This window comes from Sphaerodactylus townsendi, linkage group LG03, assembly GCF_021028975.2.
Source record: "Sphaerodactylus townsendi isolate TG3544 linkage group LG03, MPM_Stown_v2.3, whole genome shotgun sequence".
Lineage (NCBI taxonomy): Eukaryota > Metazoa > Chordata > Lepidosauria > Squamata > Sphaerodactylidae > Sphaerodactylus > Sphaerodactylus townsendi.
Window position 1 is genome coordinate 97,726,792 of NC_059427.1, and position 144,179 is coordinate 97,870,970.

Below are 144,179 nucleotides of genomic sequence, written 5' to 3' on the forward strand. Positions count from 1 at the left end.
AAGTTCAGGGGACATGCAGCTCTTCCTCTCTACCAAGCAGTGTCACTCTTTAGCTATTCTTGGGAGTGCAGCAGAAGGGAATTAAGAATAGCTCCAACTGGACACAGCAAGTTTCAAGAATTAACAGTTTATTATTAACATATTTCAATACAGAAATTCTCAAACAATATATTTTAAGAACAACTTGGTTCAGAGTTTGAAACGGTGTTGATTGGGTTGCTTTAAAATTCCAATCAGCAGAATCCAGGTATCAATATTCCATCACACCCCAGCAATGTTTATGCATAAATACAAGATGTCAGCACCGCTGACTTAAAGCCACACACACACACACACACACACACACACACACACACACACACACACACACACACACACACACACACACACACACACACACACACACACACACACACACACACACACACACACACACACACACCTGTTACACAGAATTCTGGACAAATGCACAGTCCTGTGGTGTTAATCTTTTATTAGATTGTTTACATCATAGTGGTTATCCAAAAAGTGAAAACCTTATAGAAAATGTTATGAAAACACTTATTTAACCCTGTGGAATGACATCATTCTTTGGTCCCAACAGACAAAAATAACTGGACTGCATTTAGATGAGGGAAAGGGTTACTTGACAAAAGGGAAAGCAACACATTCTTACCATAAAAAGGGAGAAGCTTCCTTGAAAACACTGTGTGAGGTAAATATTGCACTTGTGTAAAGTTACAGCACCTCTTGGTAGCAGTTGAGAGCAGGCAGGTGGCACAGAATGGAAGACGGACATATGCTTGCCATAATGAGACCCTGGTTTGATTTCTTGGGCATGAAAATTATCCTCCAGATCAGTGAATGGATGATGTCTAAAGAACTGGAACAGCATGTGTGAACACATAGTCTAGATATGAGGGGACCCAAAACATACTTGAGATTTATTATCAGTTTTCTTTAACATAAAGTAAGAACAAGAATTAACAGAAAATGTTGTGAACACCTGACTTCTCTTTCAGCAATGAATTTGGAGAATACAACAATTTGTATCCTTCTCCAGTCTTTGTCCCTGTCTTACCAACACTGTTCTATATCTTATAAACAAAGTAGTACAGTAAGACATTAAAGTGCTTTCAAAGTCCAGACCTCTAACCATAACAATGTATATTTGCCAGACTAACATCTTTAGACTCCAGAGTCCACTACATAGATATTATCGCCAGATAGAATTTTGCTTCACACACTGAACATATTCTCTCTCTTTATGTTCCAATGAGGAGCCCATTGGCAACTGAGCTTGCTAGACCTCCATGTCAACAAATGGACATAAACGCTTACTGTTACACAGTTACCAGAAAGAAAGCCTGACATGTGGGGCCATCCTAATGCATAGTGCTTGGCGTTAGCACAAAGCCCTATGAAGACCTTCTGCTTGCATTTATACCTCAAAGTACTCAATCAAGCATTACCACATGTGGATGGCTACCCAGATGGAGGAATGTGTGAACTGACTATGCAAAGCAGTAAGGTATCAATTTGCAGAGAAATGTAAGCTGGCAGAGTCTTCTTATTGAAGGATTTTTTAAAAAATAGTCCACTAAAGAAAAAATAGTCTCTTTTTTGTTAAAAATTGTCTTTTAGAAGAACTGTGAAACTAAACATTTTCAGCATTTCAAGCATGTAGTAGTCTATTCTGTTACACGTGGTTTTAGTTACATGGACCCTTTAGACTTCCTACAAACCCAGAGTTATTTCAAAGAAAGGCAGGACAACTAAAGTTGCCATGAAGAAGTTCTTAGGCAGGTGCTATTTTCTGTCAAGAACATATCTTCCAATCACAGCAAACTTTATACAACAGTAGAAAAAAACCCCTCCACATTGCAGCATTTTTCCATTCAGTGAAAGTCATACAAGGAGGCACAAAACAAAGTATCTTTAACCCTGGCCAGCTGCAACTGCGCTGTATTGGAGACAAGGGTATTTTTGCTATTTAACTTTTTAGAAGAGCAAACACCAGCTCTTCCCTTAACCTGAGCACAAACGTTTTCTTAGGCTAGTATCCCTGGAGAAAGGAAGAGAGCTAGGACAGATAACTCCCTACCAATCACCACAAAAGAGAACACATTATATTGCAAACTGAAGAGGAGGCAATCAATATCACAGAACAAATTGAGTAGAGCAGAGGAAGATTGTATCTTTTTTAATGGAATACTGTATGGGAAATGAAGCAAAAAGGATTTGCAATTCCTTTCTAGATTCGAACATCAAATCCCCACAGCAAAATTAACTGGTTTGGCTATCAAGGACAACAAGGAGCAGCTCGTGGCTATTAATTAGCTGACTTGAGCTTTTATTGCTTTAGGGTCTAAACCACGGAGATCTTTGCCAGGCTTAATCACTTAAAAAGTATTAGTTTGTGGCAGATGATCCAATAGCTATATTGTCAAGTCAAACAACAGTTTCCTCAGTCCTTGCGTGCATCTGAGGTACTTCATTTGAATAGGACTATAAATCTCTCACTGCCTTATTTGATAGAGAAAGGTCCTGAGCTCTGGACTTTTTCAGGCCTGGTAGTATTATCCCCACATTTGAGAAAGGACAGCAATGGTACCACAAGATCACCAGGAAGAGTGCTGAGCTGCTTTGAACAAGCCAATGAGATTCTAAGAGGAGACATCTAAATGGAAAAGAAAGAGCCCTTTGCTCAGAAAGAGAGGCCACAGTAAAAAGATAGCTAACTCCTCACTGTCTTTTGTAAAGCTGTCTGTGGAGTCCTTTATGCCCTGAGGGAGCCAAGTTCCACCAACAGACAAAGTTCGTGTTGGTAAACACTAACCTACCATGCTGGGTCTTACCAAAGCTAACAAGGTGTTGGCCAGGAAAAGCAACGCTCAAGTTTAACAACTATGGTGATGACATTTAGCAGTCATTGAACATATCTTCAGTTTCTAGCATATGTTGCTTCAGGACAGTAAGAGAACACCAGGCAACAAGTTCACTGTTAAGCAGTGGTTTTACAGCAAGAATCATGAACTCTGCACATGGCCTTACTGGCTTTCTCCCATGAAGCTCATCTGCATTTCTCCTAGTGCAACTCAGCACCAGCCAGGGAAAGTTTAACTTGGATCCATCATCTCCGATGGAGCCGGACAAGAGGGGCAATCCACATTTGTTGTCTCATAAGCAGCTGAACAGGAGACACTGATCTGAAAATTAGTGGGCGCAGAATGAAAGGGAGCCTTGGTGTCCTTTGTTGGCTTTCCGCCAGTTGTGAACTGCTAAACTGCTGGCAAACCTTGCCTGCTAGTTCAAGGATTAGGAAGCCTCCACAGAGTTGAATGAGAGAAATTTGGCTGGTTTGTTTGGCGAGGCTGGAGTTTGACCATTGGCCTCTTCACTGAGTCTGAAGAACATCTCCTGCTCACGCTTTTTCTGATTCAGTTCATCTTCCAGTGCCTAAAAAAGGAGAAGAATCCCATTAATAGCAGTGACTCAAGGCAACAATTTGGCTTCTCTCAGATGTGATGATCTCCAGAATGTTTATTACAATGAAATCTCAACTGAAGAGAAAAATCAGACTACCCTAGAATAAATATCCCACCATAAATTTACTTACAAAAAAACTTACAAAAAACTGTTTTCTAACCCATTCCCCCACACAAACCCCCAGTTTATTAGAACATATGGCATAGTGGTACACTTGATTTGACAACATGATCAGAAATTCAAAAGTAATCTCTGAAATGTTGTCAAATTTAAAATCTATGTGACATTTTCATTCAAAAAGTTGCCTTCTTGCGTGGCCTCAGCTTATCTCGCCATTCCTTCAGGTTCAGGTTGTGGTTTTCATCCAAGGCCTTCAATTTCTGGGTCTCGTGTTCAACCAAAAGGTGACACTTCTCGTTCTGTATGGATTTAACACCACAGAAAGAAATGTGAAAGTTTTTACAGAGTGTGCAGGAACAATAGAAAACATATTAACTCAACTCACTTTTTAACCTATATGAACCTCTTGCAGTAGGAAAGAGCCAGATCTCTCAAATACAGTGATGTCCCTTCTAATTTCAGATACCTTATTTCTCACAAAGCCAGTGAGTGCAGTGATTATCTGGAATGCAATACTGATAGGAATACCAGAATAGGAATTCCTGCTCAGCCATAAAAGTAATTAGGAGGATTTCATCAACATAACCCTTCTCTTTCTTAATACCAAGAAACTGCGCAAAGACACCTGCAGATGAGAAGGTCAGAGAGAAGGCCTTCTCTGGCATGGTACCTCACTTTGTAGAATTCCTCCTTCATTTTTTAACCTTCTACCTTTCTGTATTGAGCCTTAGGTGCCAGGTGAAGATGTATTCCCAAGTTTCTTTATTTAACACATTTATATTATATGTTTTTCCCAACTGGAGCCCTCAAGGCGGTGAATAATTTTTAAAAGACATTAAAATCAGCTTTTAAACACACACACACACACACACACACACACACACACACACACACACACACACTGAGAGAGAGAGAGAGAGAGAGAGAGAGAGAGTATATAAGCTGATTCTAATGTCTTTTAAAATTATCCACTGCCTTGAAGGCTCCTCTGTGTGTGCGTGCGCGTGTGTTTAAATCAATAAAACAATAATTGGAAACAAGGAGGAGGATCAGTCGAACAGACTGTTCAAGCAGTCCTGTATGACTCTTTGTTGCTTTTTTAATATTTTTTGTTCACATGGAACAATGCATACACCTTTGTTGCTCTGTTACCTTTGATATCTTGCAGTGTGCTATAAGATGGCATTAAAAAGTCTTAAATGCATAAATAATATGCATCACAAGGTAACTGTGAGGATAAAGCAGGATACAGGAATGGGATACAAATGTCAGAACATGCCAATACAAAAAAAAGAGTCTACCTTCCAGTTTTGTCCAGAAACTGCTGTCAGACAGCATGAGCCAATTTTTCACAGAGAAATAAACAGTTACTGTACAGGCCAATTTGCTGCATGAGATACTCCTCTCTCTGACTAACATACCTATAAAACTGAGCCACAGTATGGAGTTACCTGTAATTGCTGGAGCTCATTCATGTTGCTCTCACACTGGGCAATCATATCCTTCGTCTGCATCTCATGTTTCTGCTGCTGTTGCAATCGCTCTGTTTTCTGCCTCTTTTCCTCCTGCTGAGCAAACTGTAACATAAAGGGAGCACCTGTTATCATGCAGAGTGTGTTCAGAGAAGCTCAAAAATGCTTCGGTGTTAAAAATCTGCTTCGGTACTAGGAGACAGGGTCCGTTGATATATTTGTTTGTATGAACAATGGCCTATCAGCATAGGCTGTGCTAGCTGCACTTCAGGAGCAACAGGAGACCACAGTTATAGCCTTCCTACCCTTTAACAAAATATGAACACTGTTTTCTGGGCCACCCTGCTGTTTGAACCCTTTGGGCAGTAACTGACCCACTTCATTTGCACTGGAGCTTCAATATCAATGATGGCTGAAGAAACTCTGTATGTACCTATCAAGGCCAAAGTCTAGTAACTTCTGCCAGTACAGGCAGTTGAGAAGGTTCAGGCACATTTTATAACCCTATAATAATCAAACTTCTTCCTTACAGAGATTCTAATCAACGTATAGCCAATGTTACTGTTAAATCCCTTTCTCTCCTCACAGTAAACTCCACCTGTTTTATTTTTTCTCTCTGTTCGGAGGCGCTTCCACTGGAATTGATATGGAGACTCTTCTTAAACATGGCCATACGGGTCTTCCCTTCACTTCTCTGGATTTTAGGGAGGCGGCCTCTCTCTTGCTGTTGCCGAATCTTCAGCTGCTCTATCATTCGCTGGTTATACCGTTGCATTTGCTCACGCTCCTGGAATGGGAACAGCCATAGGTGAGGGAAGAGGGAGACAAGTTATACAAGACAAATCATGCTAAAAGAGGACTCTGGAATTCATGGACTCTTGAAGCATATTACTCAAAACACCTCAAAGGGAAAAATGAGTTTTGAGTTGCTAAACTAAAGAGTCCTGTATATAGCTCTTACCACCTGCTGTCCTTGGGCCACTGCGAGTAGCAGAGTGCTGGACTAGATGGACTCTGGTCTGATCCAGCAGGCTAGTTCTTATGTCCTAGCATATCTGATACTTTCTTGAAGAAGTTGAACTCGAACCTTGCCCTAAAGATGGTCTCATGCTAAATATATCCATATTCCAGACTAGCCCAATATTGTCAGATCTTGGAAGCTAAGAAGGGTCGGCCCTGGTCAGTGTTTGGATGGGAGACCACCAAGGAATACCAGGGCTGCAATGCAGAAGCAGGCACCTCTGAACATCTCTTGTCTTGAAAACCCTACATGGTTGCTATAAGTTTGCTGTAACTTGGTGGACACAAAAAATTGAGGGGAGACTGTAACAGACGGTGCCAAGCAAACTAATAATCATGCACTAAAAATGCAGAGAAGCATATGATTAAGTATCTCATTCAGACTTTCCATGATTTATGGCTTACTATCAAAAATCTACATTTCTGATTTAACATACTCGGTCTTGCCTCTCAGAAGATTTTAAAATTATTATTGCTTGAATAATTTTTTTTCTTGGCTTCTAATTTTAACAGTGAACTTTGTACAATGAATTCAGTCAAATAATGGAGGGGTCCTCACCAAAAGCTTGTCTTTTTGTGTCAAGCCTATCTTCTCCTCCTCTTCCTCCCTTTTACTGAATCCATACAGAGCTGCTTCAAAGATGGTCATAGAGGGACAAGAGGCCGAGCAAAACACCCGAGCATCACACTGCTTTGTATTGCTTCTGACTGAAATATTAATCTATCTGTTCTTGCAAAAGTGATACTATATCCAGAATGGAAATTTACTGTTTGCCTGCCCAAGAATCAACACAGCAATCTCTCACTTGAGCTCTTAGAAATTACTGCTACATTTTCAAGTAGTGAAACTACAGTACTTGCGAATAATGTTGATAGATTTACACATATTTTCTCTAGTCAGGCACTTCGTATGCTTGCATTGGTAATAGGGTCACAATTTAAAATGAACAGAATTCCTAGTAAATTTACACCTGCAGTTGGTGGAATTGGTAATCACATAGGTAGTTATTTTTGATTTATGCTCAGAACTTATTGGATTGATGAATTTGATGAGAAATTGTAGTTTCAGTTCATTTAAAGAAGCCACGGAAAATCCAGTTTTAGTCACTCCCAGCTGGAAATCATGCTGGGAAGGGTTGGGCAGAGCAATTTAGAAGGAAAGATAGGTTTCAGCTATGGCCCTACCATGTACTTACAAGAATCCTCCCTTGTGTCTGGTGAATTCCCCTCCACTCAGAAAAGTATGTTTGGTGGCTAGGGTAAGGGACATCTCCCAAATATCCATTCAACATTTTCAGGTGTTCAACAGGATACATGAAAAAACGTGATCAAGTACAAAAATCTGTACACACATTGCTAGGTTCAAGTCTTCAACCTTTGCTCCTATACTCCATATATCATTCAGCCAAGTAGCAAGTGGATTATTCTGTGCAGATCTGTCAGGTCAAATTCTAACTGCTTGGTGATATGATGTCTTATAGCTAGAAAAACTTAAGCTTAGCTACCTTCTCATGTTTTCGGAGCAGTTCGTGTCTTTGAAGGAAATACTGATCTTTCAGCTGCTGTTTAATAAGCTGGTGTTTCTCCTGTAGTTGGTGCTCTTCTAGCTCCCAGATTGTGGCTTCACGATCTGTGGGAGACAAAAAATAAAGATATACTGTCACTTCACCAGGAAAGAAAAAAGTTCCAGTTCATGGGACTCAGTCATTCAGAAGGAAAGAGGCTATTGCTCATGCTTTCTGTGGTAAAAACACACACAGAGAGAGACACCCTGTAGAAGAACCAGATACCATAGGAGAGACCCTGCAGTGAGATGACTATCAGGTCTGTTATGCATCAACAGATGTCATGTCTTGAACTAAAATGGGCCTTGTCAGTGATGCCAAGGACATTTTCTCTGTGAAGAATTTTTTTAAAATAAAAGAGTTTGAACAAGGAAAGAAAGCAAAGGAGAACAACAAAATGTGGGAAATGAACAGACAGAAGACAAATGTTTCACATATTCTGAAAAATTAAAAACAGGCCAGAGTGAGATCTCTGTGATGACATCACCACTTCTGCTCACCTTGAATTCCAGCTTGCCAAAACCAAGCTTTTTGAACATAAATAAATCAGAAAGCTGGTTTACTAGTAATAGCATTATTTAATTATTTTATTTAAAATATTTATACTTCACCTCATACCAAAGTCTCTAGGCAGCTTACACAGATTAAAACAATAAAAGATCACAATACAACATCATAAACTATGGCAACTAAAACAAAGCAATAAAAACATCATAAAATTAACCCACTCCCCGACCCTCCCCCACCCACCCACCCTCAGACTGGAAGCTGTAGAGGGGGTTTTCAAGGAGGCTGGCCAATTGAACCACGTGCTGATTATTTTTCCATTGTGTACAGTATTATAGCTTGCAGCTAATATGGGAAGAATTAAACATTTCAAATGAAAATTGGTTTTTTCACAGTTTTTCTTTATCTGACCACATTCTTCCAAACTTATTTGAACAGGAGAAAAACTGTCACCTCTCATGAGCTGCTGTTTCTTGTTGAGGCATTCCCGCTCCTTGTCACAGATCTCCTTTCGATTCTGGGCTGTGATATTACTTATGGCCTGTTCCAGATCCCCAGACTGTTTGGCCAGAAACTCTTGTTCCTAGAAACGAAGAGTAAAGAAGTGAATACTCTTGATAGTACATGTCACAGGGTCACCCTTTGATATCTTTTCACACATTTTGGAAGGTTGCTACTCAGAAGTGTCATGAGGGCCTTTGTCACAACATGGGCAAACGTATCCAGAACTTACCAGGACTTGCTTCTTTTGGGTAAACTCATCCATCTTCACCTTCATGGTCCCTTTGCGCTGTTGCCGTGGGAGCTTTTCCATGTCACTCTTGACCTTAAAAAAAGCAGCAAAGCTGTTACTTTTCAGACTATACTCTGGTCCAGTTGCTTGAAGTAGTTGTATAGAAGAAATTTTTCTCATTGGACAGATCACCTAAAAGCCTGGAGGGATTATACTAAAACTTTGAATTCTTCAATTGCATGCTGCACTTATTCATCCCATTACTTCTTTGATTCTTTTTTGCTGTACTCACTACCCCTTTCTCATTGATTTTTAAAACTTTTGCATCTTGCCTAATTATACCATCCCCATTCTCCCTTAGATTTCCTTTTTCCTGTTTCTTCCATTTTCTCTCTCTTGTTCCACTTTCACTCTTACAGCGTTCCCCACTTTCTTCATCACACCTACTCTGCCAACCATTCAGCTATTTCTCTCAGATTTAATATATGCACACATGTGTGCATGCATCTGAAAGTGCATGCAACTGAAAGCAAAGCAAAAACAGAATGCCCAATGCACAATTCAAGGAAGAAAGGGAAAAATAGAAGCAAATAATCTTTTACCTCAGTAATACATGAATCAACCATAATATACTGAAATGGGAATAGTGCATACTATCCCCTTTCCCATGCAGAGATCTCAGGAGATCTTTGAATTCATCCACCGCCACATCCTGGACCTTCTTCCATTCCCCTGCCCACCCTCCCCCCACCACTAACACAAGCTGGGCCCTTGTTGTCACTGCTCTCTGGCTGGGTCTGGCAACAGCCTCCCCATTCCCCCCTCCCCCTGGCCCAACCATGTTACCTGCTTATAGGAAGCATATGGTCACGTGTTGGGCTGTAACACAGCAGCAGATGCAATGGACAAAGGTTTGCAGAAGGTGGCTCAGGGTTTCCTTGCAAAGACCCAGCAGCACTGCTTGCAACATCTTCCCTTTGAAAGCGAGTCTGACACACCCAGTGACCAGCAGTTTTGCCTAAACCTCCTTGCTTGTTGCTCCTTTACTGGCTTCCTTGCTCCAGTTACCTAAAGACCCGGGCACAGCCTTCTCCTTCTGAGCAGTCAATGGCAGGCAGAGCAAAAGAGGGAGGCAAGCATGGGAGGAGGAAAAGAGTGGGGAGGGGAAAGGTCCTCCCCGCTGGACCTCCTTCAATTCCCCTGTGCACCCTTCCCCCACTGCAAACACCAAGCCAGGCCAGGCAGGACAGCAGTGGCAAGCCGTCGCTCTCTCACCTGGCAACAGCCTCCCCACTCCCACCCACACCCCCACAATCACCAAGCCAGCCCCACCCGCCTGACCCCCCACAACTCACTGGTCACCCGCTCATTGTACTTTGGGATTATTTTCTACTGTGGAAGCATGCACTTCCCCCACACAACTAATGACCACACTTTCATCTTTATGTGGGAAAGGGTATAGTTTGCTACTTAATTCTAGTCTATATGCTGTTCCTAGTAAATTAAGATCAGAATAAACTTGTATTGGGATACTGGAGGCCTGAAACTGCAGTTTTGTCAGATTATTCAGACTCTTTCCTCTGCTCTACCAGTCCCTTTATTTCTGTGCCCAAGTTTTATATTATTCGTTCCCTTAGTCCCACTGCCTTCTACGTATCCTTCCTTAGGTGTTTTTCCAGAATTGTTCCATTGTTTTTCCTCTCAGCCTTCTCTCTCCTCCTGCTCAGGCTTCGGTTTTCTTTAGCTATCTCAAATCTGAGTTCTTTGCCCTTAACCTACCAGTGATGTCTGCCTGAAAACAGCAGCAATTGGTCAACAATGTAAGATTTGATCCCAGAATTTCATTGTGAAAGAATGTGACCCGTTATTCCATTTTACCTCCTTCTTTTTTTGCCTCAGCTGTTCTTGAAATTTAGCGTACTCTCGGTCCTGCTCAGTCCGAATATGTTTTGCTTCTTCACGCCGGCGCGTAGAGTGATCTTGCTCCATCTTTTCAATTTGCTGCTTCTGCTGGCGTTCTAGATTTTCAAGTTCAGTGTCATAGAATTTCTTCTTTGTCTAAGCAAGAACAAAAATACTATTAGATTGCTTATAGTCAGCTGAGAGTCTTAAACAAAGTAGTACCTTCATTGTTAAGGAATAAACCAAGCCTAAAGAAACAATTATAAGAACAACTTTGCCATAAAGCTTTTTAAAACAAAGCTAAATCTTGATCTGAAGTACCTGTCTTAATTCATCTAAAATAATATCTGCCCTGCAGATTGAACACCTTACCTGGGATTGGCATAATGGAAGGTAATCACTCTCTCCATAGAAGCCTCCTTCACTACCACCCCTGGTCTGTTATTACGATAATGATAAACCCAGCTTTGAGTCCATATCATATATAGATACTGTTAGTGGAGGTCCATGAAAGGGGTCTCTCAATTGTGGCCTCACCCTGTCAAATACATTACCCCAAGTTCTACTTTGGTCTTCTATGCATTCCACACAGTGGGACTGTTCACGTGCAGGTCTGCAACATACGTTTTGCGCTTCCATCCTGGGAGGAGGGACGCTCTTGCTATTGACTGTAGCAAGGACATTACCTCCAATAGTCACACGTCTAACGGATGAGCAACCCCATCCCAGTTCCTTCTTCACCGTGACAGAGAGTGGTAGTGTTGAACAGCAGTTACAGGTCTTACTTGCCCAGACTTTTCAGAAAAAGTGCTTTGTAAGCATTCAATAAACAGAAAAGTCTTTATGACTATTTTATGACCACTATTGTTATTTTTATCAGACCTAGATGCTGAAATTCCTGAGACTGTTTTATAGTTACGCTTGCAGTATGGCTGATTTCTTAGGAATGGCAACAGTTTTAACCACGTGTATTGATATTATTTAGATGTCATGTTGATGGATTGGTTGTATTCTTTTTAAATTGCTTCTGAATGCTAGGTGGTGAAAGGGTTTTTTAAGCCTATAAATTAATAATAAAATCTGACCTGCAATAACCTTCTTGTCTCCCATTCAAAGGACACAAAGCAGACTGGGAAATTCATATACATAGGGTACATGCCACACACCTGTACTTCTAATACAATGCACTATCTTTTGACACATTTAACTGTTGGTATCATGAAAGCAGAGGAGATGGCTACATCAATGGAGGCCTCAGATAATAGCCAGCTTTCCTTGACAGTGAAATTCATTATACTAGTTTCCCTCTGCTACTATTAAAGATATAACTCACAAAGAGCTCATCAGTAGCACACTTGGTGAAGTGTTTCTTTTCTGTTTTGACCATGGCAGCAACAGCAGCTATCATCAGCAACAGTAGAACTGGCATAACCACCACATTGGCAGGATTTTATTAGTACTTTTTGTGAGGCTAAGAAGTTAATTCAGTATTTGTTTGACTGAACGAAAATCCACAGTAGATCACTTGGTCTTGTAATGGGTCCTACCAATGAAGCAGCTCTTTATCGCTCCCTTCCATTTTTGATACTGAATCGCCTGTGTAGCCATTAACACCTCTTCCAGAACTATTCGGTCCCAAAGGAATCTTGCAGAAAGACTTCAAAATGGAAACGCTTTTCAAACTCACTCCAACTTCACTGAGCGTTACATGACCAATTAACAATACTGATGAGTGCTCTGTGGGTTATATCTTTAATAGTAGCAGAGGGGAATTGGTATAATGAATTCCACTGTCAAGGAAAGCTGGCTGCTCTCTGAGGTCCCTGTAACGAACTTGCCCCACCCTGAAGGGCTGGTGTACAGCAGGCCAAAGGGAGAAGGCCTTAGCAACAGCCAGAAAAAGAAAAAAAGGCTCCACAAGGAGAGAACCGACCTGATTGGCTGAAAAAGGTCCAGTAACGTTTGGCAAGAGCTAGGGCAGGGGTAGGGAACCTGCGGCTCTCCAGATGTTCAGGAACTACAATTCCCATCAGCCCCTACCAGCATGGCCAATTGGCCATGCTGAAAGAGGCTGATGGGAATTGTCAGGGTTCCTGGAACATCTGAGAGCCATGCAGGTTCCTCACTCCCTGAGCTAGGGGAGCCAGTGGGGCTTACAGCACTGGGAGGAGAGTTGGAGTGCTGATCCAGGAGTCGGTCAGGAAAGAGAGCAGAGCAGAGTCTGGCAGAGAGGAGTCTGTCAGCTCTGGAAGAAAAGGATTCTGTACTCAGCAGAGGTATGGCTGACCAGAAGTCCAGTCCTGTCTAAGCGGTGTGTGCTTGACAGAGAGAGGAGGCCCTGACTGGGTGCAGATTTCGAAGTGCCCCTTCAGGAGCCTGGCGGTTTTAAAACTGCTTGCAGGACCTATCTAGTTCCTGCTCATGACCCACTGAGGGCGCTGCATCACCAGAATCACCAGTTCCTGGGAGAAGCCGGTCCAGAGAGCAAGTAAAGCTTCATATTAGGGACTAGGTGGGAGAGAGGGAGAAGCCAAGTGTATGCCAGAATCTCCTGGGCTTGGACTGTGTGCTTGGAGTGTAATTCAGTGGGTATTATTGGAGCAGTGAGGAATAAAGTGTCTGTGCAAGCGCGTGAAGGGAATTTATTAGTTCAAAGCTAAAATCTTCCCTTAAGCGAGACACCTATGCGTGTGTCGGTGTGCATATGAATCTGAAGTAACATGACTTAAGACAAACTTATTCTGAAACCAACAATGCGTTGCAAAACCTCTCCCAAAGGATTACCGGAGAAGCCTCTGTTAAACCAAGTAAATAAAAGTTTTCCAGTTTTGTCTAGCCACATTATAAAAACCTCTCCAGTCTTTATTATTTATTCTGTCAGTGTCTGTGTGTTCCCTCAAGAAGGGTGGTAGTGTCTGGGGAAAATCTCAGTATTGAGTGGGCTATAGAGGGAAAGAAAAATATTATTGGTGGCAGCTTAAGAAAGCAGAACTTTCTATATATAAAGTGGCTTTTCGTTACATTTGGCGTAAGCATGGCGGGATCCGTGTAATATCTAGGATCCAGTTACTAACACGCCGTGAGGAGAAGCTTCCATTTCATTTTGTTTTATTTTGTTTTTTCTGACGGTTGTGAGGGTAAAACTGTGAATTTTTACTCTCTCACAAATGGTAGCCCTACCTTAAGACACAACAAGACAACGCTGGGTGAGGGAAAAGCCCCATAGAGACAGGTGATATTGAAACACCTAAAGAAGATCCCTTTCAGGATTGGGAGAGCATGAAACTGAAGCTGGCCAGTATAGGATGCTGGGATTGAGAAAGCTAAAGATGGCTTCTGGAGATGAAAAAAAGCAAAAATTAGAGGGGCTGTAGGGAGTGATGGCCTAAAATGAAATACTTAAAGGTAGAAGTTGGGACAAATAGTTAAATTCACGGGCTTGAAAAGGGCCAGAAAAGAAAGAGAGCTTTAAAATGGCGATGGAAATGTCGTGGAGGCAAACATGAGCCATGAAAGGAAGCGGACATAGTTTGATTTGGAGAGTGAGGGAAATGAAGCTCAGAGCAGACGCTGCCCATCCCCCACACTGTTGTGGAATTTCCCTCAGCAGATGAGGAAAATGGGAAACAGTTTCCAGGGTTGCCAGAGTACCAGATGAATTGGAGGGAAATCTTTCCCAAATGCTTATGGGGAAACCCTCAGAATGGCACCCAAGAAGATGCAGTTGGAAGTGACAACGCCTAACCCTGCAAAGGTGTGCCTTGCCAACGCTTAAGAAGTCCAGGAGGCTTAGAAAACTCCTCTAACAGCCTGACTTTGTGAACCAGGCTGAGTCTGCAGCAGACCCAGAGTTGCAGTATGGACAGTGTTCATGCTGACTGGTGCCAAAGAAGACCAGAGAGCAGGATGAGTTCCTGAAAGAACTGAAGGAGACAGCTGGAGCTTGCTGGACCCCAAAGCTACCAAGGTGGTTCCAGTTCAGTGCCAGGCAGTTCCAGAGGTGGGAGGCGAGGGAGTCAGTTGCCAACGCCCTCCCAGCACGTGCTCCAGCAGTGCAGCTGAATCGACGCTTCCCGCGGAGCAGTACTTCCAGGAAGATCATGTGAGACGGTTCCTGGTATGTGGGAGGGAAAAAGGAGGCGGTTGCCAACGCCCTCCCAACGCGTGCTCCAGCGGTGCAGCTGAACAAACGTTCCTGCGGAGGCGGTATTACCGGGAAGATCGCTGCAGCGATTCCTGTGAGGGAAAAAGGGAGGCGAAGACGACTGCGCCCAATGTCTGCCTAACCAGCACTTTAGAAGTGCGGCAGGAGGTTCCAGTTCCTGAAACGGATTCAGGAATGCAGCAAGAGCTGGGAGCATTGTTGTACAAGGACTTGTAAAAGCTTGAGGACAAAGTGCAGGTCTGGCAGAAACATCAAAAAATGAACTGGAAAGCAGCAGCAGCCGCGAGACCTCAACAGAGCCGCTTCAGCAGCCAACAATGAGGACTGTTGTGAAAGCCCAACATTGCAGCTGCCCAGCAGAAGACCGAAGCTGAAGTTTGGCATACCAGACTCCAAGAAGGGAAACTCTGAGGGACCGGGGGAGGTCAATCTGGTATAAAAATGAAAGGGTTCTGATATGTATTTTTTTGTTTTGATGTAGGTAACTAAAGTACTGGAGTTTAAATATGCTTGTTGAAATGTAATGTGGATTACTGAAATGTTATTGATACTTATTACAGGGAATTCATGGGTAAAGCTTCTAACATATGGTAAGAATGTTTATGGTAAGTGAACTCTTTTAAGAAAAAAAAAACTAGAAATGCATTCTGAAAATGTGGATTTTTTTTGAAAAACTGTTTAGTCTTTTTGGTTAACGGTGTAAGCTTTATTTACACACATTAAGACATGCAAACGAGGCTTGGCTAGCAGCCTCGTAGTCCTGAATGCTCTTTTAGGGAAAGAGGGACATATGTAACGAATCTTGCTCCCATCCCTGAAGGGCTGGTGTACCCAGCTTGAATGCCAAAGGGGAGAAGCAGCCTGTAGCAAATGCAGCCAGAAAGAAAAGAAAAAAAGTGCTCCTCCACAAGGAGAGAACCTGAGCCTCAGGATTGGCTGAAAAAAGGTCCAGTAACGTTTGGCAAGAGCTAGGGGGGGGGGAGCCAGTGGGCTTACAGCACTGGGAGGAGAGAGTTGGAGTGCTGATCGGAGTCGGTCAGAGAGAGCAGAGCAGGAAGTCTGGGCAGAGAGGAGTCTGTCAGCTCTGGAAGAAAAGGGATTCTGTCTCAGGCAGTGAGCTGGCTGACAGAAGTCCAGTCCCTGTCCTAAGCGGTGTGTGCTTGACAGAGAGAGGAGGCCCTGACTGGGTGCAGATTGAAGGGTGCCCTTCAGGAGCCTTGAAGCGGTTTTCTAAAACTGCCCAGGACCTATCTAGTCTGCTCTTGCCCCCCTGGAGTGTATCCACCAGAATCACTCAGTCTGGGAGAGAAGCCTCAGTCCAGAGTGCAGTGAAGCTTCAAGCATTAGGGACTAGTGGGAGAGAGGGAGGCCAAGTGTGCCAGAATCTCCTGGGCTTGGACTGTGTGTGTGGGTGGGATCAGGGGGTACTGGAGCAGTGAGGAATAGGTGGTTCGTGTATGCATAAATGGGGAATTTATTAGATTCAAAGCTAAATCTTCCTTAAAGAGAGACACCTGCGTGTGTCGGTGTGCATATGAATCTGAAGTAACATCTTAAGACAAACTTATTCTGAAACCAACAAGCGTTAAACCTCTCAAAGTTACCGGAGAAGCCTCTGTTAAACCGCAAATAAAAGTTTTCAGTTTTGTTCATTATAAAAACCTCTCCAGTCTTTATTATTTGTCTGTCAGTGTCTGTGTGTTCCCCGCAAAGGGTGGTGTCTGGGGAAAATCAGTATTGAGTGGGCTATAGAGGAAAAATATTATTGGTGGCAGCGCAGAAAGCAGAACTTATATATAAGTGGCTTTCGTTACAGTCCCCCTTCCAGAAGTGTAAAATGCTATATTGTCAGGATTTTTTCTGGCTTGTGCAAGAGCTTGGCCACTCCTGGCCCAGTGATGCCTCCTTTTAGAAGTACCTGAGACAACCTTTACAACTTGCTCTCTTCCCCGGCTGAATCTCAACTGTATGCTGGAGGGCAAGGAGCAGGTGGCCTCAGCAGTTCATCATTATTATATGCAACCATCCTGCATACTGCTGTGAGCAAAGGCAAAAGGACTTCAGCTCCCTGCTGCCCATAATTTATGCAACTGCTGGTAGGTGGAAATGAGAACGTCAGGGGAGCACTCAGGTGGATCCAACCATTCTCCAAAGAGCCCTCCTTAAGTAATGTTCCCAGGCAAAGACAGCATGTTCAAAGATGTTGTTTTTCTTCTTGGTATTCCTTATCAGAGCCCACTGACTTGAGGAGAACTCTGCACCAGCAGGCGTTAGACTGTGGTTCCAGAAACTTAACTGGAGTCTAGAACTTTCCATTTATCTCCAGAAAAAATAAAGTGTTTAAAATAAAGAAAACAAGAAGCTCAAATGGTTACATTTGTCCTAACATACAGCACCACTAGAGAGGAGTTGAAGCTGGACACAATGGAAATCTCTATTCAGGATAACCTTTCTCCCTGTCTGTCTGTCTGTCTGTCCGTCCATCTGTCCGCCTGTCTGTCATTGTTCAATGTATGCAGCCATAGGCCATTGCAGTATAAAAACAGAACGTGTGTAAATTATGTACGTGTGTGTATGTGTGTATATGTGTGTACACACACATGAACAGAAATGAAAAAAGAGCATATAAAACAAACATTTCCACATATATAGCTGCTTCTGCTTGTGACAGTGCTTTTACAATAGCTATGTCCCATCATACAACAAAAGCAACCCATGTTCCTTCAAGACAATGAATATTGTTCCAGCGCTCTCTTTTAGTAGTAGGCTAATTATTAAGTGATGCAGCAAACACTCCTCATTCTCCCTTTCCAACTTTGGAACCATTGTTAAGTCCCCCTGCTCACATACATTCATTTCCTGTTCAAAGCGCCTCAGCATCTGCTCTAACTGCATGTGATGCTTGCTGTTCAGCTGGGTCTGGTTCCGATGCTCCTCCTTCTGAAGCAGACGCAGTTCACGCAGCTCTTGGCGTCTATGGGATTAAAGCAAAGAAGAAGCTCAGTTCACGTCAGTCTCCAAGGCAGGGGGTCCCAAGGTGATGCCCGAGGGTACCGATATCTTTTATGGCACCCACCAAGTGTTTTTAGGAAGTGGGTGGGGCCAGGTAGGGCTTTTGCCTAGCAAGGCTTCTGACTATTGGAGATTTGATTGTCTGTGCAGATGTTTTAGCATCTTTGGCAGCAGTTGTTACTACAGCAAAAGGATCTGAACTGTGCTACTAAAGTTAAGTTGTGGCAACCATTTTGTGGCTGGCTCCACCTCCTGAGGCATCCATTTCGTTGTTGTGCCCACAATTTTGTGTTAGAATTTCATATATGCTTGCAGGCTCAATACAGTTGGGGACCCCTGCTCTAAGGGGAAGAAAGTGGGTGATGACAGATTGAGCTCTTCAGGGGTGGGATGCAGCCTATTCACACCTATTCAGTAGAACCGGTTATTAACATTTTCTCAGTTTGGAGAACCGGTTATTAATGATTAACTCCACTAGGGACTAGGGGGTAATCTCAGTCCCTGGGTACAGCAAATTTCGTCAAGTGGGGGGTGCAAAATTGCTCCCCAGGGCCCTTTTGTCTGCCCCCCTGCTATGGCAACCCCCCCACCCCCACCCTCAAGTGGAGATTCTCACCCCCACACACTTACCTACATTTCAGAGCGAGATAGGAATTGGCAGACAATCCCTAACTTAAGTCTCTTTTCTGCAGCCGATAGCTTTTGCCCTTAACAAAAATGGCTACAGTAATAGCTAAGTAAAACCCTAAATAGCTTCCGCCCTTAACAAAAATGGCTGCAATAACAGTGATGAGATAGGTCTGAAAACTGTGGAGGTAGGTTTTAAAACTGCATTATGCAAACAGCACACAAGCAGCAATTTATAAAGCTTAGAGATTAAGAATATGAAGTTTACAATTAATCTCATAGATGCTAGAATGTATTCAGCCATGAACAATTGAACCTGCAACGTTTTAATTAGTAATTTTTTTTATATGCTATTAAATAGGAGTTGCATAACCCATTTAGTTAAAAACAATTTCATGCAGGTACAGTACATTATGTGCGGATTTTTACCAACATTATGTCTCTCTTAAAAAAGTGCCTCATAGATGAACTCAAGGAGCACAAGTCATATATTGTTCCAACATCCAGGTTGGAAGATCTCCCTGGAATTGCAAACTGGATTTCCAAGCACAGAGATCAGTTCCCCAGTGGTGAGAAAATGGTGGCAACTTTATATGGTAGATTCTCCCTCAACCATTAGCCTGGCAAAACTGTTAATTTCCACTGGTTGTGGGGGGTTTTCCGGGCTGTCGCGGCCATTGGTCACCAATGGGTGGATCTTGTTCCTAACGCTTCACCTGCATCTGTGGGCTGGCAGCTCTTCAGAGGTGTATCAGCCAGAGGGAAGTCTGTTAAGCACACTGTGTCCAGTGAGAAGAGAAGATACCGTTTTATTTTGAAAAAATTTATAATTCCCACTAAAGTGTCTCTTAATATCTTCCACTCTCTGTTTTAAGGTCTCGCTTTTTTCCCTGGTTTCCAACTCTAGTCTGAGTAAATTTTATGTCAAGAGAAGCCTAGACTTGCCATTTTTATTCCCTAAGGTCAGGGAAAAACACTCTATGGCAACCTGCATCCTGGTTAATCCTGTCCTCTTTGGTTTGCCATAGAAGTTGGCTGTGTGTCTTGATGAAGAGAGCCAGCGTAGTCTAATATGGTGTAGTGGTTACAGAAGCGGTTGGAGTGTTTGGAGAAATGGGTTTGGATGTGTAATTCTGTTTTTCTTTTTTGTTTATTTGTTCATTGTTTGTTGGGAAGTATTGTAGGTAAAGATGTTTCATTTTCTTTTTTGCTTGAAATACAGATTGGAAAGAGAGGAGTTTAAACAACTCTTTTAGATTAAGGATTTTGGATCTCTCTGTTACTTTTCTTTCAAGGGGAATAGATAAAGTAGTTATAGGAATCTGAAGGGTAAGTAGAAATTACAGGGGAGGGAAATATGGGAAGGAGGAAGGCAAAATAGCAGGGCAACTGTATTTTTGGTGATGTTTTAATTAGGGGAGTTCAAAGAGATAGATAATTAGATATGTTTGTAATATGTTAACAAATGTAAACAGTTTTTGTTTTCTCTCCTTATGTTATCATATAAAATCAATCTATATATATAAAAAAGAAATAATACACTACCTTTCGGTATATCGCTTTTTTAATACTGTAAACGGTCATTATTTAAATCCAGAGGTGGAACGAGGGGGAACTGCACCTGGGGCGCGCAGAACCTGTGTCCCTGCTGCAGCACTGTCCACCCTGCTCTGGAACGCCCTGCCACCAGAACACCCAGGCCACGCCCCCACCACGTCATGCCCCAGCTGGCCCCGTTACCCCACCTCCATCGGAACCTGTTGTTAAAATTTTTGAATCCCACCACTGGAGCTCCTATGTTCTAGGTGGCAGGTGAAAATATGCTCATTTGCCCAGGCATGTTGGTGACAGGGTTGTATCTGTGGGCAGTGCTTGACAAACATGTTTCACTGCTGAAGCTATTTTCTTATATTTTTAGCTCCATGATGAATTTGCGCTTTGTATTTTTATGCAGTTATTTCATCCTGCCATTGTATTCATATTATTGTGTATTCATATTATCTGTTTTATCAGTTTTATTGTAAGCTGCTTCGGGTGCACATTATACGGAAGTGGCAAACAATTGACCTCAATAAATAAATTCATGAGCTCAAGAAAAGCTATCATTCTCCCAGGGCAAGCAATATTTCAGGACAACCCATACTACTGAATTCATGGCAATGTCTCAGTGTAGTGTAGTCCCTTGTGCCCTATGATGAAGAAGAAGAATTTGATTTATATCTCCCTTTCTCTCCTGTAGGAGACTCAAAGGGGCTTACAAACTCCTTTCCCTTCCCCCCTCACAACAGACACTCTGTGAGGTGGGTGGGGCTGAGAGAGCTCAGAAGAACTGTGACTAGCCCAAGGTCACCCAGCCGGCGTGTGTTGGAGTGCACAAGCTAATCTGAATTCCCCAGATAAGCCTCCACAGCTCAAGTGGCAGAATGGGGAATCAAACCCGGATCCTCCAGATTAGAGTGCATCTGCTCTTAACTACTATGCCACTGCTGCTCCTATGTTTCAGAACTTTACTTTTAGGTAAATGCTAACTGCTTTGAATCATAGTCACACTTCGTCCCATGGGAGGGGATCATTTCCCACACCTTTGGCCTGTCCAGTGTCCCTATAGCCTTGAATGATTCATCTTTCTCATACAGATACTCTGAATAAGTATAAATTAACCTCACTCAACTGCATTCAAATACAGCTCACACACTAAATAAGAATTGGTTTTTATATCCTACTTTTCTCTACATTTAAGGAGTCTCAAAGTGGCCTATGAACCTTTTCTTCCCCTCCTCACAACAGACACTGAGGTAGATGGGGCAGAGAAAATTCAAAGAGAACTGTGACTAGCCCAAGGTCACCCAGCAGGCTTCATGTGGGGGAGTGGGGAAACAAACCCAGATTAGAGTCTGCCACTGTTAACCACTACACCACTCTGGCTCAACTACCTCAGCAAAGCACTACAAGCTGTAATTTTGTAAATTTTTACAACAAAAATAAGCTTTAGAAAATTGGTGAAACTTTATTAGGTTAGATGTCCTGATTAAAAAGGGCCATTTTGAAGGGCATGATTTTGTAGCAATAGGCAAATACCAGTAATCACTGTCAATTAGTTCATTAGACTTACATCAAAAACAGAAACTGTAAGAGTGATGTTCCTGTCATATACTTAACATCTATGAGTGCCCCACCATGTGATCAAAGAAATTGCATTGTGGAGCCACCCAGTCAGTGGTGGGATCCAAAAATTTTAGTAACAGGTTCCCATGGTGGTGGGATTCAAACTGTGTGTGTGAGCTTCAATGGGGCTTGGCCAAGTACAACAGGGGCGTGGCTATTGCATTCCGGGGGCAGGGCATTCCTGGGCAGGGCTGTGGCCAGGACGCAGCCGCTGCGCCATACTCGGGTCCCATGGGAAATAAATGCAATGGCTTGCAGGTTGCCACGCACGCCGGTGCACCTCCTGCTAGACTGCTTCAAGTCCTGCGCGCTACTGCTGAGAGGAGGGGCGTAACTAAGGCAAAAATTACGTGGCAAAATCAACCATTAGTAACCCCCTCTCGGCACACACAAATAATTAGTAACCTACTCTCGGGAACCTGTGAGAACCTGCTGGATCCCACCTCTGCACCCAGTGCTAAAGGGACATGCTAATATAAAAATGTAAGAGGAAGTTACATCCCTCTTCCCCCAAACCAAAATGTGGATGGCCCAATGTTGTGTGGTGCAAGAAAGGCTGTGGAAAAATGTACAGGGGAGGGGGAAACAGGGACCGGTAAGCTGAGAGAAAAGGTAGAATAAGTGGGGAGGGACAGCAGGGGTGAGGGTGGAATAAAACAGCAAGGGGGAAGGAGAAATGGGATTTCCATTCTTCCATTCATCATTGTAAGTCTCCTGCTTCTAAATAACCTACTTCAGCGGGACAAGCTGTTCCCGGTAAGATCAAGATCTTGGCTCCCCTTGTGTCTGAATGGGTTCCCTTTTTGGTTCTTGGATCTCTAGCAGGTAGAGATTTAAGGCTGACACAGAATACTCACTTTCCAGGCAGGGAATGCCACTTATTAAGTCCTTATGCTATTGTTTCAAGAACTGGGGTAGGGAAAATGACAACAAGAATAGGACCCAGAACAGTTAGTCCCAAGAACACCACCTCATGAGGCTCTATTTGACTGTCTTTTAGTTTCAGAATACTTATACTATCCAGGTGTGTAACAATGTGACTGTTTCCACTCTGAGTAATAGTTGCTTTGTGTGTTATATAACAACCGACATACATCAGTATTTGTGTGCTGTCAGACTATGATCTAGGAGAGTTATGTTTAAATCTCCACTCTGCCATGAGGTTGGATGAGTGAGCTTGACCAGCCATACCCCCTCAATCTAACCAACCTCACAGTGTTAGTGTGAGGATAAAATGGAGGTGGGGAAAATAATGTACACTGCCCTGAACTCTTCAGAGCAAGAGTGGGATAAAAATGTACTGAATGAACAAACATGTAATTTCAGCTGTATGAAGACACAATGCCAGCAGACCTGACTATGCAGAAAATATGGATCACTTGTAGGCTAAGTTAACTTTATGAAAACTCTCCACCAGTTTTGGCCCAGTAAGCGCTCTCTCTTCTTTGCCACCCTGACTGACTAAAGTATTCTAGAGAGGTGCCAACTACTTTTTTCATTGGGATAGATGAAAAGAAATTACTACGTTTTTCATTGGGATAGATGAAAAGCAATTTTATGAATGATTAATTTTACAGACCATAATAACTGGTACAGCCTCTTTCATTCCCTGTGAAGGGCTGTACATTCACAAAGACAAGAAAATGGTGGTAGTGGGGTGTCATAAAGCTTTAAGAGTGTCTTGGCACACTGAATACTAATGTAAAACTTCAATGAATACAATCCCATCCCAGCTTCTTCTTCTTTTAATTAAAAGCTATGTAAGGAAACATACAAAGGGTTTAAAAAGCACCTGGGAGTGTTTCTTCACCTCTGACAGTTTGCAAGAAAATAAAGTTAAAAACTGTCAGGTCAACACTAAGCTTATTGACAAGAGCAGGGAAAACAAGGCTGTATAATTTCCACCCTACACCTTATTCTCCTCAATATTCAATTGCAACATTTAACCATCTGTACCTGAGTACTTAACATCTATGGGTGCTTTAACCTCTGTCACTACTTAGTTTCCAACAAGTACTACTGCCTGCCAAGGTAAGGCATAGTACATTAGCTGCCATCTTGAGGGTAAACTAGATATGGTGGGGGGTGGGGGGTGGGAATAGTGTTTCCATTTATAAACATGTCCATCCAGCCACATCTAAAGCAAATGGTACTTTTTGGATTGCCTCACCCACTCTTTACCATACTTGGGAGCTGCTCCAATGACAGTCCAGCAGCTATGCTGCTAATTCTGTGCCTCTATCTTAAAAACAGTTCCCCCAGAGCCCTGGAAAGATTTCCCATAGACCATAATGAAGCCAAATTTTGTGTGTATGCATGTGTGTGTGTGTTTAAAGCTCTATGGAACCACGGAACAAATGGACTGAAGTGCCCCCCCCCCCCTTTAAACTGTTTCTTCTTTTTCTACTGCTTTAGCCAACAATCCTGAAATGTTCCTGAAAAAAGCTGATTTTTTTTTTTTGGTATTTTTATATGCCATTAAAGGTCTTGTATTTGTATTTGTATTTTTCGGAATGGAGACTGCTGGTTATGGTTTAGAACTTCTTTCCCAAATGCACACCTGTCTCATTCTTCACATTTTTACCTAAAAAACTATGATGTCTGAATAATCATTGTGTTAGGTGTTATTCTCTGTACATTTTTCATTTTTTCTGAGAAAAAAAAAATTCAAAACATAAAGTTGATTTTTAGCTTGCCTGAGAAATCTCATCTCCTCATCTTTCTTTTCATCTTCACTGATAATTTTTGATGTGGTGACACTCACTTCCACTCCATCTACCACAAATCTCCTGGTCCGTTTTAGTGTCATCTTTTGCATTTTTGAGTCCTATACATATATATTCAATGAAAAAAACAAGAATAAGATTTTTTTAAAAAAGATAATGTTCTGGAAGGAAGAGAAAGGGAAATTTTCTTGCAGGCAAACTCAGATTCTGAAATATAACCAAAAATACAAATTGGGCTTATTTCCACGCTGTATCTTCCATAGCTAAGCTGTAGTTGCAATGTTTGTATTTTTTAAAATAGTGGCATAGCAGTATAGTGGAAGAGCAAATATATTGCCTGGTGGAATGAGGATAGACAAGGGGCTGTGAACAACTGCTGTGTCAAGTTAGCCAATACTTTGAACCCTCAGTATTCATTTATATACAGTTTCAAGTTTCTGTCAAAATAAGGAGGATTCAAATGCTTACTTTCCCCACAAAATATTACTTTAAAAATTGTGATACACAAAGGGAAAGGAAAACAAACTTGCTATCAAGAGTGCATCAAGCTTCCATCTTCACAGGCAGCTGTGTTCAATGAATAAAATGCTTTAAGTGCTCAATACGATCTCAAGTAACATCAAGGCCTTTGAACCTGAAACATGCACTGAAAACCACAACAGTAGTCAGAAAAAGTGACCCTTGGCCATTCTACCTACATTCCAAACAGGGGTCAGTTCCCCATTTAGTAGTCAGTAGCATCCTCTCCTCCAAAGCAATGGAGAGGAGATTTATCAGAGTGAAAGCTACAGAGGCCTTACTGAAAGGAGGATGAATCTTGAAGACTTGGTTCCTATGATGAATTCCAGTATTTGATCCCAAATTCTTACCTTTAGGGACAGTGACCCACTGCCTTTGTTCAGAGACAAGTCAGCGGAGAAGGAGATGCTGAGATCCATGCTATCTGAAGCAGAAGTACTACCAGAATCAGAGTCTCTTTTTGAGCTGCCATTTTCAAACTGAGAGGATAAATTCAAATTCCCATTGGCAAGTTTTTCTCCAGTGGGCGTTTCAAGGAGGCTGCTCTCCGGCTGGCCTCCACTATCTGAATCACTCTTGTTTGCTGGTTCACTGTCTTTATTTAGGAGGGTATCTGCAGGCTTTTCTTCAAAGAGATGTAACTGAAAACTGGTGCCTGACTTTTGTTGGTTATTGGGCAGATCTTTGTAATCCTCTACCCTAGACAAGTCTGAACTGCTAATGTTTTTTTCTGAGTTCTCATCCCCTTCAGTTGAAATCTGGTTGTCCTGCCCATTGATGGCTTCCTTCGCTTGTTCCGAAGGTAACTCTGGTCCATTAGCTACAAGTGATGATGAACATTTTTCCAGAGACTTCTCTCCTTCCAAACTTAGTTGACTTGCAACAGAGAAGTTTCTCTTGCCATGAGGCTATGTAAAAGAGGAAGAGAAAAGAGGAAGGTCAAGAACATGCCATGTTTGACTCTTTTTTTGTAAGTCTCCCATCCCATTGCCAAAATGCTCCCTGAAGTGCTTTTCATGGGGGACAAGTGAAAGAAGACAAAGCAGAAAATGGAGAATGAAGAAATTACAAACAGAATCAAATTACCCTCCGCAGCAGAATATTTGTACAGAAAGGAGATTGCTGTGATCCAGTGCTAGGCAGATCATTTATCATGCAGGGATCTCTGAAGGGGTTGTTTCCCCAGAAGATTCTCTGCCAACATTTTAAAGCACTGAGTGAATATTCTCTCCCCGTTCCATCTGGAGGGGGTGGGGGGAAGCGGAATGGGAAGAGATATGTAGTGTTGCTGCCACAATATGGAGAATTAAGGGCTGTTTCTGTTCTGGTATACATCACAGAGATTTCTGCTCACAGCTTTGATCTCTTCATATGACACGGTTGGCTGGTCAATAAAAGCCTTCAGCTTTTTACCAGAAAACTGCATGCTTATAGCTAAGTAAAGATAGGACACTTTCTGCTGCAGGAGCCCTGGTTTAGGCCACAGGGATGCTGACAGTTTCTTGGCAAAGAGCTTCTAACAGTCCATGTTCTGGTTCATTTTTAAGAGCAATGGTAAACCGTCATTTGAGACAGCTCTGACAGCCTCTGTCATGCTGCCATCAGTTCATGTTTTTACTTCCCACTCCATACAACATCCCACACATTCCCTGCTTTAAGCTTTTAAAGTCCAGAACTTGTTTTCCCCATTATACCTTTCAGTTGGGCTATGAATGGACTTTTTGAAAAGTAACCAAATTCTTAACTCAGGGAACCAACATTTTGAACTTTGGGAGTAAAGATGTGTGCACTCTGAGCTTGCCTGACCAGGGGTGAGGAAACTTCCTGATCTGACTGTATTAAAGTTTGTACAGATCTGCTTTATATACTCTGCCCATTCTCCATTCTGTACCAGCCCTGTCCTATCCCCATGCACAGCCTTGCCTACAAACACATGTTCACCCATTTAGACTGAAGACAGCAAGAGCTACCCTCATTCCGAATTGGCTTTAGCTGTTATGTAAGGAAATCTGACTGGCTATGCAGCATAGTGATGTTATCTATCACATTTACAATGTTAGTACCAGCAGTTAGGATCAAATTCCCCAGAAGAAAGACAATACAAAACTTTCAGTTTTTAAAAAGCGTGCAAAACAGCTGCTGATCAGGAAGCAAACTGCCACAAAAATTGTGAGCCAGCTTTTTGTTTACTTCCAAGAAAATTTCAGCCACCACCTCAAAATCACTGCTTTTGTGTCAGAAGAATTTGCATGGTACAGAATGGAGAATGGACAGAGTATATAAACATTTGATATAGCCTTATTGAGAAAAAGTCAGTAAACATACTAAGTGCAGATGAAATTGGGAAGCTTTTTGCTAGTTAACAATAAATGAACAAACAAGAATATTTCTACTGGAAATATGAAATTGCTGAATTACCTTTCTGAAACTGCCACAAAATTTTTAAAAACTCCTATTTCATAAAGGAGTTATCTATTTTTGTTTCATTATTATGTGATTTTAATTCTGCTCTTTCTTCAAAAAAGCTCAAGGTAACATGGCATTCTTCTTCAATATCCTCACAACTACCCTGTTAGGAAGGTTAGGCAGTGAGGAAGTAACTAACCCAGCATCACTCAATACATTTCATGGAAGGCTCCCCAGCCACAATCCAGCTCTCTAAGCACTTCACATCCTGGCTCTCTGTAATAAGATCCAAGTTAAACACCTTCCTTTGGCACTATTTCATTCTTTTCCCTACCCTGGAAAGAGATTTCTGAGGAGAACTGAATAGACTTAACCATTGTCTTGTTCTGACGGATGTCTATTGAATCATAACCTTGGCCATGGATTATCTACAGAAGAATTAATCTTGCCTTTTCACTCAGTGTTGCTTCCTCAAAAAAGGCTTTCACTATGATTTTGTCTGCTCCGGCACAGCCTGGTATCAGCTACAACAATCAAATGAGTTGCTACTCATCATAGTCCCAACTGACTCCAGACATAACTTCCCTCAACGTGAAAGGATCAGTGGTTAAAACCTTCCTTGATCCTGGAATCATTCTGGCCACACTGAAAGCCCTGCCTTTTACAGCATTTACTCAGAAGGTTCTTGTACAGGAGGAAAAGGAAAGCTGGCTTTCTGCCCACTGCATTGTTTCTCAGGGCCCTTAGCTGCTGAGTAGAGCAGCCTCTCCCCACTTAAGAAACGTTTTTTCCTGTGCACCTGCATGAAATCAGCAAACTAACTCCCCTCCCCCAGAGTTTGCCTGGATCAAAAATGGGGATAATTTTTCCTTCAATCCAGCTAACTATATTTGCAACAGCCTTTTTATAAACCATTCCTGGTCCTTCTTTATATGTGTGCAGGGGTGTCTCTGTTTTGGTCTTTTTAAAGAACAAGTTTTCTTAATGCATCAAAATAAAAGGAGTAAGGTAAAAGGAGTAAGACTTACAGACACAGATTCTGATGAGTCGTCCTCTTCTCCTTCCTCCCTATTGTCTTCTATTTCCTCCATGACTTCAGCCTTCGCCTCTGCAACAAGTTCACGTAGGGCTCGGTTACTGGTGACTTTGCTGACAAAGGGGTGCTGAAAAATCAAGAATGTACCATGTTAGAACAACTAAGTCTGTCACTAAAGCCATGATGGTTCGAAGTAGACTTGGATGGCTTTTTCAGTTTGTTTTTCTCCCCCATTCATTAATCTAATCTTCCTTTCTTAGCAATTCAACCTATGAGCCAGCAGCAATGAAATGGCAATTTTTGCCCTTCAAAGTGTACCTTTCGCGTAACAAGGGGACCAGTCCTTCAAACAGTGGTACAAGGGTCAAAAACACATTTCGTTGTATAACTTGACACCCACCTGGGTTATCATGCTCTGGCTAGTAATTTCACAATTCTGGAGAATGTGTGTGCCAGTACAAAGCTAGAAACTTACATACAAGAGCCACACAACAGAAACGTAACAGTCATATGGAAAATCTATTTTTACAGTATTGGCAAACTATTTTTTGTCTTTACAAAGAAAAAAACTACAGGTGAAACATTTACTACATCTTAATTAAAATTTGTCTGTATGGCTGGAAAATTTTATATTTATATTTTTTAATTTAGACAAGTATAAAGAGGGAGGCAGGTAAGGGAAACAGACATAATTTGAACAGATAGAATTACTGGTACTTGCAATGAAGTTCCATTCATCTCAGGAGTAGCACTGCAATCCGCAATGGACAAATTACCATACCTCCTACTGGGAACAGTTGATTGCCCAGTTAGGAGCCATCACTAAGTAGAGACGCCCATCTAATCTATCCACCAACAAATCCCAAAACAAATTTAAAGTATTTGGCTGCTATCATACAAGCAGTTGCACATGTATCCCAGTACCCTCACAAAGATCACCTGTTGAGTTTCTGGACTTACCTCCAGCAACTGAGCTGCATTCGGTCGTGTCTCAGGGTTCTTATCAAGAGCTGTCTTCAGGAAGTCGCTGAATTCTGGAGACCTTAATTTTTTTTTTAAAAAAATCATAAGGTTGTCAGCAAGAACCCCTGAAGTATATATTTACCAGATAGCCTACATCAATTATATTCCCCACATTTCACAAATGATAATCAGTACTTGAAGATTGAAAGAAAGTGCCTTTGAAACAAAGCAAGCACGAACATAATGCATGTGATAAGAGGGCACAAAAATATAGTCAGACTGATTACAGATTTAGCATTTGCTTTAAGCCCAATAACAGCTGATCAGAAGCAAGCTGCATGCTGTTACTGTGTTCTCAATTTATGCCAAAGCCAAAAAAGGTAGCAAGCTCACATGATGGCAATTGTAAGCTTGAGCCAATACAAAGCCTTCTGTCAGGGAAGTGACTATAATGCTGTCTTGAACTTTTTAAAATCAGCACAGAATTCCATGTAAGGCCTGGTCTAAACACTGATGGCCAATTCCTATGCAATCACAGAGGGGGAAATGCCAGGCACACTGTTACCCACTGATGTTAATGGCTAGTGAGTTTTCAGCAACAAATAGAATCCTTTCTGCAAGTAAAAGAATTTGGAGGTGGGGAAAGAGGAAATAGCCCATGTCGAGTTCATACACCAGGGGATTGCAGCAAAAATACTCTACTAGAGTAAACTGAAAACAAAGTGCAATGCCTGGATATGTGCAAGGGATTACAATACTAACCCCATAGAAATATACAAACAATCACATACTTACAATTCTTAGGCAACCCCATTACACACAATATGACATAAATAATTCATGTCCCCATCAGAAAATCCTTTTTTTGGGAGACTGCAAAACTAGCATGCATAGTGCAATTATGAAAGAAGCTGAGAGGCCTCTGAACAATAAGTGTGGAACAGTGTCAGGGGGGTGTTATCTGGGTGATTGAGATACATTCCTAACTCTATGTAACTGATTGAAATGCTGCTCAATGGATATATGTAACCATTGCCATCTGTGCATTCTTTCCTTGATCTTTACTTTATATCTTCACATTTTTTTTGGAAACTAGGCTTCCCTTGGAATCTCTGTCCCATGAGAAAAGAATTACATCTGTTATCTCATGGGGCAGGAAGCCAGGTGGCTCTCTCACTATCTGCTGCCGACCTTGGGGCGCCTCGGCTCCAAAGACTGTTTTTCACGAATTCTTGGGAAGCCGGGAGGGGGGATTTCAGCGGGAAATAAAGGGGACTGTGAATGCCAGTTTTGTCAGAACTGGCTTTTCCAAGTATGGTGCTTTGATACCTCATCAATAAACGCTGCTGATCAATACTTCATAGACTGTTTATTGGCTGAAGGTTCCAAGACCTAACAAACAGTCATGTACTTCCTGTCGTAAGAGCTGTGTCAGAGAGAGGGCTCCATAAGGATAGTCAAGTAGGCATCAGGTGAACCCTTTACTGCAAGGGAAGATCGAACCCTTTTGATTTCAGTAAGAATGACTGAGGAAATGACCCATGGTAAATTCAGACACATGGGGAGAATAAATGGATTTGTCGTTGACAATCTGTAGAACCTAAGCTTAAAGCAAAGCATCCTAGAACAGTGGTGGCAAACCTATGGCACAGGTGCCAGAGGTGGCACTCAGAGCCCGCTCTGTGGGCACGCGCAAACAGAGTGCCCCCCACACATCTAGGCTGGCCTGGGCCGCTGAGCTCGATTATTAGCATTAAACCTAAGACCTAGGCCCTTTCCGCATGGGCCAAAAGTGGCGGTGTCGAGCCAGTAAAACACCGTTTTGGCGGGGACCGTTCGCACAGCCGCCACTGCCAAATTGCTACAGCAGCGGTAGGTTCCTGCCAAAACGGTGTTTTTTGCAAACGCCAGCTTCTATTCGGTGCCATGCGAACGGCACCGGGTGGAAGCCGGCATTTCTCCCCGGCCCTCCCAAACACTGCTTACCTCCCATCGCCTTCTGTTGCATTGTGCAGGCCAGGAGACACGCCCCCCCGCCTCATTCTCCAGGGCTGTCGCTCTGGCTGGGGGGGCGGGTCCCCTGGCCTCCACAATGCGACAGAAAGTGACGGGAAGTAAGCAGCGTTTGGGAGTGGCACAGCCTGTGTGAAGGCTGCGCTGCCGGCGCCATTTCCAGCGGGACCGTCCATGCGAACGGTCCCGCAGGGGTGCGCTGGCATAAACACACCCCTTCAGCGCCCGTGCAGAAAGGGCCCTAGTTTTGGGGAAGCAGTGTAGGTAACCCTGTGAAGTGCTCTTAAACCCCGCTGATTTTCATGCAAAGAACTAAAGCGCGATCCTTTACCTGGGAGTAAGCTCAGTTGCTGGCAATGGGGCTTGCTTCTGAGTAAACCCTCCTAGGGTCGTGATTACCCGTTGGAAGAGTTGCACAGTTGCTTCAAAGCAAAACCACCGACTACCACCAAGCTTACTCCCGAGTAACGCACGCCTCATGACAACCGTTTTTTGTGAACTAAAACCTCAGTATTCAGGTTAAATTGCCGTGTTGGCACTTTGTGATAAATAAGTGGGTTTTGGGTTGCAATTTGGGCACTCGGTCTCGTAAAGGTTCGCCATCACTGTCCTAGAAGATTTAGCATACCCTGGTCTGCACTGCTCAGAAGACCTCTGTTTTTGGTACAGCATTTCTTCTACTGGTGATGTTAAATATTATTTGTACTCCACACTTCCTTTAAAGAGTTTGGGTTGATTTAGATTGAGTTCTCTTGCATTCTCACAACAATCTCACATAGATTCATGGATGATTGTAAATAGTACATAACCATTCAATGATGTTCTGAAACTGATCCTGAGGTCTCCTTCAGAAGTCTCTCCTTGTGAAGATCCTACCTTTCATGGGCAACTTTACAGCTGTTGGACTGTACTTGTACCACTACACTCAGGGATTCGTGAAGCCTTCTTCCAGCCTCAGGGGCCAGCAAAAGACTCATTAGGTCAGAAAACTACTTCAAAGGTTGTTGAGTGGAGTAATAGGGCACAAGCTCATGAATTTTATCCCACTTCGTTGCAGATCTATCTTGAAGGCTATGAAATGAGTAACTGCAGAACCCAACTTGCCACATGCCTTCTCTGGGGAGCTAAAGAAAGAGACAGAGAGTATTTGCACTCATGCTTGCACGTTTCCCAGACCATGTGCACACAGACAAACACAAAATATTTTTCTCACCACTTTGAGGGATAGCTAAGGGTGGGAGGGTCAGCCTTGGCGATTTTCAGGAGGACCCTCATTGGATTGAGCTCATGATGAGGAGGTTCTATCTGGGCCATTTCTATCAGTGTTATGCCCAAGGACCAAATGTCAGCCTTGTAGTCATATGGGGTGTCTTTCATAGTCTCACACATTACCACCTCAGGAGCCATCCTATAAGAAAGAAAGGGATAGTGAGTTCTGTTTTGAAGAGAGCTGGCTGCCCCCTTCTCAATATTCTATTCATCTTAGGTTCATTTTAGGTTTAGAGATGACCACATAGTGCAGAAATATGTAGACAGGTTTTGAGTGACATTGGGGGGAAGCTTTTGCTAATAATTCTTTAGGTTCCATAGTTTTCAGCAGAAGAGATGGATGCATGCTTAACTCTCTCACTGAAATTCAAAAGAAGGTGGAAAATGACTTATTTTAGCTAGACATGACCCTCATTCCCCTTCTTTCACACACTGCTTTAGTGCAAAAATTAATGCTCACTAATCACATCCCTTTAGTCAAATAGTTGATTTAGAGATTGCATTCCTGTTGTTTCCATAAGTCTGGAGCTGCTTCAAATGGGCATTCCACCAAATAGTAGGAAGTAGGAGATTTCTATATATGACAGCAGCAGCAGCAGAAATACTCCATGTGCAGAAATGGAAAACTCCAACTATACGGACAATTGAAGTGAGTAAAGGTATTAGAATTGGCACAGAAGGCCAAGTTAACTTCACTACTTAAAGAAAAGAACTTAAGTTTATAGACAATTGGTAATCCTTGATAATGTAGATAAAACAGAAAAAATAAATTGATAAAATAAGATAAAATAGAGAAAAGTGTGATTTTTATTAGTCATTAAAGATCCAATTTTACCTATTTTGTTAAAGAGCAAATAGCAATTTTTTTAGTGTTAATAGTTATGAAACTGGAAGTCCTTATGGAAAATGTACTTTGTTTTTCTGTGATTCTTCTTTGTATCCTTTGTGATATAAAGGTATATATAATATAAATCCTACAAGCAGCAGGATGTGGGCCGGAAGGAGAGAATGGCCTTGGTTTTGTCAAGTCATTCAGATTTTTCCATGACCCAAAACATGAAATAGGTAAATGTGAGAGAACTTTATTATAAGAGATGGACAATTTCACCAAATTTCTTTCCTTGTATCTTTTCCCCCTAAAGATGAAGTTTATGAGATTCTCAGAAGTTTGATACAGAGCCACTTTAAAATAATTATGAAAAGCAGCATTATCTAGAATTGCAACTTTGCCCACAGCAGAGCACTGACATTATACTAAAATATCAAGCCACATGGCACACATGTGTTCTTTCATATGGACAGTTTAAATCCAGCTAAGCGTTAGATACACCCAGCCACTCTCAAGCTAGAACACTTCTACATTAGGACTTCAACTGTCCTGAAAACATGAATTCAGATTCATGTACTCAGAAACAGCCATCACATTGTCTAGTCAACATTCACTCACCAGTATGGTGTGCCAATGAAAGAATCCCGTCTTTGCAAGGTCTTCATATTTTTGGCAGATACTCCAAAGTCCGCTGAAAATAATACAATCACGTTAACTGCTCTCATTAAATCATAAAGTGTTTGAATGTCAAAGAGTCCAAGATGACTCAAACTACCCTCCCAAGCCGTCTCAAAACATGCAAAAAGGTCCAAGAGACCAATGCCTGGACCAATGGTCAGAAATATTGCAAGACAAGCTGTAGATAGCATATTTTTCATACTCTGTCATCAAGAGACTGCCAAGAGCACATTCTAGTTCAGACTGAGAGCTCGACACTACAGCAATTCACTCTCAAATGACTGAAGCAAATTCTAACTCACACTTTAAAAACAAGTAAATACTACAAGACAGTTGTCCCTTGAGGCGGGACAGGGATCTGTTTCTGAACCAATCTGGTCTCAAAAACAACATTTCTTGTTAATTGTGCTCCTATCATGCAAGAATAATATTTTAAACCTCACCAGAGTAAAAGGTGTGTGTGTGTGTGCACTGAGTGAAACCTTTCTACCTCCCAGTGGAATAAAATAATTCATTGGTGTACAACAGGGCTAAGTTGCACAACCCTCAGCAAAATCCTAATGCATCATTGTTTTTGTTGTTTTAACTTTGCTTCCTGCTGTTGCTTGCAGTTCTGTATTATGTGAGGGTTATTCTACTTCGCCCCTGAATTTTCCACTTGAAAATGTCATTTCAAAGCAGGAGGTTTCAGCGGCTCCCCTGTCAACTATATTTTTTCTGTATCCCATTAAAAAGTCTATGCCAGGGGTAGGGAACCTGCGGCTCTCCAGATGTTCAGGAACTACAATTCCCATCAGCCTCTGTCAGCATGGCCAATTGGCCATGCTAGTAGGGGCTGATGGGAATTGTAGTTCCTGAACATCTGGAGAGCCGCAGGTTCCCTACCCCTGGTCTATGCCAAATCAAAGAATGGCATATGGTGGCTTCTACATATACTCAGATTAAGCAGTAATGAATATTTACAATAAAACCTTGAATTTATCAACTTGGCTTTTCTTGTCTCTTTTTACCCTTCCACTCCTACTTCTTCCAACTTTATTTGTTTCATATAATTCTTATAATGATGCCCTTTTGACTCCTATGTAATACTCCTCAGTTTAGGACAATTTTTAATTCTGGCAGGTGGTAAAACCAGAACATGTGGAACTGATGATGGCAAGATTAGTGGGGTGGATACCCTGGAGGATTTCTGCGGATGGAAGGAATGGCATGGGGAAGAAGGAATTAGCAGTTCTTCAATTCCCCACTTCTGTCATTCCTGGAGGTTCTGTTCCCCCAGGAACAGCATTTTGGACTGTAGTGGGAACAGAAAGACCAAGAAATCCTGTTCCACAGATGGAAATCCCTGTTTGCGTAAATTTCTGGTGGATCCCACTCAAATATGGTAAAATTACAAAGTATCAAGAAAAGAAGTCCTATCTATTATTTGGTGGGCCACATAACTTTGTTCTCATTCTTTAAGTGTCACACCCAGCATCTTATAAAAGACTGCTGTAGCAATCATTCAGATATCCCTGTTCCATATGTGAACTCAGTCTGCAGAGTTAATCAGCATAGCCTACTCTAATAAAGGAGGGATTCTGACATTATTATGCATGGAACGCACAATTCCAGAGTAGGGATTCTAGAAGCTTACCTGTGAGTGTGAAGAACAAATATGTCAGTGCTAAAAACAACCACGCAGCCCCTCTCCTTGGAAATGATGTTGGAAAATAGAAGAAGCAGATTCATGTGAGGAAGAGGGACTGAGAGCCAGCATCGTGTAGTGGTTAAGAGCAGGTATACTCTAATCTGGAGAACTGGGTTTGATTCCCTGCTCTGCCACTTGAGCTGTGGTGGCTTATCTGGTGAACCAGATTAGCTTGTGCACTCCAACACATGCCAGCTGGGTGACCTTGGGCTAGCCACAGTTGGAGCTCTCTCAGCCCCACCTACCTAACAGGGTGTTTGTTAGAAGGGAAAGGAGTTTGTAAGCCCCTTTGAGTCTCCTTAAACGAGAAAAAGGGGGGATATAAATCCAAACTCTTCTTCTTCTACTACAAAATTCTTTTCCATTTTGATATCAGGTAGCTGGAGTGGAAAATATTTTGGTTGCTATGCTTTTATCAAAAATAGTTAATAGTACATCCCACAGAATTCACAAAATGACGCATCTGCAATGTACTCTGAATTACTGCTTCCAGAAAGCCAATGGATTGCAAAACTTGCCTACATAAAAGGCTAAAAAAAGACCGAGTTCTTTAAGATGAGTGCGAGTATACAGGGAACTCCTTGTTACGTTAGCCACAGTGAGTCACTACAAAGAAGCAATTTGTTTCTTTCCTTCCCCTCAAAAAACCCAATTTACTCAACTATCAAAATTTGACCTCCTGAGACACACAAGCTGAGAGATCAATATTTCTAACAGTCTAGACTACTGTGATCACTGTTAAGCAACATGACTGAGCACAGAAATTCTGTATAAATACCATTTTTATGCTCAACACTTATTCAATTTTAATTGCACTAATCTATGACAGTTTTTAATGTAAGCATTACCATGTCTACCAGCTTTCAAATAAATTTGTGTCACCCACTATTGATATGACCTTTCTGTTTAGTGTTTTGGTGTTAGTTATCCTGCAGTGGTTAAATAAACCATAGCAAACCTCAAAACCCATGAATTAAAAGCAGCCTGTGAATAAATCATGTCTTCTTGAGAAAGGTAATTGCACTCTAAGCAATAGGAGGACACAGTCATAAAGCAGGAGAGTTTTGTGCCCATTAATAAGCGACTTTGACAGGCCCTCTGTGGTCAGAATGGACAAACACACTTCCTTCCTGTAAGAAAAAATGTTTCCAGTCAGTTGATGGGCAACTGACACCTTTTCAGTATTGTGCCATAAGCCACAACCTCACAAAATAAAATCTCCCAGAATTCAAGTTCAAACCGCTGTTCAGTCATGAAGCACACTGTGCCACTTTTGGCACATGCTATCTCTTTTTTTCATCATGACTCACAGAATGTTGTAAGTTTACAATTCAGGGTGTGAACTGCTTAGAGGAAAAAGGGAAGCTGGGGAATATAACTCCTGTAAATGATTATTATATAGCCACTATGCATGCACAGTTTTCACATACACAGAACACTCTAGAGTCTATGTTGTCACAAAATAACCCCCAAAGTCTAAAGTACATCACAACCACTGTTTTCAGAGCTTGCTGTACCCAAAGACCAGGAAGATTTTTTTTTTTGCACAGATCTAATAATTTATTGTACAAGAACAAACCAGATCCCTCACCAAGCTTGATATCTCCATCCTGGGTCAGCAATACATTGCCTGCCTTTAAGTCTCGATGGATAATCTTCTTGCTGTGGAGATAGTTCAAGCCTTCCAGCATCTGGCGGCACATGACTTGGATCTGGGGTTCAGTCAAGCCTCGATCCAGCTCTGCACAAAAAAAGGCGATTGGAAAGGCTCTTAAACATAATCTCACCCAAGTGACAGAGTTGGACTTTCTCTTGAATTTGAATCATCCACTGCATACTAAATTGTTTCAACTTGTGTACAGGGATAGTGTGAATTCTTATGAACTGATTTGATTTAAAAATTATAACCCACCTCTACCTTTGCGTAAGGCAGTGAACAACATAAAACCAATCATTGGCAGATCCCAAGGGAAAAGAGACTGCCATTCTCCCAAATTCTATACTTTTTCAAAACATTTTACGGAACAAAGCTTAACTGACAAAGGATGATAGTGATCAACATTTCCCTACAAACCAGCCATCTGTATGACCAAAGGATATTCATCATGAATTCAAAGTGCACAGTTGGAACTCATTTACCATGAAGGGAGTCAGTCGTTTCCAATGACTAACCATATATTCGTCTCTCTTTCCTGGAAGCCACAAACTGGGAATTCAGACCTCTGGTGCACAGGGGGCAGCTTCAGCCCCTATTACTCTGAGCAGCCAAACAATGCAGACTTTGAAATACAGTTTGGATTGCCCCCACTTCTTCTATTCTGGAGGGTATCTATGAAACAGGAGACATTCTGCCTGACCAAACCAGAGACTAAAATCCTGAGAAACTAAAAGCCCCCTTTCTCCTCTACCAGGAAGACGAGCAAATCCAAGCAAACCCTGCCACTGACACTGTTCACCTTGTGACTCAGCCGTAACAAATCTAAGTCACATTACACTTCTACAAGACAGTCTTTGTACAGGTTTGTTCATATAAAAGCAAGAACTTTCTCCCTATATTGCAATTGGTCCACGGAGATACAGCATGATATTTAATTTCCTGCTATTTTGTGTAAAGTAAAGCAGCAACAAATATCTGTCCTGATGGCAAAGATATTTCCTCCATATCTTCTTAATCTCTCAAGGATTTGCGATGCACCTTCATGTGTGTGAACGCCATGGGTCATTTAAGATCTTCCCACTGGCTGATAGCATCTATTCCTTCTGCAAGGATGGTCAATATGTCCTGAACTAAGAGACCCAAGCATTCTCTGTTCACACTTCTTCCGTTTAGCTGGATCTGACAAAGGATTTCCAAAAAGCAGCTTTTTTATTGGTTTGTAGGACAGCCTGTAAAAAGTCTTCTTTCAAAAGGCCTTTTTCTCAATTGCTGATTTTTGATCAAAAAACATTTGACAACACAAGTTGTGTGGCTGTTGGGTGGCTGGGAGATTACATTTCAGGGCAAAAAAAATCTCTTATGAATTTTTTAGTATGTTGGTTTTACTAAGTTATTTTTTAAACTACTTTATATGTATGCTGCCTTGAGCAATTTGGAGTGGCTGGCCAAGGCAGCCAGAGCTGATTTTTCAGCCAAAAGACCACAAAAAGTTTCATTATAATGAAATTTAATGCACTTACCTAGCATAATTGCATCCACTGCTCCACCAAGGCAAAACTCAATCATGATCTGTTGGGGGGCAAAGAGTGAAAGTTTTACTCAGGCAGATAGAAACACTTCTTAATACGGCTCTCAGATGACCACCAGTTCTAAAGCATGAATAAGACAGTGGTTAGATGAAACACCAAGTTATAGTTACAAACAAGGAGATCAATTCTCTTCTCTTATGTAACAGTGCAAAATTTTTTGCAAAACATCTAACAATATAGCTGATAGAAATAATGCTACTGCTACACATTTTAAAGGGCTCTGAGAGTACATAACAATTCAACATTTTTTAGCAGCTGGATGTAAAGGCGATCTGGCATCTGCCCCACCCCTCCTGACCCTGAACGCTTGATGGAAGAGGATGACCATCTCATACAGGAGTGTACCTTTCTTTGGTCAAGTATATAATCTTTCAGCAGATGCTACAACAATCCAGCGGGGGCAGCATTAATATGATCCCTATTCTGCAGGTACAAGGCAGAAAGATAGTGATGTGCCTAAGGGCAACTAAGAAGCAAGATCCAAACCAGTCTGGTTTACAGTTCCTCCTCTTTGCAGATCCATTACCCTAACAGGCACCTGTCTGCCTTAAAAAAAATCCCCTTTGGAACATACCTTCCACGACCTCCCACAGAGTAACTGCAAGAAAGCAAAGCCTGAGCTTCAGAGCCCAGGAATAATCCTTGCAGTTCTTCACTAGGACCCTGCACAAATGCAAAATCAAAACCAGCCCACCCATCCCTCCAACCTGGAGGCCCATCTGGAGCTGCCTAAAGGGTTACACTCGGCATCTGTCTGTTTACAAAGTTAGATTGCAGCTTGAGCTAAGCTCTGCTCCAGATACTTGAACTTGCCAAGAGGATGAGATTGTTGTCATAGTTGAGAGCTGACATGGTCAGGACAGCCTCAAATAACCATAAAACCAACAACAGTTCTTTTCTTTTTAAGTTAATTTGATTGTTACTGCTAAATAATTAGCAGTTCTCTTCAAATTTTGTCCTTCAAAATGGAACACATCCAACTTTGAAGATGAAGTCAAAGTCAGCTGTCAGGTGTTTTTTTTTTTTGCTGCACAGCTCTCCTCAACTAAATAGGAAACATCCTCCTGAAGTCTACATGTTACCCTTCAATTTCACATCTGCATTTTAATGATTTGGCTTATCACTAATGAAAATAAAATACTCACTTCTAATTGCAAGAGTGCCTTACTCTGCGATCTGTCTTTGGTAACAAATTTCCAAACCACTCCCCACCCCTCCTCGCACACACACAGCTTGCATTTTACGGATACATTCTTCATTTTTAACAACTGCCAGAAGTGCCACTCTCACAAATCCACCACTCAGATGTCATTAGAATTCCCAGCCCCCAACAGTCTGTACAATTCACTTGCTCTATGCCTAAAACATTTTCATAGACCAAAAACATCCAATTTTCGGACCAGAGTTCTTGGACGCACCAAATTTCAACTTTCTGGATAGTCTGGAAGCAATTTAACAGGCAGAAAATGGTGTGTTGGTGAAGGGGTATACAGCCGTAATACTTTCAAGTTTTCCTAGCAGACATGGTGCCTTTGGTTACCCGTTCTTTGGATTAAGCTTATTGGGAAGTATACTTCTGATAAAACCATAGTGACCAAGTTTTAATCTGTGAAGCCAGAGCATCACACTTCACTATGTTTATTAGTAAAATGGCAAACACCCACAAAGCAGTGATTTCTGTAGGGGATTCCCTCGACATGCAGCAAAACACAACTTTGTAAATCAACCAAAAAAAGAGGACCCCATCAAGCCCCTTAATAAGAACCGTGAAGGCTTTAGGAGGCACTGAATGCAGAGATCAATTGAGTCTATTAAAGGGGATGTGGGAAAAACCAGAGAGGAGTAGAAATTGATCTGCTCAAGCTCCTCAGAACTTAAGTTATAATATGCTGAAAGGAGAGACTGGGCTGTCAGAGACAATGTCTACATTACTGCCCAGGCACTTTTTCATATCCCTCTGGCAGACAGAGAGTAGGAGGGGAATAGCTCCAGTGGCACTCCTTATCAATCAGGTTTGGGGAGTTTGACTGTTGGTTACAAACATTGATAGACAGCAACCTGAAAAAGCAGATTCTGACATTACTTAGGTACGGACAACCTTTTTTCAACAATGATATGAGCTTCAGTTGCTGCTAGATGCCCATTATGTTCTACTTTATTATAACAAATATTCTTGTTGTGGCAAAAGAGTTCAAACTGGCCACACATTGTTGTTTCACTTTCTGCAGCATGTCCCAGCACAAGACAGCTTGTTGCTAGAGCTAGCATCTTTCCACAAAAACAACAACAGGATATTAGTTTGTTGATTTCGGCGGACATACCGTACACACCAATAGAGCATTATCAGTGTGCTCATCACCACTCGCTTAACAGCTGTTGATGTACTGGAACCTTAAAACCACAAATCAAGAATGCAGTTATTTACCATAAGTTGCTTGTTATAATAATGTCACTTTAAGCACCTGCAAGAAAGGCTGCAGGACTTCTTAAATATTTCTGATGTGAGCCAGCTGAGTATATTCTTTACTATAATTGCTCCACATTTTATTCCTATACCTAACTCATTCCCTGCTTCTGCAACTGAAGTATGCAAGAAATGTCTTTTCAACGGCATTCTTTAAAATCCAGGAATGTTCCTGTATGCAGGGTTTGTTTGCATGAGGGATAAATGATTTCCTGAGAAAGTTGGGCTCAAATCAGAAGAAACTTTGGGTCTTGAAAAGGCCACAGAAGAGAGGAACAATGTCATCCTTGCATTACTGATTGACTGATTGAAAACTCACACAACCATTCATGTGGCTGCCTTACCCCATGTCACCTTTGCCGTCAAAATTATTATCCAGGCAAATTAATAATTGCCTTCCTGGACCTCAAGGCTTCTTTAATGTATGATACGGAATACTTCCCCAGTCCACCTCCAAAGCTTGCCCCCATAAACTTGGGGTGTTTCACTCCAGGTATCCTTCAGTCTTGCTATCTTTGTCTCATACTGCTATGACTATCCAGCTCCGTAATTTTTTTAATCAAATGTTTGCCAACTGCAGTGCCACTTTCCTGTACCTTGAACAGCCACATGACACAAATTCAATGTTCTTTCTGTACAAACAGTCCAGGGAGACTCCCAAGTTACATATCTAAGTCTTTTTTTATTGTAGAAAGACACATAGGTAATTTTACAGCATTCTACTGATTAAACAATATGTTATTTGCATTGTACCATCAGTCTGAAAATATGAAATTACCACCAGTAGTAGAAAGTTTTGTTTATATCTGTATTTTGCCTGTTCTTAACAAAAGAAGTAGAAAACTTTATGTGATGAGACCATAAAGACTAATGCTTGTATGGATATAGCATCTAGCAGAGGATCCAGTAACTTAAATCTGGCCGGTTTCTAGTCCTTATAGCTGTGAAGAAGACTACAAAGAAACACTGACGGATGAGCAAAAAGGGGCCCAAGCAATAATTAGGGGGGGGGGCGGCTCAGGGACCTGCTGCCTTGCTCATATTTACAGTTTTTGTACCTCAACAACCCCCCTCCACTTGTCACATCCTTCCTTATTTTCATTCCTTGTGATCCCCTCCTCAATTCTTTGTTTATTGTACACAAGACTTAAGGTTTCAGACTTATTTCTATTAGGAAAATCAAGGCAGGACTTGGCCTTTAGTACAGAATATAGCCTTACCACAAAGTGTTTTCCATTGCAGTGTTGCTTCTTTCAGACGTCTGTACCTACAAACTGGACACTGACACAACATTGACTTAAAAATCTTGTTCTCCAACATGAATTCACACAGCTGACATATTAAAGCAAGCTAACAGGAACATGGTAGAGTTTGATCGGACAATGCAATGAACATGGTAGAGTTTGATCGGAACCTCATAGCAAAGTCTTCCTTCGCAATGCCAGCTCGCAACCTCTCCAACTCCATCTCTGAAAAATTTCAATGCCTTAGGACTGCCCTCCCATCCTCCCCAAGCTCTGAAATGAGAAGACAAACATTCCGAATTGATACAATTTCAGCTTTTCACATTTAGCACAGCAAAATGCTGCATCGTCATCTCACAACCCATCTCACACATGTGTTTGTATGTTAGAAGACACACTGCTCATCTTTGAAGCGGCTGCAGATACATGGTTTAAATAAAATAATCACTATTGTTTTTGTTAATAATGGCATTGTAATGCAATTTTTTGCATATTTTATTTTTATCTTGTTTTCAGGATGCTAAGTGGAGACAGGATTTTGGCCTGGAGACACTTAAGGTCTAATTATCCTCTGCTCAGATCTTTCACATTTTTATTCGAGCTTTCTTTCAGAGTCAATGTTGTGTCACAGTTACTGTCACACTAAGACAGGAGAGAGAACAGGTTTCAAATCTGACGTAGTCATGAAGCTGTGTATCCCTGGACCAGGTACTGTGTTTCAGTCTACCTTAAGCTACAGGACTGTTATACAAATACAAAATAAATAAAGGGATGGATCTGTGTGAGCCACTCTGAGCAACCTGGAAGAAGAGCTGGATAAAGACAGGAGCTCATAAAAGCTTACGTGGTGTTCCCCTTCACCATTTCATCCTCACAAGAACTCTGTGAATCAAGTAAGGTGAAAGGGACTGGCTGGCCTAAGGTTACCCAATGTGTTTCACGGCTAAGCAGGAATTTTTTTACCTAGGCCGCCTTCTCAGTCTAATCATCATCATAATGCTCATTAGCCCTATTAAGATATTTGCATAATTTGTTTCAGTTTACAGCACAGAGGGTTTAGGAGAGGGATATGGATAATGAAGAATCCCAATAAATTTAGTATAATGAAGTAAACAGCATGATTGGGGCAAGATGGAATGAGAGCCAAAAACAATGAATCTAGGATATCAATTTGCATTTAAGAAATGCCAAAGAGATTGGAAACTGGCTGTTTAAGTTGTTATTTGAGTAGTTCAAAGAAGCTGCACAAAGATTTAATACAGTCTGATAAAGACTGTAAGTTTTACAATACCTGATCAGATCCAGATCCATTTTCTCACTGTGGTTGTGAGTTTTTAGGTGCTCACACACTGTGCAGGAAGGTGATAGGCCTCCCCCTATCTGCCCTCAGCATCTGATAATCAGAGGTATACAGCTTCTGTTCATGGATGTTCCATTGAGCTTTCACAGCTAAAAGGAAAGTGAAGAGGAACAGGGCAAAATACACAACAATTACACTCTGCCACCCCATTCTTCTAATCTTCCATAAGCATCTTCTTGGAGGCACTGAATAGATCTAGATCTTCTTGCATGACTCTGCAACTTTGGATTGAATGACCATCTTCCTCATTCCTTCCTGCATATGTGTGTGTGTGTGTGGGGAGGGGCAGCGAGGGGGAAGAGGCTCAGAAAAAACATTCTTCATGCAACCTGATGCCATCAATGCCAGACTCAGGAAGAAGTTCACCACACAGGGGGTAATCTTTCCAGCAGTGCTAGAGACAAAGCCATTCACAGAAACATTTTCAATGAGAAACTTTGCTACAGGTATCTTTGTTCCAAGGAGTCACATTCTGGTGGGGTGAAAATATGCACTGAATTTGAAATAACTAAGAGGATTTCAAAGCTCATGGGTACTGATTTAAAGCAAAAATTAACTGCAAAAACTAAGCCATATATTGACCCTACTGGTTCTTTTATTTCCATTCACAACACACCTCTTATCTAAGGCAGAATTATAGCATCAAGCAGAACACATAGAGAGCTCTAAAGATTAAAGCCCAAAAATTGGCATGTCACAAATACAGTGAAAAATATAGAGGAACAGCTGCTGGTCGTGTTCAAAAGATGAAAGATGTTTATGCTCACCAGAACTGGTGTAGGTTCTCAATCACACATGCCAAAAATGTCTAGAGTCCCAGAATAAAATATCCTTGGAGAGGAGCAAGAAACAAAGGAGTAACACAATAGCATGCTCTTTTGTAGGTTAGAAATGTCCTAACCATTTTCAGTGGATACTATATAGTCAGGTCCAGATGCAGAAGCAATAGGAAATGGCAAACTGCCCACTTTCACTGAAGTGAAGGTATCATTCAAAGATGTGGTCTACTGGTGACAGCTAACATAATTTATAAATATGAGAAACTTATAATAGTGATTTTTAAATAGACTATGACAAAATCCAGCAATAATGAGCTAACATTTTTTAGATATCTGAGTATAGATAACTTCGTATAGTGTTTGAAGTTATAATGAGTTATCCAAGAATGTCTGCACTTATCAAGTGGGACAACTAGCTATTGTTAGGAGATATAAATACAGGAAACTGAATTGATACCTGCTTGGTACCTGCTTATTTCTGGATAAGATATTTTTACGGACTGATGTAATTGTTCCCCTTTATCAGTGTAGTAGTACAGTTGATATAATTTTCTTTTCTGTTAGTATTAAAGATGCAGAGTTATACGGTAGATAAAATGGAAGCAAAAATTCTCTAATAGTATTTTTGAATATAAGAACATAAGAAAGAGCCTGCTGGATCAGACCAGAGTCCATCTAGTCCAGCACTCTGCTACTCACAGTGGCCCACCAGATACCTTTGGGAGCTCACATGCAGGATGTGAAAGCAATGGCCTTCTGCTGCTGCTGCTGCTCCCGAGCACCTAGTCTGCTAAGGCAGATATACCCATAATGAACTAGAAACATTGTTCAGGTGTACTCTGCAGGAATGCAGATCTAAGATAAGAAAGCTAACTAGACATATAGAGTTTTTTAAGTGCACACCTGCACCTGAATCAGGCCTGACCAGAGTCATCCAGAACACTCAGCTGGTGAGATGGTAAATGAAAATAGTAACCTGAAGTCCCCAGGCAGAGTTGGAAGAACTGGGTGTGAGCTAGCACATTCTTTGTGCTCTCCCTAAAATTAACACTAACTCATTTTGCGTTAAGTAGACTCCCAAAGCAAGAAAAACATTTTAAAGTACTAATTTCATAGTCCCACAGCCACAATCCAGTCCTTCATATTAACTATCTGGAAACACCACAATAGTAGCAAAGCACTGCGGTGCGGTGGTTTGGTCTAGGACTGAGAGGTGGGTTGAATTTCACACTCAGGCATGAAGTTCACTGGCAATGCAATCTTATGCAGAGTTACGCCAGTCTCAATCCATTGAATGAGCTCATGTTGGAGTGACTGCACTGGATTTCACTGTAGGTAACACTGGACCAATTGTTCTAGCTCAGCCTAACCTTTCATACAAGACTAATATGACAGTGAAACAAGTTCCTTGATAGGACAAAAAGTAACAGGTAGACTAAGTAATACATGTTTTATCACAAAGGAAGGACCACTGAAACTGGGCAACATAAGCAATAGAAATTCAGCTATCAGAGACCCACAAATACAAAGGTGTCCATACATATCACTCTGCAGCTCAGCAGGAAAATTGAGTTTTTTTGTGATTGAGTTACCCTTGTGAAAATTGTGATTGAGTTACCCTTGTTCAATAGTTTCTGGTCATGCTGTAAACAACTTTTAACTTATGCCTAATAGAGATTATCGTATCTCATAACATCAGGAGTTATTACACTGATCACATACAAACAACAAGATTTCAAACATTTGGTGGGATTGTAAATTCATTTTTTGTATTCCATATCTTGATACCAAGCTACTTTTGTGGGTGTAACTTTTGCAAGTTGTATTAAGTTTGTAGAAACATGAGTTGCACAGCAGTAACAGAAGTGTGCACATTTTACTATGTTGTGGACACCTATTGTACACATTTCCTCTCACTTTATAAATAAAAAACTCCTTTCATAAACATGTTTAGATATCGAAAAGAATGGATGTTTACCATGCATGTACAGTCCCAAAGAGGTTTGTGATCTGGACTAGGAGGAGAAAGGGCTACATCCAGGGCTTTCCCTGCCTCCCATGTGATGAACACGTCACAATAGTCATAGGCAACGGTTAGAACCAGAATGTCATTCTGTTGCTCTAAAGAAAAACTATCTACCTGCAGGGACACCATAAATCGGCAGCATCTTGACTGCAATTTATACACACAAGCAATTTAAAGCAGTGATACCCAAAATTATGCAACCATTTCACCAAAGAATTTCTTCTTCAAAGCCAAGTGCTAGTTGTGGCTTTTCTCCATCTCATTGGAGCAAGAGGTACTCCAGAAGAGCCCCCGAGGCATAATATTTGTGTCCACAGGAAAAATCAATTCAGAAACAGCTGCCTCCATCATAGGAGGAGGTTTGGTTCCTCCAAACATTTTGTGGCACCTCCCAATGTTTTACGATCCAACTTCTCCATGACAGCCATTTAGTCATGCCATTCATGACTGTACTCAACTTTCCACAAGTGCCCACAGGTTCAGCAAGGTTGGGACTCTTTCTCAATCTCACCTCTCATTTATTAGATTCTGGTTAGGATTGTGTTTATAGCACTCATTTTCATTTGGAGTACTGTATACAGTTCTGGTCACTGTATCTCAAAAAGGACATCATAGAGCTGGAAAATGTACAGAAAAGAGCAACCAAGACGATAAGTACCTTCCTTATGAAGGAAGTCTGAAGAGTCTGGGACTTCTCAGTTTAGAAGGAAGATGACAAAGAGGACACATGATGGTTTATAAAATTATGAGTGGGATGGAAAGTCTTCTCCTGAAATACTAGAACTTAAGAGTATTCAATGAAGCTGATGGGCCATAGATTCAGGACCAACAAATGAAATAGTAGTGGTAATGGTAGTTGCTGTTCTAGAGCTTCCAGTTCTAGAAGTTAACATTAGAGGAAGGCCTTGGCCTTTACGCTCTGTTGTTGGACCATCAAAAGAACAGATTGGTCACTGTGTGAGACAGGATGCTGGACTAGATGGACCACTGGTCTGATCCAGGGCTCTTCTTATATTCTTATGTTCTCATTGCTATACAAGAAATTCAGTCATGCAATCAGAAAAGACTCCCACAGCTCAGCAATCAGTATGATACTTTTTGTTGAGACAGCTTTGCAGTACCTTCGCCTGAGATACAATCCATCCAAACCTTTTAATACACAATCTCTACTCCTTTCACTAAAGGGGATTTAAACTCTTAGGCACAGCAATTTAACTGCTGAGAAAGCAAAGATTAGTGTTGCAAACTTGGCACCACCCTTCCTGTGTTAAGAATTCATGACCTTTGGTCCCTCGTCTTTCAAACTGGCAGCTCATTCAACTATCAACCCCACAGGGAAAAACATTGAAAAGTAGGGTGTGTGCATATGTTTGTGACTGAGAAAGTGTATATCAGTGCAATCCTAAACTGAGTTACACTCTTATAAATCCATTTAAATCAATGAGCTTAGACAGATGTAATGCTACTTAGGGCTGCAAGATATGAGTTTGCCAGACTGTATACTGTTGGGTGTGTTCCTTTGTTTCTCTAAAACTAGCCCAGAATTTCCAGCTAAGTTCTCAGTGTAAACAATCCCAAAACTGCCTCTTTCCCCAATACCACAATTTCTAAATGAAAATATGAAGCAATTCATGCAAGAATCTTGTAAAAAGCTGATGTGTCACAGACAAAATACTTTCTCATCTGTTTTGGCATATCACTAGTGTTCTACTTTCTTCTGGTGATGAGTGTAAATGAATACTGCTGCTCAGTATGATTTGTGCTATCAGATCTGAGAGGGTTTGGCCCTAGATTAGCAGCAAAACAGATAGGAAAAACTGTTGTGTCACCTCCCTTTCTGGTCTCTTGCATCTGCTATGCAATTTCTTTTCTTTTTTAAAATTGCACAGTCCAGTTACCAATCTAGATTCTCAGAACTGTTTACATCCAGAAGTTGTACTACTACAATTAGCCTGGCAGCTAATTTCTGCTCTGTCATGAAAAACCGCTAACTTGCATCTCACCTGAATCAAGGGCCAAAAACTTCAGATGTTACTTGAGTTCATAACTTGTCATGAGGTATGAGAATCACACTTCATACGTTATAGTAAAAGTGAGGAAAATTGGAGTGACGAACCTCTTGTAGAGGTCTACTGTTACTGTTGGCAAGATAGAGGGTGTGAGTCAGAAAGTCTTTGGTTCCAAGCTTGCCTGTGCTATGCATTCACCAGGTGGGCAAAGGCAAGGCACCACTCCTTCAGCTCCATCTTCTATCATATTTTAAGACTAATAATACTGACCTACCTTGCAGGGATGTTGCAAGGTTTATTGAGGTAATGCATATGAAGTACTTTGAATGCACAAAAATGCAACAAATTCAAAACTTCAAATTCAAAAAATATTGTGTGAATCTGATCACATCGGCATCAAAGTGATTTTTGTGAAGTGACAGGAATAACTCCCACTTTTTGTTAGATTCTGCATTACAGAGCTCTGCCAGCCCACTGCCATGTTAGCTCAGGAGTGGTCAGGATAAGAGTTTTTGAACTGGTGACACAAGAAGTCTTATAGTTCAGGCTTCAGCACCAGTTAAAAGGAAGAAACGACAGTCACTTCATCCTAAAGTGCCCTTGTTCTTCAACCGCCACAGCAGCTCAGGTGATATTAATAGATAGGAGCAGTATCTTAGTGGGAAAGCAGATGCTTTGAAGACAGACGGTTTCAGGTTTATTCCCTAGAATCTTAGATATCAGATACTGGAGAAAGAGCTTAGAGAATCTGTGGCAGTCACAGTAAAAATAGGGCATTAGATGGGCCAGTGGTCTAACCACTGGTAGTTTCATGGCTCCTATGAAAGCTCCCAAGTGAGGCTTGCTTATAGGCCTCAGTGAGAATTAGAGCTTCTCTTGCTAACCACAGACTGGCTTCATGTGGCTCCATCATCATCTGCACAGAAGCCAGCACTGACAGGAGTATCTAAAAGCCCTTGAAGCTGTCTTACAGACTGTACCCACACCTCCTGAGCACTCAAGCGACCACCACACAAGTCATGGCAGATTTCTGGTGACTTCACACAGAACAATATGAAACAATCTTTACTGGGGGAAAAAAACCCAAATGTCAACAGCTTGTCTGGCAAAAAGGCATTCAGTAGGTGGAATTTAAATAGCGAGCTCTCTGTAAAACAGATTGCTTCCAGTTTACCATTATTCTCTTACAATGAAAGGACACTATTCACCAGCTAAGGCATAATGACTTATTTCTTTCTGAGCAGAAATAGCCTACAGGGAAAAATATTTGGGAAAGTAACCAATCAACCCCAGAAGCAAGTTACAGGAATAGGAAGAAAAAGGAAAGGAAGCAGGTTAAAGAAAAGACATAATATTTGGGTGTTACAGTTAAGATCCTTGTTGCAGAAGGATCTTGAAGAGCGTTATCACTATTTCAACACCTATTTCAGCACTACAAGTGTTACCTAGACGTCCTCACAGCCCTATTTTTAAAATATTCATATATCCTGTTGAGGGTGTATCTATAGAAAATGGCACCAGGGTAAGCACTGAAATTGTGCAACACCCCCCACCCCCGGCAAAAAAAAAATTCCTGCCAGTCTTTCCCATCTTGGTAACCAGCTCTCAGGCTGCCAGTTCTGCTCATTGCTTTTAACCATGGGTAGACCAGCTCTCAGAGTGGCAGAGGCAGATGGAGGTTGGTGGGGCACAGCCTGGAGGGGGAGGGTGCTGTGGCTTTGTGCCTTGCAAAGGGGTGGCCAGGACGCCCCCAGACACATGGCGCCTGGGGCACACATTATGACTTGCCCCATCCTAGATACGTCAATTTATCCTGTTCTTTCATGGGGCTGCTAGTGGCCTCTCATCCAAAGTATCAAATGTTTTATCACAAAAGGAAGCACCACTTTGCATGTCTTTGACTGACTGTATTTTAGCATGAGGTAAGTTATGCATACTTGATAAATGATTCCTGTTCAAAATTGATGGCTAGTTATGTCTAGATATGTTTACATTTGAATAAGGATAGCTGTAGAATGTTTTCAAAAGGACAAGTTCAATACCAGGAATTGATGCATTTGTTTAATAAGCTTTCCTTTATGCAGTAGTTGGAATTAGTAAAATGACACCACAGTGTTTTGTTTATTCATCAGCTGGTGCACATAACAGCAAGGCTGATATTTCATTTTTATGTTTTAAAAAGTGTCTTCAGAGAATTGACAGCCTCTCAAAGATTTTCTTCCTTCAGACATGTCTTCAGAGCTTCCTGTCTGCATGAGAAACAACCCCAAAATGCATTGCATTATGTTTCGGTTCCCTTGCCAGATCAGCTACCTGAGTAAGCCATTGCTGCATCACCACTTGCAAGGGTGAAGTACTCTAAATGAGTACACAGAAGACCTGAAATAAAAATTATTTGGATGTGACCTGACAGATGAGAGCTTGTGGTCTGAGAAAGACCTTTCACCTGAAAAGGGCAGCAGGAAGTTAAGTAGCAACCTTAGGTCAAGGCCTGACCTAAGTAAAATGTCCCATCAGAATAAGCTGCCTTCACACACCTGCTTAGTTATTCATCATTTCAACTGTTTCAGAAAGAAAGTCCAGCATTTTCATTACTTACACCATTTCACACGACCAGAAGTTCCTCATGGTTGATTCCTTCTGAATCTAATGCTACTTCACATACTTCCCTTTCCAGCAGTAACACATGTGTCGGAAAAGTATGTTCCTGTGTGTTACCTGTGAGCATAAATGTCTTTGCTGGATTTGCTACAAACATTGGAAAGGTGATAACATGCAGGGGTTTCCCAATGCATGTTCTTAAGTGAAACAGAGGCCTTTTCTGCACATGCAATATTGACATGAAAGAGAGGATATTGTACTTCCTAGGATTATAATGTCAACCTAAAATCTGAAAATAGATAACATACATCCAGTGTAAAATGATATTATTGCAGGCTGAGTAAAAAGCCTGAAAATGAATTAGGAGAGCTGCAAACTGCTACAGCTTGCAAGTAGGAATATAGCACAGTAATTCTTCATTTAAAAACTGAGCCAGAAAAGACAACTGCTAGCATTTAATGAAACACAGAAGCCAACATGCCTAACTGTAACAGCTATGCTACAGAAACACCACAATAAAGGAAACAAAAACGGACAAGATGTTACCTATTCTTCCCCCTACATTCCCTCTGAGTCATTTTTACACAGCTTTTAAACACTTTGAAACATTTACTACTCGAGAATTCCAATTCTAAGATATCTGGTTTAATAGATGTCATCTGGATAATAACTGGAGTGCAATCTGTCTGGGATCAAAATTTTAGGCAGTCTCTGGGGAGTAAATTGTGAATCATCTCCTTCCTTTTCCTTACATCCCACTTGCACCCTACTTCTCAAATACTTCCTTCCAAAATACCCTTAGCCTATTCACTCCTGCCCAAGCATTTCAAGCTCTGCAAGCAGTTCACTCTTTTTAGCCACAAATACGTAAACTTGGACAGTTTCCTTATCCTAAATGTATCTGGGTTTGCACAAGGCCCATTAGTTGATTGCAGATTTTTGATTTATTACAAAGCAAGGATGTTTTGACAAGGACTTGTACAGGCACTAGCCAAGATTTAAATTTAAGCTAGAAGGGGACAACCACTATTTACACTTGCACAGAACTGATACACAATTGGTCTTTAAATAAAAACTTGACAGATTCTGGCTGTATTTGGAAGTGAAAACTCACACTTTCATTCTGAGTAGTCAAAGGGATTGGGGGAAGACAGGTTTTTTTTTCAGAGTGTTGGAAGTGGAATGAAAGGAGCATCATTTCCTGCGGTGCTTATTTTCAAACTAGTATCAGAAGAAAAAGAGTTTGGATTTATACCCCCCTTCTCTCCTGTAAGGAGACTCAAAGGGGTTTACAAACACCTTCCCTTCGTCTCCCCACAGCAGACCCCTTGTAAGGTAGGTGGGGCTGAGAGAGTTCCAAAGAACTGGGACTAGCCCAAAGTCATCCAGCTGGAATGGTAGGAGTGAGGAAGCAATTCTGGTTCACCAGATAAGATTCTGCCACTCATGTGGAGGAGTGGGGAATCAAACTGGCTTTCCAGATTAGAGCCTACCTGCTCTTAACCACTACACCATGCTGGCTTCTCATTCACCTCTGATAAACCATGTTATGTATCCCACAGTCCACTTTGGCAAGAGTCATCCCTTAACATTAGCAGAAGTGATTTTTTAAAATCTGAAGAAACAGACTGTGTAAAGAAAACTTTATTATAGCCAAACAAGGATATGTGTTTGTACAAGTACAGAGAAAGAACTACAGCTTCAGTATAGGTTTGCTTTTGCACACTGGCACAGCTATTATTGCACTAATAATGCATTTATATTAGACTGGAACAAACAGTTAGTGACCCAAGGATCATGGCATATGCACTGCACTGCTACACCTGCACAATAATCCTTTTGCTTACATAAGAGTTGCTATTGTCATCTAAACATGCCATGATATCTTAAGAGCTACTCAACCACTGAAATATTCTTTGGAAGCTCTACTCTGTGTGATCTAATCTCGCAAGATGTCATTCAGAAGTTTGATTATCCATCTTAGAAGTACAAGAGGCTTTTTCGGCTGTGGCATCTCATTGGTCCCTTCCGTACATGCAGAATAATGCACTTTCAATCCACTTTCAATGCACTTTTGCAGCTGGATTTTACTGAGCAGAATAGCAAAATCCACTTGCAAACAATTGTGAAAATGGATTGAAAGTGCCTTATTCTGTATGTGCGGAAGGGGCCATTGTGAACTTCCCTCCCTACATCTGTTTCCTAAGTCTTGGATGATACTTAAGCCTTTCAATTGCTGATGCTCAAGGTTTTTGTGCATGTGTGCAGCTACCATTATTGCTACAGTGCTGTTTCAGAGGACTCCTTACTGTAATTTCAATACTGATAATTTCTTATTGTAGTGTTATTTAATAAGAACTCTATGTTATTTCAAAATAATTATATTAAAACACAGAATTATATTAGAACACAGAAGAAGCAAGAATACTTTATGTACAGAAATGGAAAACTCCAGCTACACCTTCAATTGGAGAATGATGGGTGACTGTATTAGAGTTGGCAGAGATGGCCAAACTCTACTAAAAAAAACTAATTTTTTTTGGACAATTGGAAATCCTTGACAGATTATTTGGACAAATCAGGAAAAACAAATTGATTATTTTTTGGTTTTGAAGTTTAGGCATTATTAAAATAAGATATTAAATATTAATATTAAAATAACACTTTTACTACTACACCCTTCCAGTTTATCAGTCTTTGTTCTCGATCAATAGTGAATAGATTAGGATTTGATAAGGGGAGCCTGGTCCTAAACAAATTCAGTACTATTGATTTGGATAGCCAATTTTTGAATGACACAAACCTGCACAGGACCCATATGGTCAAGGGGTGAAGCTGGGAACCCAACTGGAGCCAAGAGATACAAAGGCAGAGCCAAAACCCCCAACACTATTCACCTAGAGTGCAGAGGGATTTTATGTCCCCCAGCTTCCAAGCAATCCATTCCTATATGATACCAGGCTAACACAGACCAACTTACCACAATCCAGACCCCAAGTGTGTCACAAACACAAAGAAAGCAGCTGCATTTATCCTAGGACTCAAACTATGAACATATATACTACTTATTATGAAGGAATCAATTAAGCACCGAGAGAAACAAGTACATTTAACAGGCAGGAAGTACTGGATGAATGTTTCTAGTCTGAAAGAAAATCAGTGAAGCCATGAAGGTATTTGCTATATAACTATACTGAGTTAACTGAAATGAATCAACTAATACGTATCTGAGGACTTAAATACTATGCTGTGGAGGTAATAAGAAAGTCAGCCAAAACCACAAAATAAGTGAGCCCATGTAAAAGAGAACTCAGGTAATGCAAGCCAGCAGAAATCCATTATTTCTTGAAATCACAGTTCCATGCTAAGGATTACAACCAAAATCTGGTAAATTCAAAATATCTCAAAAGACTCAAGCTTTATCATCCTCATCCCCATGACCTTAAAGGGATTCCAAAACTTAAAGGGAAAATATTTAAAGTGTGCAGAATATACTGATTGCCTACAGGCAAGTGTTATTGTCTAGTACCTTGGCAATTTGCGAGGAACATGATAAAAGTATTGTGTGTCCTACTCTAAAATTTCAATAGATGCAAACAAAAATTAATACAGATGGTTGAAACATGGATTAGTCATTCTTGCATGGCCATGCAAGCAAAACCTCTCTTTGTTGAATGCTTTCAGAACAATAGAACATAAATATTTAAAAAATGCTAACCAACAAGGAATGCAAACTCTTGCATCAGGAAAACTTTTGTTAAGTTCCAAACAGAACTTCATTTTTATATCGAAACAGTTTTGCATTACAGCACATTGCTGAAAAGAAAAGAAGGTGTCTTTTACAAGATGGAAGGTAAAGAGATTTCTCAGTCTAGGCAAGTGAAGGGCCTCTGGAACCAATACAGAAAAAGCAGGCTATTTTTTTAAAAAATCCAGTGTTTCCTAGCACAAATTAAAGATTGTACCTAGTGTTAAACAGATATGCACTCTACATGCAAATGTAACTATATTTACAACATCCAAAGAAGTAGCTTTTTCCAACAAGGCCTCAACACAAATATTGCAAACCTGCTTCCAGCCAACATTTTGCTCACTGGCAGGCCACAATTTTACTCTCAAGCTGTTCCATGCTATCCTTGTAGGGCTATTTGAACTCTAAAGGATCATGTGTAGCATTAGGGTCATCTTACCCACAGTTTGCTGTCATAATAAAAGGCTCCTAGTAGTTTTACAATATAAGGGTGGTCACAAGTTGCCAGGATGTCAATCTCCACCATGTAGTCCTCCAGTTCATCTTCACTCTTGGTCTCAATGACTTTGGCAGCAGCTAAGGCACCTGTCTCTCTGTTTTTAGCCTGCAACATAAAAGTGAAGGGAACAATATAATCAAGGATCACCATGGGCATGAAATTTCATGGCTAGGAAGAATTTCCACAATAAAAATGAATGAATTGCCAAAATAAAGTTTTTATTTTAGATGTTACTAGTTTAATTTAAAAAAATACCTTGACGGAATGGCAGAGACAGATAAAAAAAGTTCATACGCAATGACAAAAAGTCAAGAATCGTATTCAAAGTTTAAAATAATGGGGGGGGGGGGGAGAGAGACCAGAGGAGGACTAGCAGTACCTAAGAGTAAACTATACTATCAAGCAGCTGGTCTGATCTGGATTATGGACTGGATTAAAACCCCAGACAAAACAGTAATAAAATTAGAAACAGCAGATCTGAAAGAAGGGTTACATAATTGTTATAGTCTAAAAAGAAACACATGCAGAAATTCAGAAAATTTTAAACATTAACATCCCAATCCAGGGGGAACTGTACAGAGGTGGTCAGGGATGGTGCTGCTGGGCTGCCTCCAAAGAAGCAATCGGCAGCACCGACACTGGGGGAATAGAGGAAAACTTTTACTTATCTGGAAAAATCCATAGCATAAAGTGATTTACACTACACTTTTTGCTGGTGTAAGTCTGCACCACTGGAAGCGGGCATTTTCTGGCCTGAAAGTGCACTTGGAGCTGAATAATGTTGCCTTTGCCTCCTGGAACATCCCTGGGACACCCCCCCCCCCATGCCAGCGTGGGCATTTGTAGTGGAAGCCAGCCGCTGAGGGGCCAGCTTCCAGGTTTGGACACTGCAACAGCTGGTTGCCAAGGTAAGTCCCTGGATGCCGGCATCCATGCTATTTTGCGTGGTGCTTGTGGCACGGATGCCAGCATAACCCCTCCTCCGTTTCCAGTGCATCTTCAGGCCCCTTCCTTTTGGATTCCACAGTAAATTTGTTAAGGATGCCAAGAGTATGCTATTAGGCAGTTTCCTAAGAAGCATTCCTAAAATCTTGGAGGATATACAATAACAGCAGCTAAAGTTACATTCACAGCAAAAAGGACAGCAGAAGAATGTCCAAGCTGAGAGTATTGGAAAAGCAAACTATGCCCTTTTCCACTGAAAGATCTAAGTGCGGTCAGTCGTGGTGCAGCAGCAGTAAAAGTAGAGTATTTCCACAGCTGAAAATAGTCCCGAATGTCTATGAGCATTAAATAATTATTTTAAGGTGCAGACTTCGTCAAAGCTATCATTCTGTGCACTATTAAACATGGTAGTTTGACAAGAGAGCATTTATGATGTCTTGAACAACTATCAGAGAACTTGCCTTTTTTGAAAGGAGACATTTCTCTCCATTGAAAAAATGGCCGATGGAGTAGGAAAGGGCTTTTCAAATCTTGTGCCACGATTATTGTCAGAAGGTGAGAAAGAGGAAGCAACCCAGGGGCTCCCACCCACCCACACTCCTTCCTACCTCCAAAGATGGGGAGATTACCGAACTGATGTCTTCAGCTCTAGATCGGGTATGCCTGACTGCTGGTGCACAGGCTCTTGGCACAGTTGCCAAATGGAGAGCCCTTCATGCTCTCCTGGAAAGTGTAGAGTCAGCTGAAGAGGCACCAGAGAAGCTGCAGCAGTTCCAGACTCATGAAGCAGATTGCACAAGCAGTCACTCCAGAAAGGGGGGGGGGGCGCAGTTCAGCCTGCTAGCCAAAGCCCACCTTTCCTAGCCGCTGGCGGGCAGTACAAGGACAGCAGCATTCCTTTGCCGATGGTTTGATGTTCACACCTCATTAATATTTTGAGTAAATACATAGTAATATATTCTTATTATGTACATACTGCAATAACCGTTTTTTCACGATTCATATTCTCCTATCTCTGGAATAAATGGGGCTTCTGTTTAAATGATAAACTTTCACTTACAAATTGATTTAAATGTGCCTAGTAAGTTTTACCAAAAAAAGAGGGAAGGGGGTCTACTGAAATCAGGCTGTAGGGATACCATGCAATTTTCTTTCTTTTTTCATTTGAATGGGGGTGGGGTAGGACAGAATAGAGTAGGCACTAGGATCCCAGTAGAGTACTAAGCTACAAATAAGATCCAGGAAGAAGTTGTGAATGAATTTAGAATTCTACTTAGATCTTTTGGTGGAAAAGGGTATAGTTGACTATGTAGTAATGACAAAATTAATGAATTCTGTAAATAAGACACCAATAAAAAATTTTCAAGATAAATAGAATTCTTATTATCTATATTATTTTTTAAAAAATGACTGATGGAGAAAGATGTTGAAATGTTGTACATAAATTATTAATACCGTAATCCTCATCATATGATAACTATTGAAAAGGGGTCCAAAGGAAAGAAGAGATATAAAACACTTCAATATATCACAAATAAATTATGATAATATGTACTCACTGTTTAATATGTGAGAATTATAAATTTATAGTAGTAATGAGTTATTTTTATCTACTTCATCTATCTGAATTTATGTTATAACAATCTCTAATATTATTAACAGGTTAATCATACATTGCATAAAGTATTTTATGAATTCTGTTAGATTAAGAAAAGCATTATTTCATGTTTATTATTATGTCATTTGCTATTGGCAATAACAGCTATTATAATCAAGTGTCTGTTATTTTCCAGATTACCGTGTATGATATGATATACCGTGTATGATATGATATACAGATTACCGTGTATGATATGATATACAGTTTTTTTATGTCTTCTGATGTAATTGTGATATTTGCTTTAATTCTCTTTTTTGCTTTCTGTTTTGTTTATATTTATAGTGAAAATTATTTTTTAAAGGATCACCATGGGCATCTATGTACTAAAAAGGTAGTTTCATAGGTACATGCTGATTTTCTTACAGATGTTAACAGAGTTATTAGGGATAATTATGGCTCTGACAAGTAATCCTGAGAAAAGTTAGTGCTGTTCTGATGTTCCAAGTGCTATAACTAATGGCAAGTGGCCAACTGTTCACAAGGCTACTACCTGGGATAGGGTTGAACATTATTTTCTATACTCATCCCCAACTCGGATGCATAATGCAGCACGGAATGAACAATGCACCACTCATTGACTACTACTCCATTATGTTCTCTATATTATGCCCCAGAGTGTGAAAACCAATGACAACACTGATTTCTGAATTCCTAGCTCATTGTTACATTGGTCAGTTTCATCTTCCATGCACAGTATATATATTCCCAGTAGCAGGAATGGTGACTCTGCAGAGTTTTATACCCTAGCAAGCACATTCCTTGACTCATGGGTTGAAGACCAGCGTGACAGACCACATCATTCTCTGGTGCTTTCTGTACTGCAACTTTCTCATTTAGGACATAGATTTGTCTTCCTCTCAGAGACATGCAAAAGTATTTTCTGGGCACAACCTCATATAGTAAAGTCAGCAGGTTACAAGCCAGGGGAAAAAACAGAAGGAGAAACGCTAAGGGTGCGGAGGGTGCAGTTCTCATGATTGTTGTTTCTTTTTACTGGACTGTTTAGAAAGTCTGTGTGGAGAGTTTATAAAGGGATCCATTCCCAGCATAAACATCCAAGGTGGATTTGACTCCATTCCTTGCTATTAGTGGATGCACAGCTGTTGTTCTCAACTAAGAGCCAGTGTAGACTGGTTAAAAGAATTCTGGAGATGTATACAAAGGGTGTTTGCACCAGCCAGTGCCTCTCCAAGGCACATAAAGACAAGGTTATACCTCTCTTTACACCCCCCCCTTAATAATATCCTTATGTTCTTCTATGCAGGAATACAATTTGCATCAGCAAAAAGCAGCATAAAACATATTTGCATGTAGTTCAGCATCTTGAATGGGAGCAGCAAGCTGGAGCATTGTCGAGACAGCTGATCTGTACTTATAATACCTATAGTTTCTTGATGGAATCCTTTCCATGGGGTATAGACTAGGAAAGGTTTCAGACCTAGGTTCTTTTTCTCTCTTTATTACATTTACTTGTCTGCTTGTTTTTTAATACTTTTTATTATGGTGGTTACTACAGAAAGCCTTCACTGGCAGATGTGTTCATTAGTGAGCATCCCATGCATGAAATTGCAGCATGCAGCCCTTCTCACCTGCTAATTTAGAAGGAAAGCAGGCAGCACAACTTATGATCTCTGTTTGGGCATAATGCAAAAGCCCTTGAGCGGCTGTTCCCAAACTTTTTAAGGCTGCCACCCCCTTGGCTCCCATGACACATCCCTGGGGCACCCCCACACAAATGGAATTAAGTCTACTGCAAATTCAAAATAACTTCTAACACTGTAAACACACAATACCTAGTAAAAGTGAATCAAATTACTGAGCTGTTTTAGCAACATGAAAGGATATGTGTGCATCTCACCCATTATGTCCTCACAGTTTTAACGGGATGGATGAGATTGGTACTGGAATATCAGTTTCTCAACAGCAGGCTGCATGGCACTAAGAAGTCTTAGATCACCACATTCAGTAATTTTCAACCTTCTTCTCTGCTTGGAAAGAGGGTGGGTGATTGCACTGAAGTTCAGCTCTACTAAATATTATGTTGGGAAGGCAATACAGTACATCTTGACTCTGTCTCACAGCAGGGTAGTAGTCAGGAAGGTCTTTTTGAGAGAATTATGTAAACTGGACATAAAAACTGAGTAATAAAGATGCCTTTGCTGGGTCTTTGCCTTGGCTCCCGTGCCCCACACCCCACTCAAAACTACACAGCGAGGAGAGCACTGCTGCTTTTCCTTTTAAAAAATCTTGCCTTGCAAAGCAGCAGTGACTGGGCTCCTGGGCTTTTAGCCTTGACTTACCCTAACCCCACCCAGGGCTACACAGCAAGGAAAGTGCAGCTGCATTTCCTTTAAAACTGACCAGTCACCAGGATGGAAGGACAAGATCTTTTCCCCACAAGCTGGCCCAGAAATCCCTGCAGTGCCCCACTGCCATCCCAAAATTCCTCACTGCCCCGTTGATGTTTTCCCCACCCCCACCTTTGGAATCCCTTCCACAGAGGAAAGGGATGCCTCTTCAACGAGGCACTATGCAGTGCTTTATTACTAGCTTTGGTCGAGATGTGCAAAGTGTTCCAGCTTATCACAGGTTATCCTGACACAAAGTCATTGCTATAGACACATCCTTAATGCGTGAAGTCACACCCACAACCAGCGTTGTGGGTAAGCTGCATGGCCATACAGAAACCATATAAGAGCCACACAGTTTGGGCAGTTACTGGAAGTGGGAGCTCCTGTAGGTGGCTCAGTTACATGCAGAGGTAAGGAAATCTGTGCAGTTCCCTACCACAGTTAGAGGGACAATGGCCCCAACCCATGTGTATAGACAGATCTTAGCTTGTGTTTCCCTACTACAAAGCACCACTGCAGGAAAAAAGACACAGACCACATGTCTGTTCAGCACCAAACAACTCAAATATCTGTCAGACAGGTTTGAATCAGTTTTTTGCATGTGCAAAAATGCTGCAGATCCGAACAGCTTGGCAGCAATTAATGTTCATAATGATTACTGAGATGAACATTGAACTGTGGGATTATTTTTAAACACAACGTCATCGATGACTGATTTACATGATTTGTAACTGGTAACTGTTTAGTTAATCAACTGCCTGCCTAGTGGAACAGTGGCACAGTGGGTTGTGTACAAACATGAATACACTAAAAGCCACTTGTACTGTCAGGAACGAATACGGCGAAGCAACCTGCCAAACAGCTACAAATGGATGAACAGATAGGCAAAAATTCCATTGAAAAAATGGGTCCACAACAGGTGAGCAGGACATGAGCCAAAATGCTGGGTGTGAGAATCTCTCTTCATAAAGGGAAGTACACCTAAGACAAACTGGTAACTGGAGGAGGGAGAGAATGCATAGATACCACTGCCTATGCAGGCAATGGTTAAGGAGTCCAAGGCCTGCCTCAGAAGGACAGGCACAAAGGAAGGCTCTATATTTCCTGCTCAGGAAAGAAAACATGCCATTAGGGAGAGCCCCCCACCCTTCAAATTCTTTCCCCTTCTAAAAGGGCAGGAAAAAAATGGGTTTCTGCCTTCCAAGTCTTAACCATACTGATACATACATATCAGGTAGCTCAATCCAGATTTTGGTGGTGGTGGTGGTGGGGGGGGGATGAATGGACAGTGGAAGCAGTAGAGGGCCATGCTGATGCATTTGCCCCTTTCAATCAGTGTGAAAGGCATACACACTGGCAGAGAAGACAAAGGTGCAAGTGTCCAGCTGCCCCATAGCTCTGTGGCAGGCAAATTTGGAAGTGGGTGATGCTGCAGAGCTATGCTGGCATCTGAGTGGACTAGTCGGCTTCCACTAAGGCTCCAGCCCAGGAACACAGCCATCTGAGCTTGCAAACTTATGCCACACATTTTGGCTATGGGGAGATTTGGGTGGCAGGAGAGTTATTAAAATACTCTCGTTTCCGTGCCAATCAAAGCCTTTGCCGAGCCATCCCCTGCAGCACCTCTGCAGCCGTCCCGATCTGGATTGTGCTCTTATTTATGTATGTTTATATCTGTCTTTATCCCCTATCAGGATCTAAAGTAGCTTGCATTGTTCTCCTCTCCTCCATTTTATCCCCACAACAACCCTGTGGGGAAAGGTTAGGCTGAGAATAGATGATTGGCTCAAGGTCATCCAGCAAGCCTCCATGGATAGCAGAGATTTGAACCTGGATCTCCTAGCCCATAGTCCAACACCTTCATCTCTACACCACATTGTGTCTTATCTTAAATATATTGTCGAAGGCTTTCACGGCCGGAATCACTTGGGTGCTGTGTGGTTTCCGGGCTGTATGGCCGTGTTCTAGCAGCATTCTCTCCTGACGTTTCACCTGCGTCTGTGGCTGGCATCTTCAGAGGATCTGATGTTGGGAAGACTACACAGACTACACAGAGAAGCAATTGAAATCCATAAGCACATGGACAATTTTAACAGGAAGGAAGAAATTATGAAAATGAACAGAACTTGGCTGCCAGTGTTGAAAAATACTAGGGTCAAGACTGTGTCAAACCAGCTCCACACAAACACAGGATGACCATAGACAAAAGAAACAAAGGCCAGGATACTTCTATTCAGATGCTCCCACCAGTGACCTTGCTATCTACAGGGTTACTCCCAGGCTATAGTCTTCATTGTTACTCATACTTCTATTCAGATGCCCTCAACTATTGACCTGGTTGCCGCCTTTGTTACTCACAGACAAGGTTTCCCCACCCACCCTGGACACTCCAACAGATATATACTCCACTTGCTTTCCCAACATCAGATCCTCTTATCTTAAATAATTTGGAACAGTTAGGTCCAGTGGTTAGCCTCTGGGTGGAGAAGCCCATGTTCATATTCCTGCTCAGTTATCAAACTGCCGATCCAGTCTCCATGCTGCTTTCAACTCTGTAAGTTTTGATCATATATTCTTAGATGCTGGCAGCCACAGGCTTGTAAAACATTTACAATCTATATCCCAATGCCAGCTGTTAAATATTGCACCATAGTTACCTCAGAACTGGGGTGGGCAATTGTGGAAAACAGCAGCTAAATAGTGGGCATGCTGCAGGCACTGGCATTATTTAAGGCTTTTGCGGTATCATAACTCTGTTATATTTGTCATAATACTAAAGTGAATCTATAGTCAAGGCAGGGAACCTCCCCCTCCCCATCCCTCAGTTTCAACACTGGCTATGTTTCCAGTTGCTTCTGCTTTAAAAAGGGTAAGCATGGAGCCGATACCATCTGGGTTGACCAGAAATTTAACCAGTGTATTCAAGTGTCCTGCTTCAAAGGTGACAGTTTGAAGCTGTATTAAAAGTACACTAACCTGAGATGCACTGACTATCAAAAGAAGTAATGCCTCTCAGTTTGCAAGATCTGAGCAAGGCTGTTAGCGATAGGACATTTTGGAGGACATTGATTCATAGGGTTCCCATGAGTTGGAAATGACTTGATGGTACTTAACATGCAAACAACCTGAAATAGTTAGACATTCCTTTAGTGAATAAGGTGCACACATTTAAAACATCATACACTAGTGGCATTGATATCTGAGCATTTATAATATCAAGACAGTGCCTGTAAGAAGTGTACAGGCAGGGCAGCAAGCCCACTTATGGAGGTGGGATATTTTACCACAAGTTAGCTAAGGGAAAAGCAACTGCTACCTATGTACCACTCCCTCCATACCACTGCTAAATTCTGGACTATTAACAAGAGTTTCATTTGTGAGGAACTGAGGGTCCCTCACAATGAACCCTGCCTTTCCTTCCTGGTTTACACCACTTGTTTTTAAGATGAGAGGTGCTAGAAAGGCTTTTCTTTTTGACTAAATTTTAGGTCATTCATAGCCACGCAGTCACTTCAGACAGCACTCCGCAAGGCTAGCAACCTTGGCTGAAAGAGTCTGCCAATCTGAGCCCTACGAAAAACAATCTCTAATTCATTCTCAGTGCTGCTCTTACAAAATTGGAGAATCCTATGGGAAGAAAAGATTGGTGCATGAAATCTCAGCATTCCCTAATCTTGTTTGTGAAGGAATGAGTCCCAACCCCACCTTGTATACATAGATAAGTGCGTGAGCGCGCATGCACATGTTCTGCAGATTTCTTGCCTAGAAACCCCCAAACCCAGACCCTTTCCCTAGCTATACTTGCAACAAACTACTCAGCTCACCAACGCTCTAGCATTAGCAAACTGCTCCTTCCTTGAGGCTCTAGAACAGGAAGTGCTGCTAGAATCACAGGAACACATCAGACTTCAGTCAACAACATGGAATCAACTACATTTTTGGCATTTATACTTTCCCTTTCCGCATTAATTAGAAAAGCCAAGCCACACGTTCCTTAAGCACTATGAATATGCCTCTATTGCTAATGAGAGAGAGAGTTCTTTCCCAGGGAGGAAACTTCCTGTCCAAATGGTTTTCTACTTGCAAATCTGCTGTTGTAGAGAGGAGAGGGTGCTGCACATTACAGAGCAAGTTATAACATCACAATCCCCCAGAACACAGCAGGAAGCCAGGCAGCCTTCTGAGCCAACAACCAGCATAGCCTTGCTGTTAGAGGAAGTGAAGCAATAACCTGGGAAAATAAATCTATGTTTAGAACACCCCTGCTACCTTGGAGGGGAGGCAACAATTACATTGCTTACATTACCTCCCACCCTAACACCTCTAAAAACTCACTAAGGACCTCAAAACACAGTCCACCAAGGAAGGAAGTAATTGTAAGAGTGATAAAGCTGAACTTCTGAACAGACCACATAACTGCAACCTTGAGAAGGGCCGAGATCAGCACTAGATTCATTACCCCGTACATAAGATGGGAACATTAAATGGGTTGAGTACTCTACCATTTTTTCAGGGATGGAAAGTCTTCTGCCCCTGAAGTATGACTTGTTTGTCTCGCCCTTCTTGCGACAGCCCAGAATGCTACCTCTTTGTCTCGCCCCTCCTGCACTCCACAGGCCCAGGCACTTCCTTTTATGGAAGCTCTCCAGTGGATCCAAGCTGTTTTTCCCCACTATACCAGCCTTCAAAGGAAAGGGAAACAAAAATGCTTGAGTTGTGTGCTTTAGTGATTTGGAGAGGTGGACTATAATCTGGTAAACCAGGTTTGATTCCCTATCCCCCCTCCTCTACAGTGGTGGACTCGTATCTGGTAAACTGGATTTGTTTCCCCATTTCTACACATGAAGCTTGTTGGGTGACCTTGGAATACGCACAGTTCTCTCAGAGTTCTCTCAAAAGGTGTCTGTTGTAGGGAGAGGAAGGAAAGGAGTTGGTAAGCCATTTTGAGACTCCTTAAAGGAAAGAAAGGTGGGGGAGGTATAAATCCAAACTCTTCTTCTAAATTTTAACAACAGTAAAATGTAATGGAAAGATAGGGTGAAAAATGGAAAGGCTGGAGAAGAAATTACAGACTGTATAGTAAGATCTCATGAGAGACTTCCCAGAGAGGCAAGTCCAAGATGAGCTCCTCTTAGCAAGTGAGGTGGAGACACAAAACTAGAGACCTCTCTAAGGCTTGGGGCTGACCATTTCTAACATTGCATAGACTCTTGTTATTTGTTCATTTGGAACTGTGTCAAATGATGCTACTTCCTACGGCAAATGCTTTCCTAATAATTTTTTACTGACGGATAATATTTGCTTTATGGGTTTGAACAAAAAAGGATGATTTTTATTTGCACCATTTAAATTTCTTAACACCATAATGAAAAAAGAGAGGTGATGACAGAAGTGACATTTTGGATTTAACAATCACTGAAGTTAAAAAGTAGAGATGTGTCTTGACAGATGTAATTTTTTAAAGCCACAGACAGTGTTCTTGTACTGTTAAAAATGAAAGAAAGCTTTGTTCAGAAATCCATTCACTGGTTCATATCTATTGTAAGTAACCCACTAGGAAAAATGCCAAAACAGACAGAAGACTAAGCCTTTCTCATTCCACTCTTTTCCCCTTCTCAAACAACTCAAACCACCTCTCAAGGTTTAGCACCATTTCTTGAGAACATCAGTTTTTCTACTAAAGTTTCTAAAATCTAAAATCATGTAGGAAACTAAGCAGGTGGGAGTCCAGGTGCCAGAAATATAAACTAGCCCAAACCTGCTAGATTATGAATCAACACAGTTTCATTTTAAGAAAACACTGGAGCAAGACAATATATGGTCAACCTTTATATCACAGAATACACAAATTTGAACTGTTCTCTTAAAAATTACAGAGGAGCCAATGAATGATGTCTGTAAAAGCAAGGATCCCATTATAAAGATGTTTCCCCATTTCTGGACCATCAGAAGCTGGCCCTTCCCCAGGGCCATGGCCAACCTGTACCAACAACCAGCTGTCTCCGAGGTAGAGTAACAACGCAAGGCATCGGAGTTGGAAGCCATATACACAGCCAAAATAGCCTGCTCTTCATTTGGATTAGTGCAGAACAATAAAACAGATAAAAGCACTTAAACAAATAACAGTTAAAACAAAATAAAACTCTTATCTCCAACCAGGAACTAACTCAGTTCTGCAGCTGGCACAATTTTATCATGCAAAGATATTACCACAATACTCTCCTCCCTTCAGAGGGGTTCAGGCATTCCATCCTCCCATCCTCTCCAGAATTACTGGTGTCTTTTGACCTGACTCTGCAGCATCCCTCTAAACAACAAATAACTGCATCATGTGTTATGCAATAGTCACATGTCACAATTTATATAAATGAGTGAATGCAGGTGGAGCAGTGGCTGGAATACTGGACTAGAAGAAAAAGAGGGTTTTTAAATACCCCGCTTTTCTCTCCTGTAAGGAATCTCAAAGCGGCTTATAAGTGCCTCCCCTTCTAATCACCCCAACAAACACCTTATGAGGAAGATGGAGCTTAGAGAATTCTGAGAGAACTGTGACTAGCCCAAGGTCATGCAGCAGACTTCATGTGCAGAAGTAGGGAAACAAACCAGATAAGAATCAACCATTCATGTGGGAGAGTAGGGAATCAAACCCGGTTCTCCAGCTTGGTGTCCACTGCTTTTAACCACTACACAATGCTGACTGGACTATGAGCAGCTGGGTTCAAACTTCATTCAGTTATGACTCTCACTGGGTGACTTTGGCCCAGTCATTCTCTCTTAGTCTTGTAGGGTTGTTGTGAAGATAAAAAGAAGTGGGATGAATCATGTATGTCACCTTGAGATCCCTGGAGGAGGGGGTGAGATAAAAATGTATTACAAATGTACAACAGAACTATGTCTAGTACACATGCAATGAATGAGGAAGAGAATACTGACACTTCTGTTTGCCCTTTCAGAACATTCAGGGCAGATGTGTGTGGCAGTGCTGGGGACAGACAGCGCACAGTTTTTCAAGTAAACACAAAAGTCACGTGTGGTCCACTCGCGAGGGAAGAGGAACAGGGATGAGTACCCCTTGACTCCTCATGATTGCAAGCTTGTCCTCACAGTGCAACCATGTGGGGGAACTGGCTGCATGAACACACCCTCCTTGGGAACAGCAACACCTGAAAGGTGAACAGCAACACCTGAATGTGACCCCTTCCTCTGAATAATTGCGCTCGCGTCAGATGACCAGACAACTGCTTGGAGGCAGGGGGTGGGGGCAGAGTGCTTATGTCTGCTTTTTCCCTTGCCTTTGGTATGTAAGCATGCAACATGATTGGTCTGTGCGGAGCTAACTCTATAAGAATTTGCAGGGCATTGATTTTGAGGGCACAGTAAGTTGTGCCATTGCTTGCTTTCTTAAAAAAGAAACGTGAAATGTTTGCTTCATGTATGTAATACAGCAGGGAGAATAGTAGTAGAAAATGACAGCCTTCTGTCTAGAAATAGAACTGGAAGGTGTCATCCAGAGGGGATAGCTTTTGGATGAGTTGGTTATAATAAAGCTGTTTTGAGAAAGCCACGCCTGTCCCAAATCTGGAGCTGACATACATTCAGCATCTGAACGCATAAATGAAACGTGAAGAGTCACAAACACCCCAAGTTATACTAGTTGTCATGATTTATGTCCCAGGCAATAGTACTTGCCACACCTGCAGAACTGCATTCTACACAGTACTCATCAACGGCTGCATTATCTGAGGAAGAATCATATGTTCTGTGGTTCTGTGGTTTGTCTTGAATGCTTTGAAAATGAGACATCCTTGCAATAAAGGAACTACCTTTAGGGCAAATATTTTGATCCTCTACAGAGAGCAAATGCATTATTAATTGCATGAAAAAGTGAGTGGGAAGGTTCACTATATAAAACAATTGTAATGACAACAGTGTTCAAGCGAAGAAGTTTTGATTTGTAGACAAACAGCGTTCTGAGTTCTGGTCCTCGACAACATAAAATAACAGTTCACTCTTCTAGAGAGAGATGTCTTCTCCAGGCAGCAACAGAAAGGGAAGAACCAAGAACATACATCAAGAATTTTGTGTTGGGGAAAGCTGATCCATCACCCACCAAATCCCTAAACAATGCATCAGAACATAAGAGGAAAACATTCAGGGTTTTGACTTGGAGAAGAGTGGCGGCCAGACATGCAGTAAGCACATCAAGCAATAAGGCATATGCTCATTCAATTTTATGCTGGTGGCAAGACGTAAATGCCATTTCTCAGTCTTCAGGAATAGAAACTGGCCATAGGGGTTGGGAGGAGAAAGTAATACTGTACTCAGGATACACACCCTCTTCTAAATTGCCCAAGGTGAAAAACTTGCTTGGATTCCAGTAAAACAAGAAGCATTTTGAAGAATGCGGAAGTACCAAGACCAGATTACACAAGGATCCAGGTCAAAGGTCACAGATCTCCCCCCCCAATAATCTGAATCAACCCATGATCTATTGTAGAATCTACTACGTCGCTACAGAGCACTGCACACCAAGACAACTAGACATAAGAACAGTTTTTTCCCGAATGCCATCACTCTGTTAAACAAATAATTCCCTCGATAATGTTAAACTATTTATTATATACTTATTATATAATTACTGCACTACTTTTTTCATCATTCCTATTACCCATCTCCTCCCACTTATGACTGTATGACTATAGCCTGTGCTGACATTTTATTTTATTTTATTTTATGATTTTACATTTTATGTTTTCATTACTACTGATTGTTTCCTGATTGCTTACTAGACCTATATGACAATCATTAAGTGCTGTACCTTATGATTCTTGACAAATGTATTTTTCTTTTATGTACACTGAGAGCATATGCACCGGAGACAAATTCCTTGTGTGTCCAATCACACTTGGCCAATAAAGATTCTATTCTATTCTATTCCAGAGGAGGCTATATCCATTCAAAAAACTGTTCCTAAAACACAGACACACCACGGCTAAATAGGAATAGGTTCAGATAAGCCATTGCAGAGCTTGCTGGGAATAACATCTGGCCATCAGGCACCACAGCTATTGCTGAAGTACTCCCTTCTCTCCGTTGCCAGACAGCTGACCAGGGTGCCACAACTGTTGCCTCATGCTCCCTGTTCCCCCTCCCCACCAAACAGCTGATCCATGGATCTTGTTTACAGGATCCTGGGACCTTCTCCTGTGAGTGGTAAGGATACAGGAGGAAAGCCTGTTCCATTTTTATGATGACAGCCAGGCACTGGTCCTGCCTTCCCAACCTGCTAACTTTCCTGAAATACTAGATGGGCACCTGGAGAAGGGCCTGTGTGTACCAGGTTGGGAAACACTGGAGTAAACAATTCATTTATAGTTGGTGTGAACTATGCCCAGATTCTTGTTAGAGTTTCCAATTGAAACTTTTTTGCTGAATGACTTCAAACTTTTAATCTGTTACTGAAAGACTTGGAACACTGTAGTGCAGTGTATTGATTTCGGCACAGTGCCGTGGGAAGGGAAAATGGCGCCCGGGGCAAAATGACAGCCATGCCCCCCCCCAACACCCCTCACCTACCTTTTTAAAGCGAAAAAAGCAGCCTGCTTCCACTGTGGAAGTGGCCTGAGGGGAGGGGTGGAGGAAGCAATTTTCCACCTCTTGCACCTGCGCCTGGGGCATTTGTCCCCCCCACCTCATTGTAGCTCTGCCACTATTTCTGCATTTTCATTTTAAATGTTCTATTTGTGTCTTTTTATTCTTTTGTGTACGAACTATCCAGTGGGCCAATATGAATGCAGTATGACATTGCTAGGACATGATAGTATTGTGTATGTTAAGTACCCTCAAGTCACTTCTGATGCATGGCAACATTCTGAATCAATGTCCTCCCAAATGTCCTATCATTCGCAGCCCTGCTCGGGTCTTGCAAACTGTGGGCTGTGGCTCCCTTCACTGAGTCCTTCCATCTCGTGTTGGGCCGTTTTTCCTGCTGCCTTCAAGTTATCCTAGAAGTAATGTCTTTTACAGTTACTTTTGTCTTCTCAGCTTCTAGGGACAGTTCAGACTTGATTTGATCTAGAACCCACTTATTTGTTTTTGTAAATCCACGGTATCTGTAAAACTCTCTTCCAACTACACATTACAAAGGAATGCACTTTCTTCCTCTCAGCTTTCTTCATTGTCCAGTTTTCACACTATAATACTATGATCTTGGTTGCCAGTGACACATTCTTACACTTAAGAAACTTTTCTAGCTCCTTTCATGCCTGTCCTTTCATCCTCAACCTTCTTCCGATCTCTTGGTTGCAGTCTTCCTTTAGGTTGATGATGGAGCCAAGCAATAGAAAGTCTTGTTTAGGTGTGTGATCACTTTCTTTCTGGACACTTGAATAGAACATTACAATTTCTTCCTCATCAGCATCTGTAGTTGGAACATGAACTTGAATGATGTTGACAGGCTTTCCTGGAAGTCTGATTGATATTATTCAGTCAGACTTTGCATTATAGCTCCTGAGTGCCTGTGCTACATCTCGCCTCACTATTAAAGCAACTCAGTTCCACCATTTTTGTCATTCCCCAGGTAAAACACTTTGTAAATTTTCTGACTGAAAATGTCCTAACCCTTTCCACTTTAGTTTACTCACTCTCAGGATTTAAATGTTTAAATGTCCCATTTCTCATTTTATAATTTCAAACTTACCTTGATTCACGCTTCTTGCATTGCAGGTTGATATTGTATGCATTGAACAGCTTTAGACTTTCCTTTTGCATCCATTCTTATCAACAGCTGAATGTCCTTTTGGCTTTAGTCTGTGTCATCAAGGATAGCGCTGATCATACTAGTCCTCTGCTCTTCTCCACTAGCTGATTGAGTGCCATCCAACACTATTCTTTTTTCATTTTGGATTGTCTTATCATGGGGTTTTTGAGGTAAGGGTTGGTCAGAAGTGGTTTATCGCTGTCCTCTTCTGCATAGTAGTAACCAAAGTTAACTGTAGTGGCACTGCCATTGTCTATGAAAGATCCTTGGCCAGTGCCACCTTCCACTACTGCTGCTGCCCAAAAACTTCTGTGTTCTCATCACCACTGGAACTATCTGTTCTATTCTGCTGAGGTGGTCATAGATCCCTGAAGAGGGCGGATGCCTCTCAGTCCCGTATCTCATCTGTGACCATTCCACCTTGAGTGGGTCTGCTAGGAATTTAACCTCTTGTCAGAGTCTAGATCCCGTATGGTACTGCTCCCAATTTCACTGACACACACACAACCCCCTTACCACATTAAGGTTTGTGCCCAAAAGGAAGATGATAGTGTTATCAATTATTACATGCCAATTTACATGCCTCCCAAGACAGACAATGTGGATAATCAGCCATCATTGAGCGAACAACCCAAGAGGATCTTAGTTGACTAAAATGGTAACTTAGTAAAAATGGATGTCAGAGTTAAACAAAATTCATAAATAGTATGTACAAATGATGTTTGTTATTTGGAGGGGGGAATCCTTGAAGCATTAAGCATGATGAGAAGTATAGAATGCAGCTGTGAAGAATTGAAGGATTGATTCAACAGAGAACTAAACAATGAAAAGGGGAAAATCATGCAATGGCAACCAGGAATTGTTTCAAGGGGATGAGTACAAACATACATCAATTTAAGCAGGGTGTGTGTGTGTGTGAAAACATTTCAGACACGTTTCAGGAGATTCGCACAGAAAGGGAGTATGTCTGTCTGGTCAATTAATGCACAAAAAATAGTACTGCTGATTAACCACACAGAAATCATGTACACCTTGACCTTCTTGTTTTCTATTCTCTTCCACACAACCACATTCATTTTAAAACTGAAGCCACAACTGCACTGATCTGAGCATTTGAAGTTTCAAAAATATTCTGACTAAGAATAAAGCAAGCACACCAAGCAGTGTGATAGTCCACCTCTTGCATGTCAGAAGTGTTAAAATGGAAAGAAGAAACCTTCACTTGCGACATAGTTATGTTACAATACATCAAGTAATTGCTCATTCAGATTATCTAAGGATGCTAGAATGGTTAATTGCTTTCTAATTAATTCAGTGTAAGCTGTCTAATTCTATAACATTCTACACAGAAGCTAAGGTTAATGTTGACATTATAGCCAGATAACAGGCTGAAATCAGTTCACTCTGATTCTCCCTCAAAAGCCAAGTTAAATAGTTACAGCTGCAATCTTTATCACCTGGTACTTCACAACAAAGCAACTTTTAACCAGCACAATTCAATGTTAGATTTGACATGTCTTAACTCATTACATGTGCATGAAGCATCCATGGCTGGTCATAGCTTATGAGCACAATATATGCATGTATGGCATATGATAGTATAATACATTAATACTCTGATTTTTTCATCACAGAATGCAAAGTGGGCCATACAAGGTTTCCAGGAGGTCTCCTGCCTAGGCAGTGAACTGCTTAGCTCTTGCAAGATCCCATTCTTAAGTCACAGTGTGTGTTTGGGAAACATGCCACAGAGCTTTAAATAATGGAACTACTGCACTCCCAGGAAGAGACTGAGGAATAGGGAGTGGCATCTTCATAAAGCATCCAGGAAGCAAAAGCTGTTACAATGAGATAAAACCATTGTCTATGCAAAAGGAAAACAAGTAGGTACTCTCACATCCTCTCCTAGGGGTATAAAGCAATATCTTTTTTTAAAAGTGCCAGTACTAATATAAAAGGTTGCACCAATTTCTGCCAGTTTCCGACTTGGGAGAACCCCCATGAAAGGTGCTGGTACTCTGTAATGCTGAGAACTACCACAAAAACAAACAAACAAAAGCACCCTGATAGCCTAACCAATAAAAAGTAAAAGATATGGAATGCTGTGAGGACGAACCCTCCACCAAAGGGTGAGTAACATTGCATCCCCTCCCCTGTCCACCTTCCCTTAACCCAGGATCAAACCCCTGCACCCCAGCCTGGCTGACAGAGCAGCAGCATCTTGGCACCTACTGTTCTGCAAGCCCACAGAAGCCCTCCAGCCTCTCTCCAGCCCCAACAGGCTGCCCCTGCTCCACAGAGCAGCAGCGCCTGGCTGCACACTTTGGCCTGCAAAACCTTCCCGCCTCCCCACCCCATCTGCTAGAAGCAGCCAGCAAAGCCCTCCCCCCTCCCTCCCCCATTCCCCACATGCCCACCCCACTGACAGAGCAGCGGCATCCGGCAGCACGCTGCTCTGCTGCCCCACAAAGCCCTCCCACCTCCCCATACCACACCACCCCCAACAGTCACTCCATTGCAGGGTAAGATGCTTCCTCCCCCACCCTTTGCTAGGGCCCTTTGGATCTCCCCCACAATGGCTTTGCTGCTAGTAAGCAATAATGTTCATCAAGATTCCACCCTTAACAGGAGTGGAGCAATCACAAGAGAATACTGGACGTTCAAGACAGAACCGCACCTACTTGCTAGCTATTTCTTAGCAACTTGTTGTAGGAGATTTTCTAGAGAGGAAGTGCATTGCTGAACAGTGGGTTTGAATAACTGGTATGAGTCAGCACAAGAGAATGGAGTTTAGACAGCCAAGGCTACAGATATTTTTGTTTTGTTTACCCTTTGTTTAATGTGCCAGAAATGTGTCAGATTAAGTGGGCCAATGCAGCAAGATAAGCTGTTCCATGTCCCTTCCACCCTATATTAGAAATTTAACCACTGCTGGTGTCCTTGGATTGCCAACTGCTAATGACCCACAGAGGGTCTTGAGGATAGAGAACATTAGGTTGAGGAGGAGGGTTAAGATCAAATGCCTTTCTTGAATAATGGACCAATATCCTCTATACTGAAAAATATCGTTCTGGGGTTAAAGGAGGTGGGCTTTTGGTAGTGGGTGGCTGGTGTTTTGACCACATGGTGACCTGCCTGATACAAAAGGTTGTAGACATCACATGCTGCCTAGAAAGGTTGACCAATAGTGTTGGGGAGGATTCAGTGGTTGTAATAAACATTTGCACCAATGACATTAGAAATGTAATCACGAGGTCCTGGAGGAATCATTTAGGTTACTAGGCAGAAAGATGAAGATCGGGCCTTAAAGGGAGCCTTCTCAGAACTGCTGCCAGTTCCACATGTGGGGCCAGCCAAACAGGCACAGATTAGGGGTACCAACACAGGAAAAGAAAGCAGTACTGGCAGAAAGTCTAGGAAAGTGCTTAGATTTGCTGGCAGAAAGTGCTTAGATTTGTTAGGCAGCAGAGAACTTTCTGGGACAAGCTGAATCTGTACAAAAGAGATGGGCTTCACTTGAATTAAAAATGGAATCACAGTGTTTGTGCTTACTGTCAAAAAGGAAGCAGAGAACCCTTTAAACTAATCCAGGAGGAAAGCTGATGAGATTGGAGCAGGAGGTGAACCTATGGGACTTCCAGATAACTGATGGATTCATACTTATCAGTCTTGCCAGCATGGCCAACTGGCCATGCTGGCAGGGGCTGACGGGAATTGTAGTCCATGAACATCTGGCGTGCCATAGGTTCGCCACCACTGTGATAGGAGCTGGGAGGTCTCCATCTCATCCCAAAGGGGCAATAGCATAAATGCTCAGGGTAATGTTGATTGGGAGTGAGAACAGCATGAGAAAAGAGGGCCATTTGTAGAGATAAAAGGGCTCATGGAGGTGAGGGTTGTTGGAGAGGGAGGTGCTTTATAGGTGTTCATCTGCCATTATAAGAAGCCACACAAAAATGGGGGAGCTAGAGTGGCTTGATGCACGATAACAATTTGCATATAGTGGGTGTCTCATACTCATGGTGAAATGAGAAAAAATCAATGAGAGATGGTCATCCTTGGGTATAAGCTCCACAGGGGAAGAATGAATTGCACTACATATCAAAGAGGACACGGAGTCATATAAAAAGATTAGGAGAATAAACTCCCCAGCAGAACCAATATGGATAGATATACCAGGCTCTAACTCAAGGGTGTTAAACTCATCTGTTACAAGGCTTGCATCTAACATAAATGTGACTTGGTTGGGCTGCGGGGGAGTTGGCTGCCTTGGCTAGTGAGCCCCCCAGCAAGCTCGCCAGCTCAGATCAGCACTGGGGAAAGGGATTGCTGCTTTGGCTGTAGATCAGGTTAGATGTGAAGCAGAAGGGGTTGCCTCAGCTGCCTCAAGGGGCTGAATTCTGCCCCCGGGCTGCATGTTTAACACCACTTCCCTAAGGGTCACTTAAAAGTGGAAGTGAACCATAAATCATTTGATCAAACCCTTCAGGCTGATCTTGAGATGAAGGAAATAAGGGAAGTGACTCAAGCAGAAAATATTTTTAATACTAGGTAACTTCAACTACCCTCATATTGACTGGGCAAACAAGTACTTACAACATGTTGTAGAACAAGTTTCCTAGACATCATAAATAACTCTGCACTGGAACAGGTGGTCACTGAGCCAACCACAGGAGTAGTGATCTTGGGTTTGATTCTCAGCAGGCTTGAGACCTGGTATGAGATGTAGATGTCATATGAACTGGGAACAGTGACCAGGATGCTATTAAGTTCAGAATTCATGTCAATGGGAAGGGTTACCCAAACCAGACCCAGCAAAGGGGAAATTACCTTTTAAAAGGTTCCAGAAAGAAGCTTGTATAGTCTCTGTATACCAGGGTGGATCTCAGCAAGGGCACACCTCAATAACATCATGAAGAAAAAGAGTGCCAGAGACGGACTGTCAACACAAATGCTTTATTATGTACAACAGTTTAAAAATAAAATGTACAGAACTTACACTAAACTGAGAATTGATTTCCTAAACCATTACACAGATGCACACACCACACGAACAAGAGGGCACTATTTAGAAAAGGGGGGATATTAAGAAGTTTTAAGGAAGGAATCTAAGGCTTGAGAGGCCTGAAGAGATTCAGGGATAGAGCAGCAGAAATCCAAGAAGCAGAACGAGGAGCCAGCAAAACAAGGAGAAAAATCCTGCAGAACAGCAGGGGTTCTCAGAAGAGATCTGGACCAGAAATCTGAGGAACAATTTGATGGGTCGGGGGGAGTGTCCTTCTTTTGTGGACAGAAGGACCTCAGGATAGATGGGGGTTTGATCATTGCCAGCTTTGGATTGAATCAAGATAAACGTTTAAATCTCACTGTCTGGTTTAAAATTAACTGCTATCAAGCAGGAAAAAATTCCTTGATTATGCTATTCTGAGTCAGCCTGCGAAGGGCAACATGATTAACATACTTAACTAAAGTGAGCTAGATCTTCATGGACACAAAAGTCTGAATCAGTGCAACTCCTTAAACAGGAAGAAAGGCAGATGCATGACTTCAGCACCGGTTGTGGTGGGTTTTCCGGGCTGTGTGGCCGCGGTCTGGTAGATCTTGTTCCTAACGTTTCCCTTGCATCTGTGGCTGGCATCTTCAGAGGTGTGTCACAGAAGGAAGTCTGTTGCACACTCTCCACACTGGATACAGTGTGTAACAGACTTCCCTCTGTGATACACCTCTGAAGACATCAGCCACAGATGCAGGCAAAACGTTAGGAACAAGATTCACCAGACCACGGCCACACAGCCCAGAAAACCCACAACAACCAGTTGAATCCGGCCGTGAAAGCCTTCGACTTCAGTGCCCTTCTAGAGTGAGTTTTTAAAAGGAAGAGGAACCAAGAGTTGATCAATGAAATAGCAACATCCTTAGGCTGGATGAAGACCTGAATGTCAGGAACTTGGGGGATTCCTCCAATGTTGAAAAGTCTTTTGTTATTGAGAATGGTTTTAAAAAATAAAATAAAACTAAGGTATTTATACTTCTAAATTGTATAAATTAGACAAATCGTACAATTGTATATCCCATTCTTGGACGCACACTTTAACATGGTGAAGGTGGCCAAATGTGTAAATGAAGAATTTAGATTTGGTCAAGAAGCTAAACCCCTAGCAGAGTCACTCAAGCTAGAGTAGTCAAAGCGGAGACATCAGACTAAGATGTACCATAACATACTAAGAAAGGGATTTTGGGATAGTAGTGGACAGCTTGATGAAAATTTCAACTCAGTGAGCAGCTGCTGTGAAAAAGACAAATTTCATGCTGCCCATAATTCGACAAGTAATAGAGAATAAAGCTGCTGCTATCATACAGCCCTTAATCTATGGTGATACCACACTTGGAATACTGTGTACAGTTCTGGTCACCACACCTAAAAAAGGATGTTGCAGAGCTTGAGAAGATGCAAAAAAAAAAAGCAACCAAAAAGAAAAAGGGGATACAGCAACTGCCCTATGAGGAACAGCTAAAATGCTTAAGAATGTTTAGCTTAGAAAAAAGGCAGGTAAGGGGAGACATGATAGAGATCTAGAGGTTATGCATGGTATAGATAGTGGACGGGATAAACTTTTCTTGTAATACTAGCACATGGGAGCATCTACTGAAGCTGAAGGGTGAAAGATTTAAAACAGACAAAAGGAAGTATTTCTTCAAATAACACATAGTTATTGTGGAACTCCCTGCCTCAGGATGTGGTGATGGCTGCCAACTTGGAAGGCGTTAAGAGTGGAGTGGGCATGTTCATGGAGGGTAGGACTATCCATGGCTACTAGTCAAAATGGCTACTAGTCATGATGCATACTTATTCTCTCCAGTATCAGAGGAGTATGCTTATTATATCAAGAGCTGTGGAACACAGGCAGGATAATGCCACTACACTACAGTACTCTAATTTTGGGCTTCCTAAAGGCCCTGGTTGACCACTATGTCAAGAAACTGTGGACTTGATTGGCCTTGGTATAATCCAGCATGACTTTTCTTATTTTATTATGGTGAGAACAAAAATACTTCCCCCCCCCCAATTTTCCACTTTAAAATCCCAGCAAAGTATTTTTCTCAAAGTTTTAAGTATTTCCAGAAATTTTACATCTCTACTCAACAATGCAGAATTTCAGAGATCCTACCAGATGTGCACTTTCAGAAGTAACCAGATCCTATCAGCCTTTGGTCAGAAGTTACTGATCTATTTCACTACCATTGTGAAACTGAATCTGCAGTTGCAAAAGTTGATCATGTTCTGAAACAGCAGGGAGATCATTTTGCCAGTATCAGTAGTTAGTAGTATCAGACCTCACAGCCAAAGGTGGTAGATGGGTCCTTTACTAATTTAAAGTACATACATGGTGGGGGTTCTTGAACAATTTAAGGCCTTCATGGGTTGGGGAACAAAGTAGTTATAGTTTAAAGACAGTGAAAGTATTTCTGTCCAGAACAGTAAGTGGAAAAAAACTGGTTATCTTTTAGCTGTGTAATCATACCATTTATTTAGAATTTGTGAATGGGTGGGGGAGTGAAAGGGGAAAGGGAGGGAGATCAGGAAGTAGAGTTTAAGAGGAAAATAATGAAATCCACATTTATTCATGTCGGATTTAAAGTGGGCATACGCCACACAGATGGCAGAAAAAGCCAACTGGAATGGAAAAACTTGAATGTTATTTATGTAAAAACTAGAACTGATTCCAGAAGAACGGATGAGATTACTTAGAGAAGGGGTCTGCAACCTGCGGCTCTACAGATGTTCATGGACTACAAATCACATCAGCCCCTGCCAGCATGGCCAACCCCTGTAAAACAAAGACTCTAGGCTGCTCACTTAAAAATCCAAAAAACAAAAACCCCAAAGCAATGTTAACATTTACTAGGAATGTAATGTGAAATCAAATTATTACAAAACAGTGGACAATTATTTATCAGGCTGGATGCTCAGTACAAAAGAAGGGGTGGGGAAAGGTCCTTCAGGGCATCACAGAACAGCCCAAGCTGTTTATAGTTTACTTTAAACGGGCCTCTACATGTTGGCAACACTATATGATGCCTAGATGCAGTGGTTACATGGGCTGAAAGAGAACATAAACCCTGAATCCCAACAAGGTAGAGGTGATATTAGTTGATAAGACTGATATATTAGTGGGAACAACTACCTACAATGGATCAGTAATTCTTATTTAATAGATCTTTAATCCACCACTGCTCCAAAAAGCTCTGGTCCCCAATATTATCCTCACAACAATTCTGGGAAGTAGGTTAGACTGAGAGAATAACCAGCCCATGGTCACCTAATGAATTTCAGGGAGAGTGGAAATTTGAAATAGGGCCTCCACAGGCCTAGTCAAACCACTACACCATACTGCATCTAATACCGTTCTGATAGACTCCATTAAGACTTGGAGAGTTTCCTTAGATCCATCCCTTTAGCTGGAAAGCAAGTTAGTCCAATGGCCAAAGTGTTTTTCCCTACATAAATCACCCCAATATTCAGTTCAAGGTTTAGTTCAAGATCCTAATTACCATCTTTAAAGCTGGTATGAATGTGATGATGGTTCCCATGACATCATCCAGTTATCTAGGCAGGTGACAACTATTTCTGCCTATGTCCTCACTGTGAGTGCCCTTATGCCTTGTTGAGGCTGTAATGAATCAACTCACCCTCATAACTTTCATGAGTCTATGTACATAGATCTTTTTAGGATGCTACTGGCAGGAGCAATGGCAATATTGTAGTTGGGAACTGTACACTTTTATTGACCGTTTTTATTGTTTCATTGGTGGTTTCTGCACAGCACAATAATAATGTGTGTAATACGTTATTAATGAATCTGGTTTCCACTGTTTGCCTTTCCACTGGAGATTTCACCCCTCCAGGAAGCGATTGCAAACAGTCCGGGTTACTGTGGCTCCTTTGGTTTCTCCAAAAAGGTTGTTAGTGTAGTGATGTTGGTAAAACCCAAATGAGCTAAATATAACCGGCTGACCCTGTTTTGGGGAAGAGCCCTGTGTGAAATTCTTCCCCAAAATGGGATAAATACCTTCCTCAGCCCGTTATATTTGGGCTATGCAGAAACCACCACTGTTTTAAATAAATATTTATCTAAATAAGTAAATCTTACTGAGTAAGAAAAAAAATAGAGCCTGGGAGAGAAACTTGAAAAGAATTCATGAGGTAACAGAAAACTTCAAATTGACCCACAATATCAAAGCCAATACCACTGATTTAAAGAGGATGGAACAGTCAACAATACTGAATGCTACTGATAAAACTAGGAGAATGATGGAGAAAGAACATTCAGTTTTACCTATGAAACGGAAAGTGCAGTTTTAGTAGAACGAATGGCATGAAAAGCAGACTGAAGAGGTTCAAAAGGGGAATTGGAAAATTAATGAAGCATAGACATTTTCAAAACAAGCATTTCCTTGGAGATGAGGCAATGGTTTCATGAAACAGGGCAGGTTTCAGATAGGGGACTCTCAAAAAAGACTGAACTAAAAAGTATAAAGGATATTGCAGGGAGTGCAGAGCAGCAGAAGTGTCAAACAACAACCAAATGGGTCATCTGTGCATCAACAGACATTATTACTTCAACTAACATAGTTGAAGGTACACTTCAGAATGTAAGAAAGTAAGGCATGGAACAAAGCACTGGTTACAAGATGCTCAAGAAAGATCATTAGGATTAGTTTCAGGTTAACTAGGACAAGTGAAAAAACATGACAGACACATATCTATCCTGAATTCAAGACAAGAGTGCATCCGTCATATTCCCCTAACATATGCCTGCTCTTAAACTGTTAGACCGTGAAAGCCACAACAATGAAGGCTTCAACTAGCCTGGAAAATGAGTCAATGTTCAGGATCTAGCCCAAGTGAGACCAAATAATTCAGTCACTTACACACTGGCCTTTGAGACCTTACACCCTGCATATATTAAACCAATATTAAACACTGAGCTGCCATTTTCTTCTTAGGTTTACTGAAGTTGCACCATAAGGGCAAAAACATAAAACTTGTTTGCTTTCAAATGCAGGCAGCTACATAAGCAGTCTGAAAGTTAGAGCAGTTAGAGAAGAGAAAGTTAGAGCAGTTAGAGCAGAGAACTAACAAATTTGGATTTTATTCTCAGGACTAGACCTCTCACTGACAGCCCTTTGCACTCCTCCATGGGCCAGTTCAAATCAAGGATGGCCAATGGCCACTACTTCCCTTCAGTGGTTGCCATAATCACAGCCACATCATTTTCCGCCCCTGCATTCATGCAACTTCATTATCCAGATCCATTAGTCTGCAAGCTTCTCTCAGTATTCATACGTAACATGCTGTGACTGCTGTAAGATACTAAAATCCACAGTATAGGTTAAAAGCTGAAAGGTACCTAGTTCAACCTCTGTTTAATGCAGGCCTATACAACAGTAGAAGTCACACCAGCTGACCATCCAGCCTCTTATCCAAGACCTCCAGCAGCTGAAATCTACTTCCTTGTAATTTCCACCCTTTACTTCCATTCCTGCCTTCTGGAGCAAGAGAGAAGTGTATCTTCTACATGACAGCTCTTCTATATATATTTACAGCACTTACAGTCTGTCTTTCTCAAGAAGGGTCAAGGCAGATGCCTCCCCTTAATATTTTCTTCTTAAGGCATAATACCTTAAACATGTCAGGCACTTTAAACCTTTCTTCATAGACTTGGTCTCCAGAGCCCTCATCGTTCTAGTCTCCCTTCTCTGGACATGTCTAGTTTGTCAGCATACTTCTTAAAAGCTCCCCTAGTGAGCTTCATGACACACTGGGGATTTGAACCCAGGTCCTAGTCTAACATTAACCACTGCAAGACACTGAAAACCCACTCTGGCCTTTGAGTTGCTGTTCTGGGCATTTGTCAAACCCAGTGTTCACTAACAGTGTTTTCTTTTCCCACAAGCCCCAAAATAAGACATTCAAAATTAGTACCCATTATATGCTGTACTTATTTAGAATTTTAGAATTATAACTACCCCAGTGTTTGGCTTAAATAGATGATTTTATGTTGAATGAAGGCAGAAGATAAAGAGAATGAGCACCATTACTACAATACAGGCAAACTGATAGCTGCTGGTGAAGTTAGTGAACAGCTATAGTTTGGGTAAATAAACCTTGACAGAAAACCATGTCACCAGGAAGTTGCTTCATTTCATTGTTCGAAGCAAAAACAGCAGTACCACAAACCACGCTACCCGGAGCATATCCTGTCCCCATCCTGTTGCAATGAAGTTATCAGGGGTGTGGGTATTCTCGGTTGCAACCTCTGGAGCACTGCGATAGCATTTCACAAGAGGCACTGCTATGATACAACGGTCTCAGGTTATTACAGCAAAGGAAGGGACACTTATAGGGACAAATTAATATTCACTACAGCGGAAAGGGTGTTTTTAAAAACAGACCTCTGTAGCAAGGCCTCATGGTGTGTACTGCAGCTCGCTCAGCCACTGTTTAAAACTTCCAAAGCTTTTGCGTTAAAAGTGCATTCAGCTTTCACAGATTAACATCTGCTTCAGCATGACAACAAATTTAGGGCTGTGGGCCAAAACAGGATGGCTATATCAAATCTCCTGCCGTCCAGTTACAGAGACCAACCCACTCTGTGTTCTGACTTCATGGCCATGGGTGTTTCAATAATTCCCTACAGGACAGCCAATGAGGTGGAATGAGGCAGGGAAACACAGACAATAATGAGACAGTGAAAAAGACCAAGTGGGCAGGAAGAAATGTGCCACTTTCAACAATCCTTACACTAATGCAAAGCCACAAGCCAATCACTGAGAGCCTTTAGCCAGATCGAGGATGCTCATTTCACCTCATGGTGAGAATGAGGCAACCTCACAACCAAGTTGAATGGAACTCAAGCAAATGTAGTGAAAACAGTACCGGTGACCACCTTCAGACTAGATTCCAGCCAACCATTTACATTATAAAGAGTACCTTTGTGATCAAAGAAACTGAAAAGTGTTGGTTTATATTAGCCACATTGTCCAGACCTTGGTACATTGCAGGCTTCAAAGATCCTCTGATTAGAACGGATTATCCATTCAAAGCAACTAAGTTAAGATGTACCTAACTGAGGGGCCTGTCTGGCCTTGTCTGCAAACCTTGTCATTGTTTGGAATGGATTTTGGAGAGAATCAATATTTACGCATTGTTTGTTAGATACTAAACACAGTCAACTAGTACATTCCTTTCCACTAAGCATTGCACCTGTCAGCAACAAACTATGCCACTCCTTCCAATCAAATTCTCTTTTCAAGCTGAACTGAAAAACCAACATTTCCTTTGCATATTTGCCAGATAGCAAAGTCTGTTTTTAAAGTCTATGTACTCCTCAGCAAAAACTGCTTTCCACATCCCCAACGTATCTTAGAGACAGGCCTCTATTGTAAAGAAGCAGGATCAGGTTGACACAACTCTTACGGAGTTATTTCTGCTGCCCTTTTCCAAGCAGGCCAGTACTATTCAGTTAAGAAAGTGAGACACCCATTAAAATATTTCTACACTACAATGGCATCCAACAATGAACGATTTCACCACATGCTCCCTCCCATCCCTTTGCCCTTTTAAAAACAAGCATTTATTTGTACCCAGTTTTCAGCTGTTGTTCCCAGAATAGGATATCACATTTCTCCTTAACACACAGGGACATGGGGAAGACGATAAAGAAGGATGAAGCTAATCATTCTCATTCTGGTTAGACAAGTTGAACATCTGATGTATAACTGGTTTTTGTTTTAGGTAGGGGGAATATTGTTCAGCAACTTATGCAGGCAGCTCAGATTTCAAAAGAGTTGCATTGAGGGCCTATTATCTGACCAGGCATATAGTCAGATTTTTTTTCGCCTGTACTTGGAGAAAGTGGATAGGATGGATAGGGCACACCCTGTATCTTGCTTGAGACAGGTAAAATAAAAACTGCAATAACTGCCAAGATATCTGCTAGGTGTTGTGAAATTAATTCAATCCTCCTATACTGCTGATTGGACTAGAAGTCTGTCTCAATTCCTGTCTGAGAATGGCATCAAGACTGTGTCATGGTTTAGAGTTATTGCTCTTCCAATATTGGGTCCTTCCTGCGGCCTCTATTAAATTATCAGGGGGTGGGGGAAAATTATGCTGGCATGTATGGGCCCGTTCTGTACTTCTCAGAATGAATCAGGTACAAAATTATTGAACAAAATAAGCCCTAACGCATCTTTTGGAGCAAAAATTAACATAAGACCTTGTCTTATTTTCAGGCAAACAGGGTATGTAGGCGTGAGGACCTGAACAGAGCATTCTAGAACAAAAAAGGTTCAGGAAATGGTGGGTTAATATGCAATTCTAGTTTTATCTTTAGGTGAGACAGAGGTAACAGCAGATATAACATTGTAAATCTTATTCATCATCAAAAGGCATTTATATATCAAGGGTAAAAGTCATAGCATTAATTGTTCATATTTGTATAACCTAGATGAAAACAATCATGCTGCCCTCCCTAGCAAAGTCTGCTATGCCTATGATCAAGAGACACAAAATCTCCACAAAGTCTGAAGCTATGGAAAAAAGTTGTGGGGGGTGGGGTCTGGAAGTTTCAGAAAAACATTGAAATATTTACAAATTTGACTGTTATCAAACCTACAGTCCATATGTGTGGTTTACAACCTAACATATGAAGTTGTGCTATTTATCATATTTATGGAATTTATAAACATAAATGCCTAATCTTCTGTTACCTGAACACCTACACCTTAGTTTTTGACACGCAAGAGGTAGAAAAAAACAACAGTTCAAAATAGAAAGTGAAATATAAAACTGTGTTAGTTGGACAGAAGCAGTTTCACATAGTCACAACATGACTATCAGCATACCTGGAAATCAAGTTAAGGTTTTTCACACTGAAAACACTGAACTCTTCAGTATTCTGGCATATTATTTGTGGACAAAATTAGTCACATTTAAAACAATCAGGGTTAGGAATCCAATTTACGACACAAGTATGTTAAAGACAGTAAAGATGATGTCATATCTTAAGCAGCTGGGTAATCCTAAAGATAGAAGAATTTTTACCCTAATAAGACTTAATGTTTTTCCCTCTGCTGTACTTGAGGGCAGATATAGGAAACTTCCTCTAGAAGATTGTGTTTGCCCTTGTGGGGATGGGAGCATTGAGACATTAGACCATATCCTTCTTGATTTCAAATTGTATAGAAATAATAGAGAAGGCCTGATGAAGGAAATCTTGGAACGATTTAGAGGGAGAGATAGAAATATTCTTCTATCACTTATCCTTGCCAACAAGGATCATAAAATGACTTTTAAGGTTGCTAAATTTGGAAGAGCAATATATAATATTAAGAAAGCTGCTGGGAATAACACTTAAGGGCTGGAATTTTGATACATTTATAAATATATATATTTAAACCTATTATGATAAGCGGAGAAGAGTTAAAATTTAAGGAATTTTAAGATAAATTAATAATATATATGTTTTAGTAGCAAATAATTAGTGAGGTGAGTAAGATATGATGGGAATGTGATAATATAGTGTACATGGATATTATGGCTGTATTTTTGGATTGCCAAACTAAGGAATGGAATTTTCAGGTTATTTTATGTAACTGTATATTTTATTGTATGCACTATGTAACAGCAGAAGGTACATTAGATTGTATATAGGAATTTTATGGAAGGATTGGTCTTTGACCGCAATAAATTCATTCATTCATATATCTTTGAAAATATGCTATATGTGCTTTTCCCCAAACCAAAAGCTACTCTCTCACAGTTTTTAACTGTTTAATGGAACTTTAGATGAGCAAAAAGTGTATGAGAACCAATTTGAGGGACATGAAGGAAAGGGGAGCAGAGTAGATGTCATGCCGGCTACAGGTTTTTAAGACCCTCTGAGATGGAACTTTAGCCTGGAAGACACAGGGGGCATAAAGTGAGAATTCTCAAATGGTAATAGGATCTACACATCAAACTCTGGGTTACTGTAATCACACATTCTTGGATTGTCTGGACAAGTGAGTGACTGCAATACCCAGTGGCATGTGGATCCAATCTGCCTTGTGGGTACAACCATGCAAAATGAGCTCGGGTAGGTAGATATTAATTGATTTTCTGGCCTCCACAGATGCCCAATCTCGCCACCCTTTAGAACACAGATCCCAAACATGGTGCCTTGTGAGTACCATGTGCCATCTGCCAATACCCCATGGAAGGGGTTGCCATGAATCAGTTTTGACATGAAAGAACATCCTTCTTCACAGTATTTACTGGCAAAACTTCAACACTGTAACAGTTATGAGGATATTGGCTTACTCGACCTCACTGTAAGCAAGTGATAACTATAACATGCCTTACATTTAAATCCCCCCATACCCCATGATCCAGATGTGAACTGGTTGATTCACATGTGCCAAATCCATTACTGAACTTTTACCGACAGCCTGAATAAGTTTTAGTTGCAGCTGAACTGGAACCATGTAATGGGTTGACTTCCAATTACAATGCTACGAAAGGAGGCATACACAAGGAATGAGGCAGTCACGGAAATGGAACCTTCTGATCAAATATGAAAGAGTGTGGGTGGGGCTTGTTCTTTGGCCTCTGCTGGAACAATGAGGCTTTTGCTTCAAGTCAAATAATTTTTAAGAGTTCATGAACAGGATATAAAAGTCAAAACAGAAGAACTTTATTGGGCTGTGATTGGTGGTTGACAAATTGCAGATAAATTCTGTTTGCTTCAGCAAACTAAAACATCTTGTGGCATCTTAAAAACTAACTTTTGTATCATGAGCTTTGACAGGTCATACACAATTCCTGGAAAAATGGATAGCCCTGGCAGCAGAGCTAAATGGCTCTAAATAATAGTAAGAAGAACAGTTTGGATTTATACTCTGCCTGTCTCTCCTGTAAGGAATCTCAAAGCGGCTTACAAATGCCGCCCCTTCCTCTCCCCACAACAGACACTTTGTTAGGCTGTTGGGGCTGAGAGAGTTCCGAGAGAATTATGACTAGCCCAAGGTCACCCCAGCAGGCTTCATGTGTAGGAGCACGGAACAAATCCAGTTCACCAGATAAGAGTCTGCTACTTAGGTGAAGGGCTGGGGAATCAAACTTGATATGCCAGATTAGAGTCCACTGCTCTTAACCACCACATCACACTGGAAGGTTAGTAAAAATATGACTGTGATGGCCCAGGCATGGTAATCAAAGCAAGGTGCATAAGTACACTTAAGTTACATCCAATGAGACATATCCAGCATCCTCATTTCTGAACAGCAAACTTTTCAACTTGCCCTTCCCAATGCAATGCACTGAGCCCCTTCCAATTTCGTTCATACTGGTACTCTCTCAGGTAAAGATGGAGGGAAGGGCCATAGCTTAGTGGCAGAGCATCTGCTTGGCATGCAAACAGTCCAAATGTTCGATCCCTGGCAGCTCCAGTTAAAGAATCTGGCATTGGGTTACCTCTCTGTGAAGCCCTGGGGAAGCTGCTGACAGTCTGAAAAGACAAGACTGACTGTGGCAGACAAGCGTCCGATTCATTATAATCATGTGTGAAAGTGAGAATCTGCAATGGGAGAGGGAAATTGGTGGAGGTCGCTGCCCGCTCCTCCAGAGACGTAAGTGCCAATGCCGGTGTGGTTGAATACATGTCACTCTTAGATACTGTGGCATAGCACATACTGGCAGCTAGGCTGGTTTTTCTGCAGGGAGGCAATAAGAGTAGCAAATGACTGGATATGGCATCGCTGTTCTAATCTGGCAGCACTGTTCAGACGCAGCCTTAAAAGCAAATTCTATTTACTGAGATGTGATTTTTTTATGCCTATATGCTTAGGGTTGGGTCATACACTACTCTAAGAGTGACACATTGTTCCACCTAGAAAGGAAGTTGTATGGCTCAGCATCCACTCTTTCCACTTTTTTAATCTTCTCTTTTATTGTAAAAGTGAAATCTTTACATAGAACAGGCACAATTGGCTATAAACACAATTGGTGTATATAAGACAGCTTAACAAATCAACTTGAGTGCTGTATGCACTCAGCACTGGCATGATAAAACTTTAGTGGCTCTAAGCAAAAGTTCCCGCTACTTTTTATGAGCACAAGAGTTACCAATAATATATTGTGAAAAAATAATTTCCAGTTAGTTGCAATATCATATCAGTACCACAAAATCAATCTATACGTTGCTTCCACAAAGCCTGCGAATTCAATACTTTTCTTTGGAAATAAGTATCCATTTTTCAAATGCCTTATCAGCACCATGACAGGATTGAATGCTCATTATTGGAGCTAATGAGACTTCCCAACTCATCCGTTTCTAGTTCAAGCAGCCATATGAATTCTCATCTTCAAAGGTGGCTGGAATAAGTATTAATCAGATGGCGCCATGTGCAATGCTTCCCAGATAACATCCACTCAAGTCTTAGCGGCCAGAATCACATCAGAACACTGTCTGAACTGAATAAACGATATCAGACCTCTGTAAAGCTAGTTCTTTAGCCACTGAAGCACTACACCTGTTGCCACAGCCAAAAACTACACCTAATTTTCCTCTCTTGTACAAAATCAAGCAGCCTCCAAACACACAAGACATTTAAGCAATGTCAGCCTCCCCTTGTACACTGTTCTCACTAAGTGTAATGGTCCAAGTCAGTTTCCTCCATCCCTCCAATCTACAATTTGGCAGAGTGCCATTTGCCTCTCCATGCCTGCATCCTAATTAAAACTTTGCATTTTGAGAAAACTGTCTCTTGGAAGTCTTTCCTCAGTCTAGCAAGCAAGATCTTTCCCCACATAAGGAAACTAGATGGCCTCTCATTTGTTCCTAATCAGTTACTAATGAGATCTGCAGAGCCAAATCGGGATCCCCAGAAGGATTTATCTAACATGTGATAACATTCAAACTACAAAAATGGGGAGGGGGGTGTCTTTGGAGCACAAAGAAGTTTGAACCTTTAAGAAATTAATTTTTGACAAAGTAAAAATACCAGGCTAGACGGCAAATAGAAATTTATTATACCTCAAAAGCTTTATAAATACAGATGTCCTTTAGCAAAAACTGAATCCAATTAATTGATTCTGTTTATTTTAAAGTTATTGAAAACATTTATTAGCCACCTTTCTACCTTACAGAAGCTCAAGGTATTATTTACTATGTAGATAATATTATTGTTACAATATGTATTATTTACTATGTTAATAATAATAAAATAACATACAATGAAAAACACAGACAACCAGTAAGTTAAAACCCAGTAGGCAAAAGAACTAATCAAATGCTGTCTTAAATACAACTGTCTTCAGCTACTTCCTAACGACTGAATGTCAGGGGGCCAGGTGCACCTCCTTGGGGCGGTTGTTCCATAACCATGGGGCTGCCACTAAAAAGACCTTTTCGCATGTGTGTACCAGCTGAGCTTCTTTGGTTAATGGGACAGTCAAGAGGACCTTTACCTGTGACCTTACTTCCTGGGCACAAACATACAAGAGAAAATGGCATTTCAGATACCCACATCCCAAGCCATGAAGGGCTTTAAAGGTCAAAAACAACACCTTGCGTTGGGCTCAGGAACACATAAAAAACCAGTATAATTGCTGTAGACTGGAGCCACATGATCCGGGTAACTGGCCCCAACCAGTCTAGCCACAGCATTCTGCACTAGTTAGAGCAGTGGTTCTCAACCTTCCTAATGACACGACCCTTTAATACAGTTCCTCATGTTGTGATGACCCCCAACGCTAACATTTATACATTTTACAGATGGAGAACACTGATGCAGAGTCTTAGGCGACCCCTGTGAAAGGGTCGTTCGACCCCCAAAGAGGTCTTGACCCCAGTTGAGAACCACTGAGTCCAACACTCTTCAAGGGTAATCCCAAGCAGAGCCTACTGCAATTGTCCAGTCTAGATGTAGCCAAGGAATGGATCACTGTGGCTATATCAGACTGCACCAGGGATTGAACTTATTCAGGCTGTCGGCTTGTGGACTGGCTGAAGTTGGACAAAAACACTCTAAACTGCAGCAGCCACCTAATTTTCTATGGTGCTATCCAGGAGTGCTCCAAAGCTGTGAACCCAGCTTTTCAAGGGGAGCATTAACACCATCCAAGATGGGAGATCTTAAGTCCCTTGGTCTGTTTTTCTACTGACTGAAGCAGACCACACAACTAGGGAAAGTCAACCACTGTAAAAGACTGCAACACAATCTTAGGGAAAAGAAATGAAGAACTTTCTTATACCTGCACAATTCTATTAATACTAGTTTATCCACACCCCCTCAAGGAATACATAACCTAAATGATTCAGAGAGCGTCAGCAACAAGCTTAACACTGCATAACAAGTATGTGGAAATCCCCCCCCAAAATGCTCTGTATCCCTTCTCTTGATCCCTCTCATTTTATGATAGATATCATCTTCCTCAACCTCTTTAGAAAAAGGATAGACCCGCCCCTCCGCACTTCAACTTTATCCTTTCCCCATGACTTTTTAAACTTCCTGTGAATCATCTGGATATAACTGTTTCTGATTCATCAACCAATAAATAAAGTTTCAAAACCAATGTATTTGAAGCCCATAAAATGCTTCCACAGTTATACAGCGAGTCTGTGACAGCTCTTAACACAAAACAGGGTGCACAGGTCTACCAGCACACACAGACGGTAATGTTTTGTATACAACCACATGCACCATACAGGACTGTTTCCAGAACTTTCTGCCTGAAGGCATGCAATGATTGTGAAATCCATGGTGATTTTTCATGGAAACATTTTTATCCCATTCAGACATGCCATCCTAAGAGTGTACTGGGACACATCCCACCAGTTGGAGGAAGGGTACACTTCAATATCCCAGAACTCCCCATCCCAATTATAAGTCCATTACTAGATGAGGGTCTATTGGAAATAATATTGAATATTCAATTATTCAGGAAAATCGAACGGGTTTGTGTGGTGGGGGCCTGCGTTCTAAATTGGTAGTGGCCCCAGGGAAATGATGTGTGTGCCCTATACTGGACATGACTATCAATTCCACATTTGAAAGGTGTGAAGCTGCCCCCTTAGAGAAGGAGAACAAGGATTTTTTAAAAGAGCCACCTTATGAGTGCTCATGGTTCCTGGAATAAGGCCAAGTTTCCCACCTTTCCAATGTGACTCTCTAAACCACAGGGGAGTAAAACTGTTCCTATTCCAGGAGGCGAAGCCCAGATATATAGGTAGGATACTATCCCACCTGAAGAAAAACAAGCGTTAACTTATTCCTAAATTGGCGAGAGAAAGCAGCCCTCCTCTGGGACTGGTTCAGAAGTGCAGGCTGGTCTTTGAGGGCTTCAAGCTGCGCGAGGCAGAGCCAGGAGAATCCCTGGTGCCCACCCTCCCGCCACTTTGCAGCCGCGTCTCTTCACGGATTTGCGGCTTCTCGGGCACGACGCGCGAACCGCTAACTTTGAACACACACACACACACACACACACACCCCTTGCCCACCTTGTACACTTTGCCGAAGGCGCCGTCGCCCAGCTCGCCGACGATATCCCACACTTCATTCGGATCCAGGTCCCGGCGGACATGCTCGTACTCTTTGGACTTGCGCTTCTCAAAGGTAGAAAGGCGCAAGATGCGTCGGAAATTGGCGAAGGCCATGGCACTGCTGGTGATCTCCCACCATAAACCGAACAGGCGAGAGAGAAAGCAGGGGAACGGGTCCCGTAAGTCCTCTGCAACCACCTGGTGGAGGGAGACTAGAGGCCCGCTGGGAGAGACGAAGGACAGCCCATGAACCCTGGGTGACTCCTCAGAGCAAGCAGCGGCGCCGGGGCTGAAGAAGACACTTGGGAAAGCAAAAGCATCGGACGGTCAGCCCGGCGACCTGCTCGGCTTCCACGGGCAAGGGCGCGCCCGCTCGGCTCTCTCGCTCCGCTGCTGCTGGGGGTCGAATTTCCCCGGGAAAAGTTCGGAGCGGCTGCTCAGCCCGAGCACATGGGCCACGCAACGCCGCTGCTTCACCTGCTAAGGCTGGGACTCGCCCCTCTCCCTGCCCATAGTGGAAACCTCCGGGCGGCCCGACAGCCTTGCCTGCTTCGCCCCGCCCCCTCTTTATGGGACCCTTTCGGATTCTCCGGGCTCCGCCCCAGCAACTCCGCTCCTGCCTGTAGGTTGGGTCAGTGAAGTCCTCGCAGCCCCCCCTCCCCGGTCCAGTCCCGCCGCCTCTTCGCAAAACAGCCCTCGCACGGGGGCAAGGGAAGTGCAGTTTCCGTTTCCGAGTCCTTTATCCACGCCAGTGTTTTGGGTCGGGAAGAGCGTAGTCAGGGAGGAAGGAAGGCCACGCGGGGGACCTCTTCGCCCTGCGGGAGCCCCATTCCTGGGCGTGGGTGGAGGGAGATATACAGAACAAGGATCGAACTTTATATCTTCTTCGGTAGTGTGCTTTCGGATTGGAAAGGAGGGGGGATGTTTTCGAACACTGTCGAAGGGAAGTTGGGAAGGATGTTAAGTCGAGGTTGCGAAGTTATGTACAATCTGAAACAACATTTTGAAATTTTTCTCTGCGCATTGATGTGCAACCATGAAAGCTCTAGCGTTGCAAATAAATAAATAAGCCCCCCACTCCATCTGGATGTCTACTTCACAGACTTGAAATACCTGCTGTATCAGTAGCTTCATGTCATACTCGAATAGATGATCAGTTCACACTCAATCCCATCAAAAACACATATGGCTTAAAGTGGTTTTAGCTGGAATCATGGAAGCCTGCCTTGCAAAAGTATGGAGGAATAAATAGGAGATGTAAGCAATTTTTCGAGCCAATAACTAAGAGGTAATCACTACTTCAACTCGTGATTTTAGCACAATCTCTTTTTGGTCGTCTTGAATTTCCTCTCCTTGCTTCGCTCTTGCAATTTCCTCAGTGGTTTTTTTTCCTCGGCTGACAAGTTACTTTGCAAGCCTTGTTGGGAACCCCAATTATCATGGGGATGAGGCATGGCTTGCCTGTGGCGGAGGTACTCTAGTGTCACAATGGAAGTTGCAAGTTTCAGTTAGGCAGCTGGCTGTACTGGAACAGTGTAGAAACTTTCATTTTCCAGGCCCATAAGGAGGTTTCTGCTGAATGAAATACTGTATATATGCTACAGGGCTAATAGCACCTTGAATAACACCTTACTTAGTAGTATGAATTGCATCAAACTTTCTGGGAGCAGTTTACCAATTCTGCTGCTTATTCTTTAGTTTGCAAATGTGTATGAAACAGGGACATCTAGAGGATATACTTAGAATTACACAACCTGGAATTGAAAGGCATGCGAGCTGCTAGGTTATTTATTATGTGACAATAAACTTTGCTATTGTAAAGGGTTTTTTTAAAATGGGGGGACATTGCTTTCATCCTTGCCTTTTCCCCCTGCTTTGAGAATTTTATATAGACAGTTGCATTTGACTTGTACCAAGTCAGGCTAATTTAATTTTTAAAATTTAATTCTCCAGTTTAAAATTCTATGCTTTAACATGAATATGTCATAATTTTGAGATTCAGTGTTTTCAATTAGAGCATTCACAATGGAGTTCTGAAAATAAATTATTTTAATGTATTAAAACCATCAGTGGACGCTCTGAGGTGTCCAGTGTGTATATACATTCTCATACTGTAAGGCAGTATTCAAAACAAAACCTACATTTCTTAAGAGCTATTTCACATGCTCTGTAAAAACACCAAGCAAAAGGAGATAACCAGTCAATGAGGAGCTTGCCAAAATAAGCTTTAGATTGTTGGATGCCAAAAAGTCAGTAACATTTCCAAACACAGGGAGAGAGAGGGAAGGTATTTCTCAACAGCAGGAGGACGTTACTGAAGCCCTGTAATTTGTAACCTCTGGATATCAGAAAACATGAAGTGAAGCCTGAGATGATGGGCCTTATGCCCGGACAGAGGTGTATAGGAGCACGTGGTCCTTCAGCACCTTGAACTGAGCCTGTAATCAAACTGCCAGTCAGTGGAGATCTAAGGGCTAGGGTGCTTATATGGCCCATATAGTAAACACCTGACAGCAGACTTTCTGCTGAATTCTGGTTACATTGGAGTTTCAAAGAAAGCCCCATGTAGCGTGCAGTTAACTTGCCAAAAGTGGCAAGAACACTGATCACTATGGTCAGATTGTGATTCTCAAAGAAAATCTACCAGTTAATTAATCTGATTGAAAATGCCACAAGCTGTTGATGAGCTCTGATCATCCAATGGTAGATCTGGATCTAGCAGAACCCTCTAGCTGTGAGCCTGCTCCTGTGGATGGATTGCCAAATTACCCGCAGAGAAGGCTGTATCTCAATTTCACCATCAGCACCTCTACTATCCAACACATTCTCCCCCCAATTAAGCTGTATGTTATTGACTCCCATAGCCCATTGCTGCCTCCAGGCACATATTCAAAGCCTCCCTGCCTCAGATGGAAAGAAGGGGGGAGTTGCATGTCATTTGTATATTAGCATCCACATTGGCCCTCATCTGTAATACATATTTGTATCTGCTGAAACAAACACAATTAAGTATTTACTCCATTGTTCTGAATGGGATTTCTAGCCTGGTAGTTTTCACAAATAGCTGCTCACAAAAGAAAGATAATAACAGAAGAAATTACTTCTTGGGAATCCACAACATTTCCTTTGAAATAAAAAAAAAGCTTCTTGCAACTTTTCTAATTGTGAAGGAAGAGCTGTGTGTCATGAACTCCTAGTCTAAGAACCTTCATAAGATGGGCAGCTAACAAAACAAATTACAAAACACTGAGGCGTTAGGTGGCTGCCACCAGTACCTTTGTGTATCCAAACAGCCTAAAATCAAAGTTTAAACTTCTGACCTTCCTAGGGTTAAGGTCAAGAAAGTTGCCCCTGCATGGTAGAAATCTTGCAAAGTGGGTTTCACAAAAACAAACTAAAACCAGTTAACTTACTCGCAGTGGGCAATCCAGGTCAAAATTCTAGATTTATAGGATGACTAGGCTTGATAAGCAGAAATAGGCAAATTGCCTATGTTTGTCTAGTACAGGGGTCTGCAACCTGCGGCTCTCCAGATGTTCATGGACTACAATTCCCATCAGCCCCTGCCACCATGGCCAATTGGCTGATGGGAATTGTAGTTCATGAACACCTGGAGAGCCGCAGGTTGCAGACCCCTGGTCTAGTGCCTTGAAACCCCTATCATCCTTGGGTTACCATGAGTCAATTGCAACTTGATGGCACCCAATTATTAGAAGCAAAAATTCTGAAGGTGGGACAAGCTGGTACCCCTTGGAGGTCTGGTCAGTCTGTGTGTAAGACCAGAGTATTCAAGAACCAAGCCTGGCCAGCCCAAGATAAGCTGCAGCTGGTGGACTTCTGACCTGCCTTACTGCCTCTTTGGTGCTTCCTACCCCTCCCCTTGGATACCAGAGTATTTCTACTGGTGTAAGGCAGGTGGGAAGGTCTCCCAACCCTGCCTGTTGTGGCTCTTCTGTGTTCTGCTTGCTTACTGAAGCTGGGAGCTGTGGAGATATTTTTCCACCATCTCCTTAGTTGGAGCCACCTCCTCTAAGAAATGTGTGTCAAGTCCCTTCTGATTCTAAGGCTGTGTGTCAAACCCCTTCCGACTCATGAAAACCCTTGAATGACCTCCAAAAGTCTTTTAACAGTCTTTCTCAGGTCTTCCAGACGGATGGCTAATACTGCCTTGATTGAGTCTAAGAAATACCCCTCTCTTTATGCCCACAAATGACTTTCTACACATTTGGACAGGAGCAGCCAAAGAGAAGGACGGTGAGGTGAGGCAACCATCCCTCACAGAGAGAAGCACAAGGTGTGGGGGAGATGCTGGATGATGGCCTCAGCTCAACACCCTCCTCAGAGTCAAGCATCTCCCCACTGAGACAGCTGTAGCACCAGAGGTGCTGTGACAGAGGAGAGGAGGTACACACAGGCTTGTTGTTGGATGACCCCTCCCCCCAAGTGCTCAGCGGCTGCCTTCAAGCTTCTTCTGGGCTCCCAACTCTGTGCTGAGGTGGAGCTTGGCTTTGCACGCACCCTCTGCAGATCATCTCCTCCCCAGGCTCTCTCTTACTGGCTTGCCTGAATCCACTTTGTGCAGGCATGGCAAAGTCTCTACTCACATCCCCGCTCTTGCCAGTACATGAAAGTGTGTGTGTGTGTGTGTGTGTGTGTAATCCCATCTTCCCTTCCTCTCCAACTCCACCACCACCATGGACAGGTCAGAAAACATACCAGGTACTGCCACTGTTGCAGGCAGTCCTGCAAACGGCTGCTTAGCTCTTTTGGAGGGAATTTAACCCTCTTTCTGTGTTTTTTTAGTTTTCAGATTTTTCTTCAAACTTTGGGAGTACCCCAACTTTGAAGAAACATCTGTTGGGAGACAGTTTGCTCCCCTATCCATGGATTTAGGTATCTATAGGCAGGGGTCACATGAGATAATTAGATTAATAGATGACTTTCTTAGCTGTGCATCCATTAGAGCTGATAAGGAAGCTGGTACATTCTTCACACCTGGCTCTCTTATGCAAGTTTCTAAAAGTCAACAGCTTGCTTTGTTTCAGTCAGGGAATCTTCCATTTTTTTCTAGGCCTACAGCCTGAACCAATGAAAGAACAAGAAACTGCATTATAAGAACCCAGTTTCTTGACACTGTGCTCTGAGGCTGATCCCCTCCTGTGGTTTGTTGGATTGTAAGATCAAAATCTAAATGCTGAAAGCAGCTATGATTTTTTCCACAGTTCAGTTATAGGCCACAATCTATTGAAAGTCAGCTGTAACTGGACTCTAGTGGAATTAAGCGTATAGTTCAATGCTGTAAGCCCATAGATTTCAATGAGGTGATATAACAAATCAGTTTGGGCGAATTGTGGCAACAATATACAAGGTAGTAATACTTTTATCTCTATCTGTTTTCTGGCCTTTTAATGGAGAAATCATAATTTTTGTACACCTTTGGTGAAAATCCATCTGGTTCCTTATGCCATAATGTTCTGATTCTAGGATAGAATTCTTTTACTGTGATGCGCACATTACCTTGACTAGCTTTAAAGATCCACAAGTAAACAGAATTCATTACTGGCAAGATGAAACTGAGGCCAAAATGTTTTCTGCATTTTTTGTGCCTAGATAAAATATTTTGCTTATTATCAGTCAGAAATGCCAGAGCACTGACATACTACTTTCACCTCTTAGATGTTCACAGAAAGAATACTTTGAATGGTAAGTGTAGTAGACCACAGAGATATTCAAGATATTAATTTTTTAAAAATCTCCATAGCGCCAGTTATTCAGAGAGTTGCCACTGTCTGCCGGAAGGGAAATTTTTCAGTGTGGGTGACTGGAGTCTAAGAGATGGGAATCAAAGATACTTGTGTTTACAAAATGTCTCCAGCCTAGAAAATCAGGTGCTATTGTAGGGATGAGCTGCTGACCCAGCAGCGCCGTAAGTAGAGCGCTGGCACACCGGCGCTCCTACGGTCTTCTGGTCGCACCGCTCCCCCACCCCTCACCCCCCGATGAGTCACGGGTCATGAACTGCCTGGCTCACAACCACCGGGTGTCCCAGACAAAGGGACAATGGTCTTGCCCCCAGGTGAGGATTAGGCCCAGACGCTGATGCTCCTCTCCGCACGTAGCAGCCAGGTGAGATCATGCATCACATGATGATCTCTCAGTCTCCCGCTCTCCCGGATTTCCCCCCGATCCGCCCTTCTACACGCCCCCGCTATAATCATAATAAAAGGTGCCAGGAACCAGCACGCGGCAGAGTCGCTAGGAACACGGACACCCGCGCTCCCGCTGCTGGCGCTCTCCACCAGATGTTATCACCGCGTCTCGTCTCGTTCTTGCGCTGACCTCGCGGGCACGACTACATGCTATAGCAGTTTTATAGGCTTTAGCCAGAGCAGGTGAACAGCCCAAGTGAATTGGACTAAAGGACCATATAGTCCAGCATTCTCTTTCTGATGGTGGTGAAACACAGCAGGAATGTTTTCAAGTGGACTACAAAGACAGCAGAACTTGATTGTTTGCCCTCATATTTAGATACATGGATCTAACCATGGATTTCTCTGCAAGCTAAACCAGAGGCAAAGGTCTTGTGCAGAATCAGATCTGCCCTAAAAACCCCATGAAGTGGTGGGACAGAAGAAGGGCAGAGGCCACTCTTCTCATCCCAGTCTGCTTCTCCCACAAACCACTTTAACAATTTCACATTTTCTCTCCAAGCAGGTTGGGTGGAGAAGAGAGGTCAGGAGAGAGAGGTTTCAGCTCTCTATTCCATGCTGTGCTTCACGTTGCCCCAGCTACTTTAAAGGATTCAATGTCACTATCATCTCTAGTTGCACTCTGGAAGTTGCAGTTCAGCATATGAAGTATCCTGCACCAGAAGTGGGAGCGCAGGGGAGTTATTGTCTCTTTAAAACTAAGAACTGCATGATTTCTAGTATCTCTCTGTCTCCTCCTTGGTTATACTTCCACTACTTGTAGTTCATGATATGTTTTGTGGGATCTGGTGATGTTTTAAGTTAAAAGGAGTCCTTCAGTTCTGCTGGTTAGATGAGCATTACTAGTACTAGCTATAGGACCACTGTCAGAGCTAGGGTTGCATGAAAAATCTAGGGGCTTTATGAGAGATAGCAAAAAAGAAAAAAAGGCTCTGGTGTTCCTTGCAAAAAGTGCCCAAGGAATGACCTTAGACTTTAAAGAATCCCAATATGGAAAAGCATATTTTAATAACTATTGCTGCATTTATTTCCATGGTATTTGGGTAAAGGGGTTGGGGAATATTATTCTGCGGTCCACTTTATTGAAAGAGGACATAATTATTTTATACATGCATGCATTTCAAAAGTAACAATGGTAAAGCAGCCTGGAGAGAAATTATTGGAAAATGTTTTTTTCAAGGATTTTTTTAATTGTCTACCACAGGCTTTGGCTTGGTTCTATGCATTGTCCATAACCGGTGTTTTTCTCTGTGAGGATTACTGGAATATGTTTAGGACAACTCTTGAGTGACCCTGCATTTTGTGTACTTCCTAACTCTCCATTATTTTACAGATCTTCAGTTTTATCATTTTCTCCACTATGTGACTGACCTGAGTAAAGATGAGATCATGCTAGTGTTTGACTTGTTAGACTGGGATGGCAAAGGGGAGGTCGGCTTTGATGAGTTCTACATGTTGGTGTGCATCATAATGTCTCATGAGGCAAGTTAAGATGGCTGGTGGGTAGGATCTTGTGGCCAACCTTCCTTTGCAAGTGTGACTAGAAGGTGGAAGGAGCTGGTTGCTACCACAGAGAATACAAATAACCACCGTAATACTGAAAATGTCAAAAAAGTAAACTTCAATTCATAGTGTCTTCAGGTGCATCTCTATCTACATGATATGAACACAATGAAAATAATGGAACTAGATGCAACACTGATAGTTCAGCATTTCTCCATCTGTTTTGTGCACTTTAAAAAACTGAAGTAGATCTCTGTTGCAAATATCCTTAATCAATAGCTAGGGATCTCTCCTCTTCAAAGCAGAATGAGGATGAAATGTGTGCAAGCTTTCTTTTGCCCATCAGAAATTCACTCATCTGAGAGTATGAATCACCAGCTACTTTTATAAAGGATCTTGGCAAGTATGGATTTAAATTTTTGCCTCAATTGATCTTTCACAGACACCAGCCTCTCTCCTATTTCAATATCAATTCAGAAATCACCCTTGAAGAGAGGGCTTAGGAAAGTAGTATGGGCTTGGCTTGTTTAAGCATTCACTCCAACAACAGATGTGGCCAAGATGAATTTCTAAAGCAATGAACCTCATGTTGTGGGGTCACAGGAATGTTGTGGGTGGGACTATATGGAAGACTTGCAAGAGGGTGAGACTAAGGTGAATTCCACATGGGCCAAAACAGTGGTGTAAAAGGGTTTACACCGTTTTCACACCACTGTTTTTGGCCCATGCAGAATCGACCTATGAAAACTTTTGGCAATTTCAAAGGAGGCCATTGTATAAACAGTGTCTCATGAGAGGCTTTTAATCTATGAATATGGCAGGAGGAGATTCTATTTTTGGATCAAAAAAGAGTACACTATTAAGACATGTTCTAAGCTATGATTTAATATACTATGTGCTGATTTCTGCTGGCCACAGAACCTGTTCTTTATGTATCATAAAATATACGATAAATGGCAAATGGCATTTCAGATCTTATGCATTGGGAGCTTGGGTACAATGGTAGCATTAAGGAATAAGCAAAGACAATAGGCAAGATGGAGAGCAGACAAGATTCAGGGAGAAGTAACAGTTTAGGAAAACACCCCCCCCCCCTTTACTCTCAATAACAATTAATGTCAAACTGAATAAATCACACTAAAAGCAGCACTTTACCCTCAATATCAGAGCAGCACAATGTTTATTTCATTTATATCCCACTTTGCTCCCCAATAGGAAGGAAAACAGTCTACATAATTCTTCTTTCCCCCACTATATAATCACCAAGGCTCAATGAGGTAAAGTTAAGCTGACAAAGTTAAGCTGGCCTAGGTTGCCCAACCAGCTTCCATGACAGAGTGGGGGTTCAAACCTGGGACTCCCAAATTCTAGTTCAACATTCTAACCATTATACCACACTGGTTCTGTGTGCCAATTCTTAATTTTTAAATTGAATTGTGTGGAATATTAGGTTTGAAAAACACATGGATTTTGTGAGATATTGACACACACCCCATTCTTTTTGGGGACCAGAACCATCTTGAAAAGCAGTTCATGTATCGTCATTCTCATCATGTGTTTGAATTGCTTGACATGGATGGAGGACATACAATTGGACTTGGTGAATTCAAAGCCACTCGTTTTCTCTTCAACATTAAAGAGGAAGACCTATCTCGAATATTCAAGGACTTTGACATCTCTGGAGATGAGGTAAAAGAAAGATCAATGACTGCATGACTGCGTGGATTTTCTGCTCATGTTGCCTTGATTACATGGGGTGGATCCTATTAGCAATGAATGGAAGGAGTTGATGGAAGAGGTCTCTCCAATTTCATCCGCAACTTCCTCTGCCCCCCTCCTCCACCAAGCTGCTCCCCAGGGACCAGAAAATGTCCCCTCCCCATTGAACATTTGTCTGTTTACAAGCAGCTCTTACAAAATGTAGTTGGGGGTGATTTTTGTAGGCTTGAGGTTTCAGTCTCTCACACTGTATCCCACTCTGTTCCTGAGGATCCTCCCAAACCTCAGGAACAGCTTTTCATAGAGCACTGATCTAGAAAATGCACTGGGCAGGAAAAGATAAATGAACTCAATCAGCACCTTCAATTCATGGCTCACATGGTCCCAACACAGGGCTTTTGTTTTCAAGAAGCCTCATCAAAAATTTATGGTTAATTATGGAAGGTGATATAGAAAAACAAAGGTTTCAGCTTGTTCATTTTTTAAGGCAGGTTGTAATGTGTATGGGCATTCAAATCACAATAAGCCTGAACAGTGGTTCAGTACTTTGTAGGTCTCTAGCTATTCAAAAACAACATTTCCAGATTAGACCTGCAGTGAGCAGCCATTTTTTGGCAGGTGGGGAGAGCAGGAATTTAAGGACACAGCAAAGAGAGAAACAGATGCAATAAAGTGAGGAAGCAAAGTGAGAGAAAAAAGGCAGAGAATACAAGCAAAGCTTGGAGTCTGGCAGGCAAGAAATTTAACTAATTTTCATAAAATTTTATCAAAGCTGTCTGGATATTATGCTACACAAATGGGAGGTCTGTGAGATCTGTGGAGGGGATCCCATCTCCTTCCTCCACTTCTGAACCTGGAGCAACTCAAGGCCGCACCACCCACGTTTTGAACCTGGCCACAGTGGCAGCAACGTCTGCTGCAGGGCTTGGAACGGCTCTTGGTGTCCACCAACGCCAGCTCTGAAGAAGAAAAGTTTAAAAAGCAATGTCTGTACACATGCAGACAAGGCTTTTTTTTTTAAATTTGGGGAAGAAGTTCACCTCCCACCTATCCAATACATTTTTTTCACGATTTCAGATTTTTTTGCAAATGTGGAGAGTTTCTCAAGTTTGTAGAAATATCTGTTTAGTAATGTTATGGTCCTTATCTGTGGATTTAGATATCCACAGATGAGTTCACAAGTTGCTGTTAAATATATAGATTAAACTTAAGATGCTAATGGTAAAAATAAGCACACATTTCCCTTTTGAAAGTCACCCAGTACTAATAGATAATGTGGGATTACTGATGGACATCAAGCTTCTCTTGTGTAAAGAGGCAATCAGGAGGAAGTTGTTCAGTTGTGGCTAAAACATACCTTCAAAAACAGAGAGGATAGGCCTGCCCCTTTTCAATTACAGGAAAGAAAGGGTATTTGGGACTTGGGAACCAGGCTCCTCTTAGATTTGCTTATATTGGCCACTGATATGTCACTAAAATGCTCTTCTATTTTCTCTTCCATTACTAGCAGTTGAACTACAAGGAATTCAAGATGTTCACTATCTTCTGCATTGACAGGCAACAGAAGAAGCAGAAGGAAAAACTGAGGAAGCAAACGCTGGCTATAAAATCAGCAACTAATGTGGGGGCCACTGTTGTATAGTTAAATAGAGAAAAAGATTTTTTCTCCTTGTAGCTAGAAAATTAAAAATTTAAAAAAACCCTTAATACTGAAGGAAAGGGCAGCTAAGATTTTATGGCATCAGGGCACAAATGTGGTAACAGATGACTTGATAAAAAAAATCAAACACTTCAACCTTCCCCTGCGACCACCTCAAAGTGGTCACAAGAGCTCAGTGAAACCTGATCTACACACAGTCTGTGTCATAATTCCCGGACATTCTTGCATGATAGTTCACTAGTTCAGATGAAAAGCTGAAGAAAACAGACTTTATTCATACCCAAATTATAAATTGGGGGGGGGGGGGGAATAATATTTGATGAAACTTTACTTTTCCTAGAAACTGGAAAAACTGTTGTCAATCTAATATACCCAGTTATATTCATGTGGGCAGAAAATGGAAACGGTCACATTTCACTGTCTGAAATACTACCCACAGTCCAAACATCTCTTGTGAGATCATTCAAGGTGCCATACCTGCACAAGCTGCAAAGTGACCATACTCTGCTCATACAGTAGATACAATACAATTGTATACTGTATGTGAAGTTGAGAAGACCTCCACAGGATAAAGAACATGGTTGGAAGGCAATAATAGCCCCTCACTCTGAAGGTCTTCCAGTTTCATCCTCTTCTTGGGATTTGTGCTTATAGCACTATAGGAATGTTCTGTACCCACTACTGTGCCCATCATTTTATTCTTAGTGCCTGTCACTTTTAAGCTTCCACAGCTTAGGACTTTTCCACAAAGGTTTTCCTCATCAGTTTTGGCCCCATGCTGCTGCGGATAGTCCCATGATTTGTTCCTTTACTTTTTGCTTTGGCTTTTCCTCCAGTTCATTTTGAAACCACCTTGACTCCAGCCTTTTTCTAGAAGCTGATTCTGGGTCAGCTTTTTCCTCATGCATAATGTTTCTGTAGGTTTTCTTTGTCCCACCCACCTCCAGCCCACTTGATTCTTCGGGGAAGTAGGTGAAAAACACATGTATAATTTCCTTTTATATTCAGACTCTGAATCCTTGCTGTTATGTGAGAATGGTAGGCACATCAAGTCATCAACAAGCCAGCTTTTGTGCCTTGGTAGGCTTTGGCCTGCTGAATCCTGAAAAGTCCTGAATTTGAAGTTACACAGAATGGAATAAAACGTGTTTTTGGGGAAGAAGTATCCTCACAAAACTATACCATTAAAAGTATTTAAAATTATATTGGATTTAATGGTTCTGGTCTATGTCCTGCAACTTGTGCATTCTTTGCTTTGGGAAAAGAAACTATGATCATTTAAGTGTTCCTACAGCAGCTTCTGTAAGCATAATAAGCATAAGCATTTAATAAGCATAAGCATTTTATTGTCATTTTGCACGCACAACGAAATTTACAGCAGCATTCCTCGATGCACACAATTTCAGACTCATACCCCATCCTCACTTTCCCCTTCCTCCACCCATCCCTACACAGCCCCAAACTCATCAACACGAAGCCATGGAGTTCAGCATAGCCACAGCTCTAGAGAAGAAGCTGCCTCTAAGCCTCTTTGTCCTAGTTTTTATAGACCTGTATCGTCTGCCAGATGGTAATAGTTCAAAAAGAGTGTGTGCTGGATGAGACGGGTCTCTCAGAAAATTTTGGGCGTCCTTTAGGCTTCGGGAATTATAGAGTTCTTCCAAGGAGGGGAGAGGGCAGCCGATAATCCTCTGTGCAGTAGTGATCACCCTTTGGAGTGCCTTCCTATCTGCCTCTGTGCAACTGGAGAACCATACACAGATGCAGTAGGTTAAGACACTCTCTAATAGCACAGCGGTAAAAGGACACCAGTTTTCCATTCAGTTGTTGTTTCCTTAAAAGTCTCAGATAGTACAGTCTTTGCTGGGCCTTCTTAACCACCATGGCAGTCTGTACTGAAATGCATATACCTTCTTTTGAAGACCTGGTATATAGACTATAGAAATAAGTAGCATGGAGCTTCTGCTTGATTCTGGCCATTTCTGAACAAGTTATTTGCTCCAAGTTCAAAATTGTTCGGGAGAAGGTTCCCACAAGGATTTCCTCCCAGAGTTTTACCATCTTTCCCACACCAACCTTGCTACCAAGTCTTGGGAACTTGCCTGCTGGTTCAGACCAGAGTCCATCTAGTCCAGCACTCTGCTACTTGCAATGGTCCACCAGGTGCCTTTGGGAGCTCACATTCAGGATGTGAAAGCGATGGCCTTCTGCGGCTGCTGCTCCTGAGCACCTGATCTGTTAAGGCATTTGCAATCTCAGATCAAGGAGGATCAAGATTGGTAGCCATAGATCGACTTCTCCTCCATAAATCTGTCCAAGCCCCTTTTAAAGCTATCCAGGTTAGTGGCCATCACCACCTCTGTGGCAGCATATTCCAAACACCAATCGTGTTGTGTGAAGAAATGCTTCCTTTTATTAGTCCTAATTCTTCCCCCCAGCATTTTTAGTGTATGCCCCCTGGTTCTAGTATTGTGAGAAAGAGAGAAAAAATTCTCTTTGTCAACATTTTCTACCCCATGCATGATTTTATAGACTTCAATCATATCCCCCCTCAGACTTCCCCCTCAGGGAAAGATTGCAGCAAAGTCTCACTGGCTTGCCATGAGTTGGAAAGCTTGGAATCTCCTGGCCCTGCCTTCATGGCAGCTATTTCCCCCACAGTAGCAATTCCCCTCCAGGGGAGCATTTCACTTTACTTTAGAGCATATAACAGGTTCTATGAATTCCTAGCTTTTGTTTTAAAAAGTGCTTTTGCTTTAAAAAGTAAGTCTCATGTCTTGTAGAGATACAAGGGAAAGGCATATCTCCACATTAGGGGCCAGATACTTTTTTTAAAAATGGAAGTTGTGAATTAAGAGAAGAAACTGTTACACACATTGGTATGTGATGTTGCTATGACATACAGTTCCAGATTAATGATGGTGTAGACAGGAATAATTGTTGCTGCCATACCAAAAGAAGGAAACTATGGGAAATCTGCCATAGGGAAGCCCTGTTGCCACTGTGCTGGATAGTCACAACAGCAACAGGGAAACTGCACATGTATTTTCACAGTTTTTCTCCCCAATGGGGATGCAGAATATGATCAAACCTGGTTCTCCAAATCGCAGTCCACTGCTCTTAACCACGACAGCATACTGGCTCTCCTTACAGAGGTTTGTATCATTCTTTCAGAAAATTCTAGTGAAACACTTTCTAATTTCAGCTGCCTTCCTTTCTGTTAGCTGTGGGTGTAACCAGTGGTGGGATTCAGCAGGTTCGCACCACTTCGACAGAACCAATTGTTAAAATGCTGCTTGTAAACAACTGGTTGTTAAATTATTTGAGCCCAACCACTGAAACCGGTTGTTAAATTATTTGAATCCCACCACTGGGTGTAACATGCTTTCAAGTTGCAGCTGACTATGGCAACACAGAACGGTTTTCAAGGCAAGAGTATAATCAAGGTGGTTTGCCACTGCCTTCTTCTGTAGAGACGACACCCTGACCTTAGTTGGTGGTCTCCCATCCAAGTACTTGCAAGGACCAACACCGCTTAGTTTCTGAGATCCAACAAGAACAGGCTAGCCTTGTCTACCCAAGTCAGGACAATCAATATGTAAAGGGGGAGGGAGGGGAAGGGGGAGAGAGAGAGAGAGAGAGAGAGAGAGAGAGAGAGAGAGAGAGAGAGAGAGAGAGAGAGTGTTGAGGGAATGTTTCATGCTGCTCCCCTTTTCCAGAAACAGTAATTAGTTTTCATTGAACTGGTAAAAAAAATTATTTAGCAGATAGTTTGTAGTCTAAAGAAAACAGAAGATAAATGGCAGATTAATTAACAAAATAGAAACTTGTTACTCAGCAGCGATTCTTGCCATCTTGGCCCTTTGCCAAGTTGATGGGCGTGGCAAGATAATGAAGAAGGTACAGCAGAACTCTCTCGGCCGTTACACTTCCACAGCCTGATTTCTGTTCTTTCAAGAATTCCACCCTGAATCCAAACACAACAATCCAGGAGATGAAGAAACTGCAATAATGCGAAAGTTTTGTGCGAATACTGGAATTATCCTTTGAAAATTTCCCCCACCCTCAATAACTAGGAGTCTGCATTTCAGGCAAACATTCAGGCATCACTATGGCTACACTCCTAAGCATGCCAAGCATAAAATAAGTTCAGCTGAACTCAGCAGGACTTCATTCCAAGCAAATATGTTTAGAATCAGGCTGCTAAAGATGCTTCAAATTAATTTCTATTCAACCACATTTAGCTCAGTCTCAACCAATGCAAGCTATTTTAGAAATTAGAATTTAAGTGCCAACCTCAGAAGAATTTTCTAATAGTTGCATTTTCAGTGCTACTATTACTAAGAACTTTTTTTACAAGGCTTTTAATTCTGCTGCCTTGGCAAACCAAGCGACTGAAATAACACAGTCAAGGCCATGAATGGACCCCATGAATTCCAGTATTCAAGAAGAGGTACAAATATTCAACTTAAACTGGGGAGACCTGAAATAAAAATGTCACATTTCTAGATGACCATGAGTCAGTCAGTCTCACTTAGCTTAACCTACCTTAGAAAGCTATTGTGGAAAAAATGGCATGACCTCAACCACGAATTCCTTGGAGTAAGGGTAGCATACAAATGAGAGGACTGAAACAGATGTAAGAAAAGCATTTAACTCCAAAAGAAAAATGACACCAAGTTTATATTTTAAGGCAAGGCATTTCCAGTACCAATTTTATTTTTAAACGCAGAAAAATAGTCAGAAGTTTGTGGCCCATCCCTTTGCCCCTTTTTTGTTTAATACACGGAGTTCTATACAGCACATTTCTGGCTCTTAGAAATCATGATGCATCACTTATAAAACCCTTACCTTGTTTAACTATTTAAAAAGAACTTACTTGTGCTTCACTATCGATTTTTAAAATGTATGCACATACTACTGCAATGTCAGCATAACAAAGGTACAGTATAAATACACAGTGCACCTTGGAGATAATTAACCCAAATGCTCACTGCATTTCCAGATAGGATAAGAATTCATCTTGGGCTGAAGGAGCCTGTAAAAAAGGTTAATACAACCTGTGTGCCCAGCTAAAAGATGCTTCAATTTTATAAAAGTTACCGGGGGGTGGGGGGTGGGTGGGGTGAGTGGAGGTAAATGCCATGCCACTGTGATTCCCCTTACTCACTTTCCCTTTTTAGCCACGGACACTGTTTCTGAATTGGTACCGGATTACCAACCATCTCATTCTATGTTACATGAATGCTTGATACATGGCACACAACAAACACTGTACAAAAAAGATTTACCAGAAAAGAGAAGATATTTATTCAAGAAATACAAATTGATGGTACCAGCCATCTTTGGAAGCCACTACCATGAGGCAAATAGGACATTAAACCCAAGTCCTTTGCTCATAACGCATTAGAGAAGTCTTTACACACCTTCAGCTGCCTAGTGCACAACATTGTAGACATTGCTCAAAAGGCTATCTCCAGTTTCTAGACATTCCCAGTACATGGAGAAGAGAGGCACCAGTAAGGTCCTTGACACGACCATATTATTTCAGTTAAAGCCCCAGCAAATTACATGTATGTTTCTAAAAAAATTCCTTTAATTTTTTTGTCCCATCTTTGGCTAGATTCAATTGCCAGAAAAGGGGGCTACGTAACCAGATGCATTCTTAATATTCACCGTGAGAATAATCATGCTTACATTTTTTATTTGACAATATAGTTTGGTTCCACAGATCATTTGCACAGTATCAAGAAATATCCAAACACCTGGCCATAGTCCAAGGAACTGAACATATTTCTTCATGGACTGCCCTATAGGAACAGACCAGCAGGGTCCATATCACCTACTGGAATAAGCCAATTTAGCCGTTGATTACCTTCATGCTATGTATGCTTATAAGCTTTACTTTTAAGCACTGCAATACACATCTCCCTGGAAAGGAGAATTAAGTTTCTGGAGTTATCCTGGGCCCCGGATAAATGGAACCAAAGTTTAAATTGCAGGTAAAGTGAAGAGACAGAGATAGCAAAGTAACTGCTGAATTAAATTAAGAATACTTACTGGACACAGAACAACAATACTTATTAAAATGACTGTCTATTAAACCAAAAGAACCAGTGAAGTTGTTGACAATTGAAAAAATAGATAACTTCTGCCTAAATTCAGTTCAGATGCTCCCAGAGATAGTATTTTACACCATTCACATTATTAGGTTCTCCCCCCCCCCCCCCCCCATTTTTGCACATGGGAAAAGAGGACTGCAAGCGAGATAGACCCCAAGATGGAATATTATTGTCAATTACCAAAAGAAACTTCTTTAGCAACTACCTATACAAAGATCCAATAGTTAAGCTAAAAGATCCTAGGCAGACATAATTCTGTAAAAAAAATCAAAGACCTGGTCTCCACTAACCAATTCCAGAGGTATATGTATAACAGCTAAGAAACAGGATAAAGGCCAATAAAAAGATTAACATATCAATAATTGCAATGCTAAAACAGTTTCTTAGATCAGCACAAAACTGTACTAATCTAGTATGTTTTTTTTTCATTGTTTCCCCTAAGGAGCAATGCACTTAATATGCACGGCCATTATCCTCACCTTGCCAGTGGTATTTATTTTTTGTTACCTAAAACATTGTGACGCAACTGAATTCATTGCTATGTCACACTAATATGCATCTTTGTGGTCTTTTTTTTTGCTAAGTGAACCATGGAACTAAAATATTTGAAAGAAAAAAAAACAGGGAATATTATGTTTGCCCAGCAATACTATTAAAGCCCCGTTTATCACACTGGGATTTCCCATCTCATCATTTTTCAACTGGCATTCCAGAAACTGGGGAAAATATAATGGCTAATCTAAGCACAGAAATTTCCTTCAACTCACTATTCATTCTAAAGCAACTAGTAGCAGGGTAGATTGTATGTGAGTCTCATGTTACAATTATGAGATGGACCCAAATCTGTTGAATTCCTTTTTCAAGAAAAGGATGGAGGCAAGTAAACATTCTTTTTTTTAAACAATGTAACATAAACCAGTGCTTTGATATTCCAAGATAAGCAGATTATAGTCTATTACTTCTGAGTCATGTGCTAGTGACGCCTCTGCAGTCACGGGCATAAAAATCAAATCTCTTCGTTAACAGATCCTGCCACCACCATAAGCTTCTAGAAATAATTCACTACTATGGGGCTAACTGTTGACTAAGAGTGGTTCACAAATTTGTGGTATTCAGTTACTACTTGCACTTTATAGCTTATAGCTCAAAGTGTTCTGCCTTCATAGTACATTATCTTCTTAAATTAACTCAGTCTGGGATCACAGGTTCTAGACTCAGAGGGTCTGTCTCTAGTTTCAAATAGGGTGCTCTGGTAGTCATACCAGATCCAGTCTATGTGTAGATGTACTTCAGAGCTTGTTTGAATTGCTCTTTCCTTAAAATAATGAAATTGTTGGGGTTTAACCCCCAGTTTACTTCCTCATTCTAAATGCCAGTTCAAAGTGGTGAAGGGAATGCTTGCCACATCATTGGGCAATGGTTATTCACTATTGCCAATAAAATTATCCATCAAAACTAGCTCTTTCTGGAGCAGGGGTTAAGAAACTCTAGCAATGGCTCCTACTTTGTTCTGAGACACATCCAGTTTTCACTTAGCTCAAAAAATGATTCATGTTTCCTGAGGGATTGTTTCTGTTCAGAGAGTAAGCTTCAAAAGTGAAGGACAACAGTCCTTGAGTGCAAAAGGGAGGTATATATCAGCTTACCACTCATATATATTTATGCATAAGCTTGAAACTGGTTCTTCATGACTGCCAGAGTCTTTGTTGTCATTTTCACTAGAGGAACAGTCAATGGTTCCTTCCAAAAGTATTTCATTCTAACTGAAAGGATGGGAACGAGGCATTCCCCCCCCCCCCCCCGAACAGGAGTGTCTGGCCACTTACATATCACATTCAAAACTGACATCCAAAACATTTTTATCCCTTCACACATCCTGATTTGTACATATTTATAAAAGAATAATTAGTGAAGGAGTGTCGTAGCATTTTTTTAAAGAGCCAGATTCTATCCTATAAGATGAGCACTATATTCATGAAAAGGGGTTGGAGTCTCTTTCTCTCCAGAGATGTTTAAATATCCTCTTGTAATTTTTCTCTGAGAGCACTTAGATTATTGCAGAGCATATTACAGGAAGTGACTTTAAAATTATTTACCAAATTATTAGAATGCTGGGAGGAAAACTGTATCGTTAAGCAACGCCATTTAGAAAGTTATTTCCAATAATCTGAAAAAACACCTTCTATAAAGGACATTAGAAATTATAGAAGTCATTAGCCAATTTATGGCTTGGTTCGCTCTTCAACAGCTGTAACAATTTTGTCCCTTGAAAAAAATAAACAACAACAGATATGTACTTTATTTTGTGAGGCATGTTTCTGGCATGTAAAGGCTATGGCTCACACACAATATAGTGACATCGGTATTTAGAAAGGCAAAGGAACTGTCTTAGACATCAACAGCATGGCTGAGAAACCAGGAGATGGACTAGGCTTTTAAAGTCTGGCTACAGCAATCCAGTTTTCTTCAAATTCAACAGGTAGGAAAGATTCACAGTTAGACTTTGCTTACACATTCCAATCAATAGCAACTATTTTCACACACATATTTAGTGACAGATGCAAGATCTGCACTGTTTTCTCTTCATCAGTGTTGGTTTTTAATTGTAGTGAAAGTGATCCTAGTACCAGGAAAAGTGAGAAACTTAGTTAATGCCTAGAGCACAAATCCTCTTTTGCTCCACATTGCTGATGACAATTCATCAGCATCTGGACATCAAATACACTGAGAGGATCAGGCAGGAATTGACTGTGCCCAAACAAGTGCTGGATTTGTGATGCGCAATGATACATTCATGTCTGCATGACATGTAGTTCCAAAAATGAACTCAGATCTCCAAAAAATCCGAGGGTAAAGACTACCATGACACCACCTTTAAAAACTTGCAGTCTTTTCTACACTGATCCTATGATCTTAAAAGTTCCAGTTTCATTGGTTTAATAGTTCCTACCTGTCACAGCAAAATAACCCAAGTAAGGCGTAGTTAATATGTAGGATACTTAAGTAGTGTACATATTTTCAATGCAAAGAGAAAATGTCCACCCTAGATTGCACTGTCAGTGGACCAAAGTCCATGCTTTTCAAGTCAACAAAAGATAAAAATGAAAAAGAGCACCACATACAAGCAGACAAGTAGATTTGATGCTTAGCAGGAAAAACTAGTTAGTGAAAGTAGTGCTAACATGGGTATGTTCACATCAAAACACAGCAGAACAAATGACACAACTGAAGTTCTGAGAAACTACAAAAGAGCTAAACCAATTTGTTTTTAAAGGGGCAGTTAGCTTTAAGATTGCTTAAATTTAACTGGATATTGTTCTATTAAAGATAATTACCAATTTCTCCAAAGTGCTTTCGCTATTCTAAAGGGAGAATACTGAATGATATTGCTATACTCACTGCCTGAGACTAACGAGAAATGAAAGGCAAGACATTTTGAAATCTGCTAGCTGGAAAAAAGACCTATCCATTCTGATGTAAGGGTGGTCTGTGTCAGAAACACAAGTACGAAAAAGCATATCTGAAACATTGGCAGGGTTAAGTTACTCTCTGAAATGTACTCTTTTACGGAAAGGTCCCTTGGATGTGAACCATTTTTCATGAACCCATAAGATCCACTTATTTCTGCAATCTTTCCACCTCTAACAAGTTTCGAAAATACTTGGGGATCCGGGGGGGTGGGGGAGAAGGGACGAGTTTATGCAACACAATGCACATGTCACAAAACATATTCCAAGATCTAGTGGTGAAATATAAAGTTTGAGTAATCAGACTGATGTAGGATCTTTACTTACCGTATCTTTACTTGCCCACAAGTCTTCATCCTCCTTTCCATTTCTCCAGAAAGGGAAAAGGATGTATATAGAGCTATTGAACAAGATTACACATTTCACTTCCAATTATGGGTAGAAAATACAAAACTTAGTGGGAAGAACAATATCAAAAAGATGCTGATCAAAAAGTTGCCTGCCCTTATCTTGTGACTTTGAGAAGATCCTGTGCTTTTATGTTTTCACAGCTATTGCTATGAGTCAAGGAAATTTAAAATCACGATTTTGAGTGAAAACATTAGTGATTAGCATACTAAATAACAGAAGTTCTGTGTCATTTTTTGCTGGTGCTCCCCCAATAAATAGCTTTTCAACTTGACACAGCCAAGTACAGTAATTTGGTAAGCTCATTTTCTGGTGCCAGTAAATAGCAGGAGAAGCTTCCTTGTAGAAACTAGTATTTCATTGCATGAGCAATTCTGTAAAATGTATGCATGTACTAAATTATTGCCTGATTTTTCAGAAGGCAGTATTTACCACACAATAAAGCAAATGACTGTTGGTTGCTAACTTGGAATGTACGAAACCTGGTATAAACATCTGAATTAAGGATCAAACATGCCATTAGCAGAATACATTTCAAAAAGTTCATCTCAGGCCCAGGACCCTTTATCACCCTCTTTAAGTAGTAGCCTCATTGAGCAAATAAGTGAAACCAGAAGAGAAACAACCCTTACAAATACCGTAGCACATTAGATTTGCCAGAACAGCTACACCAATTGGCTGAACTGTAAGCTTTGCTTGTTTCACAAAACATTTTCAGTTTGGTTTAATCCTTTAAAAAGTGCTTTCTATCTTCATGGATCAATACTTCACTTAACAGTTCAAAGCATTGTTTGCAATCCTACCATGTTTAAACTACAAACTCCCTCATACACACACATTTTCCCATTAACTTTGTTAGGAGTTAAATATTAAAATTGGGCAAACTCTTTGGGGCAGTTTATAGATATTCTGTGTGTGTGTCCCCAACCCCTAAAGCTCCATCACAGATGGAATTTTGGCTGGTCACTGCTTACAACCAATCCATTAACAGGGTAGGATGGGGGCGGGGGAGTGATTAAGGTTCCCACATGATAAAAAGAGCAAGAGAAAGAAATGAGAGACAAACAGACAACGTCAGTTTTCTCCTGGCGTGGGGTTTAAGGGCTGGCTCACAATGACTTGCACCACATAATCCCTTGGTATTTTGAGTTCCTCCAGTTTCATCTTGTCTGCCAATGGTCTGCCTGAAAAAAACCACCGCTGACTGCTGGGCTCGACACCCTCCACTGTATGCAGTCTTCTTTTCATGTGATACACAGTGTCCATGCTGCGAACTACAAGTTTGAGGTCTTTGCCTGTGGAAAGGCGCAAGCGAAGCTGGCATTCGTGGCCAGAGTTGGGTGGTGGATCAGGAATATCCAGAGTCTCTAGATCTCCCTTCTCTTCAATCATGTTGATAGGTGGGGCCAGGCAGTAGACAGGAAGCTGGTATCTGTTTCCCAGTTCATCATAGCACTCTGTAAGAGCACCTTCAGAAGAAAAGAAACTTGGGTAAGTGACATAGTTTGATTAACATCAAAATGAGACTTTCTGAAGTGTTGAAGCTTGAATTCATGGGCTCTAGTACAATCTAACCAGTAGCTCCATCACTAACCCTCTAGCTCCAAAACTTTAAAATTTATTATTATGGCCTAAAACTAGTTTAGGAATAAAAGGACAAAAAAGGGCACAACTTAGCAATGAGAAGTTATGAGTACCACATCAAAAGGAATGCAATGATTTCCAGCTTCTTCTCAACTGTTCTTTCTATGTAAAAGTAGTTTGCAAAATCTGGGTTGACACCATAATCTTCTTAAGCTCTCCTTGTATAAAATGTACGTTGAGCTTCTAGAGTCATGAGAATGTGTTTATATTCACAGAAAGCATATTTGGGGGAGATTTCCAAAGGCATATAATTACCTTTATCAGTAGAGGCATGTTAATATCCTAGGAATTCAAAAGTTAGCAGATGAACACTGAGAAGGCTTCCTCCACATGCCTTTGAGTTTTTCAGAACTTGTATAACACATAGCATTCTCAGATCTCGGTGATAGTGCGTCAGGTATTACGAGAAGAGAAATGAGATCTGGCACATTCCCTGGTGTTTCCCTGTGTTAAATGGCTTAACAATAGGACATACAAATCTCATCTAAATGGCAAAGAGAATTAGCTCTCCCTCAGGTTCTGAATTGTTTGTTGACATGGCCTTTTTCAGTTGTTGTCCTCCTACCTTGAAACTGCCTGCTAGAAAAAGTGAGAAAGGCCCCCACCAGATGGAGCTTCCAGAGCGGCTGTAAAATGGAACTATTTAGGAGGGTCTTTGAGGCCAGTTAACTAATGGCCATAGGCCAAGAAAATGTTTGAGGGAGGTTCTCAAGTATTTATCAGGGGCACTACATGCAGGCTTTATTTGCTAATTTTTGGTTGAATGTTTTTAGTGTTCTGTTGATTTAATAATTTTATATAATGCATTCCTGGTTATTACAGTGAATTTTCATATTCTTGCCCCTAGGTGGGGCACATTTACTTGCAGAATAAACCAGGCTTTTGTATTTATGTATGTGTGAGTGTGAATATATACACAATCTGTATGTACACACACACATCCAGAAACATTAACTCCAGGAGCCTGACACACACTGCCCTAACAGTTTATCAAAATATGGATTTTAAATTTTTGGCAGCTTTTTTATGCAGATAGCATAACTGGCTCCACTGGCGTAATGCCCATTGGGCAAGGTGGGCAGCTGCCCAGGGCATCACCTTGTGGGGGGCATCAAAATGCTGGGTTCGTTTTTGGGTATTTTTAGTGGTTTTCCATTTTTGGCCTGCAGGTGGCGCAGTTTTTGGGCTAGCGGCAGCATATTATCAGGAGACTGTCCTTATGCTACTCCCCAAGTTTAGTGAGGTTTGGTTCAGGGAGTCCAAAGTTATGGACTCCCAAAGGGGGTGCCCCTATCCCCCACTGTTTCCAATGGGAGCTAATAGGAGATGGGGGCTACAGTTTTGAAGGTCCATAACTTTGCCCCCCCGAACCAAACTGCACCAAAACTGGGGGGTATCATCAGGGCAGTCTCCTGATGAGACCCTGAAAGTTTTGAGACTGTGCCTTCAGAAATGTGCCCCCCCAGCCTGCAACCCCCATTGACAGCAATGCAGAAAACTCAATGCAGAACAAAGATTCCTGGGCAAATTTCAGGATGTTCTTGCAGGGAGGGCATTCTTGGACGTATCAGCACCAAAATTTCAGGGTATCATCTGGAAACTGTCATGATGGCACCCCCAAGGTTTGGTGCAGTTTGGTTCAGGGGGTCCAAAGTTATGGACCCTCAAAAGGGAAGCCCCCATCTCCTTAGCAAAGAATGTGGGATGGGGTACCCTCTTTGAGGGTCCATAACTTTGGACCCCCTGAACCAAACTGCACCAAACTTGGTGGGGGGCCCCATCAGGACAGTTTCCAGATGATACCCTGACATTTTGGTGCTGATACATCCAAAAATGCGCCTTCAGGAAATCCCAGAAATATGCCCAAGAATCTTTGTTCTGCATTGAGTTTTCTGCATTGCTGTCAATGGGGGTTGCAGGCTGGGGGGGGCACATTTCTGAAGGCACAGTCTCAAAACTTTCAGGGTATCATCTGGAGACTGCCCTGATGATAACCCCTAGGTTTGGTGCAGTTTGAGTTCAGGAGGCTAAAGTTATGGACCCTCAAAACTGTAGCCCCCATCTCCTAATTAGCTCCCATTGCAAGCCTTATTGGCATAGACAACAGTACAACAATAATAAAACCGGATTAAAAAGCATATACAATACAGGGAATAAGTGTTAGGTCGTGGGAAGTCTGCTGGAGTTGAGTAATTACAGGGAGAAAGTCTGCCACTATCATACAGAGAGAAGGATCAGGATTGTCCAACAAGTAGTGTAATCTAATTAAATCGGGGAGATCTGGTAAATGTAAAGGAGTAAGATTCACATATTTGGATCTGATTTCCTTGAATCTGAGACAGTGTAGTAATTGGTGGGCCAGAGATTCAACTGAGCCATCATTACATGGGCACAATCTTTTAGCCTTTTCTTGCTTATTAAATCTGCCATGTAACAAGGCAGAAAGCATAACATTAAACCTGGCAAGCATTATGGCTCTCCTTTGAGCAGGGTTTATTAAGCAATACAGGTAGTGTGCCAAGTGGCCCCATTCAAATGGGAGGGAAAAATACAGGGAGAGCATGTTTTCTTGGCTGCAGTGATTAGGGTAGAGAACTCTCTATCCAATAGTTGACCTTTTAATTTCCTATAAGCTTCTGAATAGGACAATGGGCAAAGTGAATCCACTGACAGTCCAATAGAGGCCATTTTTTCTTCAATTATGGAAAACCAGGGGTTGGAATGGGTGTCAGACAGCAGACGGTGGACCAGGGAATTACAGTCCGAGAGAAAATGAATTTGCAGCCAGAATCTAAAAGCCCTCAGCCAAGAGGCTGATTCCAAGGAGTTTTGACCTAACTCCAGACAAAGAGCTGCATAGGGCACACAATTTGGGGATGAGCTCCCATTGGAAACAATGGGGGGAATGGGGCACCCCCTTTGGGAGTCCATAACTTTGGATTCCTTGAACCAAACCTCACCAAACTTGGAGGGTAGCATGAGGACAGCCTCATAATGATACGCTGAAATTTTAGTGCTGATATGTCTAAAAATGCACCCCCTGCAGGCACCAATGTCCTGGTGCAAAAAAAAAATGGTCGTGGTGGAGTGGCCACCCATGGGGGGGCATCCAACTCAGGTTTTGCCCAGGGCTACAGTTTGCCTCATTATGCCCCTGACTGGCTCAAACATTTGTGATCATCAAAAGACAAACAAAACAAATTGAGCCCAACAAGTTGATCCAGGATGTACAATTAAGTGTGTGACCTTATTTTAGTTCAGGAGGCTTCCAGACAAAGGAGGAAGGCTCCACATTTAGGTGAGCATAGTAGTAGCATTCAAAATCACTATATATTGTGTTTCTTCTTAGTTCACCAAGGGTATCGAATGTGACATTGCTGGCTTTGGTTTTAGCCATCGTGGAACAGAATCAGAATTCAGCAGACAATAAGGAGACCTGGATTCCTATATGCAAGATTCCTTTTAGCACCATTCCAATTCCACCCTAAAGGAACAAAGATAATGGTCTACTCTCTGTGTGATAATGGAGCAGGAGAGCAAGTTGCCTACTTGCCTATTTCCAGTGACTAGAAACTTCAACATTTAGAGGCAGTAAACCTCTGAATACCAGTGCCAAGAGGGAACATCAGGGAAAGCCTCAGTCTCTATGCCTTGTTAGTGGGTCTACAGAGGAAGTGGTTGGCCACTCTGTGAGACAGGATGCTGGACGAGATTTACCACTGGTCTGATCCAGCAGAGCTCTTCCATTCTTAGATGAATACTAGGTTTGTAAGAAGTTTGCTTTTTTGTAGACATTACAGATGAAGCAGCAGAGTGGTCTCCTTTGGGACATCTTGCTAGATTATTTGGTGTTAGCATTTTTATTTGATTATATTGTTTTGCTAAGTTGTATTTGCTTTGGGGAAAATCTTCCTGTGATGGTAGCATTAAGAACTATCCCTTAGCCCAGCCTTCCAAAATTTGTTTGCAATAGTCAGTCTCTTGTTGGGAGAATGGGCAGAGCATCCAGGAAAGAGCAGAAGCTGGATTTAGCATACGCCCCCCTCTCCCCAAAATGTATTAAGAACATAAGAACATAAGAACAAGCCAGCTGGATCAGACCAAAGTCCATCTAGTCCAGCTCTCTGCTACTCGCAGTGGCCCACCAGGTGCCTTTGGGAGCTCACATGTAGGATGTGAACGCAATGGCCTTCTGCGGCTGTTGCTCCCGATCACCTGGTCTGTTAAGGCATTTGCAATCTCAGATCAAAGAGGATCAAGATTGGTAGCCATAAATCGACTTCTCCTCCATAAATCTGTCCAAGCCCTTTTAAAGCTATCCAGGTTAGTGGCCATCACCACCTCCTGTGGCAGCATATTCCAAACACCAATCTGCGTTAGCGTGAAGAAGTGTTTCCTTTTATTAGTCCTAATTCTTCCCCAGCATTTTCAATGAATGCCCCTGGTTCTAGTATTGTGAGAAAGAGAGAAAATTTCTCTCTGTCAACATTTTCTACCCCATGCATAATTTTGTAGACTTCAATCATATCCCCTCAGCCCTCCTCTCCAAACTAAAAGAGTCCCAAAGCGCTGCAGCCTCTCCTCATAGGGAAGGTGCTCCAGTCCCTCAATCATCCTTGTTGCCCTTCTCTGCACTTTTTCTATCTCCTCAATATCCTTTTTGAGATGCGGCGACCAGAACTGGACACAGTACTCCAAGTGCGGTCGCACCACTGCTTTATATAAGGACATGACAATCTCTGCAGTTTTATTATCAATTCCTTTTCTAATGATCCCCAGCATGGAGTTTGCCTTTTTCACAGCTGCCATGCATTGAGTTGACATTCCCATGGAACTATCAACTAAGATGCCTAAATCCCTTTCCTGGTCTGTGACTGATAGCACTGACCCCTGTAGCGTGTATGTGAAGTTTGGATTTTTTGCCCCTATGTGCATCACTTTACATTTTGCTACATTGAAATGCATTTGCCATTTCTGAGCCCACTCACCTAATTTATCAAGGTCCGCTTGGAGCTCTTCGCAATCCTTTGTGGTTCTCACCACCCTACATAATTTGGTATCATCTGCAAACTTAGCCTGCACGCTACCCACCCCTACTTCCAGGTCATTTATGAATAGGTTAAAGAGCACTGGTCCCAAAACGGATCCTTGGGGGACACCACTCCCGACATCTCTCAATTGTGAGAACTTCCCATTTACACCCACTCTTTGTTTCCTGTTTCTCAACCAGTTTTTAATCATAGGAGGACTTCCCCTCTTATTCCTTCATTGCTGAGTTTTCTCAACAGTCTCTGGTGAGGAACTTTGTCAAAAGCCTTTTGGAAATCCAAGTAGACAATGTCCACCGGTTCACCCCTGTCCACATGCCTGTTTACACCCTCAAAGAACTCTAGTAAGTTTGCAAGACAGGATTTGCCTCTGCAAAAGCCATGCTGACTCTTTCTCAGCAGGTCTTGCTTTTCTACATGTTTTATAATTTTATCTTTAATGATAGATTCTACTAATTTACCAGGAACAGATGTCAAACTGACTGGCCTTCATTTAATTCTTCATTTAAAAAAGAGAGTGAAAGGAAACAAATACCTTTTCTCTCACATACAACACAAATCATTACAGGTAAAGATCAGAGCTCCAAAAGGTTTGAAGATTTTTTCTTTAAAAAATGGTTTAATGTTTTGGTTTAATGTTTACACATGAACTAGGCCTACTGAAACAGGATTAGAGGAAGCATGAACATCTTTTGTTCATACATCAGAGCTGTCTTAGGTCTTAGCAGCACCATGAGGGGGATTGCACAGGGAGCTTAGGAGGGCACTTCACAGGCGTATCTCCAAGATATGCTGGTGAAGCGCCTTGGAGCACTGCAGCTGGACATCAGTATGACAACAATGCAGAGCCACACTGACACAAGCCATTACGCTGGCAGGGAAAGGGGTGGACCCAGGGGTGTGGCAGGCATCAGTTGGCTCTCTAAAGCTTCCTCAGCTACGGAATGTCCCCTGCTCCCCATTGGCAAAAAAGTATGCCAAAAAAACTCACACACCAAACCCTCAGAGTACCCCATAGTTGTACATACAGTGGCACAAACCAAGCACCCCTTCATGGGAGTCCCTCCAAAACCCCTGACAGAGCACAGGCTGATTACAGAAGTCACCATCTCCTCAGTTGCAGCCAAACCTGCACTCAATCATAATACCCCCAGCACTATGTAGATCTCAACCAGGACGCACACCTGAGGGAATGGCATTGCCTTTTGGTAGTGTGAGAGGGCACTCTGCAATACCAAGATAAAATTTAGAACACCCAAGGAGAGAAAAATCCATGCTGTGAACTTATTTCATTTCAAAATCCTAACTGGTCTCAATTGAAGGGGTGACTATGCAGTGACAGGCAAGAAGGTTGGGAATCCAACTGCCCTGGTTCAGGAGTCCTCATCTGCCTTCCCCATTCCCTGCACGTAAGCCTGAGTACAACCTCACAATGCTGGTTCCCAAACCCAAGGCTAGTGGTGTGTGCTTATGGGGGAAGGGACCCAAGTTGGACCCACTCATCACTGTGCCCCACATCATGCAAAGTTGCACACTGGCAGGTAAGTATACCCAAGAGACCTACCTATGATGGGGCAGGCGGGGCTGCTGGCAGCCCTGTACTTGTTTGTGAGCACACTCCTTTGCCAAGGTGCCCCCTTGTGGAAAATGGTGCACAACTGTGGCTTTGAGTGCCTGGCAGTCCCATGACCTAGATAATAGGAACTCAGAAAACACAGACCAGCAGCACTTTGAAACAGTTGCTTACAGGCACTAGCATTCCTTGAAGTGCATGCAAATCAAGGCAGTGCGTTTCTTTAATGTTATGTGCATTTTTGATGATTTACCTTTTTTGCAAAGACATAGCCTAACGGATATGCATATAAAGTTCCCTCAGGATACCACTGAAGACCAGTAATTCAAAAGAAGACTGATGTACAATTTCAGTTTTTAAAAACACAAAGAAATTTAATTCAAGGGAAAGTAAATCACCTATTCAGTTAGCTATGGAAGAACTTATTTAAAGAGTTGGTTGCATTTCAGTTTTATTGGTAAAGAATTCCCTTTGTTATTTTACTACTGGGTAGATATGGCATTTGTCCTTTCCCCTCTACTTGCATCCCATTTGCCACAGAATCCTGGAAAAAAAGTCAATGGTATTGTAGTCCCCTCTGATGTATGTAAACTTTATGAGACTTACGTATTGTTCTGAACTCCCTTTCCCATGAAAAATCCTATAAAAAGGGCTGGTTTTCCCTCGGTCAGTGTCCTCTTTACCTCCTAGCTGAACGAGCCTTTAGATTGCTATAATAAAAAATATATATTTTTTAAAAATATTATCTGTGGCTCTTGTTTTAGCCTGACCCCAGCCTGCAGTAACAGTATCTAACAATAAAGTTCTTCCAGAAGCATTTCTTTGGGCAACAGCAGAAATGATATAGTAGCACTAACTATAAGGTAATTTTAAGATAGTGGTGATCACTGGGAGGAATGCCTATTCTAGCAATGGCTCAGCACTGCAATTAAAGGCAACATAGTTGGCATCCTAAACTCTGTTATGCCCATGCCTCACCCTTGCACCAGCATAAGGTTAAACTAATAAGAATGCTGCCCTGTTTAAATTTTCCAGCTGAATTTAGTGGGAATGAAAATTTCTCTGTGCCGACACAGACACAGGGCAGCTTTAATTCTGCAGTCCAATTCTCCTAAGTCTCATGAAAATTCAAGGCCTACCATGAATATCTCAGTTTATATGGCAGGAGGATACATCTCATACTGCACATATGCAGATTGCACACAGTGAGGTGTGGTGACAGGAGGCCCAGAGAAAGGGAACTTGCACCAAATGCTCCTTTTTTGCACTAATAGCCAAAGATGAGAATATTATTACTGCACATTGCTAATGTTGCTCTGCTCAGAACTTTTAAAAGTCACAAATGATGAACTGGATCCTTTGCTTCTCTGTCTGGAAGTATAAGGTCAATGTGCCTCATGCAAATAAGCCAGGGATGAAGAGCTTCTGCTTCAAATCTAAACTGTCTCGTTTTCACAATGTGTAGCCACTATTGGTTGGCTCAACAAGTTTTCCTCTCTTAATAGTTGTAGCAACTGCTGACACATGGGGTAAGTATGCACAGTGCAGAAAGGAGCCTCCTCCTGTGGAAATATGCTGGTGGTGGGATGTCATGCTAGAGTGTCTTCACATGCAAGCAGGGAAACAAAAAGCACAACCATGTTTCTGGGTGCTTTCCAGCCTCTCCAGTCCTTGCTACTGCTGGCCAAATACTTGCGATCCCTTTACTCTGCAAGATCACAGTTCAATGGAACAGCCCGAACAAAGGTTTAGTGACTTTACTCCTCCCCCACAACAGGTGATTCCCACTGATAGGAACACTCAAATGGGAGGACAGGAATTAGAAAAGCACCTCTCTTTCAAATCCACAGCTTGCACCATGAGCAGAATTGTGGGGGTCACAGGTTTTCTGCTGCTGTACCTTACTCATTAGAAGAAGAAGAGTTTTGATTTATACCCCACCTTTCTCCACTGTTGTGGGGAAAGGTAAGTGAGTTTGTAGTGGCTTGCAAACTCCTTTTTCCTTCCTCTGACACCTTGTGAGGTAGGTGGGGCTGAGAGAGTTCTGACCAAACTGCCTCTAGCCCAAGGCCACCCAGCAGGAATGTAGGAGTGGGGACTCTAACCCAGGTCTCCAGATAAAAGTCCACCTGCTCCTAACCACTACACCACTACTATATCATTAACAGCACAGAACAATACTAACTCCTTTGTTAAACCTACAGTGTGAGCAGCAGTCAAAGTGTATGGTGTGGATCTAGCGGCTGTTACATGATTGCCAACATTTGTGTTCTCACTAGGCTCATTAATGCTGAAAACCACTGACCACCACAGTTGTTCCTACCATGAGTATACAGTGCTAGGGACAACTCTTCTTGTGAATTTGCTGTCTGTCAAAGGTACAGAAGCCATTAAACATGAAGAAAGCCAAGGAAGTTGCCAACCCCTTCAATCTGCTTTATGTTCAGAACTTTATTCCTAACACTGTTCAAGAAATGCCTGAATTGTTCCACTGCTGTTTCTCGGTTTGATAGGGTTTACCTAACAGAGCTATGGCCACCCCTTACTTGTTACTAATCTCAGCTGTCTTCAGTACATGACTTATAGTGAGATGGGGCTGAGGTTATCCTCAACGGTCTGCACAGCTGTGCTCCAGCAAAGGGGAGGGGCAGGGTAATCCAGATTAACACTCTCCACCCCCAGTCATTACTGGTGTATGATACACTAGGCAAACAGGAGACAGAAAACAAAGATTACTGGGATGAACAGCAACAACTGCAGAAATTAACCTCATGAATGCAGTGAAAGAATGGCTAGATGGGAAGGTAGTAAGAAAATTACTGGGCTCTGGGCAGATAATTATTACCATGTACCTTCTTATCTTGAGCAACTGCCTGACTGCAGCGGTTAAATGGCTGAACAAGTTGAAACCAAACCCAGACAAGATGGAAGTGGGGGTGGTTGGGAAGCCTGAAGTCTCAAATGATGCCCTTACTGATTCAGTTAAGGGGTAATATTGGAGACAGCATTAATGATGGAGAAGCAAGTTAAAACAGCTGCAAAAATGCCTCTTTTCCATTTAATTTAGTCTTGAAGATGGCCTCTTACCTTGGCTCAGCCAAACTGGCCATCTAGATTCAAACCACAGTAACATCAAGACTATACTACTGTAATATATATCTATAAACGCGAAATACCACTAACTCACTGACTCATCAACATAACTCAAAAACAACTGAAGCCACACACGTTCCTTACGTACTCCAGGTGCTCACTAAGAAAGGATTTCCCAAAATATTCACTTCCACTCAATTTATTACCTATTTACTGTTTTCACTGCTCATCTCTGGCCATCTGCGTGAACATCCTAAGGGCAAACCAACCGCTCAGTCCAGATATGCTGAACGAACATTCTAAGGGTGACAGGTAACCATCAGCTTCATGTCCTTCACCAACTGCACTCTAACACCGCCCTCCACAACACATGTGAACCTAATTGAAAACAAACCCATCAGTCCACAGACAGGCTGTGAGGAAATATGCTACATGTCACCCCAAAGTTCACAAACAAGCTGCAAAAAAGTATGTTGAATGTCACCCGAAGTTAACAGACAGGCTGTGAAAAAGTACTCCTCCACCCACCCTCACGTTAACAACACAGCTACAGCCAAATACTATCAAAATAGATAATAGACCACACTATCACCTTGGACTACTAAATATTTGTCGGGTTTTGCATATGGACATCAGATTGATTACTGTGGAGACAGATTTATATCTCTCGGCCTCCGATCCCCCTGTGCTTGGTGTCGTGCTCTGAAGTGGTGGGATGAGTCCCCAGGAATGTGCTGCAGTGGCGGTACAGTCCAGCTCCCTGCCCTTCAACCCTACCCTGAACCTCTTCACAGCCTTCTCACTCATCAGCATCCAATGGCAGAACACTTCCTTTCTGCATCTGCTTCCAAATGATGTCTTTGGGAGCCCACTAGGTGAAAGAGCAATAACACACTGCATTACAAAAAGACAACTTCAGGAAGCTGCTGCAACATATGCGACAACAAACCCATCAGTTCACAGACAGGCTGTGCGGAAATATGCTGCATGTCACCCCAAAGTTCACAAACAGGCTGTAAAGAAGTATGCTGAATGTCACCCCGAAATTCATAGAGAACCTTTGATGAAGTATGCGTAGCGAAGCACGGGTGCCCTGCTAGTGTACTCTATATAGATCTCTTCTCAATATCAACTCAGAAACTCCAGCTGGTGCAGAATTTTGCATCTCAGTTATTACTGGAAGCCAGGTTCAGCATGCTCATCACTCCCATTCTGCAGTCACTGCACTGATCGTCCATCAGTTACTGAGTTCACTTCAAGATATTGGCCATTACATACGAAACCCTCCATGGCATTGGACTCTCATATCTGCAAGACTGTCACTTCACCTATGCCCCACAGTGACATGACTCACCTGAGCAGGGCCATTCTGAAAGCACCACCCTGTAGATGGGCAAAATCAACAATATCCTATGCATGTGCCTTCTGTATAGTGGTCCCCACCCTATGCAACAGCCTACCTAAGGAGATCAGGAGGGCTCCTATGCTCATCCTCTTGGCATTCTATGATTCTGTTTACATAGAATTGCTTAGGAGGGCATTTTTACAAAGGAAATAGGGCTATATCATAACAGACTGGCCCAGGAAAATGCATTCTGTTTTTATCAATGTAATACTATGGTGGATTCCAAATGGGCCAAAAACAGCGCCCCTGGAACGGTAAAAACACCATTCCGGGAGCACTATTCGCATGGCTGCCACTTCTGCAATGGCTGCCACACCTCTCCCCAACACTGGGCCAGAAACGCTGTTTTGGGGAAACAGGCTTTTTGGGAAAAGGCACCAGGTTGGAGGCGCCACTTTTCGGTGCTTTCATTTCCCCCCACACTTACCTCTGCAGGGAGAGAAGGTAAAGTGTGAGGAAAGAAAACTGAGGCGCCTCTGCAGGTGTGGCCGCTCTCACCTCAGCATGCGAATGGCCCCGGGGCTCCACCAGCATCATGTATGCCAGTGGGAAGTCACTGTAGTGGCCCATGCGGAAACCGCCCATGTTCTGCACTGTTTAACATCAACTTGTGCTTCAATTAAACAGCAACTCATTTCAACTCGTAGTGTTACCAGCCATGAAAGCCTTCAACAATACATATTCCATTTATCTCACTGAGGTCAGTCAGGGTAACCAAAGCAGTTTCAGTTCCAAAAACAGGGTGTAAACCTGTGCTGAAACACTTTGGTCCCCCTGACCAAAGTGCAAAAGAGGATTCTGAGATGGAAAAAGAAATTAGAGAGGCCAACAAAAACAAAAATGTAGTGGTAATGGGTGATTTTAACTACTCCCTTTAAACTGGAAAAATGCATGTTCAGGTCATAATAAGGAGAGAGCATTCCTGGATATGCTAAATGATTGTGGCTTAGAGCAGATGGTTGCGGAACCAACCAGGGGAGAGGTGATCCTAGATCTAATTCTATGTGGGACCCAGGACCTGGTGCAGGAAGTCAGTGTTGTTGAGCCGATAGGGAACAGCGACCACAATGCTGTCAGATTCGGTATCTCTGCATGTGAACAAGTGACAACTACTAATGTAGTTACATTCACCTTCAGAAAGGGAAATTTCTCAAAGATGAGGGGGATAGTGCGCAGGAAGCTGAAAGGGAAAATCAAGAGAGCCAAAACTGTCCAAGATGCTTGGAGGTTATTTAAAAACACAGTAACAAAAGCTCAGCTGGAATGTGTTCTGCAGGTTAGGAAAGGCAGCACCCAGTCCAAAAGAAAGCCCCATGGTTAACAAGAGAGGTTGAGGAAATTATCAGAAAAAAGAAAATGTATTTTAGAAAATGGAAGTCCAGTTTGGCTGATAAAGAATATGAGAGGGAACACAAATGGTGGCAAAAGAGAAGCAAGCTAGCTGTAAGGGAGGCAAAAAAGGATTATGAGGAACACATGGCTGCAAACATCAAGACCAGCAACGAACAGTTCTTCAAGTATATCAAAAGTAGAAAGCCAGCTAGGGAAGCGGTAGGCCCGTTAGATGACAAAGGAATAAAGGGTGTGCTAAAAGATGTCAGGGAGATTGCAGAGAAGCTGAATGAATTCTTTGCATCTGTCTTCACCCAAGAGGAGGTGAGGAAAATTCCTGCACCTGAACCATGCTTCTTAAGAGGCGAATCTGAGGAACTAGCAAAGATAGTGGTAGACAAGGAAGAAGTTCTGGCAGCCATTGATAAACTAAATGCTACCAAATCCCCTGGCCCAGATTGCATTCACCCAAGAGTTCTTAAAGAGCTCAAGCATGAAATTTCTGATCTTCTCACTTTAATATGCAACTTCTCCCTGAAATCAGGCTCCATCCCTGAAGACTGGAAGATGTGATTTGGGCGTTTTAGTTGATAGTTCCATGGGAATGTCAACTCAATGCATGGCAGCTGTGAAAAAGGCAAACTCTATGCTGGGGATCATTAGAAAAGGAATTGATAATAAAACCGCAAAGATTGTCATGCCCTTATATAAAGAAGTGGTGCGACTGCACTTGGAGTACTGTGTTCAGTTCTGGTCGCCACATCTCAAAAAGGATATTGAAGAGATAGAAGAAGTGTAGAGAAGGGCAACGAGGATGATTGAGGGACTGGAGCACCTTCCTTATGAGGAGAGGCTGCAGGTTTGGGACTCTTTAGTTTGGAGAGGAGATGTCTGAGGGGAGTTATGATTGAAGTCTATAAAATTATGCTTGGGATAGAAAATGTTGACAAAGAGAAATTGTTCTCTCTTTCTTACAATACTAGAACCAGGGGGCATACATTGAAAATGCTGGGGGGAAGAATTGGGACTAATAAAAGGAAACACTTCTTCACACAATGTGTGATTAGTGTTTGGAATATGCTGCCACAGGAGGTGGTGATGGCCACTAACCTGGATAGCTTTAAAAGGGGCTTGAACAGATTTATGGAGGAGAAGTCGATCTATGGCTACCAATCTTGATCCTTCTTGATCTGAGATTGCAAATGCCTTAACAGACCAGGTGCTCGGGAGCAACAGCCGCAGAAGGCCATTGCTTTCACATTCTGCATGTGAGCTCCCAATGGGACCTGGTGAGCCACTGCGAGTAGCAAAGAGCTGGACTAGATGGACTCTGGTCTGATCCAGCTGGCTTGTTCTTATGTTCTTATCTATATAGCCAAGAATATGTACAGCTACAAAGCCACCATGCTCACTTGAGCACCATGCTCCCCCTCCTTAGGTGGTATTTTGGATTAGTTCATACTTATTAAAATTATTTGGACCCACACAGGGTCTTGGAGAGGTTTCATGATCAGGTCCTTCAATGTGGTTGGGGAATCCTTGACCTAGCATTCTTTCCTAGCAAACGGCAATAGGCCAAGATGGCCTTGTTCTCTGTAGTAGTTAAAAGACAAAGTTTGGAGATTTGCACGAAAACTTATAAAAGTTCTGAAACTTTGATGAAACATTCTCCGACTTCTCTACCTTTCAGATGTTGTTTCTGCAGAATGTAGGCCAAAGAAGATTGAAGGTTTTGTTGCGCATAGTAGCAGCTAGGCCATATTGAGCCAAGCATAACAGCCAATGCCCTTGAGCACAGTATTTTCATAGAATTTTAAAATGAGAACAGATAATGGTTTTTAAACAATTGAAAAATATACTGAACAATGAGGGTTTTTTAAAGGAAACAGAGCCAGGTCTACAGGTTGCAAAGCAGGTGGCTGAGGCTGTAGAAAAACTGGCAGGCACTGAATAAAACACTGATGTTAAAGCAAAACATACTTAAAATAATAGTATAAAGCTGCACACAGTACAGCTGGACTCAGGTCCAATTCTTACTCTACCCAGGACTGGTTTTTGCCTGAAACCCTAGAGAACCCAAGACAGCAGCATTGGCTTAAGCTAAAAAAAAAAAAAAAAAAGGGTTGTTCTCCCTGCAGATTTTTACATTGTAACTTTTGTTTCAATTTTAAAAACAGCATTAAAATATGTCCAGGTGAGACACCATTGAGTCAAATGGGAAAATTCATTGCGCTTGATCTCAACATGCTAAGCAAAACCAGTCTTTAGCATAAAAAATTCTCCATACAGCAACAGATAGCAGAAAACGAGCATCTAACCCAGGGGTAGGGAACCTGCGGCTCTCCAGATGTTCAGGAACTACAATTCCCATCAGCCTCTGTCAGCATGGCCAATTGGCCATGCTGGTGAAAACTGATGGGTGTAGTTCCTAATCTGAGAATGGTGCCTCCTTAAAGTGGGTCCTAGTTCATCCCCCTCTCCCATCAGTTACTTATTTTAGAAAATAAAGTATACTGTTAAACTGATGGAGTCAAACTGACAGAGTATTTTGCTATTCTAATAAATTTGCAATGACATAAACTTTCAGGAACCAAAGCCGACTTTAACCCGCATCATCTGGGAAATACAGAATTCAGCTCCTAAAGAAAAGGATTCTTCATCTGAAGGAAGGTTATCCTGCCACTACCACATACAGTCTGGACCTAGTACATCCCATAACATTAATCTCTATCTTGGTAAGATAAGGACTTCTACATTTTATGTCTCTGCTCTGCCATACACTTTATGTGCTCCAATTAGTGCTAGAGACATCAATATTACTGTTAGCTTTTAATAAAATGATTTTTTTGCTTTCCAGTACAGTATCCATTAGTGCATCTTTAAACCTGTGCAGCGCCCAGCATCATCTACCCAATTCAGTCTGCAATAAATCCTGTATTCCATTTTCTTGATACATTATAGACTAGAGGCTCCTCCATCATGCTGTTACCTAGCCCTCAAGTATCTCTCATCTCTCTCCTCTCTTATTTTTGATTAAAAGTTCTAGGGAACTTGAAAACTTGCCCATTAATCAATATTTAAGTTAGTCTTAATGCAACAGTACTATAAACTCCTGTTGTAAAGGTGTGCAACCCCATCCTTCACAGGCCGTAACACATAACATCCAGGATTGTCTTTTCTGGATTAAGCTTCTATGCACCATCATGGTTTTGAATGCTACCCTGAATGTTCATATTAATGACAAGAAGTAGTGGGGGAATAAGTATTCGTGAAAAGGCATTTGTAAAAGTTTGCCCATATATGTATGTGCAAATAGAAAACTTTCCCAGAACACAGGCAGCATAAAGGCATCACACCACAGCTGATTGGCTCTTGACTTGGAGCAAATTAATTTTAATAAGCTCCAGATACATTTGCACAATGATTTCCCAGTCTAGTTGCTTGTCTCCATTTTTATAGCATTCATAAATCATCAGAGCCAGGAGAAGCCACTTGCAACCACAGGATCTCCAGATTAATGTTACCTTCTATCCAAGGTTCAGATAGGGAGTGAATCAAGTCACTTTCGTAGAGGTTCATTCACACCTGAAGAGACTGAATTGCACATTTCAGTTCCATGACCAAATGCAAGGCCTGGTGGCCCAAATGAAACAACATCATGAGAAGTGCTTTGATGAAGATGGCAAAAGGAAGATATTGAAGTGGCAGGATCTTCAGGTTGGTAAGTATTTTGATTTTATAATATTTCTTGAAGATTGTCTTGAGGAATTGTCTCATTGGAGCAAAAACTATATTTGTTATTATTATTGAATGTTAATGTCATTTTGATTCAGTTGTTATGAAGAAATAAATATCTGAAACAAGCAAATATTCCTTCTTGGGGCAGTACTGAGGGGCAGTGAATACAATGAATAATACTAAAGAAGATGAAATGGTATCAATAATAACATAACAGCAATGACTTTTTTGTTTAGGGGAATGCATCACCAACACAAAGGATTCTGGAAACTATCCATCTTCAAGATCACCATCCTACTGTTGTACAGTTTCAGAGTCATCTGTCCAGGAAAGTGTTTCAGTCAGATCAAATACATCACACATCCATAGTATATCACCTAAAAGAAAGAAAAAATCTTCCAGGAACCACCATAGGATAAGTCTGTGATAAAAACCAGAACATTAGGGAAAAAGGTAACTGATGAAAAAATTGCCCAAGTTGTTTATGCAACAAACTCTTCTTTCCTTCTGATTGAAAACGCACACTTCAAGAAGAAGATGAAGAACAAGAATGAGAAGAAAAAGAGGAAGAGCAGTTTGGAGTTATATTCCACCTTTCTCTCCTGAAGGAATTTTAAGAATAAGAGTTGGATTTATATCCCCCCTTTCTCTCCTATAGAAGACTCAAAGGGGCTTACAAATTCCTTACCCTTCCCACCCCTCACAACGAGGTAGGGGCTGAGAGAGCTCAGAAGAACTGTGACTAGCCCAAGGTCACCCAGCTGGCATGTGTTGGAATGTACAGGCTAATCTGAATTCCCCAGATAAGCCTCCACAGCTCAGGCTGCTGACCAGGGAATCCTCCAGACTAGAGTACACGTGCTCTTAACTACTACGCCACTGCTGTTAAGGAGGTTTACAAAACCCTTTTTCTTCCTCTATCTACAACAGACACGCTCTGAGGTAGGTGGGGCTGAGAGAGTTCTGAATGAACTGTGACTAGCCCAAGGAATGTAAGAATGGGGAAACTAATCTGGTTCACCAGATAAGACACAGCCACTCATGTGGAGGGGTGGGGTATCAAACCTGGTTTTCCAGATTAGAGTCCACCTGCTGTTAACCACTACATTATGGTGGCTCATTGAGACCAGGATACAGTCTACCCAGCAGAGCAGATGTTGCAGAGAAACTGCTGGATAAAATGTATGACAGAGAAATGGAGCAATGTGCAACAGGTGTAGAGGATAAAATTGTTAACCTGAGTTGTGATGGGTGGAGTAATATCTACAATAATCCTGCTATATGTGCTGGTGTAACAATGGAAGAAGGGAATGGCTTTCTTGCAGAAACAATTGATTTGCCAGGAAATGTGCATACAGCAGAATACTTACAAGAAATAGAAGTAAAAGCTATAATAAAATGTGAACAAAAATTCAAATGCCTGGTACACAGTTTAGTCACAGACAATACTGCAAATATTTCCAAACTGAGAAGAAATTTAGAAGAGCATGAAGAGAATACAAAGCTAATAACATATGGTTTCAATACTCATTTGCTGCACCTTCTAACCAAAGACTTCAGTGTTCCAAAAATAAAATCATGATGAAATTGGTAAATTCTTCTGTAACAATCATTTTGCAGCAGCAGCAGCAGCAATAAAAAGGAATGTATGGAACCAAGCTAACACTTCCACAAGAAGTTAGATGGAATTCTATTCTATAGTGGACCGTTTTGAGCAGTACATTAAGATCTGGCCTATTCTGATGACAGTTTGTGAACAAATTGAGAGAAAATAGATAGCACTGGCACAGCCACAGCCAAAATCTTCAACATTGGAGAAATGTTGACGATATGCTGAGAATCCTGAAACCCATTTCTGTGAAGTTTTAAACAAAATTCAGAAAATAGCTGCTTTAAAGCTGATGCTCTTGAAATTTGAAAGAGTGAGCACTTAAAAACAGAACTGCATAATGACAGAATTAAGTTACAAGCATTAAAAAAAAACAGGACAAGAACTGTCTCCAGCTCATTTCCTTGCAAATATTGTCAATATCTGGTACCACTTAAGTCAAATCTTAAGTGCTGAAGAAGAGCAGTTAGCTATGACATGGGTATCTAGGAATTATCCATCTGGGATGAGTGAGTATTTTACGTTTTTCATGTGTAGACCTGCCTGTTAGTCTAGGGTGTTTGTCTAGGCCCGTGGTGGCAAACCTTTGGCACTCCAGATGTTATGGACTACAATTCCCATCAGCCCCTGCCAGCATGGCCAATTGACCATGCTGGCAGGGGCTGATGGGAATTGTAGTCCATAACATCTGGAGTGCCAAAGGTTCGCCACCACTGGTCTAGGCTGTTAGTCTATATATTAAAAGATATTTTATTTAACCACATCAGTTAACAAACATGGATGTTTAACCAAATATAAGATTACATAAATTAAAATGTTATTATTTTGGTTAAATAGCAAGAATGAATCTTTATGTTTAAATCAAGTCTTACTGACTAGCAATATAAAGTGTGATTTAAACTGATTTGATTTAAATCACATCCACCCTGCTCAATACTGCATTTTACCATGGAAAGCAGCTGGCAGTGGAACAATCTATATTCAATATTTGTTGGGCTAACTCAGGCATCGCCTTTGTTTCATCACCATGAATCTCTGACAGATTGTTGGCATTATTCAAGAATTATAAGTATTATGCCAATACCTTACCATGCAAACAAGAAATGAACTGGCGGTTTTATTTAAATATTGTAGGTTTTCACTGTTAGTGCCAAGAAAAGCTGACCTCATAGTCTGTAATGCACAGTCCTGTCTTTTTTAGATGATTAATGCCTAGGAAGTTAGTTTTCAGAAGTTCAGTTAAGCAGAGAATGTTTAAAATGGTCATATCCCTTGTAAAAATGTAAAGATCCATTACCTCTGGGATTGTTAAAAATTGCATACACAGCAAAAAGCTCTTTGACATAATCACTATTAGAGATACTTGAATATTAATGAATTCCTAAAAGCCCTCATAACTGTACTAAAGTTCAATTTCAAAAACATTGACGCCTACAAACACCATGCTATATAGTAGAAAGTTTGAATTAGAAAGTTTGAATGACGGCCAGAGTCTCTTTTTCATGTGCTCTTTTGCATATCCTCTGATACACAATAGGATAACATCAAGGAAAATATTTTGCAAATGTTAGTATTTTCTAGGTAATGTGAAATGGAACTTCTTTCATCTAGCAAGTATAATGGCAACTCTGAACATTTCTATGAACAAGTGTATTATATTATTATTATTATTATTTCATTATTATTATTTTTTCAATTTAATAGACCGCCCTACCTCTCATGTGAATGAGAGATATTTACTGACCTTCACCAGTTCAAATGAAGTTCAAAGGAAGTACCTTCCGGTACAATAATCCAAAAATAACAGCAAAGCAATACTTTTATTAGAACAAATTAACAAATGCATATCTGAGTACTCTTCTTCAGCATGAATGTTCATTTAAAAATGGGAAAGCGGGTAGGGAGAAAGATATTTCAGGATATACAAGAAAAAGCTCTACTGCCTGAAGATAGTCTTTAAATGAACCCATTCTTTAAATGAACCCATTCTAAGTACATTCTTTCAGATTGTACGAAGGATACTGTGACAGACACACAATGGAAATTACTACTTTGAAAATATGAACCCAACAGTAATTTAGATCTGTTTCCAGCACAAGTCAGGTAACCTGTAAGGTAGAAAACCCAAAATAAATGCAGTTTTTTAAAGCCAGAGATCAGCTTTAAGTTATACACAATTTGGATAGCAGCTGCAGGCCACGTAACCCCATGAGCAAAATCCCATTTTAATGTATTGTCAAAGGCTTTCACGGCCGGAATCACTTTCATGGCCGGAATCACTGAAACTACACAGCACCCCAAAATCCCATTGTTATGTAATAGTAGGATATCTCCATCCCATATTAAGACTGTTAAATTTTACCTTTCTATAACAGACAAAAATGGCAGAAAGCCATGTTGGCCCATTAGAAAAATCCCAAAAGCAGCAGAATAGTTAAGTGTAATGCATTTTATTAGAATCAGCTACAATATAACAAGTAATTAGAAAGAACCATTCATTAGGCTTGTATTTATTAATACAGCTGATTTCATGTTTTGGTAAAGGGTAATTACTTTTGATGAAAGAGAGTCAATATTTTAAAAAAGGTTTTTAAACAAATGACTAATTATTGCAGCATAAGAGTTACACAGCAAAAAGGGAATAGCACTGTCCCAACAAACTGCAGTGGTTCTCAACCTGTAGATTCGAGGACCCCTTTGGGGGTCAAATGACCCTTTCACAGGGGTCGCCTAAGACCATCGGAAAACGGTCTTTTATATTTTATATATACCAATTTTATGGTTACGGGTCACTACAACATGAGGAACTGTATAAAGGGTCGCACATTAGGAAGGTTGAGAACCACTGCAACAAAGGCTTCAGTAAGAAAACCCCTGGAGGCTCCAGAAAAAGTGTCTTTGACCCAGGCTGACCTGGTCAGTGGGTGGAGAAAGGGAATGAAAACCACTGCATTTCTCTCATTTCTTTTGGACCCCTTGCTCAAGTGCTAAAAGTATGCTTGCCGAGGCAGGGAAGGGCAGTTGGCAAGCGGCTATTCCTCCAGGGTTGCACCTCTCAGTGGGCAATTCCAATGGTCTGGTAGTGGTGCTGGTGTGTGCTTGTGTATGGGAGTAAAGTCCCCTGAATAGACCAGAATATATGAGAGAGAGAGAGAGAGAGAGGGGGGGGGGAGAGAGAGGGAGAGGGGGAGAGAGAGGGAGAGAGAGAGAGGGGGAGAGAGAGGGGGAGAGAGGGGGGGGGAAGATATATATATTAACAAGGCAGTCCTAATTCTGGGAGTAAAGTCCCCTGAATAGACCAGAATAAGATTCTGAATAGAGCTGGTTAGGATTGCTTTTTGAATCTCAAATCTATATATATAAAAAGCAAACTGTGTATTTGTTAGTGATGGTGTAACTCAGTAACTGCAGGCCCAATTCCTCTGAAAATTCCCAGCCACTGTAGTCAGCCAGGTAAGAGTGTTTTCAGATGTTCACATACCTAAAATTTCACACCTGGCCCAGGTAAAATGCCTTTTTCCTGGTGCTCCATGGTGAAGGACATGCAGCTGCCTGTGTGTAATTGACACCCTTAGAATGTTCGTGCAGCTTAGAATGTTCGCTCAGGTGGCCAGATATGAGCAGTGAAAACAGTACATAGGCAATAACTCAAGTGGAAGTGAAACACATACACACAAGGGAGAGGGAAGGGAGGGAGGGGGAGGGGTGGCATACAAGGGAGGGGAGGGAGGGGACCCAGCATCTGGATACGACCCACTCACCCTAGTGGACGGAGAGGGAAGGGTCAGCATCTGTTCCTTTCCCATTTCACCACAATAACCCACAGCAACAGTGTTTTTGTTACTGATGCCCTAACGCCGAAAAAGTTGGACGGATCGCCCCCAAATTTTCACATGATGTTCCTCCCTGTTGCAGGCAGGTAATCGGACCTTCAAATCGCCGAAAGTCCATACCTGAGCCAGGTAAAATGTCTTTTTCCTGGCACACCAGGCCATGAAGCTGGCTGTGTTTAACTGTCACCCTTAGAATGTTCGTGCAGCATGTATGTGGCCTGAGGGGTTGGTATGCCCTTACAATGTTCGCGCAGATGGCCAGAGATGAGCATTGCAAATAGTAAATAGGTAACACTGTTAGGTAATACGAGTGGAAGTGAAACACATACACACTTTGCCGTGTGAGACATTCCCCCCCCCCATACGCAGGTAACTTTCACTCTTTGTGCCTCACCCAATGCTACCACACATCACACATACTCTCATACACATCCAGCTCATCCTCACACACCTCACTCTGCCCTCCCTCACATCCAACCACCACTTACCCACTTCCTCACCCATATTTGGCACAGCTCTCTTTTACTAAAAGCGAGCTGGAGTTTGCCTTTTTCTTCTAAGAAAATCTGCAGGGTGGGGGCGAACCAATACTACTGGCTCTGCTTCTTCTGCACATGGCCCTTTAAGAACCCAGGGATCTGGCCTCGATCTGAGCGCCTCACCACCCTGCCTCTGCTGCCTGACTGGGATAGCCTCCTTGACCCAGTTCTGCCTTGCCCAAGCCAGGACTGTGCGTGTCAACCAGCCTCTCATGGACAGCGGGATTCGCACACTGGACAGTTCCGTTGTGGAATGGAAAGGGTTACCTTATACTAAAAAAAGACACCACCATATAACAATGTGAATTGAAAAGGGAAAGAGGGATTCCATTTGACCACCCCAAAAGGCTATGCTGCAGATCATTGGACCTGCATGGACATCTGTGTGGGTTGCGGACTGCGATGAGAAGGACAATTGCCACAGCAACGTGTGGCCGGGCCCCGCTAGTAACCTTATATTTCTATAAACAGTATGGGGGGAGGGGGGGGGCTGATTTGGATTAAGCCTGAAGTTGCTTGAAAAGGAAGTTCTTAATCATCCCCTGGTGAAACTATATGGCTTGGTAAAGAAAATAAATGGTTCTTTCCCTTATTAGAACAAAAACTACCATTGGGAGCAGATTTGTATAGTAGGACAATTATATCGTGTGTGGGGAGGATGGACAAAGGATTAGCTCTTCCCGATCCAGAACTACAGTTCTGATCAAAAACCTGACCTTCCTCTTCATAGAAGTCTCAAAAGAGGCAAGAAATCAGGTTGCTGTTTTCCAATATCAATTCCAGTATGGCCCTCAATAGGACACCAGACTATAGTAGATAGCTTTCTACAGAAATGTAGCTGAGGAGTCTTCAACTCTAGACTTCTGATCTAGGAAGGTCCATCTTATCTTGGTTCCAGCCTCCAACAGATATAAAAAGATATACATTTTATTTCTTGCCCCTAGCAGTATCATCTCAACTGGACTGTAACACATGGTTTTTAAATGAACACCAGGGAGCTCAAATGTCTAAAGGAGATGTACACAGAGATGTAATCTCCACTTTGCCTGGGTTATTGACTCCTAAGCTCAACTGAACAACAGTGAATATTCATTCATTATTATGCTGGGTACCAGAAGTTCTTTGGTGCTTATTTAGCCCTGGCTGATGGGAGTCATAAAATTTACCAGACCATGTTCTCATTCAGGAAGTTTCCACAAGACTTTTCTTTCCTCAAACAACATTTTACTAACGTCTCAACAGCATAAGAACACTAGCTTTCAGTAGAAAAAATAAAATATATATACACACACACACATATATATATATTACAGTACTATATTACAGTACTATAATACAGTACTGTATTACAGAAATATATATATTACTGAAAGCCAGTGTTCTTATGCTGTTGAGACGTTATATGAAGGACAGTACACACACACACACACACACACACACACACACACACACACACACACACACACACACACAGAGTCAGTCAGTCAGTCAGTCAGTCAGTCAGTCAGTCAGTCAGTCAGTCAGTCAGTCAGTCAGTCAGTCAGTCAGTCAGTCAGTCAGTCAGTCAGTCAGTCAGTCAGTCAGTCAGTCAGTCAGTCAGTCAGTCAGTCAGTCAGTCAGTCAGTCAGTCAGTCAGTCAGTCAGTCCATTTGTCATCTGGGAAGCTTAGTTCCAGCTTTTCAAGAGAATTACCTGAAATTTATTTTTTCCTACGATCTATTACACTGCATCCATGGTGGACATACTTACCATGGGGTAACATTATGTTTGCACCATCAATGATCGCTTGTGCCAGTTCATGATCATTGTTCTCGAATGCATGTGCGGCAGCCTTCAAAGCATCCCAGATTTCTTTGCGGCCTTCAAAAGCTGGTGCTGTGTCCCAAAATTCGTCTCTCTTGCTGCGTAGCTGTCCGTCTGTCATTGGATAATCACTTTTCCATTTTGGTTTCTCTTTCTTCAAGGGCTGATTACGACCTAGTGCAACTGCAGAGGGCAAAAAAATATCAATGAAGCAAGCTGATGGTAGTTTAGAGTAGGTTGTATATATAAAAAAAGTTGTCCTCTTTCTAATTTTTGCCCATGGCCCAAACACTCATCTGATGCATTAGTTCCACAAAGCCTCCTGTAGTATAGATAGTTCCTTGATGTCCCATAAAACAACTTAGAAATGTTACCGTACTACAAACTACTACATACCTACGTTAGTCAGTCATGGCCTAGAGGAGGATTATTTTATAAAGCTTCTAGAGCTGGTCATCTGGAGGCAATGGTTACTTTGCCACAGGCGACTGAAAGAGTTCTGTTACCAAGCCATGTTCCTGAGTGATCTGTAATTTGGGTCCTTCACTATTCAGGCCATCTGCCACAGTCTGAATCATAATTAGCAACAGAAATAATTTTGGAGTGCTGTTGCTGCAGCAATACAACAAAGAGGATATATTGCATGAACATTCTGCTGTTGTCACGAAAAGGAGCTAAACATCAGAATCTTCCCTCATTGTGTTGGCAGGGATGACCACAGGGCACTGAACGGTTCACCATTAAAAGTCCAAGTTTTGTTTTTTTAAAAAGCATTTTCCCCTGCTCTCCCTTCTTCCTATTCATTTACCTTGCTGTATGTTTTAACTATTTTAAATATTTAAGCTAGTATCTTTGGGCAAAAATAAAACGCTCTGAAGGACAAGGTCATTTTTTACTCATTCACAACTGATATATTTAATGTACACAGGAGTCAAGAAAGTATTCTAATTAAAGCTATATTAATATTACAAAGAAACAAGTGGTTGACATGTTGTGTTCACATAGTAGCAACCAGAGGTTGCAGCCTCTATCAAAGCTCCCATTAGTTTGGTTCCACACCAGCCTCTGTGGGCCCATATCAGATCTCAAAGGGAAACTACCCATAGCTGGTTCAATGAAATATATGGGAAGAGATGAAAGCACTCTGGAAAATAAAGAGAAATATTCACTTTCTCTCATTCCTAGCAGCAGATTCCTCATGAACGGTAAACATAAATTAAAAAATTAAAAGTGCATGTTGTCCTGGTCGTAACCAGCCAGGTTTCATGGGAAAGGTAACTTTAAGGAGAAGTGGGCATACATACAAATTGTGTGCACACATGAAGTTTGATCCCACAGAAAATTTTATATAGCGCCATGGCTGAAGGTGTTTCCCTCCAACGGCCGCTACGTGTTGCACTTTGCCCCCAGTGTTTGGGAGACATGCATCATGTTACGTACGTTTTACTTGATTCCCCCTTTGCACCACGGCTTCGCATAAAGCGCTGGCATTTTGCATATAAGGGCCTCCAACCCTCAGAGTTTCAAGATGAACAAGACAAGAAGCAGGCTGCTGAGTGAAGAGAAAGGCTGGCAAACATCCTTAGAATCCATCTCTCTGCTATTTTTATGCTAGTGTGCAAGAAAAAAAATCAACATACACACCAGGAGGAAACATACAAGTGGCTGAGAGCTTTGACAGTATATTTTTGAATCGCGGCATGGGATGGTCATTTTGCATTTCAGGACTGTAGCTGTAACAAGATGCCCCCCCCCCCCCTTTCACTCTTCCTATCGGTTTTATTTTGAGCTCTCCAACAACTATGACACCATCCCTCCTCTAGTTTCAGAAGCAGGAAACAACATGCAAAGAGCAGAGCCCAAAGCAAACAAGAAAGTAGACACAGAATACTTTTGCTGGCAAGGAAGAGCAGAGCAATATGCAGTCATGCACCCAGGAATCTAATTTGCATACATTTTGAAACTCATGAACATGTATTAAATTAACACAAATCATGTAATAGCACCAAAGTTGAAATTTTGCAGATAAAAGCTTCCTCACTACATCACTGAGCGCTACTGCTTCACAACAACATTACAATGTCGTTTTGTGAATGAGTCACATATTTCATATAACATTCCTCTAAACTGGGAGGTGGGCAATTTCACCCACCCATCAGGTATACCTCACACTAACTTACTAGAAGAGGTCTCATGGTCTTATCTCCTGCAAAAAACACTTGACACTGATCCAGCAGTTCTTGCCTTCCCCCATAAACTGGGCTAAATTTCTTGCACATGCGAACCACCTTTAGTTGCCATATCTCCATGGTGCTGCTGCGTCTTTCTTGTAGAAGTTAAAAGTCCCAGCAGCACAAATAGATTCCCCTCTGATGCATTTTCTGGCACTAGCAGCACCGAGAAATGGACAAGCACCTACGACTGGCTGGCGCACTGAATAACAGAGTTTCTGTTGGATGATTTGGCAAATGTTTTAAAAAAGCAAACAATGTTGTCTGCACTGAAAGGCTTAATCACTATAAGACAACTAAGATGCTAGTATCAACACCGGGCAGATCTAAATAGCGTAACATAGTATTCTCCTGTAGCAATAATGTCAGAAATGAGAATCTGGAGCCACAGTGATATCACTAACCGTACTTAATCAGAAATAACACCCAAGGAAGTCCATGCAATTTATTCCAAAGTAAAAGTGGTCAGATTCAGGGTATAGATGTCTCGCCACTTTCTTTAAGTTGCCACAGAAAAAGGACTGTTAAATTTAGTAGAGGACTTGTGAAGAACATTATTTCATATGAAAAACCACTGTAAGCTCTGCCACAACACACAAAATAAATCATCAGTATTTAATACATGACCTGTAGTTAGGTTCGACAACATTTGTGTATGCATTTATGCAAAAATTCCCAGTATCTGTTCTTTTGGTTGATGACAGACTGTTCTAGTTCTAATCTCAAGGTGACAGCACTAAGGTTCAAATACTACATCCTCCCATGTGGTTCCACTAGAAACATCTTGCTTGCAATAATGTTTAAATGCTTCTTCCTGAACACATTTCTCAAAGGCATTAAAAGTCTGAGCGTCAGCATTTCAAGAGCAATATTCCATGCATGAATGGGCAACACAATAAGAAGTGTTTAATGTTATAAGTTTCATGTGCCTTGGCACCAAATATGAAGGCTCTTTGGTGATTTTCACAGAATAGTTAATATCAAGTGGCACTGTGAGAACCTCTTGACACAGCAATTTTACTTATGTTTACTGATAGCACCACCACTTTAGCTATAACAAAGTGAAAAAAGTACGGTATACGGAAAGTGTGTTGCAGTAGCTGGAATACTGGACCAAGACTGGCAGACCAAGGGTGAATCCAAACATCCTCTTACAGCCTAATCCAGTGTGTTGTGTGGTGTGGGGTGTGTGTGTGTGAGTGAGTGAGTGAATCTGCCTATGGGGACAGTGTGGGGCTGTGCCAGCAGATTTACCCTCCCTGGAGCACTTACCCTGGGAAAGCGGCAAATCTGCCAGAGGGCAGCTGCTGCATCCCTCCACAGTAGGCAGTGTTCCTGTGCCTCTGCTAACATGGCAGGGGCCTTCAAAGGGTGTGGCTGGGTGTAGAGATGACATTGGTCGGCTTCCACCTGGCCTTTGGTCAATAGAATGGTAGTGCAGAGGGTTTGGACTTTCGCCACCCTTTTTGAGTGACATAAACCCACAGAGCCCAATGAAGGACTTTCTTTGTTTCTTTTGTTTTTGCTTTCCTGGAGGCTGTGGGCAGCACCAAAGTGGGACTAGATTGGCACTAGAAGTGGCAGCACCAGGGGGACTAGATTGGACTACCAGTAGCCTTCTTCTAACTTAGAAGAGCCACTTAGTGGAAGAAAGGCTCCTTAGGCAGGAAGAACATTTCAAACTTGAGCCAAAAGGAAATTTGGGGTATAAATATTTTAATAACTGAATGCAGTGGAACGGTCCATTGGTCACTTACCATGAAGGGGCCTTCTCCTGTGGGGCAACGTGGGAGCCTTGGATGGGTGTTTCCCAACCCTTCTTCTGGGAGGCAGGATGTTGTTTTTTCACTTCCTGTTGAGGCTTGGCTTCCATCTTCCCCCAGTGGTCTCCTGACAAAGCAGTAACGATTCCCGAAGCCTTCAAGAAAAAACAACAGGAAGACTCCCTACGGGACTCCAAGTCAAAACATCATTATACTACAGAGTATTATATCCTTATTAGTGTGTGCGTCCTTGATAGGTCATCGATAGGTCTTGGAGACTGTACAATCTCAGGGAGGGGCCAAGACGCCCACGTCGCCCCACAGGAGAAGGCCCCTTCACGGTAAGTGACCAATGGACCATTCTCCTGGAGGCAACTTAGGGTGTCTTGGATGGGACCTCCCTGAGCAGTGTCCCTGGAATCTGGGTGGGATGATCAGTCTCCGAATATATGCTCCAAGACCCGTGAACCGAAAGCCGTTTCTGCGGCTGAGATTGATTGGATCTTGTAGTGTCTAATGAATGTCAAGCTGGATGACCATGTGGCCGCTCGACAAATGCCCTCTACTGCCGTTTGTCGTCTGAAGGCTACATTTGCAGCGGCGGAGTGCGTAAAGTGAGCTGTGATACCCTGTGGCACCGGTAAGCGTGACGCCTTGTAGACCTCGATGATGCATTGTTTGATGGTGCTGCTGATTGTGGCCCGGGACATTTGTGGTTGAAATGTTTATGAATAGGCTCTCGGTCCTTCTTAGGGACTCCGTGCAACAGATGAACTCCTTCAGGGCTCTTCTTACGTCTAGACCATGCCATTCACTCCTTGGGGTGAGTTGGTTTCGGGAAGAAGGTCGGGATAATGACCTCCTGTCTGACGTGGAATGAAGTGCCCACCTTCGGTAGGAACGTAGGATCCAGGCGCAGCACCACTCTGTCCTTGTGGAAAATGCATAGGTTGACATTGACAGACAGTGCTCTGAGCTTGGATACTCTGCATGCCGATGTGATGGCAATCAAGAAGAGAACTTTCATCCTCAGCCACCTGAGGGATATCTCACGGATGGACTCGAAAGGTGGTTTAGTTAGTGCTCTGCGGACCGTGTTGAGTCTCCACGACGGAAAGCGGTGCGTTGTTGGGGGCTGCCTCTGTTGCACCCCTTTCAGGAAATGAATGATATCCGGATGCCTTGTAATCGGGTGTCCCAGCGACTTGGGCCAGACAGTCGCGAGCGCCACTACCTGCCTGTGCAAGGTCGCACTCCGTAGGCCTTTCTCGAAGCCCGCCTGCAGGAACTGG

General features: G+C 41.8%; 3 protein-coding genes across 3 annotated transcripts in view; 1 reads left to right on the top strand and 2 right to left on the bottom strand.

Annotated features, from left to right (window-relative positions):
• Positions 1-478: 478 nt before the first annotated feature.
• STK10 (serine/threonine kinase 10) lies at positions 479-92,855 on the bottom strand. Its single transcript, XM_048491087.1, has 19 exons — positions 92,147-92,855; positions 55,826-55,990; positions 39,084-39,132; positions 37,498-37,647; positions 34,157-34,229; positions 32,654-32,848; positions 29,425-29,506; positions 28,457-28,591; positions 25,373-25,930; positions 24,474-24,604; positions 17,824-17,947; positions 10,785-10,964; positions 8,907-8,999; positions 8,627-8,756; positions 7,607-7,731; positions 5,680-5,868; positions 5,061-5,186; positions 3,795-3,908; positions 479-3,459 (listed from the first exon to the last, which is right to left on the bottom strand). The coding sequence occupies exons 1-19, from the start codon at positions 92,300-92,302 to the stop codon at positions 3,319-3,321; spliced, it is 2,916 nt and encodes a 971-aa protein (XP_048347044.1). The 5' UTR covers positions 92,303-92,855; the 3' UTR covers positions 479-3,318.
• Positions 92,856-97,755: 4,900 nt separating this feature from the next.
• On the top strand, positions 97,756-108,689 carry EFCAB9 (EF-hand calcium binding domain 9). The gene is made up of 6 exons (XM_048487383.1): positions 97,756-97,891; positions 99,731-99,879; positions 101,413-101,589; positions 103,127-103,209; positions 106,906-107,003; positions 108,463-108,689. Exons 1-6 carry the CDS (start codon positions 97,756-97,758, stop codon positions 108,687-108,689), a joined length of 870 nt encoding a protein of 289 aa, XP_048343340.1.
• Positions 107,960-144,179, bottom strand: part of UBTD2 (ubiquitin domain containing 2) — a 72,922-nt gene continuing 36,702 nt past the window's right edge. The window contains exons 2-3 of the mRNA XM_048489741.1: positions 138,840-139,076; positions 107,960-114,745 (exon numbers count right to left, since the gene is read on the bottom strand). Coding sequence (XP_048345698.1) covers positions 114,351-114,745; positions 138,840-139,076 — 632 coding nt within the window. The 3' untranslated portion in view covers positions 107,960-114,350. The remainder of the gene's footprint in view (positions 114,746-138,839; positions 139,077-144,179) is intronic.

Excerpts from the sequence above, each read along its gene's own strand:
- EFCAB9 (XM_048487383.1), top strand. The coding sequence starts at position 97,756 with ATGAAACTGAGGCCAAAATGTTTTCTGCATTTTTTGTGCCTAGATAAA. Across the intron at positions 99,880-101,412 it reads GCATCATAATGTCTCATGAG|AACCATCTTGAAAAGCAGTT; the intron begins GCAAGTTAAGAT and ends TTTGGGGACCAG. Across the intron at positions 101,590-103,126 it reads TTGACATCTCTGGAGATGAG|CAGTTGAACTACAAGGAATT; the intron begins GTAAAAGAAAGA and ends TTCCATTACTAG.
- STK10 (XM_048491087.1), bottom strand. The coding sequence starts at position 92,302 with ATGGCCTTCGCCAATTTCCGACGCATCTTGCGCCTTTCTACCTTTGAG. Across the intron at positions 39,133-55,825 it reads ATTATGACAGCAAACTGTGG|ATCATGATTGAGTTTTGCCT; the intron begins GTAAGATGACCC and ends GCCCCCCAACAG. Across the intron at positions 25,931-28,456 it reads ACTCATCAGAATCTGTGTCT|CCTCATGGCAAGAGAAACTT; the intron begins GTAAGTCTTACT and ends TCTTTTACATAG.